Source organism: Lepidochelys olivacea (genome assembly GCF_965140295.1).
Source record: "Lepidochelys olivacea isolate rLepOli2 genome assembly, chromosome: 9".
Lineage (NCBI taxonomy): Eukaryota > Metazoa > Chordata > Testudines > Cheloniidae > Lepidochelys > Lepidochelys olivacea.
The window spans coordinates 75,102,508-75,224,403 of NC_140419.1; the positions used below are offsets into that span (position 1 = coordinate 75,102,508).

Here is a 121,896-nt window from a genome sequence, read left to right on the forward strand (position 1 = left end):
ATCTGTACTGGGACCCGTGCTCTTCAACATATTCATAAATGATCTGGAAAAGGGGGTAAACAATGACATGGCAAAGTTTGCAGACAGTCCAAAATTACTCAAGATAGTTAAGTCCAAAGTGCACTGTGAAGAGTTATAAAGAGAGAAACTAGGTGATGGGGCTACAAAATGGCAGATGAAATTTAGTGCTGATAAATACAAATTAATTCACATTGGAAAACATAATCCCAAGTATATGTATAACATTATGGGGACTAAATTAGCTGTTACTAATCAAGAAAGAGATTGTGGACTCATGTATAGTTCTCTGAAAACATCTGCTCAATGTGCAGCCGCAGTAGAAAAAGCTAACAATGTTAGAAACCATTAGGAAAGGGATAGGTAAGAGAGTAAATATAATAATGCTGCTATATAAATCCATGATATGCATATACCTTGAATACTGTATGCAGTTCTGGTCACTCCATCTCAAAAAAGATCTGTTAGAATTGGAAAAAGTACAGAGAAGAGTGACAAAAATGATTAGGCTTATAGAACAGCTTCCATATGAGGAGAGATTAAAAAGACTGGGACTTTTCAGCTTAGAAAAGAAACAACTAAGGGGAGGGCTCTAAAATCATGAATGGTGTGGAGAAAGTGAATAAGACAGTGTTGTTTACCCCTTCACATAACACAAGAACCAGGGGTCAACCAATGGAATTAATAGACAACAGGTTTAAAACAAACATAAGACAGCACTTCTTCACACATTGCACAGTCAACCTGTGGAACTCATTGCCAGGGGGTATTGTGAAGGCCAAAAGTATAACTTGATTCAAAAAAGAATTAGGTAAGTTCATGGAGGATAGATCCATCCATGGGTAGTAGCCAAGATGGTCAGTGACACAACTCCATGCTCTGGGTGTCCCTAGCTTCTGACTGCTAGAAGCTGGGCCTGTTTGACGGGAAGAATCACTCTGTAATTGCTCTGTTCATTCCCTCTGAGGCATCTTGGAGTCATTGTGGATAGTTCTCTGAAAACATCCACTCAATGTGGAGCAGCAATCAAAAAAGCAAACAGAATGTTGGGAATCATTAAGCAAGGGATAAATAAGAAGACAGAAAATATCATATTTCCTGCAAGGACAGATTAAAAAGACTGGGGCTTTTTAGCTTGGAAAAGAGATGACAAAGGGGGGATATGCTAGAGGTCTATAAAATCATAACAGGTACAGAGAAAGTAAATAAGGAAGTGTTATAAGGTTCACCAAATGAAATTAATAGGCAGCTTATTTAAAACAAACAAAAGGAAGTATTTCTTCACACAATGCACAATCAACCTGTGGAACTCTTAGCCATAGACGTTGTGAAGACTAAGACTATAATAGGGTTCAAAAAAGAACTAGATAAATTCATGGAGGATAGGTCCATCGATGGCTATTAGCCAGGATGGGCAGGGTTGGTGTCCCTAGCCTCTGTTTGCCAGAAGCTGGGAATGGGTGACAGAGGATGGATCACTTCATGATTACCTGTTCTGTTCATTCCTCTGAAGCACCTGGCATTAGCCCCTGTGAGAAGACAGGATACTGGGCTAGATGGACCATTGGTCTGACCCAGTATGGCCGTTCTTATATTCTTATGTTCGTGCTGTTCCTGCAATCAGAAGTTTCAATGGGAATGTCTGTGCCCATATGGTGCATCATTCATTGACGCTCCAGATGGTGTGGCAGTTCACAGTTGCAGGATCTGTACACAAGTTTGCACTATTTAAAATTGCCAAATTGCTGGCTTCCTGTTTCATTGTTAGTTACTGTGAGGTTTCTTCCATCTCCTATTTAAGACACTCCCGCCCCCTCCCCTGATTTACTCTTCTTTATAATTAGATATAGTGTTTAAAGGATCCTCTCTGTTATGCTGATTTATTCTGTTAATTTATTTTTAAATAGTTTTGTACATGTATATTTAACATCTTCCTTAAAACAAAAGCCTTTTTGTGCTACACTGTAGTAATTGCTTGTAATTGAATTGTTAGAGTACAATAGGTTAAAAATATATACACTTTTTTTGTTCAAGAAAATGTTATATTTTTGCTTCTGAAAGGTCAACTCAGTTTTCTGTCCCACATCCTTCAGAAAGGAACATTGCCAGATGTGAAACTGTGGCAGCTGATACATTTCATGTATTTAGACTTGTCCAAATGAGATGTATTCACTCTCAGTGAACTTTAAAGAGAGTGAAAGATGATTGTCTTTTCTCCATCCAGAGAAGTCTTGAAATGTTCCTTTCTCAAACATCTGATATAAAAACTGGGTTATGGTATAGGAAATTAGATTGCAATGGTCTAATTAGTGTTAGCTGGAATTTAGTCAGTGTAGATTCTATTAATAAGTAAGGAGCAAATTAACATTTGATATTTTCAGTGGAACCAGACTTTGCACTGGATTGCATGAAAGCATATGCACACTGACCTTGCATTGCAAGGGGAAAAAATAAACATTGCAGCACTGACTGTAAATCTCTAAACGTTAGGCAGAGGGAAGATAAAGTATCTTAATGTTCATGGAATACTGTATGCACATTTGTAAGTGACTTTTTACAGACATAAAGTGGGAAATATCATGTACTGTACACAATAGCCACATTCAGCCCTGGCATAAGCGGGCACAACTCCACTCTCTTCCGTGGGGGAGCGGGGGGTTGTCTCTTCTTACAACACAGCTGCATTTGGCCCCCAATTTTTTGTGTGTGTCATTTGGTCTCCTCATAAAAACAGTCTAGACATTAGCAATGGACTATCAATTGATTTAGTTTATAATAGTGTCAGAAAGAGGCTTCTGAAGAACAGTTAATTCTAGGAGTCCAATTTTGATCATATTTACTCCAGTGTAAATAAGGAATCACATCAGCATAAAATGCTAAGTGAGGTGAGAATTGGGCCCTAGATATCTCAGCAATGCCAGCTGGGAGAATAAATAGAAGCATGCATTTCTCCTCTTCCTTCTCCTCTTCATCATCATCATCACAGAAGACCTTTTACAAATTCTCCCTAAATGTATGTGTTCTTCTCTATTTTCCATTGAATTATTTATGTTGCCCTCTTGAAATGTTTATGGGTGAGGAGACTTTACTTTTTAATCTAGGTCTGACACCATTCAAACTAAATCCAAGCCATTTGCTCAGTGGAAGATTCAATAACTGACTAAATGCATTTTCCTCAGATATCAACCGTTTTCAGGAACTGATGAATTTAGAAGAAATTGCTTTTACAGAATACATTTGATGGAAATCTCAAGGGATAAAATGAATCCAGTAATGTGAAAAAAAATACTACTTGAGAAAAAACTAATTAACTGTAGCCCAAGAATTAGTTAATTTAAAATCTGCCATTAATTATTTTCTTTGATCCTGTACCAGTAGCCAACAACATATGGCATTCAAAAATCACTGTATGCAAGACACGATCAGCTGTGTTTTGAAACTTGGACTAAACCTCACTAATCACATAATAAACCCAGAATCATAGAAATGTAGGGCTGGAAGGGACCTTGAAAGGTCATCAAGTCCAGCCTCCTGAGCTGAGGCAGGACCAAGTAAACCTAGAGCATCCCTGACAGGTGTTTGTCCAACCTGTTCTTAAAAACTTCCAATGATAGAGATCCTACAACCTCCCTTGGAAGCCTATCCCAGAATTTAACTATACTTATATTTAGGAAATTTTTCCTAATATCTATCCCAAACCTCCCTGCTGCAGATTAAGCCCATTACTTCTTGTTTTCCCTTCAGTGGACATGGAGAACCATTGATCACTGTCCTCTTTGTAACAGCCCTTTAACATATCAGATACCCCCTCAGTCTTCTTTTCTGTGACTACACATATCCTGCATTTTTAACCTTTCCTCATCGGCCAGACTTTTTATCATTTTTGTTGCTCTCCTCTAGACTCTCTCCAGTTTGTCTACATCTTTCCTGAAGTGTGGTGCCCAGAACTGGATATAGTACTCCAGCGGAGACCTCACCAGTGCTGAGTAGAGCAGGACAACTACCTTTCATGTCTTACATACGACACTGCGGTTAATACAGTCCAGAATGATTCATAGAGATTAAAGACAGAAGGAATTATTAGCCTTCTTTGCAACTGCATCACATTGGCTCATATTCAATTTGTGATCCACTATAATCTCCAGATCCTCTTCAGCAGTACTATCATCAAGATAGTTATTCCCCAGTCTGACGTTGTCCATTTGATTTTTTCCTTCCTAAGTGAAGTACTTTTCACTTGTCTTTATTGAATTTCATCTTGTTGATTTAAGACCAATACTTTAATTTGTCAAGAACATTTTGAGTTCTAATCCTGTCCTCCAAAGTACTTGCAACCCCTCCCAGCTTGGTCCCATCCACAAATTTTATAAGCATACTCTCTACTCCATTTTCCAAGTCATTAATGAAAATATTGAATAGTACCAGATCCAGGATTGGCCCCTGCGTGACCCCACTAGATATGCCCTCCCAGTTTGACAATGAACCATTGATAACTACTTGTTGAGTACAATCTTTCAACTAGTTGTGCACCCAATTCAAAGATAATGGTTAATAGATCCCAGATTCCTTAAGTTCGCTCGGATGAATTTCATCAGGCCCAGTTGACTGGAATACATCAAACATATCTTTTAAATATTCTTTTCCCTATTCTGTTCTTTCCCTATTTTGGCTTGCATTCCTTTCCCCCACCCCTCCCCTTGTTGTTAATATTAATTGTGCTAAGTATCTGGTCACAATTAACCTTTTTTATTGTTTGCAGTGTTGTTGTAGCCATGTTGGTTCCAGGATATGAGAGAGACAAGGTGGGTGAGGTAATAGCTTTTATCAGACAAACTTCTGTTGGTGAAAGAGACAAGCTTTTAGGCTCCACAGAGCCCTTCTTCAGTTCTGTTTCTGAATTTAGCCCACAGAGGGTAAGGCTAATGCTTGCACTGGTTGGCTGCTGAAGGAGTGTTATCAAACTAAATGTTTCCTCTGCAGGAGCTGAGAACAAGAAGTGTGTGTACAACACCCATTATGAAAGTTTCAGAGCTTGGAACTGTCTAAGGCGATCCAGTTTCTGAATGCCAGGGAAGACAGAGCAATAAGTGGAGTTGAGGACAACATCAGAGGACCCAAGTGAGCATGGATTGCACTCTTACTTGTAGTCTCATCAGAGGTAGTGGACTGAATGAGCATGGAGATTGACCTAATCTCTGTCTCATAGACATGGTCATTTCAAGATAGGCATAAAGCATGTCAGCAGGGCTCTGTGTGGGATGTTTGCTGTATTGCTGATCCTGTTTTGTGGACAAAAAGATTTTAATTAAAAAATATTTATATATAACAGCAGCACATTCTACTCTCCCCTCTGTAAGGGGTGGTAGGAAGCCAGCATTATCTCTCATGTTTCTAACAAGAATGTCTTGGGCCTTCAGCAATTTGGAAAAAAATATCCCCATATGTTAAACCGAGGCTGTCTTCCCCCATATCCTTCTCTAAGCTTCTCTTTTGTGCTTTGTTAATTGCACTGACAGATTCATCAGGAGTGAAACTTATCATTAGCTAATCTTTCATTTCTTTGACTCTGTGCCTAGGGACGTTATTGTTGGTCAATGTAATTCTCTAGCAGGTTGAGTAACGCATGCAATCCAACAGATGTAATGAATGGAAATCCTTAATAATCAGGTCCCACTTACTCCCTCCAAACCACAGGTAAAGAAAGCTCATTTCACTAATTCACCACCAGTAACTGATGCAGTGCTTTGATCAGCAAGCATAGAGACATGAATGATGCCACAGGGCTAGTCTGCACTAGAAGCGCTGCATCGGTGCAGGTGCACCTCCGCTGTGTGTCTGGTGAAGACACTGTATGCCGATAGGAAAGAGCTCTCCCATCAGCAGAATTACTCCACCTCTGCGAGAGGCAGAAGCTTTGTTGGCTGGAGAGCGTCTCCCACCAACATAGCGTTGGCATGGACAGCACTTAGGTTGCTGTAACTTGTGTCGATCAGGGAGTGGCTTTTTCACACGCCTGAGTGAGGTAAATTAGAGTGACATAAGTGATGGTATAAACCTGCTCTCAGTCAGAGGCTTGAGTCCTTCATTTCCCATCAGAGCAATGATTGCTGCACTTAAAAGGATTGCATCAGAGATGAGGCTTTGCCACAACCCAGCTGTATTGTTGAGTTGAGTGTATAGTTCTGTGCACTGTTTAGTAGCTGCTCTAGGATATTCAACAAACTAAACATGTTGGAAGCTGCCATAATATCTGACTGAAGAAATAATCCCTATGCACTTGCTACCTAGAATATCCAGAATGCACTGTAGGGTCAGAGCTCCATGGTCCTAAAATGAATGGGGATGATTTGTTTTCCTTATCATATGAAGAGAGAAATTAAAAATGGGGTTTGCATGATAGTTTTTGGAAGAGAAGAGGAGGCACCTGATACCTCTCCAAATAATAATAATTCATCCTCCTTACCAGATGAGACTATTATGCCCCCACCCCCAACAGCAGCAGATGATTTTACTCATTTTCAGGAGCTCTTCAAAAGAGTGGCTAATGAGCTCAAGATCACTCCGGAGGAGGTGTCGGAGTCTCAGCGTGAGATGACCGACATATTACACCCTTCAACCTCCTCCAAGATGGCCCTACCTATTAATGGAGCCATTTTGGACCCTGTCAAGAATATCTGGCAAACCCCAACCACCACACCCCCTACCTACAAAAGGGCAGACCAGAAATACTATGTCCCCTCCAGGGGCTCTGAGTTCCTTTTCACGCATCCAGCACCAGATTCACTGATAGTAGAAGCTGCCAACCAAAGGAACAAACAGCAACATTTCCGGTCCACTCCCTCTGATAGGGACAGTAAAAGAATGGACTTACTCAGCCACAAAGTTTATGCATCATCTACGCTGCAATTCAGGGTGACAAACTATGTAGTCCTACTAGCCAAACAGGACCACAGGAATTGTGGGAAACTCATGGACTTTATTAATGACATTACAGAAGACAAGAGACAACAATTCAGAGCAGTAGTCTCTGAAGGGCAGATTATTTCCTTCATGGCACTGCTGGCTGCCCTTGATGCTGCAGACACAGCTGCCAGGTCCACCATGATGGCCGTTGTTATGCGTCAAGCTTCATGGTTTACCTCTTCTTCTTTCCCATGCAAGATACAAAATACCATGGAGGATCTCCCCGTCGATGACAAGAAGTTATCTGCAGAGAAAACCAATGAGGTGCTGCACATCAGGAAGGATTCCAAGTGACGCTGAGATCCCTAGACATCCATACTAAAAGAAGGCAATACAGGTATCAGCCTTACCAATACCCATGATACCCAGCTTACACACAACAACAACAGAGGCCGTACGACCATCAGCAGCAAAGCCAGAGATCTAGGCATCAACGATGACACCTCACACCATTGGCACCGTCTCAACCCCCTCCACCTAATAAGCAGATCTGAAGCCTTGGTTGAGGGTATAGAAGACCTCCCACCCACTCCAGCGCTTATACTTCCCATCCAACCTTTTGATCACTGTTTGCTCCCATTCTACCACAACTGGCGAGCCATCACTATGGGCAGATGGGCCCTTGAGGTCATCTGACTGGGCTATTCCATCAACTTCCTGTCCATACCCTCCCCCACCCGGTCCCTCTTCAGGGACCTCTCTCACGACCACTTGCTCCACCAAGAGGTGCAACATCTTCTACAAATAGGAGCAGTGGAGACAGTGCCCAATCAGCACAGAGGAAAGGGGTTTTACTCCCACTATTTTTTGACAGAAAAGAAAAGTGTGGGATGGCGACCCATTCTCAACCTCAGGCTACTCAACAAGTTTGTTAAAAAGCAAAAATTCAAAATGGTTACCCTCACAACCATAATTCCAGCTCTGGAGCAGGGAGACTGGTTTTCAGCCCTCAACCTGCAGGATGCTTATTTGCATGTAACTATACACCCTGCCCACAGGCATTTTTCTCAGATTTGTTATGGGCTCAAATCACTACCAATACAGGGTTCTGCCCTGTGGCCTTTAAACAGCACCCTGCGTCTTCTTCACAATTCTCATGGTGGCAATGGTGCACCGCTAGAAAAAAGAAGTAATAATTTTTCCTTACCTGGATGATTGCCTGCTCAAGTCGCACACTCTCGATGAGGCCATCCAAGCCACAGAAATGACCATTGACTGCTTCCAGGGCTTGGCCTACAAATAATAAACAAAAAAAATCCACATTAACCCCTACTCAACAACTGGAGTTCATAAGCGCTCACCTTGATTCCATAACCAGACTTACATTTCTCCCATTTGACAGATTCAACACCATAAAGAATCTTGTCGCCAAGTTGCAAAAGAAGCCCCCAGGTCACTGTCCACGACTGTCTGCAACTTCTCGGCCATGTGGCCTCTTGCACTTTTGTGGTCAAGAATGCATGCCTTTACTTGTGGTGCCTGCAGGGTTGGATGACCACCATCTACAGACCAAATGTGCATGGTCTAAACAAACTTCTATCCATACCTACCAAAGTCAAGGACTCACTCACACAGTGGACTCTTCCACACAACCTCTGCTCCGGAATCCCGTTCATGCAGGAGTCCCCCTCTGTTATAATTACCACAGATGCTCCCCTCATGGATTGGGGGGCACATATGGTACACCACACCACTCAAGGACTCTGGTCCCCTACAGAAGCTTCACTACACTCATAAAGCTATGAGAGCTCTGAGCAATCCACAACGCCTGCCACCAATTTCTCCCACATATCCAGAACCAACACATCAGGATCATGACCAACAACACCAACTGCATGTTTTATATAAACGGACAAGGGTGAGCTCAATCCCACTCACTCTGCATGGCGGCTATGAAACTTTGGAATTGGTGCCTCCAACACAATATCACATTTCAGCCTCCTACCTACCTGGTTCACTAAACACCACTGCAGATGACCTCAGCAGATCTTTCCCCCTAGATCATGAATGGGAGATAAACGATACAATCCTACACAACATATTCAAAATATGGGGCTACCCACAACTGGATCTTTTTGCAACCACGACCACCAAGAAATGCCCAGAATTCTGTTCCAGAGCGGGCTTAGGAAAGCACTCGATGTGAGATGCTTTCCTGATCAAATGGAGTGACAATTTACTATACGCATTTCCCCTGATATCGCTTCTTCACAGGGCATTACAAAAAATACAAGTGGAGAGGGCCAGGGTCATACTAATAGCCCCTACATGGCCCAGGCAGACATGGTACCCATTTGTAACAAGGATGTCAGTTTGCTCCCCGATTCCATTTCCTGCCCCTTCCAAACCTATATTCACAACACAGGGGTCAACTACACCACCCCAAAATAATGATGCTGCACCTCAAAGCATGGCTCAATAATGGTTCTCTAATGAGGAACTAGATTGCTCTGAACAGGTACAAAGAGTACTGTCACATAGGTGGTACATGTGGATTGTGTTGTGCTATGTCCATAAGTGGCCTAGGTTCATTCACTGGTGCTCCGCCAGGCAAACCATTCCTGCTTCTGCGCCTCTTTCACTACTACTAGACTATCTGGGCTCTCCTTTAGCTCCATAAAGGTACATCTAGAAGCAATTATGGTGTTTCACTATAAGACCGAGACACTACTATCTTTGTCAACCCCATCACAAAGCGGTTCCTCAAGGGCCTCCAGACCCTATACCTGGACCACCCACTCAACCCTGAGACTTGCACTTGGTCCTCACATGATGCACCAACCATTTGAGCCGCTAGCAACATGCTGCCTCCAACATCTATCCATGAAAACTATGTTTTTAGTTGTCATTACATCTGCCAGATGTATAGGAGAACTTGGAGCGCTTATGGCTGACCCACCATACACTATGCTTTTTAAGGACAAAGTCACACTCTGAACACATTCCAAATTTCTCCTGAAGGTGCATTCGTCCTTCCACCTCAATGAACCTATCCATCTACCAACCTTCTTTCCTAAACTGCATGCAAACACTTTCGAAGCAGCAATGCAAACACTCAGCGTGTTTATTTGGACAGGACTAAGCCATTTAGGGCTTCCCCTAAACTTTTCATTTCATTGCAGAACGATCCAGAGGCAAATCGATCTCTACCCAGAGACTATCCAGTTGGATAGCAGCCTGCATCCACCTATGCTACCAACTAAATAATATGAATCCTTCAACTTCTGTTAGGGCACACTCCACCAGACCTGTGTCAATGTTGGTGGCATTCTTATGTAACATTCCCCTCACAGATATGTGCAAAGCTGCCACCTGGGCTTCGGGTCATACCTTTGCTAAACATTATGCTCTTACTCAGGGACCCTCAAATGGGCCAAGCTGTGCTGTCTACAGCTTTCTTACTAGATCCAAAGTCCCTACCTCCTCAAGAGATGCTGCTTTTCAGTCTCTTGGAGTTGAGCACCCACAGGGACATCTCTCTCTCTCATAGAGGAGGTTACTCACCTGATGTTGTTCGAGATGAGTGTTCCTGTGGGTACTCCACTACCCACCCTCCTCTCCTCTACTTCAGAGTTTGGAGTGGTCTCCGTTGTAGAGAAGGAACTGAGGAGCCCGGGCTGTGCGTGCGTTATTGAGGCACCATCGTGTGCGGCCTGTGTGAGTACTGCTGTAAAAATCTCCGAGTGAAGGCACAGGGACACACCAACATCTGGAGTGGAGCACCCACAGGGACACTCATCCTGAAGAATTACTTGAAGAGTTACTGCACAGGAGGAATAATCTCCACTTTTCTACCTTTGTGTAGGGAGAGGGGGAATGTGGTTGGGGTGTGTATGTAAGATAATACAGACTGGATTCTAGGGTGACCAGATAGCAAGTATGAAAAATCGGGATGGGGGTGGGGAGTAATAGGCCCCTATAAGACAAAGCCCCAAATATCGGGACTGTCCCTATAAATCGGGACATCTGGTCACCATACTGAATTCACTGCAAAGTCCCAAAGATTATGAACTTTCACCTGTGGAAGTGCACCAGGAAATCCACGAGACTGGGCTTTTTATCAACTGTCACCTTCCTCTTTTTTCTTAAAAAACACACAAAATGAGGAAACAAATTCAAAATTGTAGCTAATGTTACCTTAAATTTATAGCTGAAAATGCTCAAAAGTCAAGAGCTGCTAGTGTTAAGGTTCTTCTAATAACTTCAGTTCACCCACGTTACACATATTTTGCAGTAATAGTAATTCTAATAAATACACGTATTAATAGACAGTGTAAGTGCAGTTCTACTCTGAAAAAGAGCTATGGAAAAATAGCCTCTTCATACTCAGCAGAGCCCACTCCCAATGTATATTAATCAGAATCCAATCTGATATCTACTATTTTCACACCTGTTATTCCTGCTGAGCCAATACAACTGAGAAAGAGAACAGGGCCCTATTCTTCCCATCCCCCAGGATTCAAGTGACTGCCATTGAAATTCTAGTTGTCCTTGATTATCAGCAGCAGAACTGTTATTCTAAAGTCCAGTTAGTTCTATGTTGTTGAACAAAGTTCTAGCTTGTTACACTTGTACAAACCTCCTGAAGGCAGTGGGTTTGCACAGGTGTCGCTGAAAGCATAAAATGGCCTAAGAACCCATTCCAGTAGAGTTGCAGAACATGGGTTGAATGCACAGAGCTGACAGAAAAAACAGCCTACATTATAAGTAACTCATCATTTTGGGTGTTTCTTATTGAGCGCCCAGAAACTGAAACACCCAAAGTCATTAGCCACTTCTGAAAATTTGGGCCAATTTTTTTTATTAGAAAGCTGAACACAGTAGGTATGGATTACTGAGCGACAATGAACGTTGAACCCCACAATAAGAATGTTACACTGTTTAAAATAATAGATGCACTGTTTAAAATAATAGATGAAGTCTGACTCCAGATCTTATTTTTGTAGCTTGGTTCCAAGTCCTCACATCCCACACACATTTAGGTTTTGGTTCAGATCTATCCCTAATTATAATCTAATTAAATACATGAATCCATGTTAATATAATGTGAAAGTTAACAGTTTAAGAACTCAAAAACCAAGGCTTTCAAAAATCAAGGTTCTCTGGGCAACCTTGAAGTGTGGTTCTGAAAAGTGACAGTACAAATGGCTTTTCTGCCTCAGCAGCTGTGGTCAAGACATTCTTGTCCACACTGCAGATAGCCAGCTCCCTAAAGAAAAGCCATACACACGGTCATCAGTGACACCCTTCTGGGAAAAACATTTGGTTTCCTAGTCAGTTTGTATTTGCTTGTGAGGATTCATTTATTATTGCTAATGTGGTGGGTTGTTGGTGAATATGTATGTTGGATCTGGTTTATTATTGGAACACTTGCCTAGTAAGATATTTTGAGGGAGAGGTGGTCACAAGGTGCTCAGGTGACTTTGGACAGGACTGGCTCATAGAACAGTGCCAAATCTTTTCCCAGAGCATGCCTACCACACGCCCACACAGACGCCGTCCCAAGAGGGATAGGCTGAAACAGCAGTGTCTTTACTCTTTACTGCTTATCCACTGTACCTTGAGCTCTGAGGGCTCTGTGAGGGCACAGCAACTCTGAGGGCACAAAGCTGGTAGAAAACGGTACGTTTTTGCTGTGGAAAACTTAAAAAAGAAATGGGGGGGGGGAAACCTTTTCTGAAACTTCTTATTCTATCTGATGTTTTGATGGGAAAAAACCTCAAACTTCTAAGGTTCAAAAACCTGAAACAACCAAAACCCATAAACATTTCAGTTTTGGTTTACGAAAGTTAAAACATTTTCTGGGTTTGGTGGTTTTTGTATTTCCATTTTTGATTTTTTTAATTGAAAAACTGGAAATATTAGAGACAAACTAACATTTTCATTTTTTTTAAAAAAAGGCTGTTTTTCAGTGAAAAAAATGTTTTGACAGAAAAATGTTAACCAGCTTCAGTCCTTCTGTCATCTGTTCCTCTTTTCTCCTCTTTAGTAGGAAACCACCATCAACGACTCCTTTATTTCTCTGCAAAAACACACACAGCCATTGTCTGGGGCAAGAGGAGTGAAGAAAGGTCAGACACTGAAATTCCCTTGAACCAACCCTTCCTCTGGGTTTGGAGGGCCATAAAAATAAAAATGTAGTGTTATTATTTGGGGCTGAAGCCATTCATATAATCTGCCTGTTTTTGAAGAGAGCCAGAGTTTTCAGGGCTGAATAAAACTGTGTATAAACTCTAGCTTGCAAAATAGTAGGTCACTCTTCTCCAAGCTGACCTTCCTCTCTGACTGGAAATGCTGGATTTCCTCTATTGTGCCCATGTGAATCAAACAAACTAAACAACCTTCCTTCCACTGCTGACTCCTCATTTGCCTTAGTGTCACTAAAAAAAGCAATGGCATGCAACAGTGCACACGTGATGCAATGAGCAGGATCACCGTCTGTTTCTGCCTCTGTTGTTTTCTTTAACCATGTCTGTTTCTGTATTTTCCCCCTCCATCTCTCTAGCAACTAATAAGTTTTAAATACCTCAAACTATCCTAACAAATTCTAGATCTACTCAGCCCTGACAGTGACTGGGAGGATAGGAGACATCAAAGGAGCAAAGGTACCACACTGAAGAGGAAATCTGGGGATCCCTCAGACATGGACCTGGGCAAGAGCCCATTTTTATAACTTAGAATATTGTGTAATTGGGCTGCTGAGGGGGAGGAGAGATCATATCATTTCTTGTCTATTTTTTAAAGATAAGAATTAAGCAAGATTGTACTTGCTGTACCCACAGGGCTTTCTCTATTCGGCACAAGTTTCACATTTGACAACTTGGGCCTGGCTGGCTGAAGTGAAGACTAAGGGAACTATCTCGCTATCAGGGAATGAGTCACACAATCCTGATTTGCACATTGTGTTCCAAAACTTGTGTGAATGACATGGAAATTATGTGAAGTATTGCCCTGTCTTTGGCATCCCACAACACAGCTAGGTAGTGTAGCTAGGTGCATGTCAACTTGAGAGAGGAGCAGGTCCTCTAAAAACAGGGGTTGAGACTCCAGAACAAAACTGGTTTAAGACCAGGCAAAACTGAGCAGCTTTGATGTATTCTCTTCCAAATACCATGAAAGTGGAAAACATATGTGGTGCATTGATTATGTATTTTGGTAACTCTCTTCTCCACTGTGTCAAAAGGAATATCCTAACTACAACAGTGAGCTAGCATGTATCATTGTTCCATTTACGTAGAAGTGAAAATGCATTTTGTTGATTTATTTTTTAAGTGAGGGACTACATTTATCTCCAGTGTAGTGACTGCACTGAAATCAATAGGATGATTTTGGTCCAAATTGTTTAAGATGAATTGCAAAGTTTGTTTTTTTTTAATTCATGCAGAAGCGTAAACATGTTTGAATGAGCCCAAAGAAAGAGGGAGAAAAAAATTATGCCTGTCCCTTAAAAATGCAATTAGCAATGTACCAAAATAGGTACGAGTACCTTTCCAATTCCTTTTGTCCTCTGCAAGAGTAAGTATGAGTATTCCATTCCACGATTCCAATCCTGCAAAGATTAAAGTACATCCATAATTTTACTCATGTGAGTAGTCCCATTGATGTCATTCCTGAAATCATGCAAACAAGTTTCGAATCAGTGAGACCACTCATGTCAGTCAGAAAACACAGGTGCTTAAATCTTTTCAGGAGCGGAGCATAGATCCCTATTTTAATTCCCTCAGAACTGTCTCAAGGTGTTTCTTCTTGGGCTAAAATGTCAGTAGATTTTGTACTAGTGGAGGTCTTTCGGAAGGTTACCTGCCCCATCCAGAAACAATAAGAACCTAAAATCAGCCAAATAAACTAAATTTCCATTCCAATTCTGTTCCCCATACACTGCTAATTTAGCAGTATTCCATAGCTCTTTTATGATACAATCCTACAAACTCTTACTCATATGAGTAATAGTAGATTTCAGTCTGACTCCTCATGTGAGGAAGGAGTGATCATGTGAATAAGGCTTTTTCATGTATTACAGTATTTCAGTGATGAGTGAGGTACTGATGCTGCTGTAACCTAGCCTGGCTGTGTTCTTGGCCTCAGACTCTACAATTGGTCCAGCATTTGGTGGTGTGAGTCTGATGGTATGTCTACACTGGAACTGGTTGCAGCTTGGGTAGACATACCTGTGCCAGCTTTGATCGAGCTAGCACGCTAAAAATAGAAGTGTGGCTGTGGCAGTACAAGCAGTGGGAGGGGCTAGCCATTCCAAATACTGTCCTGTCTGAAACCCTAGGTATGCATGCAGGCAGCTAGCCCCTCCTGTCACTCATGCTGTCCAGATGCACTGCCTGATCAGAGCTAGCCTGATTAAAGCACTAGCCTGATCAGAGCTAGCAGGACTTTGTCTACTTGAGCCAGAAATTACATCTTCCAGCTCCAGTGCAAGAAACATCCTGAGAGTCACCAAGAAGCGTGTCCTGCAGGATACATGGCAACCTTAAACTTCCTGTTGCAGCTTAACTCTGTATGGCACATGCAGATTGGGCTCTAGGAGCGTATCCTTGGTGTCCAGTCCACATTCTAGTGTGGGTAAAATGCTACATTTTAAACTGGATAAGGTACTCTTCACTTCCTGTTCTAGAACCTGATTCAGAAATTCACTGAAATATGTACTACTTAACTTTAAACATGTGCTTAAGGCCTATTGAACTCAATTGAGTTAAGCACATGCTTAAGTGCTTTCCTGAATCAGGTCCCTAAATTGTTGTATAGTGTTGCATTGTGTGCTGTTAAAATTTGGGATCCTGCAGAATGAATGATTCTATATAAATATAAGACATTGACTATGACTATTCTTATTGATTTTTTTTCTCTTGCTTTCCCTCAGCCACAACATAATTTTTTTTTTAAATAACGTTTTAGCAAAGTCAGTTGACCTATTTTTGATTTGTGCAAACTTGGAAGAAGAGTCCCTTTTAAAAAAATAAGTTGCCTTTTTGTGCTCAGATAACTCAAAGCAGGTTAGTTCTTTACTCACACTTGATTTGAACTTAGACCTCAGCGAAAGCATTTGACATGTCTGAGGAAAGATGTTTCACAAATAAGAAGTTAGACATAAACAAAGATGATGATAATTGTACTACACATAGAATCAGCTTCTCACTTTTGTTTATATTTGAACCACATTCCTTACAACCTGTCATTGGCGTTAACCCTCATTTAGAAGGTGTTAAACTATAAAAGAAACTCAAATAAAGAGTTGTCCAATAGATTCTTTATGCGAAACAGAGATTTGATTGATTTGGTTGAACGTATTACCTTTAAAGCTTTTCCTGGCTATTTTCAGTTGTAATTTCTGATCACCACAAGTAGCTGAAGAACAATCTCTCTCATGACAGTCTTGTTCACATTAAAGTTCTTGAAAAAATGGCTCTCCTTCACCATGCTAGCAATCAAATCCAACATCTAATCACCACACATGCACACATCCAGACTCACTTGCTGTAGTCCATGGAGACAGTGGTTATTCAACCCCCCATTCCACTCTCCTTATTACCAGCTTGGAAGAAGAACAGAAAATAACTCCTAAGGGACCACTGCTTAATTTTTGTTGTTCAAAATTCCTAGCCTCTTCCAGCTTCAAGAACTTTAGTATGTTTTTCCAAAATCCTTCCTGTATTTATCAAAAACATTATAAAATTGTGTTTTTAGAAAGAAAATACTGCTTCTTCATCTGCCACTGAATCCTTGGCACTGATTTCTGCTTTCGCTGCAGAGCTGTAGCAGCAAACAAGAGAGCTGACTCCATTGGTATAGGAGACAAGAAGCTGAAATCAACCCCGGTAAAGTGCTATAAGTGTTGTAGCACACCAAATCCTTTTAGATACTTGGTATCATGCCAGGTGTACAAGAGGCTCTGAGGTAAGTGCTGAAGGCACTTCAAATGCTAGGCCTAATAGGGTCCTGTTTTAGGAGGGTTCCTAATAGTCACACTCACATGTCTACTAATAAAGATGATCTTTACTAGGGCTTGCAGGAAGAAAGGCTGTTCATCCCATAGACTTGATATATTACACTTTACTGGAAAAAAATATGGAAGATATAGTCCCTAGGAAGTTCTACTGGGTGATTGTTCAACAGAGAGGTACAAGGGGAACCTGACTTCTTGGGGTTCCTCAACTCTAGGACCACAAGTGTCTCTTCATACCCATCTCTTTCTTAGAGGGCAAACAAAATCAGGCCTGAGCTTGATGCGGTTTCTGTTTTCCTGGTGCTGTCTGGCGGTCTCAGTAGGCCCTTCTGCATCTCCTGTGTGGCTAGTAGTGCTCATGGTCCCACAGAACTGTGCTCAAGGGTTTCTCTGGGGCCTGCATCAGTGAGTATGGTTCCCCCAAATGAGCCTCTTAATTCTCAATCCGCAAGGTTTATATTTATTCTTATGTCCTACCCTGAGCTTGAGTTGTCCCCAATGACTGAAATATCCCTATTTAGAGACCTACGGCTTGAGTCAACTGTGCTAGCACAATGGACACAAACTGCACCCTAGTTGAGGGTAGGTGGCTTGTCTCTGCCCCATCATAGAGTTGCAAAGCTGACTCTCCAATGGGCTGCTCCCTTCTTTCCAGCCTGCTTGAGTAGGGTGGCCAGATCGTTCAGAACACCAAGATTTTTTTTTAATGTAGCCTTTTCCCTTTTTGCAAACTGCATCAGGACTGGGGTTCACTTGGTCCTTTTAGTTCACAGTCATATCTACTACAGCGTCTGAGTCTCCCACGATTGGCAATTGGGAATGCTTTTCTCCACATGTCCATGGGTATAGAAGGCATCTTACTTTTCAGAATTCAAAGGCAGACAGTGGGCTATTTCCCAGGACGATGATGGGGCGAGGGGAACAAGTAACTGGTGAAAAAATGTGGATGAATAGATAAAGGAGAGGGCAAGTGAGGGCAAAGACTAGGTGGAAAGGGGATGTAGATTGAAGGATGGAAGATAGAGACTGTCTACTGCTATGTGTCCATGCAGTGCCTAGCACAATTCTTGGTTGACCCTTAGACACTACTGTAATAAACATGATTAATAATAAAATGCCGATTAGGTACAAAATGAAGAAAAGGAAATACAAAATCAGAAAACACAGAAGGAGGAAGAGATCAAAATCCATATCAGGAGGAGAAGGGCAAAGAATCCCGTAGAAATCAGAACAGAGGAGAAAAACAAACACACAAAACCTCCAAAGCAGCATATTATAGAATAATTTATAAACTATTCCCCTTCTAACCAAGCTCATTAACAATTTTCATACACTTAGGTTTGCTATGAGATCTCTTTCACTGTGTAATATTGACCAAGTCATCATAAGCAAAAGCCCTTTGACAATGTGCCTTATTTGCTATAATAGGAAGCAAGTTGCTTGCTCAGTGAATGGATCAGACCCACGTTCCCATCTGCATTATAAACATGTTTTAAGGAGTCTGCCAAATATTCAGTATTAAATTATTTTATCTCCCTCTGCCTACAGTTCTCTCCCAATAGCCTTAATTCTTCCAAATATTTAGTTCAACAATCTCTTCTTTTAGCAATCCACACTCTCTTAGCTCTGTAATCCCACCTTTGGCCCAGTTTTAACAATTCAACACACTGCTGTATGCACATAGCAGGTTGAATAGTAAATCTGAGAGTATTGTTGTGAATAGCTTGGTTTGCTATGAGTCATGGGGTCATATGCTGTATTTACAGAGAATTGGACAAATCACTGGGTATTTAGAAAAGTTTCACAAACTGTAATATAAATTATTATTTGTCCAACAATTCACCCTGAAATGTGATTTCCCCCTCCCCTATTTTTTAGGCTCTTGTTTAAAAAATGTCATTCATCTGGGGTTTGTTCCTGCAGGATCCTGAGTACTTTTGTGAGCTACGGTGCACCCGCAACTTTTGCTGAGCTCAGTGAGTGGTGAGCACACTCAGCCCCTTGCAGGATTAACCCCCTTTCAGGGAGCGGAAACATGTGACTTAATTTGCAGAGGATGGGTCACAACTTTACGCAGACTTACCTATAAGTACTTAGAAAAAGTGAATGGGGTTATTAGAAAATAAGAATTGGTCCACAGACAATTTGCTAACTGAAAGGGGAAAAATTTATGCAATTATTATTCATAATGAAGAGTTCAATCAGCTCTGGCTATAGTGTTTGAATTAAACATGTGGTCTCCCTTTAAGTCTCATAGAGGTTTCAGCTTAAACAACAATCCACTAAAATATCTGAAATCAAAATCATTAACTTTAGCTGCTTAGTCAAAGCCCCAAGGCTTCTTGGTGTAGCTTTCCTTAGATTACTTTAGCATGGGAGAAAAGAAGTGCTTGGTGACAACGCTGGCTTCCATGACAGCAAGAGATTGCTGACATCATTGACTGTATGCTTCTTCCACAGTGAAGCAGTTGAATTGGTGTGTAATTGATTTGTGCATCCGGAAGCTATAAAAATACATCTGATTTCCCAGCTACCACATCAGTCAAATAGTTAAAACTCAAAAGTCTGACAGCACATTATATGTATAAATGTCTGATTTATATAATGTAGCTATACACGCATAGGTTTCTTTGTGCATTCAAAGGGTATCCACAGAAAGAAAAGGGTGTGCATATGCACTGCATGTAATCCAAATGAGGTGCTGGTGATTTGGGGGTGGCACTTTCCCCTCTGAGTCAGTGCTGAATCAATATCTGAATGTGGTGTTAGAAGTTACTATATTGTATCAAAGTCCTGACTACTTGTGGACATTAACGAGCCCTTAAAATCTTTCACGAGAGTACCAGTATCGTGACCAAATTCCAGCTTTAGTCCAACTCCTTGTCAATCCCTGGCCTGAAGTGGTGTTCGCTGTTGCTGTTGCTGTGTGTTGCTAAACAGCTGCCATGTTTCACTTAGAGGTGGCTGCATTTTATCAATGAGGGGAGGACTTCCCATATGAGAACACTTCCCACAGAGGGAGTAGGAAGTGCTGCAAAGTTGTGTGTGTGTGTGTGTGTTTCCAATGCTACCTTGGTTTTTGTGATGGTGGAAGGAATGAGATTGCTCCCCCTCACCCCTGAATTCTCAGTATGGCTCTTACAGACAGCTCAAGACAACACCTTGGATTTCCCCTCTCCAGCTTTTCTGAATGGCAGAAGGAAGGTGGCATTCAGTTGCATCATTAATCAAGCCACAGCAGCAGGGTGAGGGGAGACGGGGGGCCTGGAGATGTGCCAAGAAAACACCCAGCATGGGGAAGACCAGTGATGCCTAAGGTCATCCCAGTAATCTGCAAGGTTGTCTTGTAGGGGAAGATATGGTTCAGTATTACTAACCCTGGAGCTGCACATCTGTTCTCCTCTTCCGTGTCTCATAAAGCATGAAAGAAAGGATTTAGTGCACGTAGCATATTATATAAAAAAATCACATAAATAAAGTCTAAGCACAAATAATAACTAGTATTAAAAGCAAAATACTCCAGATAAAAATTACAGGAGGAAATTCAATGCGACAGTCTCAAAAATGCTTTGGTTGAAAGGAAACCCGGAGGGCTTGTTCACACAAACATTTAGTTCACAACAAACTGGAGTTTCAGAGTAACAGCTGTGTTAGTCTGTATTCGCAAAAAGAAAAGGAGTACTTGTGGCACCTTAGAGACTAACCAATTTATTTGAGCATAAGCTTTCGTGAGCTACAGCTCACTTCATCGGATGCATACTGTGGAAAGTGTAGAAGATCTTTTTATACACACAAAGCATGAAAAAATACCTCGCCCTACCCCACTCTCCTGCTGGTAATAGCTTATCTAAAGTGATCACTCTCCTTACAATGTGTATGATAATCAAGTTGGGCCATTTCCAGCACAAATCCAGGGTTTAACAAGAACGTCTAAGGAGGGGGGCGTAGGAAAAAGCAAGGGGAAATAGGTTACCTTGCATAATGACTTAGCCACTCCCAGTCTCTATTCAAGCCTAAGTTAATTGTATCCAATTTGCAAATTAATTCCAATTCAACAGTTTCTCGCTGGAATCTGGATTTGAAGTTTTTTTGTTGTAATATCGCAACTTTCATGTCTGTAATCGCATGACCAGAGAGATTGAAGTGTTCTCTGACTGGTTTATGAATGTTATAATTCTTGACATCTGATTTGTATCCATTTATTCTTTTACGTAGAGACTGTCCAGTCTGACCAATGTACATGGCAGAGGGGCATTGCTGGCACATGATGGCATATATCACATTGGTGGATGTGCAGGTGAATGAGCCTCTGACAGTGTGGCTGATGTTATTAGACCCTGTGATGGTGTCCCCTGAATAGATATGTGGGCACAGTTGGCAACGGGCTTTGTTGCAAGGATAGGTTCTGGGTTAGTGGTTCTGTTGTGTGGTATGTGGTTGCTGGTGAGTATTTGCTTCAGGTTGGGGGCTGTCTGTAGGCAAGGACTAGCCTGTCTCCCAAGATTTGTGAGAGTGTTGGGTCATCCTTCAGGATAGGTTGTAGATCCTTAATAATGCGTTGGAGGGGTTTTAGTTGGGGGCTGAAGGTGACGGCTAGTGGCGTTCTGTTATTTTCTTTGTTAGGCCTGTCCTGTAGTAGGTGACTTCTGGGAACTCTTCCGGCTCTATCAATCTGTTTCTTCACTTCTGCAGGTGGGTATTGTAGTTGTAAGAATGCTTGATAGAGATCTTGTAGGTGTTTGTCTCTGTCTGAGGGGTTGGAGCAAATGCGATTGTATCACAGAGCTTGGCTGTAGATGATGGATCGTGTGGTGTGGTCAGGGTGAAAGCTGGAGGCATGTAGGTAGGAATAGCAGTCAGTAGGTTTCCAGTATAGGGTTAGTCTCTAAGGTGCCACAAGTACTCCTTTTCTTTTAACAAACTGGAGTGTGACTCTATCCTGCACTAGGCTCTCACGAACTAACTGTCCATGTGGACCCCGTTGATATGCATTTACAGTTTGTTAGTGCACTTTGCTCTACCCTTCTTTGAAATGAGAATAGATTGAATTTAGTTCTTTAGCCAAGACCCAGATAATGTTGGATTACAGGTTAGTTATGTATTTGCATCTTTGAGAATGATGGATTTTGCCAGCTAATTTGTTTGTGGCTAGTAACATATTTGTCAAATAGACATTTAACTATTGAATACTTATAAAGAAGGAGTTTGAAAGGAACTCAAACTATTGATGTCTTTCTACAAGTAAGATAATGATAACATTCACCTTCATGGCCGAAATATTCCATGGGAATACTGACTGTGTTATTAATTTTAAAAGGCGATGTTTGGACTTAAATCAGTACATGCATCAGTAAGTGGTTCAACTAAGCTTCAGCTAGCATACAGCTCAGAGCACCAAAGCATTACTCATGTGTGCATTACCATTTTCATTTCTACTGCAGCAATAGATCATTTCCCTCCTTCCCTCCCCCTCCCACCTGAATGCTAAGAATACTGCTGCAAAACATACTTAGAAAACCCTAGAGGCTCATGGCAAGGTTTGGGCAACTGCTCATTTAAATACAAACATTAAATAAGGATAAAGCAGAAAGATTCTTTTAAACCAAGTACTGTACTGTATACATTCTCAGCAGGAATAAACAGACCTTTCCATGTAATTAGCCCACATTTTGCTTATCACAATTTGGAATGTAGAAACTGTAGAATCAATAGGCACTAGCCCAAAAGATAGTAACCTCTTCACTTTAACCTTAGACTTTCTCATATTTATCAAAGAAAAATTAAGTGTGAGGATAGGGCCGGAGAGCGTGATCATTAAAACGAAGACTGTGTAGGTGTATGTGTTTGTGACTCATTATTCACTAGGGGCTAGGTTCTGAGCTCCTTACTCAATTTTTACTATGTCCCTGCTCAAGCTTGTTCCCGCTGACTTTACTGGGAGTTGTGCCTGAGAATGGATTGAGTAACCACCTTAGAATTAAGTGCTGGAAATCTCAGTCAGTAGTTTCTAAAGTTAGATGTGGAATCTTAAACGGAATGGGCCACATCCTCAAATGGTGTAAATCAGTGCAGCTTCACTGAAGTAAATGGAACTGTGCCAATGTATACCAGCTGATGCTCTGGACTGATATCTTCATACAAAATTACAGTAATAGTCATTTTTAGAAGACCACGATATGTTCATAAACATGTATTTTGTAGCTGTAGTACATATTTATGTATCTGAAATCTGTTGAATATTTTATTTTTCAGGCTGCTGCCTGTCAGGTTGTGATGCAGGCAGGAGCCAGGTTGCAGAAAGAGGTTACAATGTAGGCAAGTCCTTTCTGAGTAATAATCTTGACGTGACACACAAGAGTCACCAGGTGTAGTGAGAAACTTAACTCAAAAACAGCCGTAATGGACACGGACCCTCTGCATTAGGAAAGAGTTGCTTCATGCTCTTGGCCTAATTCCTTTGTGTTTCATTCTGACCTCAGAATCCCGCGACTAGATTGCACCATCAATTTAGATTACAGTGTTTGTCATGCACCATGTTGCTAGTGGCAATACTGGTGTGACTTTCAATGACCTGGTTCAGTCAATATTAGTGCCTTGCTGCTGAGTAATACACATATGGGCTAGTTGAAAATGTGCGGGAGGTTGTTTTTTGACAATTGCTTTGCAGCGTCCTGTGATCTAAGGATGCGGAGGATTTATAGGATTTAGTTGAAGGCTTTGTGTTTCTGTGGAATGAGTCCATGCAGATCCACAGGAACTGGAAAAAAATTGCCCAGCTTAATGATTCAGTAAGCATTCTGCCTCAAAAAGTTGTTGATTGGTAGTATTTTGTTACCTTTATGTGACACCTGGCTATGAAGAGGAATAGAGACAATAGTGAGGTGGCAATTTTATACAATTAGTAATTCAGTAGAGCTTTTTAACCCCGTACAAGAATACACACTGTATTTCCATGCTAGAGAATTATTCCCAAAGCTAAACTATCTCTTCAGTGTATGCATGGATGGAGGATTGGGCCAGATAACTCATCATAGAATGTCCTGCTTCATATGATTTGTTAATGCCCTGAATCTGCAAAGATCTACGCACACTTGTAATCCTATTGATTTCAGTGGGATGAGTTGCATGGATACAGTTAAGCATGTTCGTATTTTTTTGCAGGTTTGGGGCTTAATTTTTAACCTTCTGTTAGTTTTGCTGAGGGAAGAAATGTATTCTCTTTTGCTGTTGGAGGTCTTAAATGTCTTTGATAACTACTCTCTCCCTTTTTCCAAAAAAATTGCAAGAGTGGCAAAGTTAAGGTTCTCTGAATGATTAAAATATCAATTCATAACGTCAGACAGTCAGTAACAGAGAGAGAGAGAGATTAGAGAGAGATATGCAGGTATCCTGGTATAGTGTCTCTGCTTCTTCCAATACTTCAGGAAATAAAGACACTTTTCTGAGATCACTGTCTGTCCTTTACAGGATTTAGGAATGCACCTGTCAGCTAGAGGAGAGCGAACATACCCATGGGTCAGGCTCTCAAGTGGATTTCACTGAATATGAGCATCTATTAGGTTAGGCAGACCTACAGGGTGGAGACAGCAGGAAATGCCTGGCATTTAATGTGGGGTTTTATTAACCAAAGCTTTGAGGGTCATCATTAAAAAGGGAGGCAGCTCTTTCATTGTTAAAGTCTGCTGGTTTTAAAAAGCTTCATAATATGTGGATCTCACAAATGTGGTTTATGGCAAATGAGAAAATGTTGTAAAGAAGTAGGAATATCCACAAGTACATCCTTTTGCATCTTAGCATTCGGCTGCCCTGTGATTACAATCTTTTATTAAAGTGCTAGAGGAAACAAGATAATGAAATGAACTATGAAGCATTTTCTGGTGCTTCTCTGTATGGAAGACTCTGTTTAAAAATAAATTACAATTGTAATTGTGGCTTTAGATTTGTCCTGAAGAAGCACAGTGTGACTGAGATAAACGGTTCTGACTTTGCTGATGGTATTCCACTATCAGACAGCTTTTACAAGACTGAACAGTTAACTCTTGAAGAACAGTAGGCTAAGTGAAACAGAATGAAGTAACAAGCAATTGTATGACGTGCTAGTTAGGTATTTAGTAGATCTGTTCTCCAGTTAATACATGTGTGCAGGGCTGGCCTTACCATGAGGCGAACTGAGGCGGCCACCTCAGGTACCAGACTGTGGTGGGGGGGGCGCCACTAGGACCCAGAGTGTGGAAAATTGTGTCTGCGGCTGGTGCATATGTATTCTCTCTGCTCTAGTTGCACAGAGATGGTGGAGTGCTGTGCTGGAGGAAGGAGGGCACAAGAGACATAACAGGCAGGCAGGAGAAAAGGTGAGAGGGAATAACAGAAAGCAGCAGGAGCTGCAGGGAGAGAGAGTCTTCCAGTCTAATGTTCCAGCCACATTGGGTTCTACAGGAACAAAGGTCTGGAAAAATCTGGCTAGAAATATGGCATGCCATGAGAAGGCAGCAAATCACCAGAGAGCATTCCATAGGTGGAAAGAGCTTGAGATGAGACTACGGTTAAAGGCCACCATAGATGATCAGCGTCAAGAGAAGATTGCATCAGAGTAATTTTTCATTTCATTTTCACTTTGGTCTCTTCTTTGCAGAACTGATGAAAAACTCTTCAGACTCTGAAGGTTTTCTGCAAAGACAAAACTCCTTGAGGAACTCATATGTGAAGGCCTTTTTGTGGATAATTGTCCTTCTCTCAGTTATAGTGAAAGTGACCTACAGCTTAGCCTTGAGAGGTTCCCAGAGGCAACTAAACAGTTTGGTCTTACTTTCAGCCTGGAAAAAAGAGAAGTCCTCTTCCAACCAGCCCCATTAATCACTGCCACTGAATAAAACATCACCATCAGTAGTATAAAATTAAAGAATGTCAATCACTTTATATAACTTGACAGTACTCAAGTGATGGTTCCCTAGATCGAGAAATATCAAACAGAATATGAAAGGCAAGCCAGACTTTTGGAAGACTTCACCATAGGATACTTAACCAGCATACTATTAAACTGTCAACAAAACTGATGATATACAATGCAGCAGTGATAACATCCTTTTTATATGGGTCTGAAACATGGAAAGTTTATTGCAGACACATTAATCAACTTGAAAAATTTCACCTGAGCTATCTTCACTCTATTCTGAAGGTCCAATGGGAAGACAAAATGTTAAACACTAACATCCCTGAAAAAGCAAACACAACCAGCATCAAGGCAATGATTATCAAAGCTCAGCTTAGATGGACGGGTCATGTTATCAGAATGGGTGATGACAGATTCCCAAGAAAAGTCTTCTATGCTGAGCTGAAATTTGAAAAATGCAGGAAGGGTGGTCAATGTAAATACTTCAAAGACACCCTTGAGCAGAATTTCAACTCATGTGGCATAAATATTGATAACTTCAGAGACACAGCCAAGGACAGACCTCAATGGAGAGCAGCTCTCGATAAAGGTTGTAAACACTTTGGGAGAGACAGACGCAAAAGACTGATTTTAAAAAAAAGGGTCAAGCATCATGCCAAGTCTTTAGTGGGAGCCTACACATTACTATGTGACATCTGTTTGTGATCTGGATCCTCGCAGATCAGACTATACAGCCACAAGAGATGCTGTGACATCATCGGCTATGAAGGACAGCCATACTCAAGTCCTGTATGTTTGATGTGTAAAAATTCATATTCAGAAAAAAGTGAAAAGAAGCTGGGATGATTAATCTGTTATCAGTCATGACTAAGATGAAGAGAGATATTTTAGCAAGACACTTGTTCTGAAATAGAAACCTTCCAAACAAAAAATGTCAAACACATGAGATTTAATTACATTCTTGATAGCAATGACTTACATCATGATCCTACCCCACGAATGCTATGAGGAGTTTTGCCATTGATTTCAGTGGAAACAGGATCATGCCCTTAGGCTCTGATTCAAGAAAGCACTTAAGCATGCCCTTAACTTTAAGCATATGCTTAAGTTTTATTGGCTCTAGTAGGACATAAGCACATGCATTAAGTTAAGCATGTGCCTAAATGCTTTCCTGATTAGGGATACTTTACTGAATTGTGGCCCTAAGGAAGATTCTTGGCACTACTAGCAATTAAGAAGTCAGAACTTGAAGAAAGGATTGAATGACCATAAACTGATGATCTCACTGAGAAGAAAGCTTATTTAAGGAAGAAACGTGATGTGTATTCCAGATAAAGAACTGATGAATCAAGGTGTGGCCAAATTTGGACAGAAGAGAAGTCAAGGTGGTCTGAAAGTAATCTTGATAGTGAAGAAGAAATAGAAATTGATTCAAGTTATGGTGATACATGAAAGCTATGTAATAATATTGGATGGGAGAGATAAGTTGCCTTCTGTTTCTCAAGGAGTGGGAGTTCTCCCAGTCTAAAGTAAGTACTCTAATAATTATCTGAAAAAAGACAAGTGCATCAATTAAAACACTCTCTTGAAAGAAGCTAATTTAGGTTTTTTAAAAATTGTTTCTGTGGCAAGTATGATTTGATCTCACTTTTTCAGCTGTCTGTCTTTCTGTTTTACCTGTAGGTATGTGTATATTTTTGTTTAATGTTCCAGAGCTTCTTATAAAAATAGTAGTTGTTAAGGGTTTACATATCTTTGTCTTTTAAAAGAGAGATCACATAAGAACTTGTTTTTTTCATCATGATAAACTTTTCTCCTACTGAGAGCAATTCCTAAGCACCAAGAACATTTTCCTGCTTAATATTCTGAAAGGGCATTTAGTAATGAACCCTTCATATCTAATAAAGGGCTAAATAGCTGTTCAGTACCTATTATTCTTTGAGATGTGTTGCATGTGACTGTTTGACTTTAGGTGTCCATGCTCCAGAGATGGAGAACTTTTTCCCATAGAGGTACCTGCTGGGCGACACACGTGCCCTCTGCACACTCATGCCACCAGCTGAGAGTATAAATGGGTGGAGACACTTTGATCCCCGTCAGTTCCTTCACACTAGAAGCCAGTATTTTAAATTACTCCAATCAGAGGTGTGCACAGTGGGGAGCAAGCAGGGGCATGCCCCCCCTATCAGTGTGGGCACAGAACTCCTCTGAGGCAGGGAGACTGAGCTCCTCTGAGCCCAGGGCTGCTGGTGGAGAAGGGGAAAGCCATGCCCACCAGAGGACGGGGAGAGAGCCAGCTTGTTCAGCCATGAAGGACACAGAAAATGCCCCTCCGAAAGCAGCCAAATTTTTATTCCTGTGCACTCCCCTGACTCCAATATAGAGGAAAAAGTGGGTGAGTCATGGAATGGACATGTGCAACACATCTCGAAGAACAGTTACTGAGCAGGTATGTATCAGTTTTTTCCTCATCGAGTGCTTGCACATGTCCATTCCACTTTAGGTGACTCACAAGTGGTCCCATATGGAGACGGTATTTGAGTCTGTTTAAACAAGGACTGAGGCATTACTCTTCCAAACTTAGCATCATCCCTAGTGGCCTGGGAGGTTGCATAATGAGTGCTGAATGTATGAACCAAAGACCAGGTGGAAGCCCTGCAAATGTCAGTAATGGGAACATGATCCAGGAAAGCTGCTGAAGGTGCTTGAGCCCCTGTAGGATGTGCTAAAACTCTCTGGGGTAGAGGATCTTTAGCAACATCATAGAACAAACAAATCCAGGAGGAGATCTAGGAAGGTATCATCTGACAGGTAACAGGCTTTCCCTTCATTCTATCAGCAGAAAAGACAAATAGTTGAGGGGATGATCAAATGCCTTAGTCCTGTCCAGGTATAATGGTGATGCACAGTGGATGTCCAAAATATTTTTTCCTCATCTTTGTGAGAATGAGGTGTTGTAGAAAAGGTTGGCAAGTATATAAACGGAGTCATATGAAAATTGGAAATTACCTTAGTAAGACATTTGGAGTGCAGGCACAAGTCAACTTTGTCCATGTAAGAACTCTATATGAGGGGAGTGTAACGGGGTTGGCTGCCACCTTGGGGCTAGGGGTCACTCTGCAGCAGTTTCCCTCTTCAAGGACCCTTAATAACTCATTCTGTCCAAAGGTAATTACAACATTTCCCTCGTGGGTCCAGTTTATTCAGTCCTTACACACTGGCCCTCCAGGCCCCAACTCCAGTTCAGTGTCTTTTTCCCCTTAGGTAGGGAGTCATGAGCCCTTCTTTGCAGAAATGGAGTCCCAGTTCAAAGTCTCTCTCTCTCTCTCTCTGCTCCCTCTCCTCCCAAGTTGCGGGTAAATACTAAAATAGTCACTGGACCAGAAAAAGAGTGAGAATGGCTCTGTTGCTTGGTGGTTAGGGCACCCACCTGGAGGTTGGAGTCCCATGGTGTGGTGCCCCTGCTCCAATCACTTTTTCATTATTTATCCACAGTGGAACAGTTTCAACAGGGGAGACTGGGGAAGCCTCATATCTGACTATCCTGTAGCTCAGTGGTTAGAGCCCTGTCCCTGAGAGGTGGGAGAGCCCTGTTCAAATCCTTTCTTCCCCATTAACCACTTGAACCGTGGTCTCCCACATCCTAGGGGAGTGCTTTAAACAGTGGGCTAAAAGTTATAAGGTGGGTAGTAGCATCACAGGGAACTGATTTGATACATCCTGCTGGCTACTGTGGGAAAGCTTTATTGAAGAAGAGACTCAACAGAGTCTTGCAGATGTTCTAAAGTCAGTCAGATTCTGGATTAGCTTTATTTCCTCTGGAAAGTCATTCCACAGTTGAAGCCTCTTCAACTGAGAACCCTTTTTCTTCTGATTTTCCCATGTTTCATCCTCAACTTTGTCAGATGCATTTTCCCAGGAGAGGGCAGTTGTCTTGGTATGAAGCTGCATCTTCATACTTGATGGCTTTGTAGATTAGGACCAAGACCTTGACTTGGCACTGGCAGCAGACTGGCAGCCAGTGGAGAAATCAGAGCACAAGGGTGATATGTTCACAGTACCTGAATCATTCTGCACAAACTGCAGCCTCTACATTGCTTCCACTTTAAGACCCGAAGATAGTAAGCTGCTGTAATCAGTTCTTGAGGTAACAAATGCATGGCTCCGAGAATGGGTGACAGTTCCTAGCAAGATGCAATGGAAGAAGATATTGTTTTCCCTGGCGTTACCTGCTAGTCTAAGCTTAGTGAGGAGTCAAACAGGACCTTGAGGCTTCACATCACTTTGAATTACTTAAAAACCAATTTTAGTTGAACTAGTGCAACTTTTGTATATGAACAAGGACTCAGGAAGATAACTGCATAAATGTTACATCCATTTATACTCAGTTTATGGTTAGAAGGTTGGGGATTTTTTTTTGGTTTTTCTTTGCAATTGTAAGAGCTTGAAACTTACTTTAAAAAAAATCATGGGGTTTGCAGAATCTAAATCTTTCAAGTGGGCCAGATGCAGCCTACATACTGGATGTTTAACACCGGTGATGCTGGTGCAGGACTTTTGAATCTTTAATTAAGACCTAAACTAATATCTTCCAAATTGTAGTCAGTAGCCTGGCTGTTGGTTACTCACAGCAACATTCTGCACATGTAATCAAATCTCATTGTCCAGCAATAAGTGCAAATGACTGCCAAATATAACATTTTAAAACAGTACCTTGCAACTGCAAAGATACAATCCACTATACTTGTTCTGTTTTAGAGAGATATGGGCTCCCATTTCAGTCTTATGAGATAAGATATTTTTCTAAAGAGACAAGTCTGTAATAAACCATTATAGTCAAAAGGCAGGATGATCTCTTTAGCAGACAACAAAAGTTAAGTAAAGCCATATTTGTCATTATTCCATTTCATAGCGTAACATCACACCATCACATAAACTGCCCTGAAGGTTAATGGGACAACAGAGATATTTTTAGGAAAAAGATCAATTCCTCAAATATATTTATTAAATACTATGTACACTCATGTAAGAACACCAGGAAGGTTTGATTCTGTGCTGTTGCACTGCAGCAAAACTTCCAGTGAATCCAGTGAGAGTTTGCCTGTATAATGACTGTAGGATGGGCCCTTGATTTATTATAGCAGGAGTGGTAGCATAAGCTTCTATAGTCTAATGCTGTTGTCATTTGCTTATAACTTCTATATATTTTCATGTTTCAGGTTGTTAAATTTTTCAGGCTTTTACCATTTTTCATGGACTTTGGCCTCATTATCAACTGTCCCTGTACAGGGCCATCTTTAGACATATGCAGCATACCTGACCGAATAGGACACCCGAAAATTTGGGGCACCCCTGGATCTTAGTGTCCACCCATCCCACTCTTCCTATCACTGTTCTGACCCTTCCTGCAGGCTCCCATAGCTAGCTTACTCCAGAGTGGATCTAGTTACTTAAAAGTGAAAAAGCCTTCCACCCTGCCAGACCTATTAACACAACATTAAAACTGTTAAAGAGCCATTCAAGTGGCAATGAAGCCATTTAACAGGCATTTGCCAACCCCCAGGTGTATACTGTCAGTTTCTGAATTTACTGACAAAAATAGTTATGCATTACTGTAATATTTACTCAGAACATGTTAGTCTACAGGATCTTAGTTTAAAAATTGCTTTAAAATATTTCATTAGGATGTTGCTGAAAATGACAAAGTCGCATCTCTAAAAAATCCTTGAAGAGAGCCCTTAAAGGGACTACACCCCTTTCCTGCCAGATAGCTGGACAAACCAGTTTCCCTTTCTTAACTTCTGACTATCTGATGAACTAGTTTTAAGACAACCCTCTAGCAAAATCAGTACCTTTGTAAGATATAAAATCCTTTGTTATGCCTAAAATCTTTGGAAACATATTTTTTAAAGTTGGTGAAATTTCATAAACATGTCTATTGTTATGGAGATCACACAAAGTAAACTGGTGTTCCCTTTTTCTAAAAGCAATGAACATTGTTATGAACACACTAAACCTCTGTGACTGATTAATTTAAAATAATGTCTTTGTTTCAGTGAGTTAAATATGTAGTAATCTGGAATGATTACTTTCTGAAGGCTTAAGAGTACATTTAAAATATAAAATCAGCTTAGAAATACTGATTAAGAAAACGTAAAACAGAGAAGAGCTGCATCATGTATTCCATAATATTTAATTTTGTTTTTAGCAGGACAGCTGACTTGCCCTTTTTACAAAGTTTTTGCAAATAAATCTCTGACAAACTTCAGGGTATATCAAAAAACCCGCAACTGACATTTTTTATTCCCAAATGTAGTGCTTTTAATTAGGTACCTTCTGCGTGTCCAGTCTTCACCTTCTGGCATGCAGTGGAAAACATGCTCCATTTTCTTTAGAAAGAAATTGCAGAAGAGTGTTTTTTTCAAATGTCATTTGCTTCATTTGGTTTCAGGGATTTGGCTGGAAGAGGGTGATCAGGGAGTGGGAGGGAAGAGAGGAGGGAGACAGTGGGGAGAGGACAGGGCCTGGGCAGAGTGAGTGCAGGGCCTGGGGAGGAGCAGGAGTGGAGTATGGGTGGGGCCACAGGCAGAAGAGGTGGGCTGGGGAGCTAGCCTCCCCAAGCGGCAGCGTCACCCACCACCTATGACAGCAGGTAACAGCAGGTTGGCTCCCGCACACTCAGCGCGCGCTGCAGTGTCTTTAGGCAGGGGCCGTATTCACAGAGCCGAATGAGCTGGTGCCGCACATTCTGCATGAGGGAGAGGGTACGGGGGTCTCTGCAGGGAACTGTGACTCTCCGCCGCCTTGAGATAGGCCAGGCAGCTCAATGTCCTTTGCTGCCTTGTTCCACCCCCAACCTGGGCTGCGAGCCTGGGCTGCCATCAGTCATAGGGGCACCAGTTTAATAATGCTGCTTAGGGCCCCATAAATCCTAAGGACGGCCCTGTTCCTGTATGGGAGATCAGTCTACATGTGTGAGGAAGTCTTTCTTTCTCTAGACAAGTTTTGTGTCCTTCAGAACTCCTATTTCACCAAGTTCTGTTTCCCGGCCCAGTCCTTAGCCAGACTGTTCTCTGGCTTTTTGTGGCCTAATTTAATTCCCAGGGCACAATTTCATCTGCTGTCAGGCTTTCCTTTTCCAGCATGGATATCTCTCAAGCACACTCTGCTGCTCCCATCAATCCAGGAATCCCTGGCATGGAGGAACTCCCAATGAATATTGCCTCTGCTTCTCAGATAGGGAAGCCTCCAGGTTTTTAATATTGCATTAAAACAGTTTTTGTCATTTAATTTCCTAGGTTAAACAGAAAAAATAGGAAAAGAAAATCTTTGATCTATGGGGCATGTATAGCTTGCAAGATCCCTAATCTGGAAATATTGGGCTTGCGGATTTAATATGAACTGACAATTCTGTCATCAAAACTTGTAGTCCCCAAGAGTGCATGTAGGGCACAACCTGGAGAGATGATGAGAGCTCTCACCTTCCTCTGAGAAGGTGCCTAGCACCTTAAAGGGTCAGGCCCTTAACCTCTTGCACAATATTCAAGACAAGTTTCAAGCTTCAGCCTTCAGACATTTTTGCTGTAGTCTTATTTTTAAAAAGTGTGGTTGGAATTATTTTAAAATGGGGAAAAATGTATTTTTTCACTGTCTTCTGACTAAAAAATGGTGGCAGCTATTTTGCTCTCAAACTTTCCTCCAAAAGGTCTGAGCATGTGAAATTAGGGATTGAAATGGTAAATGCTTTGCAACTGGCATCTGATACTATATATATGATCAAATTCTCTGTTGGTGAAACTCCATTGACTTCAGTGGATTTACACCAGTGAAGAATTTGGCCCATAGTGAGTTTTCTAGTAGTATTTGTAAAATACATATTTTTTTTACTTAAAAATGCAATTGTGTTACATTGGGTAGAGGATTTAACATTTCAAATTAGTTTTACATTAACTCCATCTAATTAGGATTGCCTGTTTCTAAGTAACACTCCTTTGGAGCAGAATTATGCAGGAGGCAAAACATAGTTGTACACAATAAGCTCTTCCAGTGATTAAAAGAGACCTGCCAGACCAAGTGTCAGGTATGATAGAGTTCTCTTTCTATAAGGGTTCCATAGTTAGTTAATTTTTTTCAGGCAGCTTGATTCTTATCCTTGAAAACAAGATCAGATTATTTATCTAGGCTAATGAACATTTCTAAATTGGGAATGGAAAACAGATAAATGTGATGCATCACATGTAAAGGGGCAGATTGTGTTTTTCCATGAGTTTTAACAATATAACTACAAAAATTAGGAAAGATTGATATGAGAAAGTATTAATCATCTTAAAAACAAAAATGAGGCAAAGAGTTCTGTTAGGGTCATTTCACTCATGGCAAATCCATGTTAACCAGAACTGTGCATTAAATCAATTCTTGCTCTTATCATGTGAACATGACTTTCCTTACCATGTGTGGAAAGGGATGACGCATGCAATAAACTGATTTACAAAACCAGCAGAACAGTTTCATAGCATGGTTTATACCACATTTATGTAAATATATGTATTTTTAAATATGGTCCTTACTTATGCTCTTTTAGTATGTGTACAGACAAGATCCAATAATGGAATATGGTGCTTTTAACCTCTAGTTCACTAGTTCAGGTCCAACCCAGGTTGGTAGTGTACAAAAGTCATTACCAACTAATGGCTCTTATTAGTGGTGGCTTAGGTGGCTTATTAGGCTCATATTACTGGTGGCTTAGGCCTGGTCTACATGCAGGTTTTGTACTTATAACTCAGTTAGGTGCGTGATTTTTTTTTTTTTACTGAAATAGATACAATGGCACAACTCAAAGTGTGGATGGATTAACACCAGTATAAATGTGCCTTAACCTGTATAGCTTATTCCTCTTCCCATACAGGAATAAACTAGACCCTATAAGCACATTTTATCCTGTATAACTGCATCCATAGACTTGGAGTGGGGATGGGGTTGTACTATACCTCTACAGTTAAAGTGATACATCTTTTGTAGGTAGACAAGGCAGATGAAATGAGATGACAGACTCAATTGTAAATGTGTCCATATCACAAAAACTATCTTCACAATTGGTACTAATTGACATTTGCAAGTATGTTGAGTTCCCACCCTGCTCTGAACAGGGTCTACACACAACTAGTTGACATTTATTCTCTTCCTGGGGTTTGGCTTTATTGATAAATCACAGAATTACAAACACTTCAGCCTCGGTGTTCTTCTCGTCAAACATTGCTGTTTTAAGGGTTTCCTTGCGGAGATCTCTCTGACCTACAGCCCAGTTCCTTTTACCCAAATTGCCACTCCTGCTTCCCTTATTATCCAGGGTGGAGTTAATGAGCTGTACCTGCCGCAGTCAGCATTTTCCTGGAGGATTCTAACACCTGCTGATGGGGTGGGGAAGCAGAAGAACCTGTCCATATGGTACAATGCCCTTATTTGTAGTTTTTTTAGAGAAGCCAATAATTGAATGGATATGGAGACTGTATATATCTTTTGAAATAGGCTAACTGGAATAAGTTTGAGACACATAACAGAAGATATGATGTGCATGGTCACTCTCTGTGTTGTACCTGTCTAAGAACTTGGTTATTGACATATGACCACAGTTTGAGGTCTATAAAGGGAACAACAGAGCTGTTTGAGTTGGTGTAGGAAAAGTTGAAAAAAAGTTCAATGCAGGTTGTAGAACCTTATTTTTATTTCTTTCCTCAAAGGATGTTGGGAATACAGAAACAGTGAATATGCAAATTATACCGAAAATGTATTTGACTTTGCCAGCTGGACTTTACTAAGACATGCAATGCATACCAGTCATTTCAAAGCTACCAGCTTCTAAATATTTTAAATTACATGTTAGCTTTAAATCTTTGTCTAAAACAGTTAATCACAGAACTGTAGCTGACAGAAAATATCAGTTAAAATTTTGATGCTGACATGAGACAACATGTTTTTATTTCAACTATAACAGATGGCATTTACACTCCAAACTAAGGCTCCATTATGCACAAATGTTAACATGGGAACATAGGAATTACACACTAGATCAAACCCGTGGTCTATCTGGTCCTGCATTCCATCCCCAACCATGAACCCCGAAGCATGAGGTTTAATGTCTCTTCCTCACTTTGTTAGCATTAATGGTTATAACTCTGGGTATTTTTAATATCCATATAAATATCCAATCTCTTTTTGGATCTTGCCAGGTTTTTGGCTTTAATGACATCCCATAACAATGAGTTCCACAACTTAATTATGCATTGAGTGAAAAAAGTATTTCCTTTTATTGGTTTTGACTTTACCACCTTTACATTTCATTGAATAGCCTCTTGTTCTTTTGTTATGAAACAGGGAAAAGCAAAGCTCCTGATCTCTATTCCATTCATTCTTTATATATACCATGTGCTCTCTTATTCACCTCCTTTCTAAGGAAACAATCCAGATTTTTCAATCTGTCTTCATTTGAAAGTTTTCCCATACCCCTAATCCTTTTACATTGCTCTTCTCCGAACCCCCTGTAATTCTGAAATGTTATATGTCGTTGACTATGTGTCTGTAACCCGTCACCCTTTTGGGAAGTAGGAACTGCCTCAACAACCTTCAAAATAAGTGACTGGAATGCAGGAGGAAAGGGCAGGCTTTGCTGAGGGCTGAAGTGTCAACAGCAAAAAAAGTCACTTCTCACTTCCATCCCTTTTGATTTAAATTAATAGCTGTCCAGTGGTACTTCTTTGCCTACATATTTAACCACACAGAAGAGGTCTGGTCCTTTGGCTTTCTGCTGATGCACATCAATAACATTAATAAAGCCTGTGTGCAAACAGAGGCGTAGGAGTAAGGAGCAGCCAGGGTGTGAACTAAAGGCACAAAAACTTGGCTGCATCTCCTGGTTGCATTTGTCATTAGAATCTGTGAAGTTCATTTCCTGTCCTGTCACCTGATCACTCTAAAACCTGAATATCCGTCTTGCAAGCCAACAATGATTTTTTTTAGGTGTGAGAGACCTGAGTAGCCTTTTATGTAACAGAAGCAGTTACATATTTTGAATCAAAACTAGTTGTCCATAAATATTCAAACACTGTGTATAGTATGTTCATTTTGGACCTAAATATTTTGCAAGTGAACTACATTTTATAGGGGGTGGGAGGGAGGAGGAATGTTCCTGCACGCATATGGTTTGTTTCAGGCCAAAACATTTTTTTCGATGACTGAGTTGTAAGCCTTTAAAAACAGGTTTACAATGGAAGTGCTCACAGGCTAACTGGATCTTGTTATAATGTCATACTCACAATATCCAATTCTCTTTTGTAGTCACACAGCTCAGTTATAACGCATCATGGCTAGTTCTGTGAGACATGCTGCTCTTCCAAACGTATTCAGGGAATACAGCACCACAACATCCTCTTGTGCGCACTTAGTAAAAAGAAATATGCAAGGCTGAGTAGTTCTGAACCATGTGGTGTGCCAGCTTGCTCCCTGTCCTGCCAATTGTATAAAAATTATTTGGCAATCAAGAACTGTCTCTTGTTGAAAGGGTGCTTGCTAGCTTGATGTGATGTTCCTTTGTGAAAGTTCATGCACAGGGCCGTACTTAGGCATACGCAGCATATGCGACTGCGTAGGGCACCTGAAAATTTGGGGCACCATTCCCCTCGCTGACTGCTGCTGGAATCCTCTCTTCTCTGGCCCCTCCCCTGCGCTGGGCCAGGAGGCTTCTGCCGGCTCCCAACCCTGCCCCCTCCCTCCCCCACTCCCCAACACACTGTAACACACTGGCTCTGTCTCTCACACACACACCTGTATTATTGTTGTTGTTATTACTGCTTGATACTTCCTGTCAAAATGCTCGTGATGAGCCAGGAGTGGCTAGGGACTGCAGGAGGGCCGTGGGCTCTGGCAAGATGCAGCCCCCATGTTACAGTGCGAAGCCTGCCTTGAGCCATTGCCGCAGTGTTTGCGGTGTACGAAGCTTGAAGCTCAGTGTGTGTCAGCAATGGGGAGGTTCCGGGAGTCCATGGGCGGGGTGGTGGCTGTGCCCCTTCAACACACTGGGGTCAGTGGCACCAGCTGGGGACCGCCTTCAGTGGAGCATCGGGGCACCAGTTTAATAATACTGTGTAGGGCCCAGAAATCCTAAGGATGGCCCTGGTCATGCAGCATGTTTAAATAAGTCTAAAATGTTCTCAGAATAGTTTTCTGTCTTGGGTAATAATTTCCAAACAAACATTTTTAACCACGTTCCAAGAACCACAACTTTTTTTCCTTCTAAGATCAAAGAATGATGTAGGGAAAAAAAATAAAAAACCTACCCTTTCACTCAGAGAATCTCAGACATCTTTTTATCTGGCAAACGGCAAACTAACTACAGTGCCAAACTCCTTCAGAATCGGAAACAATGCAATGTTCCTCCTAATTACGTACTTGGAAACAGAGGAATAAATCTCTTGGTGCTTGTAACCAAGGTGAAATACATGATCCCTTCCTTTCTCATGCATACATGTACATGCTTTTATGCTGTTTCTGGCTCTAAAAGGTTGTAAGACCCCAACAGGGTCTTAGTTTGATCTTGCAGCTTCTGGACCTGAGTATATATTCCCATCCTCCCATTTAGTGAATTTCACAAGTTAATCACTGGCTTATTTTTTTGCTTATACAGAAGGTGTTCACTGCAAATATGAAATGATATCTGTAAACCAGTTTAGCACTGGTAACTGAACGACCTCTTCTCATGAACTACTGCCGCTGCTCTGTAGGTGTCTTATCATGTGTTATACAGGAGGTTAGACTAGAAGATCACAATAGTCCCTCCTGGCCTTGGACTCTATGAAACTAGTCATCAGTTACTACCTGAGGAATTCAAAGTGCCCATAGTTACAATATTGTGTGTATGCAATTTAACTTCACTGCAGGATCAGGGCTTAAGCCCGATTCCACAAGATAAGCACATCCCTGACTTTCATTGTGTGAATAACCTCATTGACTTTGATGGCACTACTCCCCTTGGCTTTAAAGATACGATGCCCATCCCCAGCAGCCCCCGGGGCTGCATTGGCACTTGCAGCACCTCTCTGCAACAGGGCCAAATCCTGCAGTCCTCACTCAGGTTTCAGAGTAGCAGTCATGTTAGTCTGTATCCGCAAAAAGGAGGACTGGTGGCACCTTAGAGACTAACCAATTTGTTTGAGCATAAGCTTTCTTGAGCTACAGCTCACTTCATTGGATGCATCCGATGAAGTGAGCTGTAGCTCACGAAAGCTCATGCTCAAATAAATTGGTTAGTCTCTAAGGTGCCACAAGTACTCCTTTTCTTTTCACCTTACCTGATCACTCTCGTTACAGTGTGTATGGTAACGCCCATTGTTTCATGTTCTTTATGTATATAAATCTCCCCACTGTATTTTCCACTGAATGCATCTGAGGAAGTGAGCTGTAGCTCACGAAAGCTTATGCTCAAATAAATTGGTTAGTCTCTAAGGTGCCACAAGTACTCTTCTTTTAGTCCTCACTCCGTTTTCCCCAGGCAAAACAGGGGGACCAGATAGCAAGTATGAAATATCAGGGCACTTTTTTTCTTTTCTTGCAGGGGAGTAGAGGGAGGTATCCTTGCCTATATAACTCCAAACCCCTAACACAGGGGACGGTCCCGATAATAGCCCGAGGTCTGGCCGCCCTAACTCCCACTGACTGCAATAAGCAGCAGTACCCGCGATAAGGCAGGATCACACCCCACCCCGTGCGGGGTCGCCTCTGGCCCCGGTGTCCGTTTGACCCCCTGGGGCTCTGGGCTGCCACCGCCAGCGAGAGGCGGTCAGCACGGACCGTGCAGTGGGGACCCCGCCCCAGGGCGGGTGCAGGCAGCATCCTCCGGGGCACGGCTGCTGGCCTGGAGCGGGTCCCCCCCCCCGCCACCCACTCACTTTGCAGCGAGGCGACGCTCGCGGGCGGAGGAGGGGGAAGGGCGCCCCCCGCGCAGCGGCTAGGCTCCGAATGCTCAGCCGGCTGAGGACGTTACAAAGGACGTGCATCACACCCACGCCATGGCTTACGTCATCCCCCGCCTCCCCCACACCGCCCGCTCCACGTGCGCCTCCCATCCCCCCCTCCCCGTGCCGGGGATTCTCCAGTCCGGCCTGACGTCATTCCCATGCTGCATCGGTGCCGCCCCCTCCCCGGCCGCCATGTTGGGGGAGGGGGCGCGGTGCGGGCAGAGCGGAGCCGCCCCCGCCGGGCAGCAGCAGTAGCAGAGCCAGTTCCTGCGCCGCCGCCGAGCTCTATGGGCCGGCGGAGGGGACCCGCCGGCTCGGCAGCGCGCTGCCCTTGAGGCCGCAGAAGCAGTAGCCGCCGCCGCGGAGCCGGGACATGAGCAGCGGCTGCGAGCGGCGGCGGCTCCCCGGCTAGCGGGCGCGGGGACATGGTGCCGTTCGCCCCTCTGGAGGACGCGGAGGAGCCGGAGCCCTGCCACAAAATGGAGCTGTGCATGAGTGGCGGCGAGGTCAGTGCGGGGCTCGGCCGGGGGCGGGCGCCGCGCAGCAGGAATGGGGGCGCCCGGCGGGCACCTGCTGTCTCCGCCCCACTCCCACGCTTGGGGCTGGCTGCTGGGGCAGCGGGCCGGAGAGCGTAAAGCTTGGAGCCCCCGGAGACACTCAGCCCTTCCTTGTCTCTCATCTCCTGATCTGCCGCCGGGAGCCTACCTGACCCCCACCCTGAGACTGTCAGTCCGTATCAGCCCCCCCCCCCCGTGTCTGTCAGACCTCACCGGCCCCCCGATCCCGTGCTTGAGAGAGCCCACCTATCCCCCGTCCCGGTCCTGTCCCCTAGAGAGCTCACTTTCCCCCCACCAAGAGACTGTCCGCCCCCGTCTGCTCCCCCTGAGAGCCTCCCTGCCCTTCACTTCGAGATCCTGCTCTCCCTAGCCCAAGTCTGGCAACCCCCCAGCCCAAGTCTAGCAGTCCTCCCCCAGAATTCCTCTGCACGCTCTTCCTCCTCTAGTTCCCCTCAGAGCCCATGTGTGTCTCCACCCTTGAATCCTGCTGCCCCCAACTGCCACCTCTGGAGAGCCTGCTCATGCTTCACCCGGATGCTCTCCCAAAGAGCCCATGTGCCCCTTTCCCCTAGATCCTGCTGCCATCCCCTGAGAGCCCACCTGCCCCATCCTGATCTTGCTTTTCCCAGCTCCTGTTCCCCTAGATGTGGCTGTGACTCTCCTGAGAGCTCTGCTGTTCCTCACCCTTATTTTCCTGGCCCCCAAGAGACCACTTGCCCTTCACCCCAATTCTGCTGCCTGAAACAACCCAGCTAGGTCCCTCCTGTTACTCCAATCCTGCTGCCTCCAGCCACCCCCCCAGTGCCTACTATTCTTCATCTTCCTGCTGCCCCCAGTCAGACTGAATAGATCCTGCATACTCCTCATCCTGGCCATCCTTAGCCACCCCTAGATCCCAGCTACACAGTGAATTTGACCTCATATTTTGAGAGCCTACTCATCCTAAATTGCCCCTTCGGGCATCACCTGAACTGTGCATTCCTGAGGTCTCAAAGTGCCCATTAACCTGTCCATCCCAAAGAACTTGAGACTTCCCCCGACTCATCCCCTCAACTATTCCCCTGAGGCACCAGTCACTTCCTAAACCACCACCTTGAACTGTTCCCATCCCCTTCAGTTAGCTGCCACCTCCTTACACCCAGAGCCCTGTTTCTAGGCTCAGCAGGAGCTGACAGACCTCTTCTCTCATGGATTTATGCTACCTGTAACACGTGCAAAGTTATAGCAGTGTCAGCTTCTCTTTGGATGAATTAGTGGTCATTGAGTGTGAGATGTTAATTTGATGTGGTGCTGCGTTCTGTGTGTGTTTAACTTAACAATTGCCAAGCTATTAGGTTGTGGTGAAGAAAATGCTGTTTGGTATTGGACTTCCTATAAACAATCCTGGTAATTTAAACACTCTTGCTGCTGTTATAGTTTTGTTAGACATTTATTTGGGTTTTTCTGATTGCAAAATTTTACCAATTAGCCTGTATTTTTGTGCCTGCATACAGAGGCTACTACCACATTTCTCGTTAAATAAACATAGAATATCTGCCAATTAGTGATTTATAGGGAGAAGTCTGAGATGAAGCAAAGGTTTGGGAACTTAGCAGTCGCAGAGTAAAATCAAAAGCTCTTGCTAGAGGAGTTTAAATAGTGCTTAAGCCTTACAGTTTCCTTACTTCCTCTTAAACAGAGACCTAGGCAGAAGTGGAGCACCAAATGCGATTTAGCTGCACTGTGTAATTTTTATATATGTATTTAGTACTGTATTTATCTAGTAGTAACAGTTCAGTATTATTATTTTATGCACTTAAATGTAGAAATCAGAAGTGCACTGGAACCTGGGATTCCAGAGTTGTCAGGTAAGACAGTTGAACTGAATGATCACACGTATGTGTCTGAGGGATTGATTTACATGTTACACATATGGAAGATGTTTTCTAAGTAAAAGCTTCTAAAAACAGGTCTCACTCACTTCCTGTGGTACATTGGGCTGTACTTAGTGAGACAGTGCGTGCGTCCGTATGTACAAACATACATAAAGTATGCCTTGGATATTAAAGGTTTGGAGGGAATGAACTGTTCGTTATGAATTCATACAACTCTCTTAGATTTTTGGACGCACTGTAATTCCAGAACAGAAATTAGTATGCATGATGTTAAAACCAAATTGTGTTTGCCTAACAGTCTTTATTTTATATTCTCCTTTTATGTTTTAAATGCACAAAGGACATTTCCTTGCAGCTGCATTTTCATAAACTAAAAATGCAAATATTTACCATTTTGCAATATACTATTTTGTATTAATTGGATCACACACAGACAGTAGCATTTTTTGAGTTCCTTTTAGAAAGTCCCTGTTCACTCAGTAACTGGATTTAAACTGTAGTTTATTTTGAGTTAAATCTTTTTTATATTGGTGGGGTTTGATCCTCTACGTAAATGTGTAGAATTAACCTTAATTTGTAGTGCATCATGCCACTTCGTGTTTTTGATTTGGAGGGTCTAAAGTGACCATGGACTCTGTGGAGTTGCAAGGAGTTAATAGTGGTAGTTTTTCAATAACTTAGATTTTGCAGGGCAGGTCATTTACTCTAGTATCAGTGCTCCAGTCTGTTGGGTTAAATAGTTTAAGGTGACCATTCAGAAATTATCTTTGAGGATACGCTTGTTGGCTAAATGTATCCCATGTTTTAAGGTAGATAAATACATTTCCAGTGAAATGGCACTTATTTTTTGAACTGACAATTGAGGAGGGAAAATCAAATATTTATTATGGGAAGTACTGTTGTTTTAAGGCATAAAACCAACTTGTAAGGAGTTAGAAATAAGTTTTCCCTGTGGATAATTTATTCAGAGTTGCCCAGTTCAGTTTTTCTGCACTTATCCTCAAGCATCAGAGGCACTGGACTAAATGGACTCTGGTCTTATTTGGTGTGGTAATTCTTATGTTCCTGTGACAAAAATAAGAAGTCACTTAGTAATCACTGACACTGTTTCCTATAAACTGTCCTCTTCTAAATGAGTGAGTTAAGGATCTCTGTCAAGTAGTTAACGCTTCATATGTACGGCGAATGAAATATATTTTTACAACAGTCTGTATACACAAATGTTTTCATGTTATTAAATAGATGAAAACTAAGTTTTTGCTTATAAATATCTATGCAGTAATAACAGTATATTACATGGGAATTAGAAAGTGAAAGTGACCAGGACACTATTTAAAGTGACATGTTGGCCATGTCTTTTTTTTTTTAATAGTTCTACAAATGTAATCTGTCTCCCAAGATGAGAACATGAATGGAACTTTGAGAATTTGGCTTTGATCCTACAGTTGGATTTGTCTAGCCAAATCCGCATTGGAAATACTGGAGCTTCATGTGAGTGCAAGGATCTGCTTGTCCAGATACAATTGCAGAGTCAGAGCCATTCTCAGTTTGGTTCATGCCTTCCTCATTTGACTTTTTGGTTCACTTGAATTACATCTTATCCATTCATTTCAGTTGGCTCTACAGCCAATTTAGGAGCAATCTGAAGGAGAGGTTGTGCCCTGTATTTGTTTCTTTATGATGTATAAAATACCTGAAAGGTGGTATGACAGAGCTCTTTATATGTACATTGTGAGCTTTTTAAAGCTCTTATTGAAAGGGACTTGGTGTCAAATCTTTACCAAAACAAAAAGAAACTACTTTTTATCTACCTGGGTGTTCAGGAGCTTTACTTAAATGTGGAACAACATGTTAAATAAAAATAACTTACTCTTTCCTATCGAGTTTCACATATGTTTTCTTTGATGTACTGCTTTATTTGTCCATTGACTCTCCCTTGGAAACAGTTATCAAGGATGGAAATTACGTTAAACAAAAAAGTGGACATTTTTGTGAGGGGAGAGGTAGGACATCTTTCTAATCTTATTTATACACATTAAAGAAAGAAATAGGGCATAACTTCTTTTTCAGGTCACCTTTACAGTGTCTGTAGAATCTATGGCCACTTTGACTTTAAAGATAAGTCAAGTGAATTTCATCATTACTCATACCAAAAGATGCTTCTATTTTTGAAGGTTAATTAAACCTGTAGGATGTGTTTCATTGTGCTTTTGTGTGTTTCCATAGAGAAATAGTGTAAGATAATACTAGGAAATCTATTTCACTCTGCGTTTCTAGTTATCTTGTAAAGCATCATTAACAAATGTTTGACTTTCTCATATTGGAACAGACTAAGGCAAGTTTTGATTAAAATAATTCATTCAACAAAACCAGAAATCCTGTTGAGTATGAACCCCTCTGTTTAAGGGCTCATACCAAAACATACTTGGGTTATAAAGTTCCTGTAAGATTGGCAAGAAGTTAAAAGCATCTTCTAGTCAGCAAACATGGTTGTTGTTAAAAGTGGAAAACTTACTGCATTGTCTATTAGGTCAGGCAGTTTAAGCAAAATGAACATTGTACTTATGTACAATGAACAGATGTATTTAGAACGTCAAAGCTAATTGTAAAGAGAACAGTTTTATGTACAAATGCAAGAAGGCCTGCATATACCTACCAAAAGCTGTAACTCTCCAAGAAGTTGTGTGTGGTTGGGTCTTTTAGATGTGAAGTGTTTTTGAATAATTAGGTTATATTGAACAATTCACTGATTCTAGAGAAGCTAGCCAGATACACACAAGACAAGCAAATTCTGGCACTACTAAGAAGCATAAGTAAACTTGTTTGTTTACAACATATATTCAGTTTTCAAGGTCAATCTTTAAAAATGTCATTAAAATTAATAATTTACTTGTACTAATATTGCATTTTTGTGTTTTGATACTATTTCAGCATTCTTGCACTACTTTAGCATTTTCTTTTGAAGAGAGTAAGGGGGAATTGAAAATTTCTCTCTGTTTGGAAACATCACATGAATTAAGAAATGCAAAGAGCTACTTAAATTGGGTATTAATCAACCTTTAATCAACTAAAGATGGTAATATGCAAAATTAGAATTAGTGTTAGCTTCAAAATCCTATGTCTTTTAATTGAGTTTATTACATCTGTCAGTCTCTTCAGTTAGCATCTATTAGTTTTGTAAATTGTTTTGCCCATCCTGTAAGCTCTTTGAAGAATAGGTTTGTACATGGGAAAGCTATCTCTTCATTGGTTAAAATCCACAAGGAAATAAAATCAGAATAACAGTGACCAGAAATTAAATTATTCAACCATAAAAAAAGGGATATTTGCTTAGGGTAATGCCGTTAGTTTTGGAGAAGGCAAATATTGTTATGTATATGAGTTAAGCCTTCCTATTTTTGTTGTTGTGCCAAGTCTGTGCGTCTTTTTTATCCTGGTGCTTATTGTTGTATCAGTTTGAAACAAGTGTGCATCACTTTGATTTTGGCTGCTGTTTATAAGACATCCTTTTAAATTTGTTCTTTTCATATTTTGATAAATACTGACCCATGTAAAGACTGGTGTACACTATTGGCAGAGTATCTAGAAACTAGGCATACAACTGTTATGAATATTGGCAGTCTGGGATGGTGAATTAAGTATCTAAATTTGTGTTTGGCTGAAAGTTTACAAGACTTATAACCTGTTTTTGAAGATACAAGAATTGAGAGGCATAGTAGTAGTTTTATAACTTGTGAATTGATGTCAGTGCTCAGGCCCCACAATGATAGACAACTTTGTGAAAACTGACATAAATGAGAACAGGTTTTACAAAAATATCTAAGCACACAAATACTTTTAACAGTATCTGAAACCAGTGAATTAATGCTAGTTGTGGAACTACATACTATAATAATTGGTATTACTGTTTTTGTTTACTGCTTTAGAAGTTGGGGTAGCTTATCTTGGAATTGTTTGTTGTGGAGTATGAACCTCTGAAAAGACCAGCACTGGTCTTTTCAGTTAGATTACTTGAAGTAGTCCACCAGGATAGCTTGCAAGAAACTTTGCTGCAGCTCTAGCTGAGGGAATATCATTATATGCTAGTTAACACAGTTGTCATCTGGGATATGAACTAATTTACATATTTAGACCTCTTCATTAAGTTAAGGAACAAGTTTAAATACATCCCCATCAACTTTAAATCTTACCTATTTCATTGTCCATCCTCTGTCTTTCAATAACCTCAGTAAACACAATCATCCTGGTGCTATTCTAGCTCTTTTCTGAATTTCCTTTATGGACCACAGTTTCCTTCCATACACTAAATACTGTTCTATAAACTGTCTTTCTATCATAGAATGGACAAAGAATTTTTCAATTTAAATTTAGCCAATTTTGAGGATGGAATGAATTTTACCAGTAAACTTAGTTCATTTTGACTAAGGATACTTGTTAAATTCATTCTGTCCTTGAAATTGACTAGCAAAGGCGATTTTATTATATTAAAGACTTTGTAGACATTTATCTTTAAAAACAAAATTAAAATAACAGTTTGAGTGCATTTTTCACATCCATGCCTTCTGTGAAATCATGATTTATGCAGGGCCCTCGCTATATCTGATATGGGACACATTTACAGTGCAGCTGCCCCAATCTAGTTAAAGCTTATAGTGTGGAAGGAGCCTTACTATGTCCTTACAGCTGGTGAAATCCTTGGTTTTGGGCTATTCAGGGATTTAATGCAGTTGTGGGGCCTGGTGAGATCCCATCCATCCTTCATACAGTTGAACTAGATCAGGGACCAAACATTTTGTAACTTGCCCCAATAACTTAGTTATATGTATCGTATACAAAGGACTTAAAAAATGTTAACATCTTTTAGCTACATAGACTGCTGTGAGCTACACAGACCAAATCTTCCCTACCTACCTAAAGTAAACATATGGTCTTCATTACTGTAGTATTGAACATCTCAATCTTTAATGTAGTTATCCTCTTGATACGCCATGAGTGGAGGTGGTAATATCCCCATTTTTATGGATAGAGACTGAAGCAGAGAGAGACTAAGTGACTTGCTCAGGGTTACACAGCCCTGGTGGAGCAGAAGATTTAACCAGAGTCCCAGGTTCGTGTCCTAGCTAGTAGACCATCCTCCTTCTTGTCTCATCTGTCCTTCCAGGTATTGCAGAGGTTCTATTCAAGACTCATAGTTCCATGTATAGTGACCCTAATAACCTCCATAATTCATTTCCTCATTTGTTCACTTACTGTTAGAGCTGGTTAGGAATTTTTTTAATGTGTTTTTCTTGGTGGAAAGTATTGATTTTTTTTTTAAACAAATCTTTTCTTGGAAATGTATTGGTTTCAACAAAACAATTGGAAGAGGGTGGGAGGGAGACACAGAAATATCCCACAATAGCTAGTAGCCCAGTGAATGATTGACTTGAACCTGGGTCTTCCACATCTCGGATGAGTGCAATAACCACAGTTACAGTTGTTCCACTTTGGCCCAATGAATATTTAACTATTCATACAAAGAAAGGATTTTATAGTCGGTGGTTAGCCAGAACAGCACTTGAACAAAGGTCTCCCATATCTTATGTGAATGCCGCAGTCATTGGGCTGATGTTTGTTCTGGGGTGCCTCTGGTTTTTTTTGCTAAAATTTTTTGAAAGGTCTGTTTTTGTTCCACATTAGAATGAAAACAAATGTCAAAATCTCAATATTTTGTAAAATGGAATTCCTGCTTTACATCCAGACCTACTTAACAGTGTCAGGTGAGACTTATACCTACATCCCCTTCTGGAAGCATGCAAAACCTGTACTATAAGATAGCTAACATATGCAACTCAGGTGATCGGATACCACAATGATGACATTTCAGTCGGGTACAGATACAGTTGATGCATCTTTTATAGTAAGAGCAAGTCACTGTAATCAAAAAGGAAACAATTGCTGCTGAAAGAAACTTCTAGGTAGTGGGGGAGGGGGAGGTCTCTGCCTGTGCACAGAAATGTGGAATTTCCCAAACAAATCTCAGGAACTTAATTAGCAAGATTGTTGTCCTTTGAATCTCACTAATGTGGCAAGTTCTGCACAGGCTTTATTTAAAAAGAAAGAATACTTTTTTTTTGAAAAACCTTTTCAAAATAACTGACATTTCAGTAGACACATTTTATTTAAAACATTAATGTGGGTTTGTAAAAATCCTATCCCTTTTGCAGAATAAAGGACTGGCTCATCCTGTGTCCCTTTGAAAGAATGTTAGGGAAGCTGTAAATCTTAAGTAATATAGTTGCAGTCACTTAGCATGGTCAGGAGTATTATAAGAGTGAAGACCATCTTCATGGAAGCATAGTATTTAGCAGAAACTTTTACGTAATCTAAATGCAATGTTTTTACCTGTTGCTGCAAACTTATGAGCTCTCCTTTATATGTGGTGGTTTTACCTTGTTGACTGTAGATCTTATTCCTGCACCCCGGTGGTATTGCATGTATAAAATGCCCACTTCTGCTGTTTTGATTTTTCTTTTATTCTTTAATTCTGTTGGAAAGACAAAATGAAGAATTTTAAGTAGAGGGGTAATCCAACCAGTTTTTGACCTTTGAGAATTGGATTCTCTCATGGTTTGGAATTGTTGTCAACCTGTTGGAATGCTCCACTTCTGTTCTTCTCTTCTTCTAGCTAAAACCTCCAGGCACATTAAAGCAAAAAAACTCACTAAACAAGCTGAGACATTTAAGTAGTGTTAGAACTACTGTGGCTATCTTTTTTTTTTTTTTTTTTAAGGGGCCTCTGATGACATGGAAAGTTTCTCTTGTTGGAGGAGTTATGGAACTCAGGCTGTTGTACAATGTGATATTTTACTGTAGTAGACATATTTCAGCCTGTTGACTAAATCCTACGTAGCCAAAAGGCTTGATTTTAAAGGAAATAAAAAAAAAATTAATGTATTCTCCCAAATTAATACAGTGCACTCCCAACCAGTCACGGGATCCACTGAAGCTGTAGCAATGTATTTAAATTAGAAAGCAAATTACACTTTAACTTCATGTAGACAGGCAGTTTGGCATTGAAAGGTTGGTTGGACCTTCAAAGCTGTTCATCTGAAAAAGTAAGTTTTCACCATTAGTATTGTCTTGGCTTATAGGATATGATTTTAGTCTTGTCTTTTTTTGTATGCAGAGGTTTCTTTTAATCTGTACTAACCAGCAACCTAGAGCACCTTTTAAAATGTATACAGTTCGCTGAAAAGTACTGCTGCAGTTAGCTTTTGTGTTGATGGTTTAATATTTTCAGCCTTTTAATAATTACAACGAAGTTAAATACTGAAGGGCTGAGTGATTCCACTGTCTCTCATTCTGATGGCACTTGTTGGTTCTCACTAGCTACGTTGTTTCCTTTCACAAGTTGCCTGTGAAAGGATTAGCCTATATTTTCTAGTTCACATATTTATTTCTTTTCTGAAGATAAATGCACCCAAGGATCTAGATGTTCTAAATTTAGTTTTGTGCCCCCCTAAATAGATACATATTATTTACTTGATGGGCTAGAATAATTCCTTTATCCTTTGCATACAACAATCAGAAACTTTATTAAAAATAGCTGAATATATCTCCGTGGATAAGCCATTTGCCAGTAATAACTTCTACTGAAAAAAGTAATCTGAAACGCCAGAATTCAAGTTAGTATTTTTTTGTGTTTCTTTACGGGTGGGAGTTAGGCTTGATATTTTATTTAGTATTTGCTGTATAACATTTTAGGTAAGGTAATGGATAATGTTGAATATTAAACCTTTGCTGAATACAAGTAATTCTACAGAATATTAAAAAGCTAGTGACTCACTTTATCATAATTTTGACTTTTTGTAGGTCAATAGCACGAAGTTTGTGCCCTTGTTTAAAACTCCTTGGATTGTGTCTTGCAGTCCATGAGTTTATCTGAGGATTTGTTTGAGGGATGGTGGTTATAATTCACAAGTGGATAAACAGTGTTCATTCTCCAGAGTTGTTGTTATGGCAATTTTCATGAACACTAAATGTACTTAAAAGTAAAATAATAATAATAATGAAAAAACCCGATAAGTCTAGTAAATCTCAAGTGGTGGAGTGCATAAGAGAGAAGTTGTACTTTGCGCACATGTTCGTGCGCATGCACAGCTCCAGGTAGCATGTTAACTTCCCCTCGGAAGTTTCTCACTTAAGACTTTTTGTGTACAGTTCAGTAGCAAGCTGTTTTAAAAAGTGTTTTGGAAGCATCCAGAACCTTCAGGTAGTGGCATAGGGATCTGCAGTCTTGAGGAAAGGGAGTTTGTTCATATTGTTAGGAAGAGGGGGCAGAACTGGCTAGCATCTGATTAACCAGCGGTCAGATTAAGAGATACTTGTTTAATGTGAAAAAATCAACTAACTCGGATAAAAAAGATATATAAAATAAAAACACTAGGAAGAGACCGAAGTTAGCCGAAACCTCAACTTTTGCTATGAACAGCATCTTGAGTACATTTAAAAAAAAAAAAAAAGAATACTTCCACTTTTTTCTGGGTTGCATTTTGCTAACCAGATTTCAGATTTAGTTTGCATCAGATTTCACTACTTCAAGAATTAAACCTCTCCTAAAAATCACATGCAACAGTGAAGGAAGAGATGTATTGGTAAACATCCTATTCTTTCTCTTGATATTTTAGATAGGCCAAAAAGAGTAGGTAAAATTTAAAATCTGGCTTGTATTTAGCTGTGTAACCTAGTGTATTGCCTGAATTTTCATTTCCAGAAATAAAAAATATTAGTTCACTAATATGTTTCTCATAATTTATATTATTTAACATTTTCCTGAGTGATGTGTGTGCCACATGAGGGTGGAGATATTGTGATAATTACTAATGTTTTGAATTGCATGGTAATTGCTATATCAAAATGAATAATTGGCCTCACCCTTTTCACCAGGTTTTTCCAGTTTTTAAATTAATACATTGCATGTTGAAGCAGGGCATATCCTTTTATTTTTGTGTTAAGTTTCAACTGTTAAGCCAAATTTAGTGTTTGTTAGTGAGGAGGAAAAGTTTAACTACAGGACATCTACATTACTAATTTTATAAATTACATGTTTTAGTATGTTGGCTTACTGTACTTCTAGTTGGTTGAGAAGCTGAGAAAGGAAGATTTGTTACAGGTGGGGTAGTGTTTTAATTAAACTAGTTTCATTTCTTCCAAATTGTTGGTATTAAATCTACACAATATTACTCCTATTTTTCCTTTTCTTTTTACATACCAGCCGTTTTAAAATGATCTGTTCACAGACAAGTTTCCTTCTCTGTGGCATCTATAATTCTTTGTTCCTAATTTTTTAAAAATCCTGTAGACCTCAATTCCTCCATTAGAAATGGTAGTACGTCACAAAGTTTGAGAATTACTCAGTTTGCCAAGGTAGAATTATCTAGATCAGTGGTTCTCAAACTAGGGGTGCTGCTTGTTTAGGGAAAGCCCCTGGCAGGCCGGGCCGGTTTGTTTACCTGCCGTGTCTGCAGGTTTGGCTGATCGTGGCTCCCACTGGCCGCGGTTCGCTGCTCCAGGCCAATGGGGGCTGTGGGAAGCGGCGTGGGCCGAAGGATGTGCTGGCTGCTCTTCCTGCAGCCCTCATTGGCCTGGAGCAGTGAACCGTGGCTGGTAAACAAACTGGCCCGGCCCGCCAGGAGCTTTCCCTGAACAAGCGGTGCCCCTAGTTTGAGAACCACTGATTTAGATCCATTGAATAATGGCGAGTATAAAAATTTTCAAAATTATTTTAAGGACATATAGTTATGGAATCTCAAATTATTTTCCAAAATATTCTAGTACACAAAGAATTTATACTTGATTTTAACTTCTTGATAAATATTTCCATGTTTTCTTCGATAAATCTAAGACCTGTTCATAATCTTTCCTTCTTAAACTCTAAATTAGCTCACTGGCAAACTACAGTTTCTTAAACTGTGTGGCAGACATTTCCTAGCAAGAGTGGGGAAGGCACTGTACGCAATGTCTGACATAAGTGTTGTGCACAGCTTCTATTTTTAATTAATCCCTAGTCAATCAACACAACGTAGCAAAATTTACAAAGCAATTTGTTAAATGAATAAGCAGCTGTCTCTTTGTAGTCTGACCTGGTTCAAAATTGCAGTTGTCAATCCAAAAGGAAACCCAACTTTCATTTTTGCTTGCTTTATAATATTAATCAGATTAGCAATGAAAGTATTTCTGTTGGAATTGGGTTGTAATGCTATTCTAACTTACTCCTGTCTCTCTCACGTAGCTGCTGCTGATTAATCTTTTTTCCCTTCTAGCTGAATGGTCTTAAAATGGTGGATGAACCCATGGAAGAAGGAGAACCATATTCTTACAATGTAAGTACGTTTTGATGAATATAGTATTGGATGCTTATTGCTTGCATAGAGCCGTGGGGAAGTCCTTTTAAAAGATTTACCCACTGTAGTAGTTGTGCACCGTGGTTTGAGCCACAAAGCAAGCAGTATAAACAATTGGAGATGACTGAATGAGGCTGCCTTCCAGTTGGAAAGGGGCTGGGTTTTGACCTGGCCTCCTAATCTTTCATTTCCTTGGGATGATCTCAACTGTTGATTTTACAGTAGATATATAATAGAGCAAAGAGATTAATTCCGGTTTTCTTATTCCAAAGAAAAAAGCAGGCCTGTACCCCATTTTTGACCTTTTTGAAAACTGACTAAGCATCTCAGGAAGATGATGATTCATGTTTTGTTTTTTTTGTTTTTTTTCTGGAAAATGTTCCCTTCTCCAGATTATCAGATTGGTTTATGGCCCTCAGTTTCAGCATAGCTTCTTCCAGGTTTTCTCCTGATCAAGGCATGAAAGTATACATCTTGCTCCCAAATATTGATCAGAAGTATGCCTAGGATGTGTATCAGATTTAAACTGGGCAACGACCATTTCCATTTTATGATGTTATATCTTGTGCTGCCTGCACTCCACAAAGTTGTTCACTTAATATCTGATGATGGTGACTGATCATTCTTATCCTCATAAGTAACACATAACCTTGCCAAGATGACTGGCTCATAAAATCTCCATTTAAGTCGAGGTATAATGCTCCCTTTTCAATTCTTTGGGGTTGAGAAGAAGGTAGAAAAGTCCTGTACTGAGCTTGACTCTACTGTTGATATTTATAGGTGCAATTCTGAAAGATATCTGGCGTGAATCTTTTGGCCACAAGCCTGCAAGCTACATATCTGATGTTTTATTTCAAAGCAAGCATCTGAAGTTCAGTAAATGTTTTTCTTATTGGGGACAGGGCTCATTTGCAATTATGTCTCTACACTTCATTGCTTCTCAAGGTTCAGAGGAAAGGCTCTTTCTATAAAATGGGTTCCTTAAAGGAGTCTCAAGTTGGGTGCCCAAAAATTAAGTCTATCATTTTAAAAAATCGTGGCCTGTTTCTTTTTATTGGGCTGTTTGGATCCTGGGCTGCTAACTAGGAATTCTTAAATTTTCTGTGAATCTTCCAAGACCCACTTAATTTAAATATTTTGATTGATCTAGCCCAGATTATTTAGTCAATTTAGTTTGATTTGAAAGGGAGAAAACTTGTCAAGCTTCAGGGCATGAGCTACTCACGGGCAAGGATTAGGAAAGAACTTTTTCTTGCTCTATACTACATTAAATGAGAGATTAAATGCTTTTATGAAGTGGTTTTCAATGCCCTCTGAAGCTTCAGGTGCTAGAACAGGGATACTGAATTTGTGTGGATTGTTTGAGAGACAAAGTGGGTGAAGTGTAATACCTTTTATTGGACCAGATTTTGTTGGTGACAGATTGTTTGGTCAGCTATGGCAGATCTTGTGTTGGGTGACAGGGCTTAATGCATTACTATTTTGACTTTGAAAACGTCAGTCACCCTTTTTACTGTAGTTGTTTTGGTAGTTTGACTGTACATCTTCTGAAGTGTCTATCACTCCCATAAGATAAATACTAAGTTGTGTAACCTGCCTATTGAAAACAAAGATATAGTCATTTTGACCTTTCTGTGAAGATGGCCTTTTTAGAAATACTGTACCAAAGACAGATCCTGTCCAATGTTTTGTCAAGTTACATCCCCAAAACATGTTGAATATTGGTACTTTCCGTGCAGAATCAATCTCAAACTAAGGTTTCAGAGTAATCTCAAACTAAGTAATTCTCCACAGTAAAAAGCCTAAATTTATAATGGGAAAAGTAGTTTCTCAGCAAATATGATATCCATAGCCTCTGGATGGGCCCCTGGAGAAGAGGTGTCAAATAGACCTTATATGTAATAATAGCCAGTATGTGTGCTACTACATTACTACCAAAATATCTGAGTCTTCTTTAAGTGGTGTAGATTGTAAGCCTGGGGCAGCAACTCTTATTTTGTTTGTACATCTTCCAGCACAATGGAATAAACAGACTCCAATTTGGTAGAAATCTGTTCCACATGGTAAACGGAGATGAGCAGTAGGTTGTGTCAAAGCCCTTTGCTTTACCTGAACTAAAGGAATCTCTCAGAGCTTGCTTGATCCGATTGTGAAGCGCTTGGAGCCACCCTCCCCTCATGCTGTAAATAAATTATTGAGCAACAAGCCAAAACTGATAGTGATATTGCTGTAGGTGCTGGATTACCTCCACTTTAAGCAGCTGAAACTAACTACCTCTTATGTAAGCAAGCAAGTCAGTGAGGCTTGGCACATGCTAAGCCCTGAAATGGATGTTGTTGCCCAGGCAGCAAAGCACAAAACCACTTAACCAGATTTATAATCGAGGGAGACTAGACTAGAAATAAAATAGAAACGGGTTAATATATTTTCAGTGTTCAACCTGAATGAACGTAAAGAGGAATAGTGTAAAATAAATTAGCATTTAGAAATTTTCAGTTTTAATTATATCAGATTTGTTGGGGAAACTTGTAATCTGAGAGTGACCCTTTGCGGATAAATATTAAAATTTAAAGTTTATGATCAGGGTCAGATTATGTGGAATTATACTTGTGGTGAAATGTATTTGCAAAGGGCAAGTTACTGGGCACAAGCCAGAGTGTGAATCTATAGTGCATTGTCTTGCTGCAAACTAACTTGCCGAAGCTACTCCCAAAAGTCAGAGTGCACTACAGAACTTCTAGTGCCTGATAGGAGCATCTGCACAGCAATTAGTGTGTTGTAGATTCACACCTTGGCTTGCCATGCACTGACTGTGTAGACATGCCTATAGCAAATACACTGCAAATGTACCACACTTTGGTAGTTGCTTCACCTAATTGAAATTTATAAAAGTAGCATTGGAAATTGTTAATTTTTTTTATGCACCAAAAAGTAAAACCGAGCATCATTTTTTTAATCTATTCATTCTTTGACACGGGTGTTGCAGAGGTCTCTGCATGTCCAGCAAGGGTGCCAAGTTGCAACTCTCTAATAGTAGAGAATACTAAATATAAAATAAGCTGCTTTTTAAAATAAATATTTTACCTTTATAAAGCATCCTTTATAATTGACTTCTTCTTTATTTTAATTGACATTAGCATGAAAAACAAATTTTTCTCCTGAGTTCCCCGTTTAATAACTGTCAGTTTCCACAGCAACCAATTGTGATGTCAGAGGATAATGATTCAAGGTGGGTGATAAACATAAGAGCAGATGAACTTTTAAGAAATTTGTTTTCATGCAAATGTTCTAAGTATTAAGGAACAAAAATGAAGACAGTGATGTTGAAATAGAAAGGCTTCTAAGTAAAATGTTTCTCTGTCTTAATGTGAAGCATCAACAGCTATTTAAGATTTTATTAGGCAGTTAAATGTATAACTAAAGAAATTCTTGCTGTCACCAGGCAACTTGAATTCTGCTAGTATTTCTTTCCTGCCTTTTCTTTAAAGCAAAACTTATGCTATGTCTGTACTAGCACTTTTGTTGGTGTAACTTATGTTGCTCAGGGATGTGAAAAAATACCCTTCTGAGCGACATAATTACACTGATAGAAGTGCTGGTGTGGATGGTGTTATGTCGGCGGGAGACGCTTTCCTACTGACATAGCTACTGCTGCTCATTGGAGGTGGTTTAATTATGTAGATGGGAGAGCTGTCTCCTGTAGGCATAGAGTGGCTACATGAGTGATCTTGCAGCGTCACAGCTGCATCAGTGCAGCGTCACAGCTGCATCAGTGCAGCGTCACAGCTGCATCAGTGCAGCGTCACAGCTGCATCAGTGCAGCGTCACAGCTGCATCAGTGCAGCGTCACAGCTGCATCAGTGCAGCGTCACAGCTGCATCAGTGCAGCGTCACAGCTGCATCAGTGCAGCGTCACAGCTGCATCAGTGCAGCGTCACAGCTGCATCAGTGCAGCGTCACAGCTGCATCAGTGCAGCGTCACAGCTGCATCAGTGCAGCGTCACAGCTGCATCAGTGCAGCGTCACAGCTGCATCAGTGCAGCGTCACAGCTGCATCAGTGCAGCGTCACAGCTGCATCAGTGCAGCGTCACAGCTGCATCAGTGCAGCGTCACAGCTGCATCAGTGCAGCGTCACAGCTGCATCAGTGCAGCGTCACAGCTGCATCAGTGCAGCGTCACAGCTGCATCAGTGCAGCGTCACAGCTGCATCAGTGCAGCGTCACAGCTGCATCAGTGCAGCGTCACAGCTGCATCAGTGCAGCGTCACAGCTGCATCAGTGCAGCGTCACAGCTGCATCAGTGCAGCGTCACAGCTGCATCAGTGCAGCGTCACAGCTGCATCAGTGCAGCGTCACAGCTGCATCAGTGCAGCGTCACAGCTGCATCAGTGCAGCGTCACAGCTGCATCAGTGCAGCGTCACAGCTGCATCAGTGCAGCGTCACAGCTGCATCAGTGCAGCGTCACAGCTGCATCAGTGCAGCGTCACAGCTGCATCAGTGCAGCGTCACAGCTGCATCAGTGCAGCGTCACAGCTGCATCAGTGCAGCGTCACAGCTGCATCAGTGCAGCGTCACAGCTGCATCAGTGCAGCGTCACAGCTGCATCAGTGCAGCGTCACAGCTGCATCAGTGCAGCGTCACAGCTGCATCAGTGCAGCGTCACAGCTGCATCAGTGCAGCGTCACAGCTGCATCAGTGCAGCGTCACAGCTGCATCAGTGCAGCGTCACAGCTGCATCAGTGCAGCGTCACAGCTGCATCAGTGCAGCGTCACAGCTGCATCAGTGCAGCGTCACAGCTGCATCAGTGCAGCGTCACAGCTGCATCAGTGCAGCGTCACAGCTGCATCAGTGCAGCGTCACAGCTGCATCAGTGCAGCGTCACAGCTGCATCAGTGCAGCGTCACAGCTGCATCAGTGCAGCGTCACAGCTGCATCAGTGCAGCGTCACAGCTGCATCAGTGCAGCGTCACAGCTGCATCAGTGCAGCGTCACAGCTGCATCAGTGCAGCGTCACAGCTGCATCAGTGCAGCGTCACAGCTGCATCAGTGCAGCGTCACAGCTGCATCAGTGCAGCGTCACAGCTGCATCAGTGCAGCGTCACAGCTGCATCAGTGCAGCGTCACAGCTGCATCAGTGCAGCGTCACAGCTGCATCAGTGCAGCGTCACAGCTGCATCAGTGCAGCGTCACAGCTGCATCAGTGCAGCGTCACAGCTGCATCAGTGCAGCGTCACAGCTGCATCAGTGCAGCGTCACAGCTGCATCAGTGCAGCGTCACAGCTGCATCAGTGCAGCGTCACAGCTGCATCAGTGCAGCGTCACAGCTGCATCAGTGCAGCGTCACAGCTGCATCAGTGCAGCGTCACAGCTGCATCAGTGCAGCGTCACAGCTGCATCAGTGCAGCGTCACAGCTGCATCAGTGCAGCGTCACAGCTGCATCAGTGCAGCGTCACAGCTGCATCAGTGCAGCGTCACAGCTGCATCAGTGCAGCGTCACAGCTGCATCAGTGCAGCGTCACAGCTGCATCAGTGCAGCGTCACAGCTGCATCAGTGCAGCGTCACAGCTGCATCAGTGCAGCGTCACAGCTGCATCAGTGCAGCGTCACAGCTGCATCAGTGCAGCGTCACAGCTGCATCAGTGCAGCGTCACAGCTGCATCAGTGCAGCGTCACAGCTGCATCAGTGCAGCGTCACAGCTGCATCAGTGCAGCGTCACAGCTGCATCAGTGCAGCTGTGCTGCTGTAAGCTTGCTAATGTAGACATAGCCTTAAATTCCTAATATGTGTAGAATGAAAACCAGTTGGAAAGGCGATTTTGGTTCTTGTATTGGATGGACTGGGGCTTGGATGTTAGAACTTGTCTACATTAGGGATTTTTGCACCAGTGTGGTTCAGCTGCTGTTTCCTTATGCTGATGGAGAGAGCCATACTTCTTTAAAATGAAGTAGCTTTGCCACTGCTCCTACCAGAACACACTGAGGGGTGGTATGGAAGTGGAGGGTATGGAAATGTGGTAAGTTGTGCTGTGCTTCCTTAGCTTACCACACGGGTGGGCAAACTTTTTGGCCTGAGGGCCACATCTGGGAATAGAAATTGTATGGCGGGCCATGATCCCCACAGAATTGGGGTTGGGGTGCAGAAGGGGGTGCGGGTTTTGAGGTGGGGCCAGAAATGAGGAGTTCAGGGTGCGGGAGGGGGCTCCGGGCTGGGGTGGGGGAGTGGGGTGTGGTGGTATGGGGGATGAGGAATTTGGGGTGTAGGAGGGTGCTCTGGGCTGGGATCAAGGGGTTTGGAGACCTGGAGGGGGATCAGGGCTGGGGCAGGGGGTTGGGGCGAGGCTCAGGGGTGCAGGCTCTGGGTGGCCCTTACCTCAAATGGCTCCCGGAAGCCGCGGCAAGTCCCTTCTCCGGCTCCTACATGGAGATGTGGCCAGGCGGCTCTGGACACTGCCCCGTCCGCTCCCATTCGCTGTGGTTCCTGGCCAATGGGAGCTGCAGGGGCGGAACTTGGGGCGGGAGCAGCGTGCAGAGTGGAAGCCACTGGCTGCCCCTATGTGTAAGAGCCGGAGCGGGGGCCATGCCACTGCTTCCGGGAGCCATGTGGCGTGGCCCCCGACCCTGCTACTCAGCTGGAGTGGGGCCATGCGGCTGCTTCCTGGAGCTGTGTGGAGTGGCCCCTGACCCTGTTCCCCAGCTGGAGCGCCGGAGTGGGGCAAGCCCCAGACCCTGCTCCCCAGCAGGAGCTCAAGGTCTGAATTAAAATGGCTGGTGGGCCAGATTTGGCCCGCGGACTGTAGTTTGACCACCCCAGCTTAACAGGTGAAAAGAAAGGAAACGAGCACTTGTTCTTCTAACCTCCAGTCTGAGAACCCCTGAGCTAAACTGTGTTTTTTCTCTCTCTTCCTCGGACTCAGAAACCTTTCCAATTAAAGTTTTGTGGAAACATATCTGCTAAACATTTTGGTTTTGGTGAAACAGCATATTTTTCAGAAATGGTACGTTTCCTGATGCATAACTGGACTGTCCCCATCTGCCTCCACACTTTGGTTCTGGGTATCTAGCTTGCAAAATTATCAATTGTACAATGTATGGATCTTTGTACTCTAGTGTTTTTAGTCAGGATACAAGTATTTATAGATGTACAATTATCTCTTACTAATCTTATTATGTGTTCAAATCACACTATTCACTCCTATAATCCCCCTGCTTTGACTTGTTCCTGCACTCAAATTTTCAAACTGTTTGCCAGCATTATGAAGATGCCACCTCAGCTATTCATAAGCTTCAGTAGCAGTGACCACTCCCAGCACTTCCACAAAAGGGGAAATAGGTGCTGTGCTACAACTGAGAGGGGGTGGTGGTGATTCTTTTAAAAAAAGATCTTTTTGATTTATTTTTTCTTCTTTTCATCCCTTTCTCTTCTGTTCTTACTCTCTCTAAGCTGGCAAGATTCATGTGCATAGACAATTGCAGCGTATTGGTGACTTACATTGGGAAAAGATCTTTCAAATCAGTTATGAGGCATTTTATAAAACAAAATATGTATCAGTTATTCTGAGCATGAAACCATGCTGACCTTTAGGGAGGGAATGGTGAAAGGAGGAAAATGAAGGCATCCAGTCTTGGTTTCAAGACATCAAGAGATGGACAATCTACCGCTTTCTTTGTTTGTTTAACCTTTGCAGCATCCTTACTGAACCATTCCCAGTGGTTGTTGCCAGCTCCTGAAGAAGCAGAGTTAAGATACGTGCCATCCCTGGAATGCATCTTAACTTTGTATTTTCTACCTTTCAGAAAATTAAGGTTAGCCACTCTTCTTGTTCTGGAAGGGCACAAGAAACCAATAGGAGACCGTATTGCTGTATTAATGAAGTCTCTGGGCATTTAATATAGTTAAAGGAGAAATGATCTTGTCACAAAACAGAGAGTTAACTTTACAGTTGTAGCTTCTTGCACCAAAGGAAAAAATTAACCTGTTTGCCTGGGCATAAAGCTTAATGAGTTAACTCCTAACCTTGGATTTTGACTTTGATACTTCCCCCAGAAGCATGCACACAGTTTTCTTACTTTTGCCTGTTAATATGAGTAGAAGGACCCTCTAGCTTTGAATATGGCTGTCGGGATTCCAAACAAAACATCTTATTGTCGATTCTGACAAAGAAGAGGCTTTTGTGGGGGAGGCCTTGAATCAAGACCTGAAGGAGAAAGACTGTCTATTTATAGGAAGCACTGCTTTTCCTGCTTAAATCAGGATCAGCAGAGCTTCCACAGATCATCTGGGAGTTTCCATATCTGTTCTTGCCTCAAGAGACTCTCTATATCTGACCTTGGAAGCTTTGATGCATGATATTAGGCAGTAGCTCTCCCATTCCTCAAACTGGCCATGGAAAAATTTTGATGCCAGAAAGCCAGTCCTCCCACAAAAGGCAGGGTTGGCTTTCCCCTTCCCATCCCCCCACATATCTAAGGTGCAATACCATAGTGTATGTATTGAGTTTTAGCTATCTTCCCTCAAGACGTAGCTTCTGAGCATGGGAAGGAACTAATAATGTGGAAGTGGGTAGTAACTGGGCACCTCCAGGATTTGAAAGCAGTAAGCCCAATGTCAGTTCAGGCCAGATTCTTTGGAGTCTATTCACTTCTGCTTGCAGTGCTCAAGAAATTTCAGCATTTTTCTCATTCGATCCGATCTCTTCCACCTTCAAATATTTCAAGGCTCAAATGACCTTTTCTGTTATTGTGGTAGACCTAAGCACTTAACTTCATTTGAAGGATGCTTATTTGATATTCTAACTGTGTGGCTCACCAGAAGTTTTTCTCTTTCACCTTGGGTTAAATACATCAACAGTACATCATCTCATTTGGTTTCACCTTGGCTCCCAGGGTTTTCTTAATAGTAGCTGCTGTCGTGCTGCACACACAGATTTTCATACTGTCATCTGCACTGCTTATTAGAGAAGGTGCCATCCCTGCAAGAAGCAGCTAGAGTAGTTGAAGACCTGGTGAATCTCCTACCCAACCTCAGATTTGTACTCAACTTTTGAAAAAAGTGAACTGATCACAGCAAAGACTGATCTTTCTGTGAACTGTTTTACATATCACAGGGGTGGCTTTTCCATGAAGAATTCTTAAGCTTAGATAGACTATTCAGATTCTGTTGACTGTCACCAAATGATGCACATCCTTCTGTTGTTCAGGTCAATAACTTCATTTGCTGTTTGTTCTGGACTCTTCCTTTTATTCTCAGTTAATTCAGAAGGATGAGGGAATCGCCAGTAAGTTTTAATTAACAATATTTTGGCCAAGGCCAAGCATAAATTTCAGCCCCAGATGATTATTTTTGAGAGAGCTAAATGGAACTGAAGCCAGGGATTTAGAATGGATGTGCCATCTCAGCCTTGTGATGCTGTAATTCCTTTCTTCTGGGGAAATTTGTAATGGTTACAATCCATAATATGGTTACAATCCTTCCATAAAGAATATTGTCTTAGTGGAAGGGAATTTGGTGAGGAAACAGACTTCAAGTTCAGGATTCCTAAAGGAGAATATATATGAACAGTAAGGAAAATGACTTGTTAAATTATAAAAATAACATTAGTGCCCTTTCAATAATTATCTACAAATGCAGCCGGTAGTTGTATATACATATTGTAAGAGATAACTATTTCAATACTTTTCAGTGTTGTGCTGATTTCCTCCCTCTTTCCGCCCCACCTCATTTTTTTTAACAGGATGAAGGAAATGTGAAAGAAATTCCTATTACCCATCATGTGAAAGAAGGGTGTGAGAAAGCAGATCCCGCACAGTTTGAATTACTTAAGGTTCTTGGTCAGGGATCATTTGGAAAGGTAAGATACAAACTTTTTTTTATCCCAATCCTAGACTTCTAATAGACAGCTACTTAGTCCTACTTGTTAACATTAATGAACTTCTCCATTAAAGTTGGTTTTATAGCTTCTGAATACTCCTGTCTGCTGTCAAAAGTACATCTTTTTTTCCTGTAGAGTTTACAGTGTCACTGGGTACTGATGGATTCTTGAGGCCTTTGTATGTTGCAACTCTGCCTGTGAAGCAGGACATGAATTTCTCCCTTTGATCACCATATTGTTTTTCCTTAGCATTAGGAGCACAATCTTGCAGTTCTCATGTAGGCAAAACTCCCATTAAAGTCAAGGGTAATTTTCCTATAAGTAACAGGACTGCAAGGCTGGGTGCAGAACAATACAAAAACATTCTTAATCTTGATGAAACAGGTTACTGTCAGCAGTTTGAGACTGAGTTAGAGAAGGCCGACATGGTTTTTAGAGGCCTAATAAGCCACAAACACACACCTGTGAAAATTGGCTTGTTTTTGAGGATGTTATTCCCTGACTTGTACGTTCTTATGTGGAGGTGACAGTATTAGAAAATTTAAACCTTGCACCCAGTAGCCCTCTATTAACCTGAACTTGCTTGTCCTTTAGACATTCTTTACCCTTTTTGTTGCTATAACTAAGTCTAACTAAGACCAGTGTTTCCACTCCATTCTTCCTGCTATCCATGCTGAGATCAATTGTCAGTTTCTTGCAGAAGAGATGTACGGTGGGGTTCATTTACTTAGCCATGTCACATGAGGAGGATAAAACTCTTGTGGAAGGGTATATAGTATCACTTGATATTTGTGGCAAGTTTCCTTTATCCTGTTCCACAGTTACTGTCTCTAAATGTGGAGTACATATTTTCTCACAAGTGAGAGATGGGAAAAGTCTTTTATCTACTCAATCTCCCTGCTAATGTAGGATTATTCCCTGTTGTGCACTTACTAGTGCTTTGTCCAGTCTAGCTTTAATTGACCTATGTGTTGAGACTTTCCTTGGGAGACTACTTCACAGCCTAATAGATCTGTCAAGGTCTGGCATCTGTGAAGTTCAGCATAAATGATCCCTTCTCACTTTTATTCCATAACTCTTAATTATACCTGTTGGGTGTTTTTACAATCATACGTTATATATGCTTGACCTGTCATATGTACCCCCTGAATTGTTGTTTAGCCAATTCTTTTCTCTTAAGTCCATCTCTTCCGCATTTTAAATGTTTCTTTATTCTATGTATGTGATAGCCCCACACAGACAGGTGGGTTAGGAAGGTAATGACATTAAACAATAGATTGAGAAGGCGGGTTTTAATTAGAGTTTGGAAAGAACTATTAATAGAATACAGCATGGACCAGAGAAACATGTTTCAGCCTTAAATGGGGGATGGTATGGGGTGTTGTCATGTTGACTTTAGTCCTTTGCTGGGACATGTCCTTAACTTGCTCGTTAGGTATTACATCAGCATACATGAGGTGTCATCTGGTTGGATGTTGTGTGGGCTTAACTTTTTACAATATGCAATATTTAAACCAGGAGTGTGGCCAACTTTCTAAATTGACTCTGTTAGAACAATGCTGTACCATGAAACATTTCACTGCTGAAAAGATTTTTGTTGCAGATGCTCCTTGACCAAAAATGTGAATTTGTCCACTTTGCAATATCTGAGCATCTGCACGCCATGAACTTGAGTTTGGATTCATTTGGTCAGCAGTATTTGTTTGGGGCCACGCCTGCTCCCTGAGTGTCCTTGTGCCTTCCATCTGAGAGCATAAAGGGTGGGGTGACCACAGCTGTCTTAGTTCCTTGTCCCTACTGTGGCTATGAGTTGGAACCACCAGTGAGTTTCTCCCTCACTGTGATCTATCCATTGTATTGTAAATAGAAAGGATTAGTTGAGCTATTTTTCACTTGTTTCCTTTCTTACTGTAAGAAGCAGCCCTTTTCTTTGTCTGTGAGACTTCCTGGTACTGGGATCCTATCGTTATGACTGAATGCACACCTCCAGGCTTAAAAATGACTCTTTCTGATGGACGTATGAGGTGCTTATTGTGACATGGTGAGGGGTACATACAAGAAAGAAGTGCCATTTGTAAATCATTCTCAAAGAACTCAAAAGTCGAAAGTCTTGCTCAGAATTGTTTTGTCTGGATAGATCATTGCGCTTCTCTTCAGATCCTGAAGCAGCTGGGGGTGAAAATATTGACTATTCCTCCTCAGAGTGCTTCCACTGGCTCTTAGGCTTATATATCTGAGACAGGTTTCAGAGTGGTAGCTGTGTTAGTCTGTATCAGCAAAAAAAACCGAGGAGTACTTGTGGCACCTTAGAGACAAACAGATTTATTTGGGCATCTGATGAAGTGGATTTTAGCCCACGAAAGCTTATGCCCATATAAATGTGTTAGTCTCTAAGGTGCCACAAGTACTCCTCGGTTTTATATCTTAGACAGGCACTTGTAAAGAATCATCCTCCACAGCTGCTAAAACCTCAGAGGTTGGGGGGAGGAAGGAGGACTAAATCTCTAAGGGGAAGAGGTCTAGACCTCCATCACTGGGTCCTACCTTAAGAAACTAGAAATACCCTTGAATTACATTTGAGAAGAGTAGTTCAAGGCCCAAGAAGGGACCCTATGCTGCCCAATTAGGCATCAGTCACAGAACACTGGGACCAACTTCTCCACTGAGTCAGAAATTACCAGGTACAAACCCCTTGCATTGAAGCCCCTGTTACTGATATCTCTGGTACAGGCACCTTACATTTGCCCACCTGCAGCACTAATGTACTTGATACTGAAACCTGTGTGATATCAAGGGATCTTATGGCTAAGGTGAAGATTTTGTCACGGATATTTTTAGTAAAAGTCACAGACAGGTCTCAGGCAATTAAGACCTGTCCCTGAATTTGAGCATTGGCCTGCTAAACCCAGGGTTGTGAGTTCATTCCTTGAGGGGGCCATTTAGGGATCTGGGGCAAAAATTGGGGATTGGCCCTGCTTTGAGCAGGGGGTTGGACTATATGATCTTCTATGAAAATGGGAAGCCGCTGGGCAGCTGTGGGGCCAGCTCGGAGCTCCACGGTGCCCATCCACCCGCGGCTCAGAGCTGCAGACTCCCCCTGGGCCAGAGGTAGTGGGGCTTCCCCTGCTGCCCGCGTAGGCTGAGGGTGGCAGGGCTACCCCTGGGGGCTGAAGTCACGGAATCGGTGACTTCCTGACCTCCGTGACAAAATCATAGCCTTACTTTATGGCCTCTTTGGTACTGGGCACTGTTTTTGGTAATAAAGGTATGGTCTGATACCCCAAGCTTAGTACCGAGCACAGCCTGAGTGTGCTCCCAACTACTCAAGCTCCAGCCCCACAAAGGGAGGAGTGCATTTCTTCCTCAGGCTCAGATAATAGCAACGAGGAGTCTCCAGTACATTCTCTGTGGTCTAGGTATTGAAACTCTGTGGTCTAGGTATTGAAACCCTTACACCTCAGAGTGAGAATCTAGGATGATTTTTTTTTTATTATCCCATTGGTACTATCCCTTGGTTTCCACCCCATGGCCTCCTTCTCCCTATACTTACTGGAACCTATGGCCTTATTGAGCACTATGGAGATTACAAGCCAGAAGACTAGCTTCTGCACCCAGTCCAGAGCTAGAACCCCTTCCCCACTGTCCACTCCACTGTCAGCTCATGCTGCCGTGGTGTTGACTGTGTGGGATGATCAGGGCTCTGATGAGGACTTACAGGTGGAGGACTGTTCCATCCCAGCACCTGTCTTGTTGCTACCTCTTGATGAGGGGTGGTACATGTAATATCTACCTTACAGACAAATTTGCTATGCGGAATGACAGGTACATTTGAGATTCCGTTGGAAGTTGTCCAGGGGAAGTTGCACGAGCTCTTAGACCTCCTACACACCTCCATGCCTGGACGTCTTGCAGTGCTCATCAGTGAGGGACTACTGAAGCCACCCAAGTTACTCTGACAGATGTCTAGTTCTCTAGCTCTGGTATTCGAGGGTAGATTATTGCTTCCTAAGCCTTTGAGCAACTTTATATGCAGTAAGTTGAAGTAATCAAGTCCTAAGGTGACAAATGCACATGCAACTGCTACTGGGCCTGTGTAGGAAAGGAATGTGGATATATTGGCCCTCAGAAATTGATACAAGGCTTTTCTGATCACTGTCCGTAGGCCTACAGAGTGATGAAGCATCTGATAGAATTCAGTACTAATTATTGCTTTAACCACCAAGGTTATACTTAGAGTTCTGTGAAATTCTTTTTATTTTGGGGAGTGTTTTGCTATTTGGTTGTATCCATTTTCCTCTCACCTGGGGGGTCAGGTTCTGCCCTCAGGAGTATGTGGGAAGGGTCCGGGGGGGGGGGGGGCAGGCACAGTGGAGGCCCTGTCTGGGGGTCATGACAGAGGGAGGAGGACGGGCCAAACCTCAGTGGTGCTCCAGTCCCCTGTGCCAGGTTGTAATGGCTGGAGCTGGGCCCAGCGCTGTGGGACAGGAGACTCAGGGGCCGCTGCTGTGGGGTGAGTTTTTCATTTTAATTGTTGTGTTTTTGCATTTTGTGAAAAAACCCCAGGCTCTAGTTGTTCTTCTTCAGTGATGGCTGGGTGAGATCATTTTCAAAATGCAGAATTGAATTCTTATCCAAATAGAGCTTCAAGACCTTAAAAACTTTATACCTGATTTAATTGAAAAATAAATATAAAGATAGATATAGAACTGATTTAAAAATATTATTTTTGAAGTTAAACTTTCTTCTGTTGCACTTCACATTAGAAGTGTAAAACTCAGAGTTAAAACTTTTTTCAGGTGTCCTTGTGTTAGTTATAAGCACTGCATGAGAAACTTGGCAGTGCAGAAAACTATTCAGAGTAGACCTCATTTGACTTGGGAAAATTAAAATTGTCTAGTTTCACTGGCAAATAACTATACAGTCACAAAATTGGTTGAGTTGTTCAGTATTATGCCTACGATATTAAGTCTCTTTATCCTCAAATTCCTAGCACTTTTTAATCATATTTTGGACTGTGATGCACACATGATCAAGGATGTGTCCAGTGATGATTTAAGGATGAAGTTTCAGTGGGTGAATGAGCAGTTAGTTCAGTAGTGGGACCTCTTGTAGAGAGGGAAGCGAAGCTGTAAGAGGCATGGATTGGAGGTGAGAAGCTATTACTCTACATCTGTCAATTTCTGGGTTAAAATTACAGGGAAATGTTGTTGGCCTCTGCATCCAAAATCTGTGAGAACTTCTAAATTTTGTCTTATTGGAAACAGCCAAACCACCATAAAATCATTGATTAAAGCATTGAATAAAGCAGTCTTTCTATAAAAATAAAGTAACGTATATTTTTTTTCTTTTTCTTTCCCTGTCCACAATGTGTTGTCTTTTGTTCCTTCAGTGGTCTTTAGGGTTCATTGTTTCACTCAGATTAATGTTCACTAATTTTCAGTACTATTTATATCTCAATATTTTTCTCTCTCCACTCAGTTTTTTTCTGATTAGGTCTTTCTTTTGTTTTGTGGTTCAATGTTTTCTCTCCCCTGCTCTCTTCATCCTTGCCTTCTCCATTTTCTTCCTTCTATTTTCCCTCTATTTCTTCTCCCTCTTTGTGGTGTCATCGTTCTGGCTATTAGCTGTCACCTGTATGTGTGAGAACTGTCTCTCTCATGCCTCCCAAAGCTGTCTCCTTCACTCTTTCTGGCAGGTTTCAGAGTAGCAGCCGTGTTAGTCTGTATTTGCAAAAAGAAAAGGAGTACTTGTGGCACCTTAGAGACAGCTCACTGCATCCGATGAAGTGAGCTGTAGCTCACGAAAGCTTACGCTCAAATAATTGAGCATAAATGAGGTGCGTGGTTGAGGGGCAAGTGCAAGGGGAAGGACCTATTTCCCCTCTCTATACCCGTTCATAAGCCGACCCCCTTCTCTGGTGCTTCTCTTTTTTACTAAAAGAATTTGGCTCATGAACGAGTATATATGGTATACTTTTATTTAACCACTTCTAGTTAAAACCATAAACAGAGTGGTAACATTTTTTGCTTCTAGTGTTGAAAATCTGGAAATAAATATAAGAATGAAAAGACTTTTGAACCTCAGGTTTTTGTTAGCATACTTTTAAACCTATGATTGGACTTTAATGTTATGATGATGTAGTAAAAGTTTGCTCATTGAAATGTATTAGAAATGGTAATTCAGTAGTTACGCTGGAAGAGCTCATAGTATGGAAATGCACATAATCCGTAGCAATCGATTTTTCTAATCACATTTGTTACTCTGCAAGATCATACTCTCCAAATTTAAGCAGACTGAGGGGAAAAATTGTAGTGGCACCCCCTCCTCCCCCAAGGTGCAGGGCCTTGATCTTAAATGGTGTATTTCCCCACTCCCTTCTCCTCACACTCCAACTTCAGAGATTATGTATTTGAGGTTACATAGCATTTGTAGGGAAGGAGACAGAGCTAGGGACACCTGTTTGACATGCTGCCCTTTCCTAACACACTAGTGTAAAATATACAGGTACGTGGCATGTAAGTTAATATTCATTCTATAAGCATTAATTTAAGCTGATCTCTGTAGAAAAACTGAAGAGTGCCTAGAGCCCAGGTCTAGCTACTTCAGGAACCCTAGGGGTTTCTACCACCTGCAATCCGGTTACTTGTGGAGGTGAGAGTGCAATTACTTTTGTTGCTCTGCCTGCACAGGGGGGGGTGTGTGTGTGTGTGTGTCCTAGCATCTGGTGCTCCTTCCTACATCCAACCAAAAGATCATCTCATAGTCCCTTACTGGATTTAATAATTGCTTTCTCAAAAAAATGGTGTACTGTGAAAACCTGCTGATTTTCTCTGCCCCTATCCCCATTATTTTAGTTTTTCCCTATGGAGGCTATGATTTGGTGCAGTCTGTTCTCTTTTCCTCATACTAAAACAGACCATGATAACTTTTTGTTCAAACTAAATCACTGTTATATATAACAATTTTAGCAATAATTTGAAATATAAAATATTTTTTGGGTCAGGTTTTTCTTGTGAGGAAAATAATTGGTCCTGATGCTGAGCAGCTTTATGCAATGAAAGTATTGAAAAAAGCTTCTCTGAAAGGTAAGTGTGTTTTCTTTATAAAGGTCTTGGAAGATACTTCCTGTGTTAAAGTCAGTATTGTCAATATTTTTGTATTAAATAGCCCTCTGTCTTAAACAAGCTGTTCCTTCAGTGAAGTCATAATTCTTTCTTTGACATCAATTTTTTAAATTAACCTTTTTGAGGCCATGCCTTAAGAATTTATTTCAAACCTGTCCAGATGTCTTCAGGTTTTTTTTAATATTAACCTTCTGTAAGTCCATTTAACATTTTTTTTATTACAACAAGAGAATTACAGATAAACAGTTTTCCTGTATTTTCCATGGTTCTAATTTGGTCAAAACTGTTCATTTGTCAAGTTTTGAGTCAACCCTGCTTTATTGGGGAAGTCAAAGTAAGCCAAATTATAAGGTGTTTCTGTCTTTACAAGACACATCACTGGACTCTACTCCACTGTGGGTTACATTTGGGCATGAAGTGTTACTGCTAGAAAATCCAAAATATGATCTTAATAGACAATACATATTCATGGGGGCAGAATCTAGAAGTTGAAATTAGCTGAAGCCCCTCCCCCCCCCCAAAAGAACAAAACCTGACCACCAAACAACCCAACCTTCCCCAACTTTTTTACGATTTTTGAAAAGAAACTTGCTAGATCACTAAATATAGCTGGATTTGTTGCAGAATTTAGAAAGGTTAAAATATATAGTGGTAAGAGGGAAAATGTAATATCTCAAAATAAAAAGAAATGATTTAAAGGGTAAATAAAGATTATTTTATATTTCTCTGGATATTTAGAACTTACTATCTATTCCTTCCTGTTCTACCTTCACTTTACTGAAATAGAGGATTATTTATTAGTATTCTGCTTTTTTTCAGTACGAGATCGAGTTCGTACAAAGATGGAGAGAGATATATTAGTAGAAGTAAATCATCCATTTATCGTCAAACTGCACTATGGTTGGTATTTTTGTTCCGTTGCCTATATATTTTTGGCAGGATTAGCATGTTAAGGGCATTAGTCATCTCTTTCTTAATAGTTGGAGTGGATTTGCTCTAAAACCTAGTTTTCATTAAGCACGTCAAATGTAATCTTCTTCTGCCTTATTTTTGTTAACAGTTATTGTAAGCAGGTACAGATAATGTGAAAGCTAGGCATAGATGACTAGTAATTTCTACCTTCCAGTATGTAACTAAGGACATTTTCTGGAAAAAAGTGACATTAACAGATAAACATCAATCCAGCCTTTCTGAAGCATTAATCTCTGCAGAGTTTAACAGAACCAGTATTTTCTGCCTTGAGAGGTTTGACTATACCCTCAGTTATGTAAACATTCCTTTTATAATTACAGAGCATATCTCAGTTTTCACTATTATGGTTACATCTCACTCTGTGTCAAAGTATCTGCCTAGTCCATTCTATACTGACAGCCTGTGCATGGTGTAGAGTCTTGTCATTTAGGCCTTTTGTCTGAGTTTTCTTCTGTAAGATATGAACACATCTTAAGGTGAATTGCAGACCTCTCAGGGATATATTTCTCTCATGTACGCGCATATCTGTTCCAATGTAGTTCAGATCAGGATAGTGCTTTTCCCAAGAGACTAAAGAGTACATTAAATAAAACATGCATGTGAACAATTTAACACACATTAAACAATTCCTAAGCACTTAATCAAGAAAACATAATTACCTTTTTATAATACTTTAAAAGCATATGATAGATTTATAAACAATTAACATCTTCACATAGTAAAATGGTAACATGCACATAAGAAAACATCTAAATAGACCATGTATAGTGTAAAAAAAAAAAAAGATTCCCTTGATAAGACTGAAGAATTAAAATATTTATCTTAATCTTTTTAAAAGAAATAGATTTTCATGACCTTTGAAAAGTTATCGGGCATGTATTATCGGGATCCTGACCTCTATATTATAGCCCTTTTTGGTCACTGGTTTCTGTTTTCCTCCGTTTTTGCTTCTTTATTTTCTCATTCACAGTCCATCAGACTCTCCCCACAATCCTATTTTTGAAAGTTTCATTAGACCTGAATTCTGCTGTTGGTCTTGTTGTTTCTCCACTGGCAGAGGTTTCAAGCACTGCCATCCTATGTCTTTAACTGGCTGAAATGCTTCTCTTCCTCACCCCACCTACTTCCAACTTGTTTTCTTTATAGGGAGAGACACAATCAACTTGAAATCCACTCAATTTAAAAAAAAAAGTTAAGCTTGGTTTCAGTTGTTATACCTCCCCCCAGTCAATTTTTATAGTATAATTTTCTTATTTAAAATATTTTTCTCCCTTGTTGCTGTAACAAACAAAAGTGGAAGTTGACTAACTTTATGGGGAAAAACTGAAACAGACTCTGCACAAAGTGCAGTCAAATGTAAACAAACGGGAGGGGAGGGGGAAAATGGTGCTTTTATCTTACCTTTCATTTAGTATTTTTTTACCAACTGCAGGTAGAAAGCTTTTGACCAGAAGTGAAAAATGAATGTCCTTTTAGAATCTGATTGGCAGGCCCTGTTTAAAATGTATCGCTAAGTTTAAAATGTAATTACTTGACTTTTAATGGGCAGTGCAAGGGGTTGGAGTAAGAGGCTTCTTGTGCTTCTCCCATTCACTGTACATATATATGAGCAAGTCACACAGAATCTGATCCCTTGTTCATTTTTCAATCGTACACCATTGCCACGGGGTCCACTTACTGCTAGTGGCTCCTCCTCGTGGCAGTCCTGGGGATTAGCTCTGCCCTCCTCTGGCGGTGTCCCTATCAGTCGTCTTTTCTCACTTTGAAGGCCCCTCTTGCTCCAGTAACCACAGCCTCTTCTTCGTGACTTGGTGCTTAATTGGTTGGTTGGGTCTGCCTGGCCTAATTCAACCTTCTCAGAACCAGAATGAGGAATACAACACCCCATCACAGTCATATAACATTTTCATTATTTTTGAATGCCTTTACTATTCTTAAGCTCCCCAAAGACTTCCTACAGCTTTTGGAAAATGTCCCACAGATATTGTTTTTCCATTTTTAAAACCAATACTTTGTAATAATTTAGGTACAATAATATTAGTCCAATATAAAAACTGAGTTTGGCACACCAGTGGGTGTGGTGGTGCGTGGATGACTTGTTTGAATTCCGAAACTCTTAATTTTTCAAATTGTTGTGTTAAGTCCTAACAAGGCAAATTTTATAATAGTAGAACCTCATTAATTCCCATATCAATAATTAAAAACATAATTATTGTACAAATACTGGGGGGGTCTCCCCATGCTTAGTAAAGATGTACTAGAACGTCAGTGCTGTAGTGAGATCTCTTGTCACTAACACTTTGTAATATATTAGTAATGGTTACTTTTTGCAAACTTCCCTGTACAAAGTATTAACAAAATGAATAAAACTAAATTACATTTCTCAAATAAATGAATATAGTACACTTTGATGCAGTATTCGTGTGGTGTTAATTATTCAGGTTAGTTCACAGATTTCAGTAGCTCATATGAGGCTCTCATGCCTAATTGAATTACCTCAGTTCAGAAGCAACTGCTCTATTACGCTAAAATAAAAGCCGTAAAAAAGTATTATAGAATGCCTGAGTATTGTGTCTAATTTCACCATTGTCATATAAAACTATCCATTAAGTTTTGTGATGTTTTAAAATCAGCCTTTCAGACCGAAGGGAAGCTATATTTAATATTGGATTTTCTCAGGGGAGGAGATGTATTCACGCGATTATCCAAAGAGGTAAGTACCTACATTTTAACTGAATACAATAGTAAAAATTGGTTCAAAGACGCAAAGAAATTAGAGCTGGAAAATGACATCCTTGTCTAACCCCCTACCAATATTGGATTGTTCCTTTTGTCTTTTTCTCTAATTCTTGACCGATTTATTTTTAGGAGCTCAGTTGAACTTTCATTTTTATATATATAAAAGTGAAAGTTCAACTGAGCTCCTAAAATATATATATATTATAATAATATCCATCCCTTGGGATGATATTCCATCGCTTAAGAAACCTCAGTGTCAAACTTTTACTGATAATTGGCCTAAAATTTCTTTTTTGTACCTCCCCATACCAAATTCTCTAATCTAAAAGTGGTCTTGTTGCATAAAGACCTAGTTGAAGTAAATCAGGTTTATATAATAAAGAACACAGGTGTGATTAGAGTTTGATGTCAGTTTAGCTGCCCCTGAGTTTGTTGAATCATTTTAGTGTTTAGTTTCTTGAACCGAATATTTTTTTTCTAGGTAAAATACTTTTCTCCCCCCTCCTTCCTCCCCCCCCCCAATTTTGGAGAAATCACAACCTTGATTGACAGCTCACTATTGTTTGTTTGGGGAGGAATGCTAATTGTGCTACTCTGATGACATGTCTTTAAATCTGTCAGTCTGTGAAATTGCATGTGGACTATAATGGTATTTGTAATATTCCAAGCTAAGAAATATTCTGTTTTTCAAAACTTTTCTGTAAAAATTCTAGGTGTTGAATTAAACTTTTGAAAATATCTTCATAATGAGTTTTTAGTGCTTCATAAATTTCACGAGTCTGTTTCTCATTTTAAATCTACTTCCATATGATTTCAAGACATTCCTTTCGATAATGTCTAACAGAGGACATTGTCTAAAATTGGGCAAACTAGCTGGCTGATGTGAAATAGATTGTCAGTAGTTGTTTCAAATTAGTATCCTTAAGCTTTAAGAACCAATGAGCTGGATTTTCTCAGTGCATCTGTTTCCTAAAGTCAAGCTACATATTGAGGATGGGTCAGGGAACATATACCTAGTATATGCCCTAAAATTACATTGAACTCGTTTTATTAGCTTGCAATAGTGATCTTTCAGTATTTCACAACTAAACTCAATGTAAATATCCTGTAGCTGTGCTATGAAAATATTGAGAGAGTTGTCTATTTGTAGGAGTCAGCAGACCTGTTAAGAATGAATGAGGCATAAACCAGGAAAGTGGTCAATCTCTATTTCCATTTGATCTGAGATGTCTCCCTTAAGAAATCTCAGTATAATAGGAAATGACTTCAGGTCTTGTGATAGTGCAGCTAGAATATACGGATCCTCCAAAATAGACACTTAAATGAAGGGTGCAAATCTGGCTGTAAAAATATTGGCTGGGTATCTGAAAAAGAGAGAAATCTCTCTTTTAGGAGTAAAGAAATAAGCAATAATTTTGAGGTCACTTATTACTCAAGTTTATATTTGGTTTTCAACAAACTTCAGATTATTTCTAAAGTACCATGATTTTTTAAAACTTTTAATTTTGTATATTAAAAAACACCTGATGTTTTCTATAAAGAAAACACAATAGTTTTAAAAACACTGTTTTCTATTGCAATACCACATGGCAATGGAAAGTGAATGACCCAGGCCAATGGGGGGGGGGGGGGGGTCAGTTCCTAGGGCCACTTGAAACCATCCCACACATGGATTATCAGGCATATTTGAAATTGTTTTTGATTGTTTAGCTGTTAATAAGATATTTAAGTGTTAATTTTGGTTTTTAAAATTCTAACGTATGGGACTTTTTCCGCTGCAATGCAGAAAATGTCTGATATCCATCCAATAAAGCACTTTTACTGCAGCTTTCCCTTCAGAAGTAAAACTTAATGCAATTTGTTTTTACCACATTTAATTTGGGGGGAAAATCGTATTTAAAATGAATTTGTGCAATCTTGTTAGGTTGCAAAGTAATAATTAGAATAATTGTATTTGGAGATTTGGAAACTTCACTTGTGTCTTTGGACTGTAACAGTCATTTTTGTTCATTGTACTTCATTCTTAATTCATTCTTTTATTATTTCTGTTGCATACAACTTTGACATGACAAACTACAGTAATACCTGTGCGCTGTGCAAATTAGGAATATTTCTTAATCTTGAGCAGAGCTGTTCAGCAATAAGAGTACATCTTGTATTCATAGTTCCAAATGTTGATGTATATTACTAAGCTTAATCAACATCGTTTACACAAGACTAACTAGTCCTATAGAAGGAGACTAAATGAACAAAGTTTCTACGCTCCTTTCGTACTCTCAATGATTTCAGCAAATGGAGAATAGTTCATCTTGGAATATAATTTGAGGTTTTAAAGACCTAAAAAAAATATTCTAAGAATATAGACATCCAAAATGCTTGAAGTTATTACTGGTTATGTTATAATTTCCTCAGATAATGATTGTCTGTGTGGCCATATGGTACCAGCATGTTAAAATGGTAAAATAATGTGTAACTAAGTGAAGAAAGGTGCGTGAAAGGAACAGCAAGTAGTGAGAGCAGAAGGGAGAACTCACTCTGTTACTGAGGGCAAATATATTTTTCTCAGTCCTGGTTAGGCCCCAGTCATGCAGGGTCAACCAGCTAGCGTACATGGCATTGTATATAGGTAAAGCAATGCTTTATCTGTACCCCACATATGTGACTACTTGTTCCTTATTTTATTTAACTAACTCCCTCAATCTCCCTGCTTCTTGTCTAGGCACTACTAACCTCCCCTGGTGTAACATTTGGCTAGATACAATTGAATATATGTTCAAGTCTCCTGGGTTATATGTGGCATTTAGAGTGTGAATTTCTTGTCTAATAGGCCAAGTTGCACAAAGTGAACAGAGATGATCATTTGAGAATCCCACCGCCTCCTCCACCCCATCCCCTGTGATGCAGTGGAGAATCATGGCCATTGAAATAGTTCTCCCCCAGACTAATTTCTGTCTGTGCAGAGACTGTCTAAATGGTGTGCATACAAAATATAAACCTATTACAGTATTACCAAAGCATTTGAAAATGATATATCCAGAGAGTGAGAAAGGGAGGCTGGAGGAAGAGCGACACAGATACACACAAATAAATTTGTGTGTGTGTGTGTGAGAGAGAGAGCTTTTTTCTACAACTAGTTGGGCTACAAACTTGTTTTTAAATGAAAGCTGAGATTTTCACATAATCTCCTGACTCGAGGAGCCAGGGCTTTGAGAAGAACAACAAATGCCATGAGACTTAATATCATGAGTTGTCAACACTGCTGCTGTGATTTTTTGCGCAAGTTAAATACCTGGAAGTCTTAGAATGTATTGAAGCAGGTCTAGAATAAGGAGAGTGAATAATCTCTGGGCTGCTAGAGAACATCTCTACTTCTGTTACACCAAAGAGAGGAGAAGGGGGCGGTGTGGGGAGGAATAGGTAGAGACATTGCCCTAACATCCTTGGCTCTTTTACATGAAAAGCCATGGTGATAAGGGAGAGAGGCAGGCAAACTAAAGAAGAAAATTCCTGGATCTCATTTTTTTTCCCATTGACAAAATACAACAAAATGTAAAGATGTACCGTTGCTGTTCAGCCCAACCTTGTAGCAAAATGTTCAAACCCCCCCCTCCAAAAAAGGGAGCAGAAAAGGTTTGAATGCATCTCTGTTCATGTAAATGATGTGCAGATTCTGTCCACTCTTCAACCTTGTTCACCTCAGTGAAGTATGAACTTAACTTTAGGAACAAGCAGTTCCTTTTTTAGAAGGAAACTTAATAAGTCTTAATAGTGTTAACATCACTCAATTGAAAACTATAAAATGGAAATATAAAATTTTAAGGTTACAATTACACATCCTGTATATTTTATACTATTGTAAGCAATAGTACATCAAACTACATGTTAAACTGGAAAAACAGGAATAGGAAATGCTCTGTATAGGGCACTGTGGCTGAAAGAATACTGGTAAACCAGCAAGGCAGATACAAAAGTTAACTTTCCTTTAATTATGCTACCTTACAGTTGCAATAACATTTATTTTTACTTTTAATTCTTTAAGAGCTGGATTGTGAGGAACACTAAAATAATTTCAGGGTTAGATCTACAGAAAACTTCATAGTCTATAGTTTATTCTTGCATATCATCTGTATTAAGTGAAATTGTCTCCTGAGAATTTGTGAAATGTAGTAGTTATGAGAAATATTTGAATTTAGGGAAGCAGAAGAACTGTCTGTTTTTAGATTGCAGTATTAGAAACTGACAAGATCTGAAGGTAAATCTATACAGTTCTTATTAGGTTATGTTTACAGAGGAAGATGTGAAATTCTACCTCGCAGAACTGGCCCTTGCTTTGGATCATCTACACAGCTTGGGGATTGTATACAGGGATCTGAAGCCAGAAAAGTAAAGTAAAATTTATTTTATCCACTATTACATGTATTTTGTTTAATTGCTTCTTTGCATTTTCATTATACATCTCTATAATTTTATAAAAATGGAGTAAAAGATGTTTTTATAAGCTATATGTATTGGGTTTAATAGTTAAATATATGCACTGATTGCAATATAATGTACAGAGTTCTTAAATTAAAGATTGGGAGATTGGTTGAGATCTGTCTTTAGCTACTATCTTTAAATTGTTATATATAAATATTCCTGTTACGTGTATTGGTGAATGTGAATTTTAATTTTCAGCATTTTGCTTGATGAAGCAGGACATATCAAGTTAACAGGTAGGTAAAATTTAATAGATTAGCTCTTAAATATTTTCATGAAATTACAAATATTTTAATGAAATTAGGTATTTTAGTATGGAGTTGCATTTCTTGTATAACAATCTTGATATACCAGTACTTAATTTAACAGTTTTTTAAATTAACTGATATAGCCCTAGATTGTGCAGTCTGATCTACATTAGCAGACTATTATGCCTCGGCAGAATCCCATTGAAGTTAGTGTGACTCCACGTGAGTGAGATCTTCCCGCGTGGATTAGATGGCAGGATTGGAGCCATCGTATTTATGTTAAACCTAAAACCAAAAACCACTGTAAAGGTTAATTTCTGTGGGTAAAGTGGTTCTAGAAATTAATGTTTATAAAATAGACATTGAAAGCTACTTCATTTTTAAAAATAAGGTAAATAAATTCAGATGACACTTCATCAATAACAGAAATAAACTACTGTTCAGGTTTAAGTGGCTTATATGATGGTTGATTATAAAATGTCTCTTTATCTGAAGATCAACAGCTAATGCGATTGAGCAAGGCAGATGTTCAGCAAAGCTGAAATGTCAATATGCTGACTCGGTCTTTTAAGGAAGATAAAGATTTAGTGCAGACAACATGTTCTTTAAAAAATATAAAATGTGATTTCAGAAATTATAGTCTAATCAGTTTAAAAACAAAGGTGTAGAAAAATTCTGTATTACAAGAAAAAATAATGCTATTTTCTTTTGGAAAATTAAAGTTCACCAACAAGACTTGCATTATAAACATTGGGATAAGTACAAAGTGTGAACTAGTTTACTCTTAAATTATATTACCATATTAAAATTATAGTAAAGTAACCATTTTGATTATATCATGAAGTTCACTATATGCTGTGCTGTATAAGTATTAACAGCTATTAGAATCGCCTTGCAAGATTAAAAAGAGATACATTATTTAAACTCTCATCCATTTAGTGCAATGTACACAATATACACAATAGTTTTACTTGTAATCTTTTATTGTTTCTGATAGAACTTTTAGCCAAATGGGCTTTGCTTAGATTACAGAATTACTGGATATTCATTATTTAAAAGCACTACAGGATGTGTTTTTGTTTCAGACTTGCTTTAGACTCTTAGGCAACAACAGGGATTTGAATCCCTATACAATATTATTGATTTCTGGATACCATTCTCTTGGACTCCTTCAGCCTCTGAGCGGTTTTCTCTCTTGCTTTCTGCTTCTCTTGAAATGCCCAGTTGAGGGATTTAATTTAGATTAACTTCTCCTTCCAGACCACATTTAAACACCTTAGCCATTTGGGGCTTTCACAGTGCAGGGACTAGTGGGAAAGTGGGGTCGGGAGGGTGGGGGGTAGTGAGAAATCAGGGTTACAAGATTATATTGTTTTGCAGGGTACATCAATACTTAAATTCAGTTTCAACTTGGGTCCAAAGGAAAAAACCTCTTGTAATTCTTTGAGGCTTTGTTTTCCCATCAGCATTTTGAAGCTGCTTGTAAGGCAGCTTTTTGAATGAACAAGCACTTATAAAATTCCATTTTCCTTCTTACAATGGAAAGGAGAACTGAGAGGTGTGCTTGATATAAACAAGTCTGACTTTGGCAAATTATTATTTGCTACTAATATCTGCAGTAGTAAACCCCTGGTGTAGACAGTGGTATGTTAACAGAAGAATTCTTCTTTTGACCTAGCTACTGCCTCTCAGGGATGTGGATTACCTATGCTGATGGGAGACTCTCTCCTGTCAGCGAAGGGAGCGTCTACACTGCAGTGGTGTAACTGTGCCGCTGTAGCATTTTTAAGTGTAGAAATACCTTAAGTCTGATTTTTACATAAGCTGTTTTCGTAAGTTAAGGCCGTGACTACACCAGCAGTTACGTCGGCAAGACTTTTATTGCTTAGTGGTGTGAAAAAAAACACCCCTTGGAGCGACATAAGTTTTGCTGGCATAAGCGCTCATATGCACAGTGCTGTGTCGGTGGGAGACGCTCTTCTGCTGACATAGCTGCCACCGCGGGTTGCGCTGGTTTCATTATGTTGTCGGGAGAGCTCTCTGCCCTTGGGATAACGAGACTACACGAGGGCTCTTACAGCGGCACATCTATATTAGTACAGCTGTGCCACTGCAAGCTTGTAAGTATAGACATGGCCTTTGTAGTCTGGTGTTTTCTATGATGAAGCGTTCTCATTTAAATCTAGTTTTTCCATCCTATACAGCAAGCAGCAAAGTCTCAGCAAATAAGAAATATAAATGTAGAACCTTTCATAATTTTAAGGTTCTAAATATGTAAAGTTTTAAATACCTAATGGCAGAAAAACTAAGCAACATAATGGTTGCTGAGACTTTCAGTTCACTTGTTCCTGGCACAGTACAATAGATTGTGTAATGCACTATTTAACTCTCATTCTCCAGTGAGCTTTAGGATTACCATTTCGTTATTCATAAACAGTCTTTGGTTGTGTGAATCCAAAATATAAAATTATTGTATAAAATATTGCTTTTAAAGTTCTTTACTAGATATATCTTTGTAATGCTGTTGTTGTAGACTTCGGACTCAGCAAAGAATCAGTAGATCAAGAAAAGAAGGCCTACTCTTTCTGTGGTACTGTAGAATACATGGCACCTGAAGTAGTAAACAGGCGAGGCCACAACCAGAGTGCCGATTGGTGGTCATTTGGTGTTCTTATGGTACTGTATGATTAATTGCATAATGTTGTTTGCAGTCAAATAGTCTGCATGCCTCCACAGAGTAATGTTAAATTTATTTAGAATAAACTGCCTAAATAGAATTAGGACGACTTTAGGTTGAGGGGAAGACCTGGGAGAAGGTGGTAACTAGATTACTACTGAAGAAACAATAGTTTTGAAATAAGTCGAACCTTGACTTGTTTAGACCTTTAAGGAAATGCATACCTCTAAGGATTATTAACATATACATGACTTTGTAGCAGTCCAGAACAATTTTATTCAGTCACTTTCCTAGTTGTTGTTAGGCTTCAGTTGGAATGTTTCTTTGACATATAGCTTATTAGTAAAAAACAAAAAAACTGAGTTTGACAAAGCATTCCTTTAAAAAAAATGTTTAACAGCAAGCCTGTTGAATGAACAACACAGAAAAGTGGAATACTCCAGTAATACTAATATATGTGCCATTGTGGATAGTAAATTGTTACACCATTAGCATTTGTACTTAGGAGGAAAAATAAAAACCAAATTTTTGATTACTTTTTTATGGTGTAGCAGTACATGACTTCAGGGAGAATTCCATTTGACTCCTCAAGTAGCTTTTGAATTATGGTCCCTGAACCACCATTAGTCTGTAAAGCCCTCCAAGGTGTTCTACATCATCTTTTTATCCCATCTACTGTTGATATTGATTGTCATGTAAATTGCCTTTGAAGAGAAAATGTTTAACTTTTGGATATTTTAAAAATTAAAATTACTATGTATTTGCTAATCACCCTGAAGACTTCTCAGGTCTTAGTGTGTGTAGTACAAGTGAAATACCATTTTAATTAAAATCTTGTAAGAGTACTTTTAAAAAAAAAATTAACCACTTGATGTTGATTAAACATTTGTTCTTTTCAGTTTGAAATGCTTACTGGTACACTACCATTTCAAGGTAAAGATCGAAATGAAACTATGAATATGATACTAAAGTAAGTATTCTCTTTTTTTAATAGAATTACCCTTGTTTTTGAAAGTAACCCAAAATGTAGCTATAGATATTATGCTTTAGCTTGTGTATTGTAGTTTGCTCATTTTCAGGATGTGAAATTATAAAATGTCAAACACAAAAGTAAGAATTTGATCACAAACAATGTGGATACTGGAGAATATCTCTGAGGCTTAAAACTGTAAACATAAACTTGTGTGTGTGTAAAGTTAGTATTAAAAATAGGGGCAGTAAAGTACACTAGAGAGTTATTTGCCAACAACCTCTCTCTATGCTGTTCGTCTGTGTTACGACATAGCTTATATAAAAACAAAACAACCTATTTTATACAGATTGTGTGTATGCTATTCTCTGTGTACAAGCGTGTGTGTATACACACGTTCTGTATCAAATAGTTTAATCCATGTTGTAATAGTAAGACAAGTGTACAGTGGTGATTGGTAAACAAGTCCTAACTGTACACTCTTGCCACTCTTTAAATGAGGGAAGCAAGAATTTATTGCTTTTATGAGTAGTCAAAGGGTATCCTGCAGCTCATGTGGTTAGACTTCTGGGACTTTCTGAGGGGGATGGGTGCTAAAGAAAAGGGGGTTTAGTCCTGACTCCATGGCAGGAGGGACTAAACCCTGTGTGTGGCTAATGTATAGCAGCATTGCTGCAGAAGATAGGTTAGTTCACCACCTATTTCAGGATTTGTAGCAAAATGAATATGTGCGTGTGTAACATAATGTTACAATTCTGCCTAGAAATTTCAGGCTGAACTAGACACTTCGATTATTAATAAAATTGTTCAAATCACTAAAGTTGTTTTAAATTTAGTAATTGTCCTTACAAAATAATCTCCATTAAGTTGATCCCTTTGGCCTTCTCTAATGACTTTATGATCTAATTCTTGAGGCTTTTTCTGAATGGAGGAATAAAAAGGTGACTTGTGGGGTTGTGTAGATTACAGGGGTCGTTTTGGTTCTTTCCAAGTGCCTTCAAAAGTTGGTTCTGGTAGGAAAGGATGAATACTTCCTGTTTGTCATATGCCAGCATGTTTGGATAGACTTAGATCTCTTCAGGGATACACAACTTTTCAGTACTTTATGCAGCATTAGTCTGAAGCAGCCTATTTGTTGAAAACCACTATGCCACACTATGTGTTTTTTTCTAAAAGTTTCTTGAATGGGTAGCTATTTTAATATTTATATTCAATTTGAAATCTCGTTCACACAATTCCACTGTCTTGTGACACTCATTGACAGATCTGATGGCAGAGTTTCTTACCCTCAGTTTAATGAGTCCATCTAGAGCGTTTTTAGCAAAACATGCTTTTTGAAGTCATAATTTCTTCATTGTCTTTCTCCAGAGCAAAGCTTGGAATGCCACAATTCCTTAGCCCTGAAGCGCAAAGCCTTCTACGGATGTTGTTTAAAAGGAACCCATCAAACAGATTAGGTAATGTGATCTTGTTTTGGTTGGTTCTTTTTGACCTGGATCTTGAAGTAAAACCATCTACAGCATAACTTGTGAACTTGTGAAGCTTCACTGAATAGCCATATCAGTTCTTGGTTATTCAACAGTCTTCATTTTCTCATTTTCTTGAGTTTGCAGTATGGCTTGAGTTCTGGGTTTGGCTCACCTGAGTAAATGACAGAGGAAGGTCAGCAGGCCATCACTCAGAAAAAAGTAGCCTTTCTCTTATTTTAGCTCCCTCAATATGCCTGTCTGTGTCTTATTTTAACTTCCTGTTTTTGCTGGCAGCCCTCCACAGGTGCATGGAACAGTGGCTTATCAGACCATCCAAATGGCTGTAATTCTGGAGTAAAAACTAGATATTAAGTTGCCAAACAAAAAATCAGGAAGCAGATTGGAAAATGCTGTTATACTCCCCCAACCATAGTCTCCAATTACTTGTTTGGAGGTTTAATATTAAATTAGTGACTTGCAGGGAAGTACTCCTGATTCTTCGTAAACTGATGTAAAGATGCCCTGTGAGGATGGCTCCTATATATTTCCAAAAGAAGCAAACAAGGCACAAGTCCAGTTTTTTCCTTTTTCCAGGTTCCCTTTTAACGTGATTGTTTTTCTTCAACGTGTGTGAATTCTACTAGCTATACACCAGTCTGTTCTCAGTCAAATATCTTGCTTGAAAACGCTAACCTTAGTCAGTATTCCATGAATAAGTGATTCCATGCAGTTTTCTAAGAAACCAAGTGACTAACTTTTTAATGCAATTTTGTTTAGAGATTTTTACGCTGAATCTGGTTTTAATTGTCACTTTCGTTCCCTTTAATTACAGGAGCTGGTTCCGATGGAGTTGAAGAAATCAAGAGACATCCTTTTTTTTCAACAGTTGATTGGAATGTAAGTACAAAACAGTTTAATTTCAAAGCCATTTTTAGTTTTGCTACAACATTTTGCAATGTCTCTGTAAATTGCAAGGTAATTAAACAGGATATACTAAACAAATGAGACTTCTGACTATAGTATTCTGAGACTGTATTTCTCCTCATTGCTGTACAGTATTTATTGAGGGTCTCACTAAAATTTTAAAACACACATTAACATTTTTAATAGTGATTAGAATTGCAACATTCTAAATCTTAAAATACCAAATAGAACTCCTTCAAAATGACTAAGAGGGGAGAGGTACAAAAATTTGAGTCCTTTGTGTGTGTCATTGTAAGCCCAAGATAGGTGCCTGTGTTCAGGAGACTGGATTCTTTTGAATAGCAGTGTTTGTCAGGGCTGTGCATGCATACTGTGCCTCCTTGTGCTCTTGTGTGAAGCCATAAAAGGCAGTGCGGCCACAGTTCTCCCTCAGTTCCCTACTACTGCCAGTGAGCGTCCAACCCATTACATCCTCTGAATGTCAAACTTGTCCTTTTCCTAATTAGTTTGTTAAGGAGAATTGATCTTCACCCTTTTTATCTCGTTTTCTTTAATTTGAATATTCCAATAAAAAAGACATTCTCCCTGCGGGGCCACCTCCCCCCCAATATGGAGTCTAAATAGTCATGTTTCAAACCCTGCCTCTCTTGTCATAGCTTCATCCCCTCACTGACAGACATAGATTACGATGTCTTTTGCCTAGGGGACAGCCATATCCCAGACAGGTGTTGAGTGTGCTGATTGCTTTCCTCCAAGACCCACGAGTCCAGAGACACACAGTTCTAGTTACATCTGCTTGAGCAATCCATGCAGGTCATTTCAGACCTAGAAGAAACAATCACCATCAAGATGGAGGTTCGAGGCTGCTTTGACCAGCACTCCATCATGTAGAGGGATGCCTCTGTTTCCTGAGATCAGGTAGAGATAGAAAGGCGGGGAAGAGGACATTGTTGAAACTGGGGCTAGCAACTTCAACAACACCTATGCCACGCTGACAGAAGAAGAGAAGCTGAGGCATAATTTCATGTGGAGCATAAATGCATCTCCAAACAATACTGGGGCCATCCTACAAGGACAGAAACCATCACTTCTCCAAGGACGGAAGCTCTAAGTCCTCCACCTTCGTGGAAACAGCATAAGGTACAGGACCCCAATACTTGTGTTGATGCCCACAACCAAGCCATGTTATGCCCTTGCAGAACCCCCTATATCTCTTGCTCCTGAGTGTTGACTGATACCCTCCCTGGCCAGCTTCAGAGAACGTATTATAGAGCTTATTGCAAACATATGTGGCCTTGTTACTTTGTCTAGGAGTCATAGAAGAGAAATTGTGGGAATACAGGGGATGAGGCTTCTACTCTTGATATTTCCTTATCCTGAAGAAGAGGTCTTAGTCGTATCCTACACTTGAGGAGACTGAACAAATACATACACTGGTGCCCCATGTGCAGGATGCTAACTCTTGCCTCTGCCATTCCATCCATGTAGGCTCAGGACTGGTTTGTGGCTCTCGACTTGCAGGACTCATACTTCCACATAGCCATCCGTCTGGCCAACAGGAAATAGCTGAGTGGGTCCAAATCGCTGTCAGTACCAAGTGTTGGATCTAGCTAAGCACCCCCTGTTGGTCACTCATGCTGTGAGCAACCACCTCACTGTATCCCATGTACTTTCCACCTTTGGAGTTTGAACTGTTGAAACATTCCCCTGGATGTGTGGTCTCTGAGCACACAGTTGGTGTGTAGCACCTCTGTTTAGCACACTCTCCTCAGCTGAAACCTCCTGGTACAATTGCCTCACCCCTGGGACCAGTGCTGATATCTCAAACTGTCCTGTAGCTTAAACACACTCTCGCAGAACTCCAGGCACGTGGGTGTTCTGGTCCATAAACTAACTGTTCAGGGGCTTGTGATATGTGTAATACAACACACACTCTCAGACCTTGCACAGGATTGTAAACAGCCATCGCTCCTTCTTCATTAGCACAAGAAATGCGTAGATCTATTTAAAAAAAAAGAAAAGAAAAGAAACACATTTCGCTGACTCAGTTTCCTCGTCACTCTGCAGCATTTTTTGGGCTTGGGTTTGAATCCTCTAGAGGTGTCCGAGGGACCCTTCTGCTGCAGCTCATGGCTTGGTTTCTTAACCAGAGAGCCCCTCTCTATCCAGGTCACCTTGCTTTGACTTGTTTGGTCCTACAGCTAAACTGGGCTCCCTGCCATGCAAGCATGCTCATCTCTGCTCTTCTCCTGCCCAAAACTTCCAGCGTGGTTCTGAGTCATCTCCTGTGACCCAGCTCGTCTCTGTGGTTTTTAAAGGTTAGCATCAACACCTTGATTTCTTTGTCCTGTGTTTGGGGATTTTCCACTTTCCAAACACCAGCCCCCTGCAGAGGGGTAGGGAAAAACTGGTTGTCTTGTGCTCCAGCTAATCCATTGTCCCAAGATGCTTTTATTAGAATATGCAGTCATTGAGTTCTAATGACCCCCTTTTGTTCCTGGTATGGGAGGGATGTGATTCAGCCCTTGTCAGCAAAGGTGGAATCCACATACACAGAAGTTTTCATAGTAACAACTTCATAATATCTGCCAGAATTTCTTAAGGTGTACAGATAGATTCCCGAAATTTGCACACAGGTTACTGCCATTCAACTCTGAGAGTTGACTTGTGGCGCTGAGAGTTTTCACAAAATGGTGGTTGGTGATGGTAGCGGCGCATCTGAGGAGACAGGTCATCCACATTTACCCGTACCTGGACAACTGGCTGAGAAGAGTCAAGTCTCAGTAGGAGAAGGTGGCAAGTCTAGAAGATGCACTCTTCTTGTTTGCGTGGTTGGGCTTCCTTGTGAAGAATGAAAAATCATCTTACTCCTTTGCAGATAAGTGTTCATAGGAGTTATGATCAACTCTTGGTAAGAGAGAGCAGACCTCTCAGAGGTTAGAATCCTGTTATGCAATCACTGCTTCTTGAGATAAAATCAAACATGACAGTACAGACTTGCCTTAGGGTGTTAGGTCATATGTCAGCATGTGTGTCCATGGTGCTGCTTCTCAGACTTTACCTGGGGCCCTTACAGCTTTGGTTCAGGATAGTCTCTCCCTCTGTGTAACAGCAGATGGACAAGGAGGTCTCTATGCCACTTCGTGTCCTTGTAGACTTGATGTGGTACCTAGAACCTGAAAAAAGAGGAATATTCACATCCCTCTCACCCCAAAAAGGAATTTTAATTATGAGTGCATCAGGGACAGGCTGGGGAGCCCACCTGGACCACGTGCAAATGCAAGGCCCCTGGTTCCCAGAAGACATGGGACTTCACATAAGTCCTGGAACTCATTCGTCAGGCTAGCCTGTATGCCATTCCTACCTGTCCTCTGAAATTTCACAGTGCAGATTCTGACTGACAGCTCATCTGCAATCCACTGCATGTGAAAGCAGGAGGACCCTGCTGATTGCTCCTCTTCTGGAGACTGTCGGATTCTGGACACAATGCTACCAACATGAGAGAACCCTGATGGGTCTTCATCTTCCAGGAGTCAGCAGTGACTCGGTTGGCTTATTTAGGAGACCATACATGACCAGTCAGTAGTGTCCCCTGCAAAGATCCATTGTAAAGAAGATATGCCAGTGTTATGGTAGGACAGGGTAGACCTGTTTTGCGACCAAGGACAATTCCATGTGTCAGAATTTCTGTTCCAAAGAAATTGGAGCCAGGGCTCGTTGCCAGATGTGTTCTTTCTGCAGTGGAATCCAGGCCTCCTTTTCACCTTTTGACTGATTTCTCTTGATGCTCAGCGTGATGTCCAAAATCAAGAGACAAAGCTACAGTCATTCTCATAGCTGCCTATTAGTTGAGGCAGTTTTGGTTGATAGACATGCTACAAATGTCTATTCAGACTCTGATCCAGATCCCAGACTGCGCAGACCTGATCTCACAGCACCTCAGATACTCCATCCACCTGAAGTTCCTGAGCTTGTTGGCCTTGATGTTGGCTGCTTAGGTACCATGGACAGGAATTGTTATAATAAGTCCAGGAGATCATGGTATAGAGCAGGAGGATGTCTACCAGAAGGACTTATTTGTCAGAATGGAAGAAGTGCTCTATCTGGATGGCCCAACATGGCCTGGACCTTATACAGACTATTTGCTGCAATTAGAACCCTCTGGCCTTCCATTCAGCTCCATTAAGGTCCCCCTCGGAGCAATCTCTGCTTGCCATCTTCTCCCTCTGTATGGTATCTGAGTTCCTCACAGGCCTATCACATACTTACCCACCAGTCAAAGAACCTGCTCCTGCCTGACATATCAGCATTGTCCACTTGAGGCTAAGGGGGCCTTCCTTTGAGCCTTTTTCAGAATGCTCCTTGTTTCATCTCAATCTGAAGACAATCTTCCTGATATCACTTAGACCAGGAGAGTGAGTAAGGAGCTTCAAGCACTATTATGGCTGATCCTTCCTACGTGACATTCTATAGAGATGAGGTGGTATTGAAATGTCAACCTACATTCCTTCCCAAGGTGGTTTCAGAGTTCCCTCTGAATCAATCAGCTCCCCCCTCCCCCCAAGCCTTACTCTGCATTGGGAGAGAAGCTGCACATACTGGGCATTTCCAGAGTTTTGCTTCTCTATGCTCAGAAAAATAAATTGTTCAGGCTCTCTCTCTATTTATTCCTGGGTGGACTTGGCCACCCCAAGGGTCAGGCCATCTCAACACAAAGAATATTTAAATGGATAATGCAGTGTATCACGCTGTGTTACAAATGACTGGTGCAGCTCTCCTGCCAAACATCAAGCCTCACTCCACTATTTGCTTATCCTCTGCCTACTTCAGAAATGTGTTAGTGTCAAAAGGTCGGCAAGGTGGCAACGGAGAACAAGCTGCTGACTTCTGCCAAGCACTATACCTTGGACTTAGCTGCCAGAGCAGGTGCCAAGTTTGGAAGAGCAGTGCTACAAGTATGTCTGCGCTGATGGAAGGGATTTTTCTGTTGATGTAGGAGCACAATCTCCTCAAATGAGTTAGCTAAGTCAACAGAAGCCCTCTCCCATTGGCATAGTTGCATTTACACTGATCAGATGCAGTTTTTCATCCCCCTAACTCACATTGCTGCGATGATATAACCTTCAAGTGTAGACCAAGTCAGTCTGTATTCTACTGATGCAGCTGGAACGCCTCATTCTCACCATCGGGGGGGGTGAGGGGGAAGTTCTCTATGCCAGTCAACCACAGGGGATCCATACTGACACATAGCTAAGAATGAACTGTTCCTTTATGTAACTGGTTCTTTGAGATGCTGTCAGTGCGAATCCTACAACCCACTTTTTGTCCCTGCTGTAGGAGTCCTCAGCTAATGCTGGCTTCAGGTTGCAAGGAAATTGAGGGAGAGTCACAGAAGCACTGCCCTTTATGCCCTCACAAAGGGAGGTGCGGGGTGCCTGTACGACTCAGGTGGACACAGCTATTCAAAAGACTCTTGTGCTCATGAGGGGCGTGTGCACCTAAAGTGGGATCCATGCTGATGACATGTCTAAGAACCCCAATTATTGTAGAGTAAGTAACTGTTCTTCAGTGGAGCTTTGTGAAAATGTCCTAAAAAAACCCACTTGTTCATTAGTATAAATATTAGAAGGTGAGTGGATGGGAAAGGAAATGAGGGTAGGAGAGAAGGTACTCGGAACACATTTATACCCTGTGAACAATTACTCCTCTGCCCGGAGTTCGTTCTTGTGGCTGGTGGTCCTTATGCTGCAGTTACTGTTCCATTTGCTCTCTTAGGCCGGTAAAGACTCCACGACATGCTGTCGTGCCTCAGTAATACTCCTCCTCAGGGGTCAGTTTATTACTTAGCATAGCCCAACCAGTCCATAACCAAAAGTCCCAAAAGCTAGGTCATTTATCACCCCAGTCCATAGAATCCTTAAAACTCCAAACCATCTAGTCCATCGACAGTGCATGTACTATACTCTGGCATTTTCTAGCGCACCTGGGGTTTTCTTTGGTCTTCTCCTGTCTTTCTGCCATGAGAGCAGGAGCATAACCCAGCTCTTCCCAGCAGGTAACCCCTCCCTTGCCTCTCTGCTGGGAGATCATCCTCACCAGGAGAGCATCCATTGGTTCCCCTGTTCAGTAACTCTCAAACAGGGCAGCAGGTAGGCCCTTCCACTGTTATCCTGGTGCTCAGTCCACTGGTTCCAGCTTTGTACCATGGAAATGTCAGAGGGTAAACCCCTCTGTTGCTCCCCTGTCTCAGCCTTCTGTGGCTCTCAGTTCTGGCTGTCTGGCTTGAAAGTCAGACAACAATCCTCTGCTGCTCTCATGCCTTCAGCCTTTTTCCAGGAACCTCCTACAGCTTTCTTCATGGACCTCCTTCCTTTCTGATTCTTCCATAGCCCCAGATACTGCCCCACCCTCATAATTGGCCAGATGAGAGCTCCTCCTATGATATAAGGAAGCTGGACATGCTTCTTTTAAAGGAGCTAGTCACCCACTCTCATCTTCTCCCTTGCACTTGTTAATATCTCACTCTCCTCTGGCTCTTCCCTTCATAATACAATCGTGTTTAGTCTCACATCTTAAAAAAAGCCCCATCCTTGACCCCACTTGCCTCCCCAGCTATCATTCTATCTCCTTTCCCCTTTTATCTCTAAACTCATTGAATGCAGTGTTTACAGTTGCTGTCTGGAGTTCCTGTCTAATTCCATGCGAGGCCCTTTCTAATCTGGTTTCTATCCCTGGTACTCCTCTTGCTAAAGTCTCTATTGAACTTTTCTTTGCCCAAGCTCAGAACCAGTACTCCATCCTCATCCTCATTGACTTGTCAGACATGCTCTTCTTGAAATCTTGGCTTCTGTGACTGTCCTCTCCTGGTGCTCCTCCTCACCTCCCCTTTCAGCTTTCTGTGTGGGTTCCCCAGGGCTCTGTCCTTGGTTCTTCTCTACTTGTTATCTGGGTAATTTCATTTGCCCAAATTAACCTACGCTTTCCATGCTGCTGACTTGTATATCTACCTCTTTGCTCCAGATCTTTTTCAGTTTGTCCAAACTAAAACTTCTGCCTCTTTTTGACATATCCTTGTGGATGTCTAGCTGTCAGACCAAGCTCAACATGGCTAAAATAGAGCTTTTAATCTCTGCTACCAAAACCCTCCCTGATGCCTTCTTTCTTGATTACTGTGGACAACGCCACTGTTCTGACTGTTTTACAGACCCATAACATCAGTATCTCTTCCATTTGGACCTCTCTAGGTCCTCATATCCAGGCTTTGTCTAAATCTTGACTGATACTTTCTGCATAACATCTCTAAAATACAGCCCTTTAAATCAGTGTTTGTATCTTTTTCTAAAAGGACATGCGCTAGTTCAAACAGGAAATAATGCAAGGAAGTCCTAAAGACCTGTTGTACAGGAGGTCAGACTAGATGATCACAGTGCTCTCTTCTGGCCTCATCTATGAATTCTTCCAACCCATCCACACAGCTAAATTCTCATCTCACATCTCAATTACTGCAGTATCCTTTTCCCTGGCCTTCACAAATGCAATCTTGCCCTGCTCATATGTATTCAGAATGCTGCTGCAAAATTTCCCTAGCTCGATGACTTAATCATATCACCTCCCTTCCCTGCCTTTTTTTGCATTCCTCTACTGGCTCCCCCTTCTCTGTCCCATCAAACATAAGCTGCTTGTCTTCACTTTTTCAAGGCCCTTCATGTCTTAACTCTACCTGTCATCTCTCCTTCACTACCAAGATGACAACTGCCATCTCCAATCAGCCCATGAGGCCAACTTCCAGTGCCCACTTGTTGAATTTTCAAACTAGTTCCTTTGTTCTTTCTCCCATGCTTCCCTTCATGCTTTGAAGGAGTGTCCTTGAACCATGAAACATTATCCTCCTTAAAACTGTCCTTTTGCTGTGATGCCTACAAAAATCTTAACAGCTCGGCAGCTGGTGTGCTGAGACCACTGCCTATCATGCTGACTAATATTAACTTATTTCCCTGTACTCACCTGTCTCTGTCTGGCAGGTGCTATGGGAATACAAATATTAAATAGAGAAAAAAATCCTATTTTTATATACCGAGTAATAGGAAAATATATTTATACAGTAGCAAGAGGATTTCTATTGACAAGGAACTGAGATTTCTAAGGGAGCAGTATCTAGAACAGTTTTCAACCTGTGTCTGCAGACAACTGGGGGTCCACAGATTGATTTCCAAAGGGGTCCACACCTCCATTCAGAATTTTCTCCGGGGTCTGCAAATGAAAAAAGGTTGAAAACCACTGAGAAATTGCACTTTTACCTGAAAGTTTTGTACCTGCTTTTTTACAGTGTGCACTTTGAATATTTGACAGCAGTTGGTGTGTAATCAGTTCTGGTTTGGTAATGGTCATTTTCACTTCCTGTGTCATGCACTGCTCTGGGTGAGCTCATGCATATTTTCCCCAAGCCCTGTGATAGTGGGCCTGGGATGACTTCTCTTCAGTGATATTCCTGCACACAAGGACAGGGAGCAGTGGGAGTCTGGTGATGGTCAGGGAGTACCACCTGGCCAGGGTAGAGGCAGAAAGCCCCTACAATCCACTCAACCTTCCACAGGCCTCGACATACAAGGATGAAAACAGAGATGCTGAATGAGTCTCCTTTTTCTCTTCCCAAACCCTGAATAGGGCTGGGGAGTACCTGTTTGGGGTAATGCTTTACTACTGTACTGCTCATCAGGACGGAGAATGAGGAGCTGCCTTTCCACATTGTTCCCTTAAGGGACCTAAGAAAGACCTGGATTATTGTTTTAAGAGGTGGCAAATCCCCTCATCCCCTAAAGCAGGGAGAGCAAGACAGTAGGGAGAATCTCCTGCCCTAGGGATCCAGAATGGGAAAGTATGGGATAGATCCTCTCTCCCTCCTCTTGGGATTGGAGTGATATGGAGAACCTGGCTCCTTCCACAATAGCCAGAAACTGGGTTCCAGTTCTGATATTTGGGGAATACACCACTGCCAGCCCATCTCCTTCTGAGGTAAGGATGAGTTGGTGGGGGCAATTGTATGCTGTTGTTTACTTAATAAGCTGGAAGGGGAGAGGCCTGGTGGGTAAGGTGTATACAGCGGAAGGAGCAGGGGAAAGCTTTGGTATATTCTTGTGCCTTTCTGACTCTATCTTCCCTGCTATGGCCCTTCGAATCAGGAGAGCAGAAAAATCTGAATAAATCTTTTTTAAAAAAGGATCAGCAATACATGTTTGTTTTGTGCCTGCTATTTTGAAGTGTGCTCTTTCAGAAAACTAAATCTTTTGAAAATAGATGAAAAACATTCTAGTGGTGGTTCTTTTAGGTTAGCAAAATATATAATATCTGTAAAGTAATTCTGAATTTTAGTTAAACTTCTTTTGTGGCTTTTCTGTTCCAGAAACTGTTCAGAAGAGAAATTCAGCCCCCATTTAAACCTGCTTCTGGTAAGCCAGAAGATACCTTCTGTTTTGATCCAGAATTCACAGCAAAAACCCCCAAAGGTAATGCATATATTTAGAAAATAACGAGTCAATATGATGATCTCATTGTATGGGGAGGGCTAAATTACATTGTTGTTTGGTACCTGGGGGCTAGAGCTATAAAATTAGAGCCACTGATCTTGGGAGTTAGCACAAAGATGAAAGGCAAGAGCCGGTGTGCCATACCGGGGGTAGATTGGCTTCTCCAGGCGCAATTTAAAGGGCCTGCAGCTCCCAGCAGTGGCTAGAGCCCCCAGCCCTTTAAATTGCTGCCAGAGCCCCGCTGCTGGAGCCCTGGGGTAGTGGCGGCGGGGCTGGGGCGGAGATTTAAAGGGCCCGGGGTGGTAGCGGGGGCCGAGCCCTGGGCCCTTTAAATCGTCCCCGGACCCCACCGCCGCTTTCCCAGGGCTCCAGCAGGCTCCGGGGACGATTTAAAGGGCTTGGGGTGGTAGTGGCAGCCGGAGCCCCGTCCCCGGAGCCCTGCTGCCAGAGCCCTGGGGAAGCAGTGGCGAGGCTCCCAGGACAATTTAAAGAGCCCAGTGCTCCAGCCGCCGCTACTGCCCAGGGCCCTTTAAACTGCTGCCAGAGCTCCCGGCTGCCGCTGTTACCCTGGGGAGGGGGAAGGAGGCAGTTGCCGGTACAGGGTGGGCTGGGGCTGGCTCTGACCCCTCCCCAGCCCTGCCCCTTCCGCCCGAGGCCCGCCCCCCCCCTTCCGGGGGCCAGAGCTGGCCCCAGCCCAGCCCCATACCTGGAAGTTCCGAGACTTACTTTCACCCCTGTACCAATCATAGTGAAATCAGCTGTGGAATTGGGGTCATTTAGTGGATAGACAAGTGTGTTTTACTCTTGTCTCAATTTTACTTCCCTTCGCCATTTCTCTTGTTCCTGTTTTGGCCTTTATCTTTCTTTGATCCCTATTTTCTCCAGTGGTGGATTGACTTGAAATTGTAAAAAGGGGCCTGAAATCCAAATCTCCCTCCTCTCCCCCAAGTGACTTATAATTTCCCCCACCTAGCTTCATTTCCTTATCCTTTACAAACCATCCTTACCTCAGTGCAGGCCCCAGAGAGGAGCATTCTTAGTCAGTGAATCATTTTCTCCCATTCATCCCCTCCTAGCTGCTGGAGAGAGAAACTGCAGAGAAAGTGTTTTTTCTTTGCCTTCTCCTCTAAGTGGATAAGATGAGAGGAAATTGAGCAGCAACACATTTTTCTTCTATTCTATTTTGACCAGTGTGTGTTAGAGGGTAAGAGCTGCCAGACAGTCATGGAGAGAAAGAACTGTTCTTTTTTTAAGTGATTGATATCCAGCTAATGGGATTGTATTTAGTAGTAGACATTGAATATTTTTGCTAAAATGATTAGCACTGAAATTATTAATATCAATTCTGTTGTAATTTCAAAATTAGCACCCCATTGTAATGAATTAGTGCCCTTCACCCTCATAAAGGTATTGTACCAGCCTGTCTATAGATCAGGAAGACAGCAGTACGTTTTATTTGGTTTCACATTATGAGAGATTATTTTTCCAACTGTAAGAGCTGGGAACCATTTTTATATTAAAAGCCTTGATTCTGCAGAATGTGTGCCTATTACTGGGACTAGTTAATACAATTGTTGGAGCAGATCTGTCCTATGTCTGAGTCTTTGACATTGCTTGTGAGCCTAGATATGTTAATACATAGTTCTTCACATCTTGTCAAAAGTGAAGTGAAGATGACTGACATCCTAGTCCCTTGTGAATATTTGAGTATATTTCAGGATCACTATCCTCAACAGCTGGAAATAATTTGGCTCAATTACGTTTTTGATGGGTTTACTATTTCTTTTGCCCAGTCAAATTTGAATTTAGGTGAAATCCAGGTTTGAGAGATGAGGGCTTTTTCCATGTCAGCATTGAGGTGCAGTGGTAAAACTCAATGTGTGGGGAAAGTAAAATGGTATGTTAATGTTTTGCCTGACTTGAGCCAGTGCTATCAAATCAATTTTAGGAGTGCTTCAAGTAAACTTGTGTAAATATCTTTTGTGAAGTCATCTTTTAAATACCTTTTAGAAATGACTACACAGTGAAACGTTTTTGTTCTAATGTTCAGTCACTCAATTAAGGCTTATAATCATTACTGTTCAGCAATTAGTATGTTCATTTAAGGGTCCCTTTTATAAATCTCCCCTTGAGGGTTTCATCTGGACTTTAAAACTGGTTTGCTGGCCACGTGGGGTATTATCAGCAGTTTGTATTCCAATATAGCTCTTAAGTTTACATACATATGTTAAAATACCTCTGGGCCAAATTGTGCTTTGTGTTTAGACAGGGTACAGTGAAGTTAGAGTTGCACACAGTGTACACTGGGGAAGATCTTGGCTCTCATGACGTTTGAAACATATCACTACATTCTTCAAGTATTGTCGCCATGGATCCCTGTATTTCTGCCATGCCCACATCTATGGTTCTATATTTGAAACTTCTAGCAAGTAGTGCCCTCGTATGCACCCTTTTTGATTCCACATACTTGAGCTCGCTACTATGAATGAAACCGTGGCACCAGTCTTTAGTTCTTCTTTGTGAATAATCAGACAGGGTTGTTTTTTGGAGAGAATAGATGAAATTACATGTATTCTAGTTTATGCACATCTTGAAGCCTTGTAGTTTACAAAAAAAAAAAGTGTGTGTGTGGGGGGGGCAAGCATGTATTTCATTTAGCATGTGATACTGTTAAACTAAGTAAAAGTGAGAATATAAGTGAAAGGTGATATATTGGCACCCTGACTACATCTTATAGTTCAGAACCAATTCTACTTTCTTGTATTTTCCTCAAAATACTTTTGAGAACATACCTGTGGTAAACACACACAATAGCTTAGCTTGAATATACTGTAGTAACAGAATACTCTTCAGATTCTAATTAAACCATGTGTATTTAACAATTAGATTCTCCAGGAGTTCCACCTAGTGCTAACGCACATCAGCTGTTCAAAGGATTTAGCTTTGTTGCAACTACTGCCATAGAAGATCATAAAATTTCACCCCTCACCAATATATTGCCAATAGTACAGGTAAAATTTATTTTTCTTGGTATAGATATTTCTTAACTGAAATGCCTAAAGCTGATGTATATATTGATAGTTAACCTCCATTCTCCTCTGTTGGAAAGACCCTTATATCGGCAGAGCAGCACCAAAACCCTTGTAATATATATAAACATTATGTGTAGCAATTTAAACTAATCCAGTGTCAAAAATCAAGTTGAATGTCTCTTTAAATGCAAATTTCAAAAGGAAAAAACTGCAAAGTAAAGAAAAATGTGCTGCTTGAGAAAGTAAAAATCATGTTTTGGTTAAAGTACAGTTTATTGTTTTAAAATGCAGTTTATATTTGTTTAAAGCAACTTCATGGAAACAGTGCACAGTTCACTGATGTGTATGAGCTGAAGGAGGATATTGGTGTTGGCTCCTACTCTGTTTGCAAGAGATGTGTGCACATAGCTACCAATATGGAGTTTGCCGTGAAGGTACTTGGTGTAAATTCTTTTTTGGTATTTGAATAGTTGCTCCACAGTCGAGTCATGTATCTTTTTAATGTACTAGTAAGTAAAGAGACCCCTTTTTTAACCTAATTTTTCAGTCAGTGTAATGTTGTATGTACTTTGAGAAATGAAAAAGAGTACATTTTTCCATTCAGCTAAATTTTGTATTTGCTTTTACCATTATTTCTTGTTAGAGGGAAGGTTGCCATCAAACTTTACTGGAAAAATACTTATGGAACAATATATCCAATTATTTGAAACATAATTCTGTTAGCTTTGAAATTACTTCAGTTATCACATGTTTAGTTAGACTGAATAGACATACTGTTAAATGTTCCCTTTTCCTTTTTTCTTTAACCTTACAATAAGAGTACAACAAAGGTGAGATCAGTGGGCTCTTCAGGTGAGGAAGTGGGGAGGAGGGAAGTAGGAATATTTAGGATAGTCTGATAAATTCACTAATATCTTCAAATTAGAGCAATTTTCAATATATGCTGGAACTTGTTTGTAACTATTAACCTCAAGCTTTAAGTGAATAGGCTGGATAATGTCATTCATGACTACTAAGGATGAAGCATGAAAGTAAAGAGAAATATGTGTGACTTTTATAGTCAAAACTGCTGTCTTCCTCAGTTTGAAAATTCTTGTTACTTGTAGCTTTTGCGGTCTCTTACCCTAAATCCGGGATTTTCATCCATTTTGCGTCTGAGGAAATACTTCATTTAACATTGACGCCTTTTCCACCATTTATTTCACAGATAATTGATAAAAGTAAGAGAGATCCCTCAGAAGAAATTGAGATTTTGATGCGCTATGGACAACATCCTAATATAATTACTTTAAAAGATGTATGTACTCTTTTTAAATTTTACAATTCTTACCACAGAGCAGTCAAACAGTAAATAAAATAACGGTTGGGTAGGGATCCCATGTTTTGCGTTTCCAGTAAAATATACTGGAAACAATACTTACAGTTTAAAAAAGGTAAAATATTTTAAATATGGCATATACTGTTACTTAAAATTATATCTTAATTTTTTTGCAAAGGTGCCAGGTTTTGGGAGACTCAAAATGTTTTTGGCCTTTGCTAATTAATTAATTAAATTCCTAAATGATTCTGGGCTTTAAAGGTGACCCTGCAAAGAAAAGAAAATTCTGCACTTACTTGCTTTTATTTCCACTTTCCCTCCCATTTGAAATTCAGATTTTGTTATGTTTCTACTGGAAGATTCTGTAGACAGCTAGAGAGCTAGTAGAGTTATGATACCATAATTAATTAATGGAATTTGTGCATGTGAGAGGGGATGGGATTTTTAGATACTAATAATGTCTTGGTTTTTGTTTAATGTCGATTTAACTCAAAATGCCTAACAGTTAAAAGATCTACTTTTGAAAGAGTCAACACTTACACACTTTAAACTGATGGCTCAGGCCTTGTCTACAGTACAGGGGGAATTCGATCTAAGCTACGCAATTTGAGTTACATGAATAGCGTAACTCAAATCAATGTGGCTTAGATCGACTTACCGCGGGGTCCCCACTACGCGATGTCGACGGGAGACGCTTTCCCGATGACTCCCCCTACTCTTCCCGATCTGGTGGAGTACAGGAGTCAACAGGAGACCTATCTGCGGTTGATTTAGCGGGTCTTCACTAGACCTGCTAAATCAACCGCCGATACATGGATTGCTGCTTGTCGATCCCCCGGTAAGTGTAGACAAGCCCTCAGTAAGCTTCTACTGTAGTGCTCTGGCATTGCAAAGAATTCTGTTAGCAGAAATTTTAAAAAGGACCAAAAAAATACTCCTGCTATTTCTAAGGTTTAAAAAAACCAAACCAAACCAAAAAAAAAAAACCCCAAACCAAGCAGAAACCAAGTTTATTGGGGCTTTCATCATTAGCTATAAAGAACCAAAATGCCACTCCCATTTCAGTGGGTGGCAAATTGATGGGCCACTGGAGATTGGGACAGTCACAGTTGAACAAGGGTGGAGAACACATGGTAGAGGGATACAGGGGTGATTCTTCCCATTTAGAATCTCTAGCCGCCCTTTGGCTAACTGCAGTTGTTCTTCCATATGTTTTGCCAGCGCATGGGGAGCTTATTTAGTTTTTAAAATAATAACAAAGAGCCCTACGTTATATAAATAAATGTAAAGTTCCATGGCTGCCTGAACAGTTTTAATATATGTATCTGAGTCTGATATTGGAAGCTTGTATTTGCCATCCTTATCTCAGCTGAACACCTGATATGATGTTGCTCTAATGGAGAAATAAACTACTTAAGAGGCGATATATTAAGTGCCGTCACTCAAAATTGCATCTGATAAAAGTACGGAGAAACAAAATGCTTCTTCCCAGGGCAGCACAGGTTCATAGACTGAATGAATGAATCCCAGAATCATCATTTAATGACCCACTACCTTCACATTGCATAAGAATGGCCATGCTGGGTCAGACCAAAGGTCCATCTAGCCCAGTATCCTGTCTTCCAACAGTGACCAATGCCAGGTGCTCCAGAAGGAATGAACAAAACAGATAATCATAAAGTGATCCATTCCCTCTTGCCCATTCCCAGCTTCTGGCAAACAGAGCCAGGATGGGCAAGGATGGTGTCCCTAGCCTAATAGGTATTGATGGACCTATCCTCCATGAATTTATCTAGTTCAGTGAGATGTAAGGTTTCTTTAGTCCTTGTGCCATGAAGCATGAATTTTCAGTTGAAGAATTAAATTTTGCAATACCTGTCTGTATTCATATACACTTAGAAGATTGAGAGGACTTTTTTTATTTAGTGCTTAAAATTCTTAGAACGTATATTTACTTGTGAATTATTCAAATGAGTGTGTATGTTTTTAAACTTCTGCAGGTATATGATGATGGCAGATATATTTACCTGGTCACTGAATTGATGAAGGGAGGAGAGCTGCTTGATCGGATTCTCAGACAAAAGTATTTCTCAGAACGGGAGGCTAGTGCTGTATTGTACACTATAACTAAAACAGTTGACTACCTTCATTGTCAAGGAGTAAGTGATACATATTATGTCATGATTGTATTTATACTTTGTATAATTAACAATCATATTTTCTTTGTTTCTTACAAATTTTTGTTGACTTGTTAGTACGTGAACACATTATGAAGAGAGTTGAGACTTCATTTGCGTACAACATAATTAAAGCTTTATGCATAATTTATAAAAAGTCTTGCTGGAAAATTAGTTGGATTACACAACCTTTAATTATCCTACATCTCCGTGGAGGGTGAGGAAGAGGAGTACTTTTCTGTATTTCATACCAAGATTTCAGTTTTGACTCATGCAGTTAGACAAAGAAAAATCTTTTTGCTCCTCTAATGGAAAACTAGAATGCAAAGTTATTCTAATATGAAGTATTTAATTCCTGTAGAATAATTATGTAAAATAAATTAGTATTTAAACCACCAGAAACAAAGTTTTCTATAGAAATGTGCCGCCCAAAGATCTGATTGTGTATGTGAACTTCAAGTATACAAACAGTTTACTCAGCTATTCTATTTAAAATTGATCTGAATTATTAGAACTATCCAGCTGGAAATACCAATTGGGTTATATCACTGCCATAATCTGATTTTTATTTATAATGACCAGATAATGCTTAATCCCCTTGAAGAGCTCAGCCAGATAACTACTTATATATACTAATGAGGTTTGTGCATCACACAGCACGAAGTGGGCATTTTGTGGAAGTCTGATTTCATTTTGTTATGAATTTCTGCTTTCATTATATACACATCTGTACAATCTGTATGTTTTAGTTAATACACGTTGTTAATACAAAGCCACTATCAACTCAGAATAAAATGTAGTTGGATTTTAACTACAGTATTATATTTATTCACCTACAAGGCCCCAGCTTTTAGTTTGTAGTCTGTTAAACCTGTAATGCTACTAATGCATTTATCTTTATATACGTTTTTTCAATAATATACTCCAATTTTAGTAGCTTTTAAAATGTTTAAAGCACATGCTTAGTACTAGAAATGTTTTTATGCGAGAGATTTTTTTTAATTACACATTTATTTGCAGGAATATTTAGTGGTGAGAGTTCATCCATATATGTATCTTATGAAAGTCCTATTGCAAAGTGACTTTTAAGGGTTCAAAATCTAGTTAACTGAGTGCACCAACTTTTCACTTTTTGAAGATGTCTAGATCACAAATGAGATTGGTTATCTTAGTCTTATTCGAAATGTCCACATGCAACCATGTAAGCGTGTTAAAATTCAGATAAATGAAGCCTTCTGGTAAAAAATATTTATTAAAGACAATGATTGAGGTATATTACCAGAGTTGTGTGAGGATGCTGTCCTAGTACCTCTCTTTCTCTCTTGCTCAAGAGTAGGATTATTGGCTATAAAGTATCTACTCACATGAGTAAAGACTATTTAGATCAGAAATTGTTGCAAGATTGGGCCCCCTGTATATGTGGAACGCTATCACTAAAGATATCTAACACCCAAATAGTAAAACCAAAATGAACACGAATATCCTCCTATCAAGTAATAGAATAATTAATAAATGTACAAACCCTCACATTTTCTTGAAATTACTGAATTGAACACAAGATGCATCATAAGATTATGGCAAGATAGTTTGATTCCATTTGTACAAACCTAGATTCAGTAATGAACACAGGCATCCCACTACTTAGCGTAGTTTTCACTACAGGCTGCACTTTTGATAAAATGAAAGCCCATTTAGGAGTTCTGATTTTATGTAGTAATTACATTTTTCCAAATCTTACAGGGTTAAATTATATGCAAACAAGTAACTGTTAAATTGTTATATGTAACAATGCCATATTTAGTACAAAACCATATGTATGGGGCAATGAACGAAACAAGAGAAGGATCTTTTTATGTTGTGTAGAAATACTGGTAACTTTTTCATAATCCATTTCAATCCTAGGCTCTTTCTCTTCTTGTGTTAGGGAGGTTATCACTTTATTGCAAGCTTTCCTAGCATCATCAGACAGGGAATTTGTCTTATCCAGTACAGGAGATTTATCTTTTCAGTAATTAAAACAATAATAATTTTATGCCTATGATTATACACTGTTTATTTCAAAGAGTTATTTCCCAGATTTAGCCCTGTTAACAAGGTCAGGAAAGAACTTTAGAAGAAAAGTTGCTTTTTCATTTGGTCTTTCATAAGTTTTTAAGTAAGAAGTTTAATTTAATTGTTACTTAAAGTATCTGACATCACATCAGTGCTAATGACCTTTCATAGATTAGAATGTAAACGGTATTTCAAATAGAAAAATTATATACTTTATCATAAATAATCATTTAACATTGTAGTAACAATCATACTGTTCTGATAGCTTATGACATGGAGTAGGTTTTATTTCTCAGTTTGGGGTGGGGAGGGGGGTCAATAAAGGGTAATTGCATCTTTACCATGATTTGGGAGCTCTCCTATGTAAAAGTGGCAGAGTCCTGTGGCACCTTATAGACTAACAGACGTATTGGAGCATAAGCTTTTGTGGGTGAATACCTACTTCGTCAGATGCATGTAGTGGAAATTTCCAGCATGAGATTTCCACTCCATACGGCTAAATGCAGTGCTTTGCATGGTGTCAAGTATCAGAGGGGTAGCCGTGTTAGTTTGGATCTGTAAAAGTGGCAAAGAGTCCTGTGGCACCTTAATAGACTAACAGACGTATTGGAGCATAAGCTTTCGTGGGTGAATACCCTCTTCGTCGGATGCATGTAGTGGTAAATGCAGTGCCTTACTTATGCTCCAGTACATCTGTTTGTTAGTCTATAAGGTGTCACAGGACTCTTTGCCGCTTTTACAGATCCAGACTAACACGGCTACCCCTCTGATACTCCTGTGTAATGTTACTTTAAAAGATATAGAATTTCTGGAGTTACATCATGTACTTTAAGTAATTATATGGATCACTATTGTGCTACCTTCATAGAACAGTTACAGGTAAGGAAGTTACATATTTTTGCAGATGTGCCCTATAAACATTTGTTATCTTTACAAGTATTATACTTTGAAGTCTATTTATTTTTTTAAAGGTAGTGCATCGAGACCTTAAGCCAAGTAATATTTTATATATGGATGACTCAAACAATGCTGACTCTATCAGGATTTGTGATTTTGGATTTGCAAAACAACTTCGAGGGGAGAATGGACTTCTTTTAACTCCTTGCTACACTGCCAACTTTGTAGCACCAGAGGTATCTTCAGCAGTTTAATATATTGACTTTATATGTACCATTCTGACTCTTGAAGAAACCATGTTCCACCATTATAACCTTTCTGAGATGGACATATTTTTCTACTAAAAGGTGTGAACAACACATTTAATTGTTCCAACCCTTGTTCTCCTTTCCCCTAAACTTATCTATAAATGTCATTCACAGTCTGTACATAAGTCTTCACGATGGCTTTTATTTAATACAAATAAGATGTTCTCTTCCTTTGGAATTTGAAAGAATGACTTAATGAGAAATTTGAGACAAATTTATTTCCTAGCTTAATGGGCTAAAATTAATCAACTCTACATTCTTTCCTTGCTGTGTAACCAACATTTAGATCCCTTTTTGTCCTACAAAATATTGATTTGATACTGTCTACATTTTGGGCTTTGTGGACTCCTTCCTCAGTTTTACTCTTAGTATTAATAGCAATTTCCCAAAACCGCTAGAAGTCATTGTTACACTAAAATGGCTGTTACAGTTAAAAAGGGAAGCATCCTGTCATGACAGTGCTCTGGTTATGTTTCTAGAGTGGTGATCTTAAATATTGCCATCCTAAGTCTCAAAAAGATTAGTTCCAAATAAATTCCAGAGACTCTAATTTAGGCGATATACCGTTCTAATTACAACTTCAACATTTTTATCTTCCCTTTAAATATTTGTCCAGGAAATGCATTTAAAATACTCGTGTCTTTTTTCCTCATTTTTCCCAAGCTTTTTTCCTTAGCGACAATGTTGCTTGTATTCTGCATCTTTAGATTGTATCAACTGTGCCATGTGCGTCTAGTATTACAGTGAGATCTTTAAAGAGAACACGTTCCTTCAGAGAACGAGAAATGTCACAATAAAAGACACTGAAAGTATTTTCCTTTTATATCTGTCCTTAAAGCTCGCTGGGATACAATACTGCAGACCTTAATCTTGAAATTGTTTCTATGGGAGTTTTCCATGATTAAGGACAGTAGGATCAGGTTCTTGGGTTTCCAGCACAATATTACTATCAGTGTGTTTGTGCTGCTGATCTCTCAAGGAGTGGCTCAAACCAAATAAAATGGTGGTAGTGGCCCCCAGTAGGAGGACACAAGCATGTTTTAAAAATATTTATACTGGCTATCTATATTTAAGTATATTTGTTATATTTCTGTTTTGGTTTTAAGAAAGAATGTTGGGATTGGCTACCCTTACTGTAGTTTTTTACATGCAGCAAATAAAACTTTAACAGATCTTTGTTTTATAGGTTCTCATGAGACAGGGATATGATGCTGCTTGTGATATCTGGAGCTTGGGTGTTCTCCTTTACACAATGCTGGCAGGGTAAGATTTTTCTCAGCTTTCAGATGTCATCTTAGTTTCCTGGAATTATTTGTATGATGTATACACACAGACATTCTAATATGACAGCAGCCCCGAGATAGATTAGACATGATAATGAATGTAAAAGTTCTAGATTTTACAACTTGTTTGAAGGAAAATCTTTGTTTCCCTACTTGCAATAAGCTTTGTGTACAGTATCAGGCATTGTGGCATGCCAAGTAGCAGTCTTAAAATATATGGGTTGCAATATAAAGTATATTTTAATGGAAGGCTTCCATAATTCAGCAGTGTTCTTTGTGTTAACATTTAACATAAACTTGTGGAAATATTCAAAATCTAGAATCTGTTGCTTTCAATGTAATTGTGCTCCTGTCTGGAAAAAAAATGTACCTAATATCGTTATAAGTAGTATCTAAGATTACTATAACTAAAATATGAGAAAAATGTTTCTCTATTTCATTTTTGCTTGATGTGTTTGACAGCCCTACGTATGTAGCCATTTTCACTGTTTGCTCTGAATAGCTAATTATCCTGGTCTGTATCTTTTGTATAGGAACAGGGGAAAGAACAGTGCTTAAAAAAAAAAAAAAAAAGAGTACAAAACTACCAGATTTGGCAGGGAGATTTAGGGTCAGATACACAACTATTTTTCTGATCAGATTTCAAGTGGCCGACATCCCTTAAAGGTTTTGATGTTGACACAAAAATCATACATTATATGGGTATGAAACATTACATTAGATGGGTTTTGAAATCTCTAAATTACAGCATTATGGAAAAAATGAACTGAGTTACTTTCTTTAGTAGCATCCAGATATAAATTGATGCAATTTCTGTTGAAGTTATCACAGCAAATAATAAACTGATATTGAGATTTAAAGCGAGGCTTTTAGTAAAATGATAGTACTAAAGATTAAGGATATGATACTACCACCTATTCCTTTTAGGCAGACAGTTGACTAAATTTTAGCAGCAAATTCAAATTTATAGATTCATATCTACCTATTTGAAGGAGTATATTAGTTGATTCATCAATGTGAATTTCAAAATATAAATATTTGTATTGTGACCCTAATGACAATGATAGTGTGTAATTAATACTTTAAAAAATTGTGAAGTCAAACTCCTATTTAGCACACATTCTACCCTAGCTTCAGCATCAGAAATTTTGCAGATCAAGCGTTCATACTGTCTTTTTATAACTGCCTTGCAGCGAACAGGCCAAATTAGTTTTGTGTAAGGTTCTAGTGAACCTTTTGTAGACAGCTGCTTAGTGTTAAGATTTCATTCCCCAGAATGCTAATTCAAATTCACTGAATACAAAATCTGAAAATATAATGGTGCTGGGTATTTTGGGGATCTTCAGAGTAATCTCTCTGAGCTGGAATATCAGTGACACAAACATTTAGCAATAAACATGGAAAAACTTTCACAAGCTGTCATAATATTCCTGGACAAGAATCCAACCCATTTTACTGAAATTTGAGGTACATACTGCTTCTCAGTGTGGCTATCCTATACCAATCTGCTAAAGGGGCATTGCGTTAATTGTTAGGCCAATTAAAGATGATTTTGCAAGAATACAGTACTGAAAGTAATAATCCTTAGAGGACATGCTCCTTATGACAAGAAATGGTAAATTTTGCCATTGCCATTTGAAAGTGTTGCCACTGTAACACTTTCAAAAAGTACTTTTCTGGACTGAAATGTCTCATTATTTGCAATCAAAAGATAAATATTTTTGGAACATCTGGAATGTAATTGATTTTTAAGATATAGAAAAGCAACAAAAATATGCAGGTTTCTGCTTTTCAAAGGGGCTTAATTTTGTGCCCTTCCAGGACCTGAAAGAGGATTGTTTTAGAACATTGTGGACTTTGTCCTCCATGAAAGCAGTTACATAACAAATGTCATAGGTTAATTCTTCAGCTTTAAACAAAATGTATGAAATCATTAACTTTTAAAGGATATTAATATTCAGTATGCACCAGGTACTTGACCCTCACTGTGTGTATCTTAAAATGTTAGTGTTAATGTATGTTATCCTTATGCTCATAGCTTGGGAAAGGCAAGAGGCTTCAATCACAAAGTTCTCAAAAATGCAGCTCTTTCTGGGTAGCAAGCAGTCATACATCTGGGATTAATAAATTATTGAAGTCACTATAAATTACAATTGAAGGGTAGTTGCAAATGTTTGCAGACAGTGTCATTTGCTAATCTTGTACAAGTTTTACTCAGTGTTTGCTTCTGGACATGGAAGGAACAAGACAACGTAACATTCTCAGGAACTGTTCAGGTCTCTTGGATGTGGTTTATATTTAGTCATTTTAACTCTTCTGAGCGCTCCACAGTTGGATTCATGGTTACTAAGGGATCTGACTTTACAGGCAGAGACTGTTTCTTAAAACTTTCTAAAAGGTTCTGAAAACAGCTTTTCTGTAATTTGAACAATGAGAGCCTCCCAGACTGGAGTCTTATAATCAGTCCCAGTCACGTTTTTTTTTGTATTTTCTGTCCATGATAAAAGGTGTAGACACATTTATGGGTTTCAGTCAGATTTCTTGGTCACTTCATTGCCATTCAGTTTAAAAAGTGTGACCTTACGTGAGGATATTCCTGGTCATTTCTGTTTGTGAAATATTTCAATTTAATTGATGAACTCTGGAATGGCAAGAATGTATAGCCTGCAAGTTGTTAACCTTTAGTTACTGTGGTCTTTGGTCTGTACTTCGTTTGTTCCACTGAATAAGCCACTGCAATGAGTAATAAGAAAAGTTTTTAAAGATTACATTTTCATGTATTTTTAGTAAATATCTGAAATCACATAATTTAGTTGTTGTAACAAACCACAGCAGTGTCATAAGCATTTAGACAAAATGACAGTGCTTTCTGAAGATTTGCTTACATCATGTTTCTTTAAAGATTTCATATACATGTAATCCTTTCTTTGCTTGTAATTTTTTTTAAATAGCTATACTCCTTTTGCCAATGGTCCCAATGATACTCCTGAGGAAATCCTGTTACGAATAGGCAGTGGAAAATTCTCTTTAAGTGGAGGCAACTGGGACACTGTTTCAGATGCAGCAAAGGTGTAAATATATTTTATCTTCTATAGTACCATCTAGGGTACAAGCAAATATATGTTAAACTTGATCAGATATCTGACTAGTATAACTTAACTCTTAGCCATTATATCTTGGTCTATTTTTGTCTGTGTATGGAACCTGTGGGTATATTTTTTGATGATTTCTGATGCTAGGGCTATATCAAGCTACATTTTTAACAAGGGGAGAATGTTTTACGGTGCCTCACAAAGCCCACGTGCTCTATATAAGAGGTTTGGGATGTGTTTTACAACTTCTGTCTTACTGGAAGACTTTCAGGAGTTTTTGGAGGACAAAGATGATGTCATATTTCAGGGCTAAAACCGGAGTTGTATTTCCAACAGTCAGCTGATGTGGGATGGATATTGTGTGAGACTACTTAAATCTGATTCCTGTTGAGTTGTGGCTACCTGATTCTTGTTTGGCACTATTAACAACATATTATTATGGACTCCAAATTCACAAAGTCAGAAGGATGAAAGCTTAATGTTTTACTGTATTGATGTGAACTGGAAAACCAAAATGAGAAGTGTTAAGCCAAAATTGCTGTACTGAATGTTCTTGCTGATAAAGGTTGATTTCAGTAGAGAAATAAGTTTTTTACTGACTTTTAAAATTCACCCCACCTCTACAAAATAATGTTACCTTCTGGTTTACTGAAGGTGTTCTGGAATGTAAATACTAACTACTTATTACTAATAAGTTTTGTGTTCCATGGTATTTTGTGATTGCACAGGACAATGCATTCTGGGATACAACCAATAAACTAGAAGCCAAGAGAAGTTTAAAGGAAAAAATGTTTTAAAGGGTTAGTTATAAATGTCTTTGAATTTCCCCATAACCTGTCTAATGAGGACATTCAGCACAAAAATCTGAGTCATTTTAAAATAGCTCCCTAAAATTAACCATCACCAAGCCTGTCAGTTGACTGACGTGAAGACTGCAGCTCAGGTTTCAGTCTGGCTTACAAATGTGACTTTTCAGATTCTTCTAAGACTTATTTTTTTCCAGTAAAAAGTTGGAAAGACTGCATCTGATAATACCCAATGAAAAAACCAGGAGGAAAATACTTCCAGAAAAAGGAAAAACTGTTTCTTGTATGTCAATAAAGACATATCAAAAGTAACAGTTTTTATATGGCAATTCACATTTAAATCAAATAATGTGTTGTTTAGGATTTGCTTGACTTCAGAATTTTAACTAGAAAATTAAAATAGAAGCATAAAAAGTTGAAAAAAATTGGTAAATACTCCAGGTGGAAAACTTTAAATTTCAGTGAAATATAATGACATGATAGTGGAGAAAAACAAGGAAAATCTACTCAGATTAATAATCAAAACACAAACGATAATAAGGATATGACTCAAATCAACAAAACAAGAAAAAAATAGTTGACTGCCATCTATTTATTCTGAGTATTTCAACATGTAAAGTTGCCTCTTACTCACAATGTTTAGATGCTACCAAGTTTTTGGTTTGGGAGCAAACATTCCACTGCAATTTTTGCATCTCCTGTGGTGAATGTTTTGCTAGTCAGTGAAAATCAACTGGAGGAACTAATCTATTTTTTCATGACCTAGCTATGTGAACTGCAAAAGTAATCACACAGTGTCAATGGTAAAAAATAGGTTATTTTAAATCTCCCAGTTTTAGTAATCTAAAATGGTGCTAGTATAATTATAAATTTTAACCCATTAGTAGGTTAATAGACTTTAAAGCTACAAAGGGACCATTATTGATCATCTAATCTTACTTCCTTAATGCTGGCGGTAGCATTTCACCCATAATTCCCACATCAAACCCATAGCTTATGACATCTTTTAAAAAGATGTTAAATCTAGATTTAAAGACTGTTCAATTAGTTATTGCTTAGTTTTATCTAATTTAAAATAAAATTTATTTCTAATCTGAGTTTTAGCTTCAGCCTCCAGTCATATGGTACTAAGTCAAATGCATTACACAAGTCTAGGTATATTGTGTCAACATGGTTACCTTTCTCAACCCAACTTGTAATTTAATAAAAAATGATATCAGATTTGTTTGATACTACCTGTTTTTCCATAAAATATTGTTGAGTGGCACTAATCTACCATCATGTATCAGCCATTCCTTGATTTCACCAGGATCGGTGTTGGCCTATAGTTACTCAAGCCATTCAGTTTACCCTTTTAAAGTTCTGGCACATTAGCCTTTTTCCAGCCAATTGAAAATTTCCTAGTAATTCAGGATTTGTTAAAAATCAACATCAGTGGTTAAGAGAGATCCTTGGACAGTTCTTTTAATACTCAGGTGCAAATTATATTTTAAAATGTTGAACCATAGTAGCTGTTTAACATCCAACTTAGTTACTGCTGGAAAAAGCAAAAAAATCATCACTGTGAGATGTAAATGCATCACCCAGCTTCTTTCCAAAAGCCACATAAATATTTACTGAACACTTCTGCTTTTTGTTTCATTAGTGACACTTTTCCCATCTCTGTTAGTAAGGGACCTATACCATTACTAGGATTTATTTTGTTGTTGTTATATTTTTTTAAATGCCTTGTATTGTCCTTACTCCAATTGCTCAGTAATCATTCTTTGTTCTTGCTTTTGTTGATATCCTTCATTCCACCTATTAATGTTTTAATTAATCTGTTCTCTCTCCCACCTTCCTTTGACCAACCTTGCAAATTGCGTGTTAACTTAAATAGCACTTTCTTAATACTCCAACAGGGCAAAACCAAATGTACACTTCTGGTCAGTTTTAGCTTTCAAGTTTGTACCTTAAAGTGGAAAAACTTTAGAGGCATATCACTATATTTGAGTTTTAGATTTTGCAGCTGGTAGTCCAGACATTAATTATATAGTGGGAGTGAGGAGGAGCATCTGCCACTAGAAAAAATGCATCCAAGGCAAATGGATTGCTTATTTGTTTGTTCTGGGTTAATGCTAACGATTTCTGTCCTTGTTCTTAAAGATGATGGGATTCATAAGCAAACCAAAATATGAAAAATCATGAACATTCTAATAAGGCTCTATTTAGAATGAACGCTCACTCTGTTGACAGACTTCATTGTATCTATATAGTGTCACACATTGTATTCAGACATTTGCAGTGTCAAGACCTAGAATGCCCCACTTCAGCTATTGATTTTCTTCTTTGGTGTGGCTTTTTGGATCCTTCCAGATGAATTAAATGGCTTTTTTCATGTTAGTAATTAACACTAACTTTCTGGCACTTTATATTTGTATGTAACAACTGTATATGTGTTTTTATTATTTTAATCTAGGACTTGCTGTCCCATATGCTTCATGTAGATCCACATCAACGATATACGGCAGAGCAAGTATTAAAACACTCGTGGATAGCCTGCAGGGACCAGTTGCCTCATTATCAGCTAAACAGACAAGATGCACCACATCTAGTTAAGGTAAAACAAAAAGTCCTCCAATATGTGTGAGCTTAACACTTCTGAGAGAAAAGCAGTCTTTTTCTGACTCTAATTATCATCTGCCTAAATTCCAGTTGCACTTTCAGCTGGATATAGGATGGCTTTTCACTTCCTGTCCTAAACTGCAGATATGGCTTTGGGGATTTTTCAGTTTTTTTTTATTATAGAGGATGTTAGCATTGAAATAAGGACCTTTTTGAAAAGGGGTTAATCCTTTTTTTTTCTCTTTCTTTCTATGTGCTTCACTTGAAGTTGTCCTTTCCATAGTTGCTCTGTTGCCTGAGGGGATGATACTTGTTCCCTCCTTCCCCAGTATGGCCAGTGAAGGAGAGCCCTATGGAGGGTGTTGGCAGAGGAAATGAGGAGGAGGGCAGTTGTTCCCAGGTTTGCTCCCCTGCCCAGAGAAGCCCCTCTGACCCATTTCTGTGGGATCAGGGACTTTGTAGATCACAAGGGAGTATGTGGAGTGAGAAGGAGAGTATCTACTGTTTGAAATGCCCCTTAGATATTGGGGACCTTTTTTGAAGTATACTTCACTATATGCCCTTACCTTGGTTGATGGTCTTTGGTTCTTTTTGGCTCCTCAGTTGGATGCCAGAATATCCATGGCCACCAAAAACTCCAGTAGTACCAAACACGGAAGACTGGCAACTTAACAACTTGTGTTGCTATGAACACCTCACCCAGTCATCCATTCTATACTGGCTCCTCATTGAATGCAGAGTTCAACGTCTCTGTCCTTGTATTCAAAGCCTCCTTGGGGATTGGCCCTAGTTACCTGAGAATCACCTCTGCATCCATTTTTTTGCAACTGTGACCTCCCACTATGTAGAACAATGAAACTGTTGAAGGTAGTTCATGATAGAAATTTCTCAGGAGCTGGTCCTAGACTATGGAACCAGCCACTTTCAGAGCTAAATGCTGAACATCTTTCTTAGAATTAGCATTCTCTCTGTCATGTCACAATGCACACTCTCACTCATAAACATTCAAACGAAATGTGACAAACTAATCGAGCTTCCAGCTTGAGGAGACTTACCAGCACTAGCTCTGATCAAGCTAGTATGCTACAAATAGCGTAGCTGCGGCAGCACAAACACAAAGAAGAGCTAGCTACCCTGAATATATACCTAGCATCTCAGACAGGAGCATCTCAGGCTGGCTAGCCCCTCCTGGTGCGCGCAGGGCTCTACCAGGAACCACAGCAGCAGAAGGAGCAGAATGTGCAGCTCTTCCAGCATGGCTGTACTGTCCCAAGCCCTGTCCTCCGACGGGGCTGCTGTACAAACCCCAGACAGGACTCGAGAGACAGCTGCGTGGAAGGGCTGGGGGCAGTACAGCCGCGCCCAGCAGCCACACTTTCTGTTCCTTTCACCGCTGCTGTTCTGGAGAGCCCTGCAGTTCAGAAGTCTCCAGCACAGCGAGAGAAGGACAGAGGCCCTCCCCACAGTAATGTGGGATGGATGATGGGGAGAGTGCATGAGCCCTGAACTGGGGGCGGGATCATATGGGGAGGTCGCTGGTGCCCCTCCTTTGTGTCCTTCCCCTGGGTGCAGCGTACTGGTAAGAAATGAATTCTACTTGCACTGCTGGCTTCATGTACATAAAGGAAATTTAATGGAAAGTGAAATAAATGTAACTGGAAAGAGGGAACAGACCTAAGGTCTATGAAGAACCCATGATCAGCAGCCTTGAGGACCCAGGCATAAATATTAATTATCCCTTTATCAACACAAGGTTTCACAAAAGTAATTCTGCCCGAATACACATTCTCTCTGTGGCTTTTCCAGGATTCATAAAGAATTAATATTTAACATTCAGTGTTTTCGTTCCCAGATAACTTTTACAATCTTTGTGGATTTCATTGTTCTCTAGGGGGCCATGGCTGCCACATATTCTGCACTGAATCACAAGACATTTCAGCCAGTCTTAGAGCCTGTTGCAGCTTCAAGTTTAGCTCAACGACGGAGCATGAAAAAGCTAACTTCAACAGACTTATAGATCCACTGGGGCACCTTAGCCAAACTGGAGCAAAGGAAAAGCCAATAAGTGGCTCTATATCTGCCTGACCTGTGATCGAAAGACATATATGGTTTCCTGCTACACTACTTGAATTCTGTAAAAGTCCTTTTTTTAAAAGAAAAAAATCCACAGGTTCAGGGGGATTCACACTGTGTTGTTTTACAGGCGGTGTCCATGTTTGTTTAACTTAAACATCAGGGTACATCACAAAGATCATAAAGAATTTCTGTACACTGTCCTTTCAGAGATTTGTTGCAAATATTCTTTACATACTGTATAGTTTTGCTGGGTTCATGAAGAAGTGGTTTAGGGGACCATTACCAATAACCAAGTTGTACGTAGAAAGTGTCAGCGTCCGTATTTTTACCATCAAACCCATTTGTAAAAAATCTGCAAATTCTTACTTAAATTACTTTGTAATTGGGCACTTACTAATGGACTCCATTCATTTAACTCATTGATGCTAGAAGACAAGACTGACCACCTTATTGTGCCAGTGCAAAATGCATTAGTGCTAATATGGGAGAGCTACACTTGCCTGGTGCCAAGAATTGAAAAGCTTTGTGTACAAATATTAAAAAATGGTGTACAGCTGAGACATTGAACTTTGTCCATAAAATTAAAATGATCACTTGTGAACCATACAACTGGATAACAACTGACCTTGTTTAGGGAATGTGTGTGTCTAATGTCAGTATGTATTTCTGTCTATAGCAGTGGTGGAAAACCTGTGGCCTGTCAGAGTAATCTGCTGGTGGGCTGAGACACACTTTTAGATTCACTGTCCGCAGGCACGGCTGCCCGCAGTTCCCACTGGCCGCGGTTCACTGTTCCTGGCCAATGGGAGCTGCGGGAAGCGGCGGCCAGCATGTCCCTGTGGCCCATGCTGCTTCTCACAGCTCCCATTGGCCGGGAATGGCGAACCACGGCCACTGGGAGCAGCAAGCAGCTGTGCCTGCGGATGGTCAATGTAAACAAATTGTCTGCGGCCTGCGAGCAGATTACCCTGACGGGCTGTGTGCGGGCCGCAGGTTGCCCACCACTGGTCAATAGTCATAAGCTTGGGGAAACACCCCTTGATTTCAACATAAAAGATCTTTGTGTTCTGTACTGAGCTATAAAAATGATTGTAAGTGTTCAAGAGTGAGAGCCTGTATAGTATTGGTACTACTTTAGATAGGACATGTGATATATCTCCAAGTAGTCCATATGCTTTTAGTTACCTTGTCTATCCTTCTGTTACTTGACTGAATTATGCCTGTCTATTCCGTGAGGAACATAGGGACTTCACCACTGCTTTCCATCTTTTGACAGTCTCTTACTGTAGTCTTAGTTCTTCCCATATCATTTTGATAGCTTTCTGTTGTGTGTTTCCATGTTGTGCTTGGTCTACCTTGTTGCCTCTTGCCCTCAGGGTTTCAGTCCAACTCCTGTCTTATGTTATGTGGGTCTTTCCTCCATGTATGTTCTAGTTATCTTCATTTTTGTTCCATAATTTCCTGACCTATCAGTATATTTTGTCGTCGTCCAGAGTTTGATTATTTTTTTTCCTGGCCATCTGATATTAAGGATTTGTTTAAGGCAGTTGTTTATGAAAACTTGGAGTTTAGATAGTAAGGTCTTAATTGTCCAAGTTTCAGTGCAATTTATTAAGAATGACTTCACAATGTTGTTAAATATTCAAAATTTCATTTGAAGGGCAAGATTTCTGTTTCTTATTAACTTTAGAGTTATGAAGGCATGTCTGGTTTTTGATATTCTGACTTTAATGTCTGTCCTACCTGTTGTACTTGATATGTGAAATATTGGACCTATTCTATGTCAGGCCCAGAAAGTGTTGGTGTTTCTTGTTCTGTGTTGATTTTCAACCCTACTAATTGTGCATATGCCCAAGGATAACTTGTTTCAGCTTGCATGCCTCTCTGAGCATGGGTTAGCAAGTTGATGTCACCTGCAAAGTCTAAATCTTCTAACTTTTGTGTGAAACTCCATTGTATGCCACTTGATTGTTCTGTGGTCTTTCTCATTACCCAATGTGCTACCAGTAAAAAGATCATGGGTGACATAAGGCATCCTGGTCAGTTGCTGGTAGTAAACTCAATTGGCTTAGCTCACTGTTACTTATTACTTGGCATGTCATATTTTCACAGAAACTCTGTGTGATCACAGATTTCTGAGGGATTCCATAGTGGCATAGCAACTTCCATAAAGCTGTTTTATCCACTGTATCAAAGGCTGTCCATCAGTACCTGGCTATCCCTCTGTATGTGGACTATATTGCTGTTCCTTTGGCAATCTTTTCTGTTGAAGAGCAGTATATTCAATGTTAGCTTATCCTGGATTGTTAGGTAAATTGACATTTCATTGTAGCATATTTGGCACATAGTTTATTAGTTTTATTTATTTAAATGTATGTAATTGCTCCTATGTCCCTTGGCACATGTACAGATACTACAAAATATAAATGCAAAGACTCATGGCCCTATTAAAAACCCTCTCCTTGGCTAACTACAGGTGAAGCCTGGGAAAATAAGTAAGCCTCGAAGTGTGCCCTTAAAGTCAATAGGTACAGGATTTTGACCAAAGAGGGGGAGTAGGTTCCACAGTTGTGGACCTCACTGAAAATATCCTGCTGCCCTCTCCCTCTCTGAATGTATGGGCATTTAGTTAAGTGTCTCGGTTGACCTGAACTACTTTGGTATCTCTCTCTCTCTCACACTCACACACAGCCCCCAGAGAGAGAGAGTTAATCTGTAGCACTGCCAGGTCCCAAATGATTTTAGAGTTTTCTAAATCAAAACCAACACTTTGAATTGCACCTAGGAGTGAACTAGAACCTCTTGCAATTCTCAGAGGATATGAAATGCTTTATTTGATCACGACGCTTTAGACACTACTACACAATTGTTCTAATATAATAGCATGATAAATATTTTAAATATTATGAAAGTATACCTAGTGATCTACTGCTAAATTTGAACACATTGAGAATCATTATGACCAAAAATCAATTGTTGTCCAGACTTGTCTGCTGTCATTGAATTTTTAATCCCCTAACGTTTTTATAACAGATCATAAAATGTTAATCTGGGGGGAGGGGAGACTTTGCATACTGAGATAATAAAATGGTGTGAAGGGTTTGGGGGGGATTCTGAAATAACAAAAGAAGCAGCAACTCATCCTAAAATATGGAGGTGACTCACTACTTTTTTTGTTGTCATTGGGAGTATTGTAGATATGCTGCTAGTTACTTTTTATTGCTGTGCAGGAGGTAGGAATTGCCTTACTGAAGAATTAAGTATTTTAAATTGGGATGCTTGTTGGTATGGGATGTAATGAATATGAAGAACATGTGTACACTAGTGTCATGCCTGCTACTCAATTTCTCGGGTATAATAGGTATTTGAAATATTAGGGCCCATTTGTACCTAATTTGAGGTGCCTGTTTGAAATGCTTGAAAAATATCAAAGAACACAGCTGCCACATGGGAAACATACTACTTAGAAATAATTCTGCATCTTACAACATTTTTTCATTACTGGAGACCTTTGCGTGCAATTAAGTGTACACCTCTCCATATTTCCCACCTAATATTGTAATTTCATTTGTAATATTAAATATTATTTCTATCAAAATTGAGATCACAAAAAATCAGACTCTAGATGGGGAACAAAGAGCAAAAAGCACATTTAAAAACAAAGATCTATATGTAATATATATTTTAATGTTAAAGTAATAAAAATGAGGGAAAGAGAACATCTAAGATGCTAAGCTTAATTGTCTTCAATTTTCCCCCCGCATAAAGTGGCAGCTGGTCTTTTTTGGTTTTATTCATGAGTGATTTAACAGTGTTTTCATTGATATTTTCACTTAACTTGTTCAGACCCACTGTGCAATAAGCACCTTACAAGTATTGTGCACTAAATAAGTAATAAACAGGCCAAGATACTTAGCATGTAACGGTATCTTCCTGGAGTGAAGGATAGTGTTGTAAAGAAGAAAAATGTACAAAGACATGCTGCTTGGTGAACACACAATTTAGAACACTTTCAAAGTCAACCCTGCAGTTTAGATAAGAACATCACTAAGCTCTACTACGAATGGCACTCCCAGGGCAAAAATAAGGTTTCCCTGGCTGCAATGTTACAGGGGTAACCTTTTCACAGAGATAAACTGTGTAGACAACACCTTTGTTATATTTGACACAAACATCAGGCATATATGGCATGTCTATTTCCACTTTTATTTTGGGAATAAGGCACACTTATTGTAACTAGTGCAAACAAAATCCTGTCTGGAGACTTACAATTTCATCATGTCAGTCTTTCAGTATCTCTGGGTATTGCTGGAATCCAGAATAATATTTCACCTTCATATTTGCAGAATACCCCCCTACAGTGTTTCATGACACAACCTTCATTAATGCTCTTTTGGGGGTTGAGCTGATTTTTCTCATTTTAAAGGAAAATGCCAGTTTTGCAGAACCCAGTAGTCATGGAATTTAAAAGGTAAGCAACATGAACTCCTCATGAGTAATCTGTGAATTGTTTGAAAATGAAGAGAATTACAATTATTTGAATCTTTTGGTAGGGGCTATTGAAAAGTATAATTTGTGTCATATACATAAAGCTACCACACACAGGGTTGCCGGGTGTCCAGTTTTGGGCCAGAACACCCGCCCCCTCCCACGCTCTGAACCCCTCAGCCCCACCCCGCAGCCCAGAGTTCCCTCCTGCATGCCTTATTTCTGGCCCCATCCCAGAGCCTGCAGCTGTAGCCCTCACTCCCTCCTGCATGCCAACCCCCTGCACCAGCCCAGTGAAAATGAGTGAGTGAGGTTGGGGGAGAGCAAGCATCAGAAAGAGAGGGGATGGAGTGAACTGGGATGGGGCTTGGAGAAGGTTTGGGACAGAGGTGGGGCCCCAGAGAAGGAGCGGGGCAAGGGTGTTCGGTTTTGTGCAATTAGAAAGTTGGCAATCCTAAGACTAAACTGGTTAGCATTTTATTGTGGGTACTGGCTTAAAAATAAGATACACTAATATAGTGAATTTTTTTCATCCTTAAGTCCTTTATAAAAACAGAATAGAGAGCTATTTCTGTAGTGCTAATTACCATCCTACCTAATATGATCCAATATGGGCTAGTATCTCAAATATCATTCCCCAGCAAGAAGCATGCCAAAAGTCATAGTCTCAGTAGTGCAGTTGTAATCAGCCTTTCTTTTCAAATATGTATTCACATAGAGCCTGACCAGCTTCCACTGAAGGAAGTGGCAAGACTCCTATTGACTTCAGTTTGAACTGGAGCAGATCTGTAATAAAAGATGTCATACCCTGTGTGCTGCGGGATTGTTTCACTGAAGTACTGGGTATTTGTAAAATGAAAAGATCTGCAATGTGCTCCTGGCCCCATTACTCAAAAGTTATGTGGTGGCTAAATTGCAGATGTTGCAGAATCAACAGTATCTAGGGAGTTTCAGTATGGGCAGATTGTCTTAAGCCAACATGTTTTGGCTTTTGTGATCTGTTATTGAACACAGGTTGTAGTTTTTTATGCATTTTTCTTATGCTCAAAAGGAGAGCATTCCTTTGGCCCCACTAGGAACTTGTGATGTATGTGGTTCTACAAAAGCTGTCCAATTGCTGGTAGCACAGCTGTATAGCTTAGATGTCCTGCTTAGTGAGTACTTCCAGAGAACACATCTCAAACACATCTCATGGATATGAAAATGAAAGCAAACCCCACACCAGTCAGCTGTTATCTTTAGACTTCTAGCTATAGAGCTGAATTATCCTTATCCTTTTCTCTTTAACTTTGAAAAAATTAATTAAAACAAACTTATACACTCACTGTATATTGTAAGAGTTGAAAATATAAATTAATTGAAACATCCAATAATTAAAACGATTTCTAGCAAATTTTAAGATGTACTTTAACAAACATTCATTGTAGGCATCTGTTCATCAGTGCATTGTAACAGGTTGCTATAACATCAAACTACTTAATTTCTTTTTCAGATGTTACAATTAGAGGAGGGGGGAGCCTGCAAAAGATTGAGATTAAGTTGTATAAATTGTCCATGAGTGTGGTGATTATCCACACTTAGTCAACAGAATGAGGCTAAAATAGCTATGCAAACAGGGTTTTGTGCACTACTATAACAGTTATGTTTCTTACTCCCAGCCAAAAACTGGAAGCATGCATGTGTTTAAGATAAATGAAAGATTTTTTTTTAGAAGTTAATTTTCAGTGTGTTTAACCTCCTGTTTGATTCAATTGTAGTGATAAAGTGGGGGGAGGAGGGGAATCCTTTACATATATAATACCACAGGAGCAATATATTTGAAAGAACAGTTGATCCACAATTACTTATTAAAGCATTCATACATGTTACCGTGTGTGTGTGTGTGTATAGAAGACAAACCATGTACTTGGCTGTATACCACACTTCTGTATTAGCAACGGTTCAATTAAGTGCATTCAGAATACTAGCTGTCCTTATTTTCAGTGTATCTTTTTAAGAATAATTGCTCCCAAACTGCAATATTTTCCTGACTGTTGATAAACCTGCATATTTCTTTGTGAGTATAAATAATACAGAAATTAAGTTGAGGAAAAGCAGCTGTATGGCTAAAGCTGAATAGTAGAGTAACGAGTCTTTTTTTAACCTTTTATAATATAAATCCTTCTCTTATTGGGATTTTTCTGTGTAAGGAAAACAAATTCTTTCATGAAAAGAACAGTTCTGAAAGCTGTATGTAGAGGATCTTTAAACTCTAATTGGCAAGTCTCCTTATTGATAAGTATGTTTCAGAAATAATCATTCAAACTCCATTTATAGTAATCAGCAGTAATTACACCTGTTTTTGTTCGGGTACTGAAAAAAATAGCAAGAAGATATCTCCTTTGCAAGGCAAAGTGTTACTATAATATGTACGTTGCATTAGGCTTATGAACATTTGCTAACTATTGCATTGTCATAATTTCCCAAGCACTTGGCATTCTTGCACTGATACTCTGATTATAGCTAAAACTGTTTTGGCATGTGACTGGGCATAAATCTCAATATATGAAAGGGCATTAAAGTTAAAACAAAGTGTGCAATTCAATTATATGCTGAGGTACTTCAAAGATGAACTTTACAAAAGGTCCCCGTTGTCAGATATTGTAACTATCATTTCCTTCTCTAAACATATTGTGGATTTTGTATCATATTGTATTTATTTCATTTTTTAAAAGATGTTTTCTTTAAAGCTCTGTATATATTGACATTAAAGTTTGCATTGTACTACATTCTTCTCCTTGTAAGGCTGAATCCAGTAGTGCATTATACAGTATGTATTTTTTCTTTTACACTATGCTGCTAAATATTACTCTCTCCTTGAATTACAACATGCCAAAGATGACTTAGAAATTGTATTTATTTTTGTTAAAAGCGTTGTGAATAATTATAGAGGGACAATTTTAAATAGCTGGCAGTTCCTTGGGTACTAGGAAAAAAGTGCAAATTTATACTTTATAACTGACCAAGTGTGATCGTGTGATTCAGAAACTTTCCAAGCCCATTTTAATTTTTTTTTAAAAAGCAGTGAGCCAACTTTCATAAAATAACCTCTACTGTGAGTTGCATTATTTATTGAACCTTGCTGTATATTTCAAGCATAAATCAAAAGCCCATTGTATATTTGTAATCACAGCATAGTGTTTTAAAATGTGTATAGTAAACACTGTAAAAAACATACCTACACAACAGATATGAGTGAAGTATGAACTTAACGGTGGGATGATTCACCACTTCACATGATTTTGGTGTTTTTATTGTGGGTTTCCTGGTTGTTCAAGAAATCCTTTTTATGCTCTACAACAGGGGTAGTCAATTATTTTTTTTGTCGAGGCCCAAATTTCTGGGCCCAGATATAGTCAACGTCCAGACACCAGAGAAAATCATTTAAAAAAATAACTACTAATAGGTAAATAGATTTTTGAGGTCCATTCAAAAGTGTCTGGTGGTCCAGATTTGTCCCATAGTCCATCTATTGACTACCCCGGTCTACAGGAATTGCTTTTTCACAAAAGCTTCGATCCTACTCATGGACATACTTAACTTCAGACATGTGAGGAGCCCCATTGCAACTAGTGGGACCTACTCAAGTGCTGAAAGTTAAATATGGAAATCATTGTTTGCCAGATGAGGGTCTAAAAGCTCGAATTGCAATCCATGTCTCTGACTTCGATTTGAGTTTATTTTAAACTGAACTACCAATGCAAGCTCTTTGAAGAATTTGCCTGGCTCATAGATGAGAGGGCTATTATTGCAGTAGGAAATGGCATAACCAATGTGGAGGGATAAAGATGCTGTTCCCAGACTGTGCTCTTGGTTGCAAGAAAACTGATTCCTTCATGTCCCCAGATTTTTATATTCCTACTATGGGCTCAATTTAAATCTGCTTTCACTGAGCTTGTTCACCAGCTATAAGCCAGGTTGCTCAGTCACACGAGCAAGTTACTGCAAGTACAACTGTCCTGTTCTTGGTTGATATCTGGGACTCCAACAACACATTGTTCTCCTTTTGTGGGGGTAGAAAAGGCATTTCTCATTCAATAGATTTGTAGAGCTCTCCAGGGTGCTTTGGTTGGCCTGCTCA

The 121,896-nt window shown here is 40.2% G+C and overlaps 1 protein-coding gene and 1 long non-coding RNA gene across 4 annotated transcripts; one reads left to right on the top strand and one right to left on the bottom strand.

Annotated features, from left to right (window-relative positions):
• Positions 1-6,974: 6,974 nt before the first annotated feature.
• LOC311526515 lies at positions 6,975-48,943 on the bottom strand. The gene is made up of 5 exons (XR_014713039.1): positions 48,892-48,943; positions 48,648-48,789; positions 14,468-14,530; positions 8,129-8,214; positions 6,975-7,225 (listed from the first exon to the last, which is right to left on the bottom strand). It is a non-coding gene; the product is annotated as an uncharacterized lncRNA (long non-coding RNA).
• RPS6KA6 (ribosomal protein S6 kinase A6) lies at positions 40,032-120,613 on the top strand. 3 transcript variants are annotated; one of them, XM_084639649.1, is made up of 22 exons: positions 40,032-40,338; positions 52,568-52,627; positions 62,383-62,499; positions 69,524-69,605; positions 70,464-70,544; positions 73,250-73,329; positions 77,632-77,738; positions 78,030-78,067; positions 80,613-80,755; positions 81,656-81,726; positions 83,095-83,183; positions 84,028-84,092; positions 93,520-93,622; positions 96,530-96,654; positions 96,984-97,109; positions 97,883-97,972; positions 99,994-100,152; positions 103,194-103,355; positions 104,614-104,690; positions 107,662-107,779; positions 111,067-111,207; positions 113,104-120,613. In XM_084639649.1, exons 1-22 carry the CDS (start codon positions 40,258-40,260, stop codon positions 113,227-113,229), a joined length of 2,241 nt encoding a protein of 746 aa, XP_084495775.1. In that variant the 5' UTR covers positions 40,032-40,257; the 3' UTR covers positions 113,230-120,613. The 3 variants fall into 3 exon arrangements, with proteins under 3 accessions (XP_084495775.1, XP_084495777.1, XP_084495776.1); XM_084639651.1 differs by lacking the exon at positions 40,032-40,338 and adding an exon at positions 47,967-48,022; XM_084639650.1 differs by lacking the exon at positions 40,032-40,338 and adding an exon at positions 49,324-49,360.
• Positions 120,614-121,896: the final 1,283 nt, after the last annotated feature.

What these genes read in the sequence shown, in the direction of transcription:
- RPS6KA6 (XM_084639649.1), top strand. Translation starts at nt 40,258, where the DNA reads ATGGTGCCGTTCGCCCCTCTGGAGGACGCGGAGGAGCCGGAGCCCTGC. An exon ending in ATATGGAGTTTGCCGTGAAG is followed by an intron (nt 97,110 to 97,882) that starts GTACTTGGTGTA and finishes TTTATTTCACAG; the next exon opens with ATAATTGATAAAAGTAAGAG. An exon ending in CTGTTTCAGATGCAGCAAAG is followed by an intron (nt 107,780 to 111,066) that starts GTGTAAATATAT and finishes ATTTTAATCTAG; the next exon opens with GACTTGCTGTCCCATATGCT.